Raw genomic sequence first — 131,583 nt, forward strand, 5'->3', positions numbered from 1 at the left:
AGATTGGAAAAACAAAACAGAGGAGTCACCTTAGAATCTAGATCATATCTAATGTCCTTCCAGCAGATTCGGGATCATTGATCTACATGCGTGTGTGTGCTCAGTTTTTTCAGTTGTGTCCAACTCTTTGTGACACTATGGACTGTAACCCATCAGGCTCCCCTTACCTGGGATTCTCCAGGTAAGAATACTGGAGTGGGTTGCCATTTCCTCCTCCAGGGGATCTTCCCAACCCAGGGATTGAACCTCAATCTCCTGCACTGCAGGTGGATTCTTTACTACTGAGCCACCAGGGAAGCCCCTCATTGATCTACATCTAACTTTAATTCTTGTACTTGTGCAGGAAAGCTCCCAGGAGGATTAAACAACATGGACAAAGTTTTCAAGGACCTACAGATTGTCTTGAGTTCCTCTCGCCCGAGAGCCACAGTAACAGGAAGAAGAGAGGCTGAGCTGGGGCTTCCATGATCTAATCAGATGCAGATTTCCCCAGAGCACTGACTCAGGCATACATATGGGGTCTGGGCAACAGGGTGGGAGGAAAAAGCAAGGCAGCTGGGATGGGGGAGCTGGGCTTCCTGATGCAGAAACCATGTGCCTCCTCTTTTCTACACTTGAGCAGTCCACCCCCAGGTGGTCATGTCAGAGGAGGATATCAGCCTGAAGAAAGAATTTTTCTCCTGTGGTCACATAGGAATTTCTGTATGTGGTCACATACAGAATTCCATTCCTGTATTCTCCTGTCTCAGCTATTCCCTAGACTCAGCCTGATGGTATTTGGCATAATCCTACTGGAAATAGAATAGACGCTGGTGCCCCATTTCTATCTTTCTACCCCAATGTGCCTAGAAGTCTCCTTTGGTCCATGGTCAGATCATGTTGAAATGAAACTTGATCATAGTTTTATATTTCAGATTTATCTTTTATCTGATGCTTAGCAATCACCCTCAAGGGCTCAGAAGCCACCTTAGCATGGTTAGAATCAGTGAAAGTGACATCCACTTGGGCCCAGCGCACCGGGTACAGGGATGATGAGCAGGTCTTCCACATTCTCATCAATACAAATAACCAGCAACTATGGGATGTGATGGAAGCATTTACTAAATTCATTGTGGTCCTCGTTTTCAAACGCATATGTGTTTCAAATCACCACACTGTAGAACCTAAACTTCCACAACATCATATGTCATGCTGTCTCAACGAACCCAGAAAAAAATCATCTGAAGAAAAGTCAGTAGTCATTCATGATACAACCAACAAACAAAGAACAATGAAAAATTCCACTAATCTGATTAAGTTTCTATAATGATCCTATAGCAAACATTACACTCAGTGATAAAATATTGAAAACTTAACCCTCCAGATTGGATAAGAGAGAGGGCTATTTACTCTCACATGTGCTGTGTGCTCTGTTGTGTCTGACTTTTTCATGACCCCATGGACTGTAGCCCACTGGGCTCCTCTATCCATGGCATTTCCCAGGCGAGAATACTGGAGTGGGTTGCCATTTCCTCCTCCAGGGGATCTTCCCCACCCAGGGATTAAACCCACATCTCCTGCATTGGCAGGCAGATTCTTTACCACTGAGCCACCTGGGAGGCCCTTACTCTCACCACTTATGTTCAAAATTATACCTGAATTTTCCTAGCAGATAAAACAAGGTAGACAGCAAAATAAAAGGCACAAGTTTGGAAAGAAAGAAGACAGCTATCTTATGATAACAAAATATGGATGTAAATTGTTAGTAAATCTAAAACAGATCACTATAAATGACAATGTAGCCAAGTCTCTGGATTCAGTGTCAGTATATAAATATCTATTCTGGATTAAAGAAGATTTAAGTAAATGGAAATGTTTCCATGTTCATAGAGTAGAAGACTCAATATCATTTTCTTTTCCAAAATATTGGTGTATAGGAACAGAGCAATTCAATTAAAATAACCAAGGATTATTTCAAAAGTTAACTCTAGAATTGCATGTGGAAAGTCAAGTGACTTATAATACTCAAAAGAATCTAAAAGAAAAAATAAAGTAAAAAATTAATACTACTAGATTTACAGACCTTTTAGAACTAACACCCAAAAAAGATGTCCTTTTCATTCTAGGGGACTGGAATGCAAAAGTAGGAAGTCAAGAAACACCTGGAGTAACTGGCAAATTTGGCCTTGGAGCACGGAATGAAGCAGGGCAAAGGCTAATAGAGTTTTGTCAAGAGAATTCACTGGTCATAGCAAACACCCTCTTCCAACAACACAAGAGAAGACTCTACACATGGACATCACCAGATGGTCAACACCGAAATCAGATTGATTATATTCTTTGTAGCCAAAGATGGAGAAGCTGTATACAGTTAGCAAAAACAAGACCAGGAGCTGACTGTGGCTCAGATCATGAACTCCTTATTGCGAAGTTCAGACTTAAATTGAAGAAAGTAGGGAAAACCACTAGACCATTCAGATATGACCTCAATCAAATCCCTTATGATTATACAGTGGAAGTGAGAAATAGATTTAAGGGACTAGATCTGATAGATAGAGTGCCTGATGAACTCTGGATGGAGGTTCGTGACATTGTACAGGAGACAGGGACCAAGACCATCCCCATGGAAAAGAAATGCAAAAGAGCGAAATGGCTGTCTGAGGAGGCCTTACAAATAGCTGTGAAAAGAAGAGAAGCGAAAAGCAAAGGAGAAAAGGAAAGATATAAGCATCTGAATGCAGAGTTCCAAAGAATAGCAAGGAGAGATAAGAAAGACTTCCTCAGTGATCAATGCAAAGAAATAGAGGAAAACAACAAAATAGGAAAAACAAGAGACCTCTTCAAGAAAATTAGAGATTCCAAGGGAACATTTCATGCAAAGATGGGCTCGATAAAGGACAGAAATTGTATGGACCTAACAGAAGCAGAAGATATTAAGAAGAGGTGGCAAGAATACACAGAAGAACTGTACAAAAAAGATCTTCCCGACCAAGATAGTCACGATAACGTGATCACTGACCTAGAGCCAGACATCTTGGAATGTGAAGTCAAGTGGGCCTTAGAAAGCATCACTACCAACAAAGCTAGTGGAGGTGATGGAATTCCAGTTGAGCTATTACAAGTCTTGAAAGATGATGCTGTGAAAGTGCTGCACTCAATATGCCAGCAGATTTGGAAAACTCAGCAGTGGCCACAGGACTGGAAGAGGTCAGTCTTCATTCCAATCCCAAAGAAAGGCAATGCCAAAGAATGCTCAAACTACCGGACAATTGCCCTCATCTCACACGCTAGCAAAGTCATGCTCAAAATTCTCCAAGCCAGGCTTCAGCAATATGTAAACCGTGAACTCCCAGATGTTCAAGCAGGTTTTAGAAAAGGCAGAGGCACCAGAGATCAAATTGCCAACATCCGCTGGATCATGGAGAAAGCAAGAGAGTTTCAGAAAAACATCTATTTCTGCTTCATTGACTATGCCAAAGCCTTTGACTGTGTGGATCACAATAAACTGTGGAACATTCTGAAAGAGATGGGAATCCCAGACCACCTGACCTGCCTCTTGAGAAACCTGTATGCAGGTCAGGAAGCAACAGTTAGAACTGGACATGGAACAACAGACTGGTTCCAAATAGGAAAAGGTGTACGTCAAGGTTGTATATTGTCACCTTGCTTATTTAACTTCTATGCAGAGTACATCATGAGGAACGCTGGGCTGGAAGAAGCACAAGCTGGAGTCAAGATTGCTGGGAGAAATATCAATAACCTCAGATATGCAGATGACACTACCCTTATGGCAGAAAGTGAAGAGGAACTCAAAAGCCTCTTGATGAAAGTGAAAGAGGAGAGTGAAAAGGTTGGTTTGAAGCTCAACATTCAGAAAACAAAGATCATGGCATCTGGTCCCATCACTTCATGGGAAATAGATGGAAAAACAGTGGAAACAGTGTCAGACTTTGTTTTTTTGGGCTCCAAAATCACTGCAGATGCTGATTGCAGCCATGAAATTAAAAGACGCTTGCTCCTTGGAAGGAAAGTTATGACCAACCTTGATAGTATATTAAAAAGCAGAGACATTACTTTGCCAACCAAGGTCCGTCTAGTCAAGGCAATGGTTTTTCCCGTGGTCATGTATGGTTGTGAGAGTTGGACTGTGAAGAAGGCTGATCGCCGAAGAATCGATGCTTTTGAACTGTGGTGTTGGAGAAGACTCTTGAGAGTCCCTTATACTGCAAGGAGATCCAACCAGTCCATTCTAAAGGAGATCAATCCTGGATGTTCATTGGAGGGACTGATGCTAAAGCTGAAACTGCAATACTTTGGCCACCTCATGCGACGAGTTGACTCACTGGAAAAGACTCTGATGCTGGGAAAGGTTGGGGGCGGGAGGAGAAGGGGACGACGGAGAATGAGATGGCTGGATGGCATCACCGACTCTGTGGACATGAGTTTGAGTGTACTCCGGGAGTTGGTGATGGACAGGGAGGCCTGGCGTGCTGTGATTCATGGGGTCGCGGAGAGTCGGACACGACTGAGCGACTGAACTGAACTGAACTGAACTGAACTGAATATCTACAGTAAGTGACACAATGTTTACAATGGCCTATTCATAAATGGGAAGCTGCTCACTCATATCTGACTCTTTATGATCCCATGGAATGTAGATTACCAGGCTTCTCCATCCATGGAATTTTCCAGGCAAGCATACCAGTGTGGATTGCCATTTTCTTCTCCAGGATATCTTCCTGACCCAGGGATCGAATCCAGGTCTCCTGCATTGTAGGCACGTACTTTACCATCTGAGCCACCAGGGAAGCATAATTGTCAAATTTCAAAAACAACAAAGATATCCTTTAGTAGGCTTATGAATAAACTATGGTACGTAAAGACTGTGAAATATTACTTGGCACTAAAAAGTAATGATTTAACAGCCATGAAAAGACATGGAGAAAACTTAAATTCATATTACTATGAGAAGGAAGACATCTGAAAAGACTATGTATTGGATGATTTCATGTACATGACATTCTGGAAACGGCAAAACTATGGAGCCAGTGAAAAGATCTGTGATTGTCAGAAGCTGTGGAGAAAGAAAACAGGTGGAGAATGGAGGAACTTGAGGGCAGTGAAACTAGTCTGATGAAACCATGATGGTAGACACATGTCATTATAAATCTGTGAAAAATCATAGAATATATGACTCCAACAGTGAACCATAAACTATGGAATTTGGCTGACAATAATATACCAATGTACATTCATCAATATTATGAAATGGACCACTACAGGTGGGTAGGGGAGGATTGAATGGATAAAATCAGAGATGTTGTGCATGTGTGGAGCAGGGTATTTTTGGGAAATGTTTGTACAATTGCTGATTTTTATAGGCACCATCAAGGCTGTATATTGTCATCCTGCTTATTTAACTTATATGCAGAGTACATCATGAGAAACGCTGGGCTGGATGAAACACAAGCTGGAATCAAGATTGCTGGGAGAAATATCAATAATCTCAGATATGCAGATGACACCACCCTTATGGCAGAAAGTGAAGAAGAGCTAAAGAGCCTCCTGATGAAGGTGAAAGAGGAGAGTGAAAAAGTTGGCTTAAAGCTCAACATTCAGAAAACTAAGATCATGGCATCCGGTCCCATCACTTCATGGCAAATAGATGGGGAAACAGTGGAAACAGTGGCTGACTTTATTTTTTGGGCTCCAAAATCACTGCAGATGGTGACTGAAGTCATGAAATTAAAAGACACTTGCTTCTTGGAAGGAAAGTTATGACCAACCTAGACAGCATATTAAAAAGCAGAGACATTACTTTACCAACAAAGGTCCATCTAGTCAAGGCTATGGTTTTTGCAGTAGTCATGTATGGATGTGAGAGTTGGACTATAAAGAAAGCTGAGTGCCGAAGAATTGATGCTTTTGAACTGTGGTGTTGAAGAAGACTCTTGAGAGTCCCTTGGACTGCAAGGAGATCCAAGCAGTCAATCCTAAAGGAAATATTCTTGGAAGGACTGATGTTGAAGCTGAAACTCCAATACTTTGGCCACCTGATGCGAAGAACTGACTCATTTGAAGAGACCCTGATGCTGGGAAAGATTGAAGGCAGGAGGAGAAGTGGACGACAGAGGATGAGATGGTTGGATGGCATCACCGACTTAGTGGATATTAGTTTGAGTAAACTCTGGGAGTTAGTGATGGACAGGGAGGCCTGGAGTGCTGCAGTCCATGGAGTTGCAAAGAGTTGGACACGACTGAGTGACTGAACTGAACTGATTGGAACCTAAAATATCTCTTAAAAATAATGTTTACCAAAAAAAATTCTTTTTTGGACTATCTAAGGTAACTTCACCCCTATAGGTATGAACCCTGATGCCACACCTCACAAAAAGCAGGCATAACCATCCCTGGCTTTAAGTCAACAGAGACTTTTCCAAGTCTCTACTGCTGGGGCTGAGAGAGAGAGAGAGAGATTTAGGGTGCTGAGGAGGTTTCCCAGCCCTGCTACAAAATCTTCCATTGATCTTCAAACCTGGGTGCATTTGAGAAGTGTTTTCAGCAGATGGAGGCACCCAGAGCAACTGGGGCAGCCCAGCCTCGCACATCTGCTCCCCTGGGTGGTTTCTGTTCTGGTCTGTAACACTGTAGGAGGTGTACTATTATACTGCTGACAGTAATAAGTTGCAACATCGTCAGCCTCCAGCCTGCTAATGGTAAGGGTGTAATCTGTCCCAGATACACTGCCACTGAACCAGGATGGGACCCCTGTGTGCAATCTGGATGCATAATAGATCAGGAGCTTAGGAGCTTTCCCTGGTTTTTGTTGATACCAGGTTAAGTAGTTGCTAACGCTCTGACTGGCCTGGCAAGTGATGGAGACTCTGTCTCCTAGAGATGCAGACAGGGAGGATGGAGACTGGACTATCTCAAGGTCACACCTGGCACCTGAGACTGGAAACATAAAAACACATGTCCACAGGATTAATCAGGTGACAAGAGGACTTCCCTTAATGGCCAGGCAGTACTGACTACACTGGGGTGAACAAACCCCCGGTGTTCTTCCTCCTTACCTGGGAGCCAGAGCAGCAGGAGACTGAGGAGTTTCCCAGGGGCCTCATGTTCTGCGTCCTGTCCGGGACTGACCTGCATAGGCTGTGACAAGACTATGAGGAAGTGTCCAGGGCAGTGGGCTCTGGGAACATGTAAATCAGCAGGAGTGGGGCAGGGCTGGGCAAGGCTGCAGGGCTGGCTGAGCTCAGGAACAGCTCAAGGGCAGGAAGTCCCAGCACACACTTGCCTCAGAGAATTACTTCTCCCTTGGGATCACATGACACAGTCAGTCAACTGTCCTGCGACTGCAGGGTTCTTTTGACTTCTTCAAGATCCATGACATGCTTTTCTTGCTCTGTCTCCAAGACAGGGTCTGTCAAGTAGGACACTCAAAAGAATTATACAGGTTCCTTTTATTTGGTGCCAGTGGATATTATTGTGGCCACAGAGGCTTCTGCTTTGTTTGGCTTCCCTGATATTCTTGGTGAGAGAAATTGTCATCACAACCAGTTAGAGATGCAATGAGGTAGAAGAACAATAAAATGTGTGTGTCATGACTGGTCAGAAGCATCCAGATACTGAGCAACTCCATCACACCCTGCCGTCTCCAGCTGAGCCCTGTAACCTCCATACTGCGTGCTCTGTCCCAACAGTTCCTTTATCCCAGAGACAAGAAAAGCTTTTCTCTTTTTCCTAGAAAAGTACAGAATGTTAAAGTCAAAGTTTATAGAAGTATATATTGAGCTACACTAGAAACACAGGTTGAACACATTAAAAATACCCTGCTAAAACTGGGTGTGGGACATATGTATGTGTGTGTGGTGGTGTGTGTGCATATAGTCAAGGGCATTTATCCTCATCACTAACCTTGTGTGTTTATGTGGCTTCATGCTTCAGGAAACATGGTGAATTAAAAGATGACTATCCTTGATTGAAAGATGGCTTGCATATCTGGCAATTAATGACTCTAGAACTGGATCATTTGTAGTGTTTTGGATGAACATAGAATCTGTCATAAAGAGTGAGTTATTAAGTCAGAGAAAAAAGATTGTATATTAACACACATATGTGGAGTCTGGAAAAATGGTACTGATGAATCTATTTGCAGGGCAGGAATAGAGATGCAGGTGTAGAAGATGGACTTGTGACACAGTAGGGAGAGGACTGGGTGGGATGAATTAAGAGAGTGGCACTGACAAATACAAAACCATGTAAATAAGTAGACAGCTAGTGGGAAGTTGCTGTACTGCACAGGGAGCTCAGCTCAGTGCTCTGTGATGACTTGAGGGGTGGGATGGGGCTGGGGCTGGGAGAGAAACTCGAGAAGGAGGCATTATACATATACTTATACCTGATTCATGTTGTTGTATAGCAGAAACAAATACTACATTGTAAAGCAATTATACTCCAATTAAAATATAAATTAAAAAAATCCCATCTTTGTTAATCACATTGATTCACTTCAGAACTATCAAATGGTATTCAGAGAACCCAAACCCTGTCTTCAGCAAGTTGCACATGAAGTCATGTGACTAGGTGACACCAGTATCCTTGCCTCTTGCAGAAGTTTTTGCTGTGTGCCATTATACTATGTAATCACCTCCTTCTATTAATCAGATTTTATGACTAGAATCCCCACTTGCTATCTGGGTGATTTTACACACATTTCATAACCTCTTCCTGCCTCTGGGTTTTCAGCTGGAAAATGGGAATAAAATACACTTCTTGTACCAAGACTTAGCTTGATTTCATGGCACATAATAAGCATTCAATATTGCAGCCATTCTTAACTTTGCTGTTGTTAAATTTATAATTAATAATTAAACTTGTAAAACAATTATGGTAAATCAGAAAATATTTTACTCCCACTGGGGCTGCAGTCTAACTCATCGTGTGGTGATGGGTTTGGGATCTTACTTTGACAAACAGAATGTGGTGCCAGGAACCCTGTGCCAGCTCTGGAGTCCAGGCCTCAAGCACCCTACAGCTTCCACCTTCCCTCTTGAATTGTAAGAATCACCCTGAAGCTTCTACCTTCCCTCTTGAACTGTAAGAGTGCTGATCTATCCTACTGGAGGATGAGAGGCCACGTGGAAGAGAGCTGAGGCCCCCAACCAACAGCCAGCACACTGACCACTGTTGATTAAAAAAAATAGTCACAACCTAAAAGTTGAGAGTTATGTCTTATTCAGTGGAAATTTTTAAGATTTAAGACAGGGAGACAGCATCTCAAGTAACTTTGAGAGAGTTGCTCTGAAGGAGCAAGGGGAAGAGCCAGGTTATATCGAAGTTTTGACACAAAGGGCATGTAGTCTGAACATCAAGAGATTATTATTAAAAAAACAGATATCACAAGTTAATTAAAAAAAAATAGATACCCCAAGCTAAAGAATTTAGTGCTTTTCTATGCATGGGAAGATGCAAGAGTCTGGGATCATTGAAATCATTCCTATCATATGCATCTCAGCTATCCTGGGCAGGTATCCTGTGTTTTTCCACATCCTGAGCTTCTTTGGGGCTCATCATAGGGAGTGGCTGCAGCCTGATGGGATTGAGATCACAGGTATTCTCTTTTCTGAGTGTCCTTCAATTCAGTTCAGTTCAGTTCAGTCGTTCAGTCGTGTCCGACTCTTTGCAACCCCATGAATCATAGCACGCCAGGCCTCCCTGTCCATCACCAACTCCCGGAGTTCACTCAAACTCATGTCCATCGAGTCGGTGATGCCATCCAGCCATCTCATTCTCTGTCGTCCCCTTCTCCTCCCACCCCCAATCCCTCCCAGCATCAGACTCTTTTCCAGTGAGTCAACTCGTTGCATGAGATGGCCAAAGTATTGCAGTTTCAGCTTTAGCATCAGTCCTTCCAATGAACACCCAGGATTGATCTCCTCTAGAATGGACTCATTGGATCTCCTTGCAGTCCAAGGGACTCTCAAGAGTCTTCTCCAGCACCACAGTTCAAAAGCATCAATTTTTTGGCGATCAGCTTTCTTCACAGTCCAACTCTCACATCCATACATGACCACGGGAAAAACCATAGCCTTGACTAGATGGACCTTGGTTGGCAAAGTAATGTCTCTGCTTTTTAATATGCTATCTAGGTTGGTCATAACTTTCCTTCCAAGGAGTAAGTGTCTTTTAATTTCCTGGCTGCAATCAGCATCTGCAGTGATTTTGGAGCCCCAAAATATAAAGTCTGACACTGTTTCCACTGTTTCCCCATCTATTTCCCATGAAGTGATGGGACCAGATGCCATGATCTTTGTTTTCTGAATGTTGAGCTTCAAGCCAACCTTTTCACTCTCCTCTTTCACTGTCATCAAGAGGCCTTTGAGTTCCTCTTCACTTTCTGCCATACCAATTCACATTGGAGGACTGGAATCACTGATGACCGTGATGTCCTTGCTTACTGATATTACTGGAAATACTCTATTTCTCACCACTAAATAGGTGGTCAGTGAACCAAGCTTACTACTCTGAGAGCACAAGCTCTGCAGGGAACAGAACGGGCCCTGAGGGAGATGGAGTGGAGGGTAAAGGTTGGGTTCACACATGGTTCTGTGGTCTGGTGACAGCTCTTCAGTATTTATCCCCTTCTTGATAGGAAATGCCCTGCACACTGGGAACTAAGAGTCTCATCCATCTGAATTTAGCATCCAAAGGAGTGCACTTTTTCCAAAGCTGGGGAAAATCCTAGAGAACTGAGGCATAAAGAAAGGAGTTCAGTCTGACCTTTGGAGCTCACTGTGATTCTTGTGGGAGTCTCACCCCTGGCTCTGGGGATGAGAGGAAGAAGGGGCTTGTATGCTCTGGGCTTCCCAGGCAGGGCTAATGGGAAAGAACTCACCTGCTGATGCTGAGTGAACGTGCATGCTCCAAGCATGTGCCCTGCTGGCTGTGCACCATGAATGCCACTTTTCTCTTTTAATGCTTAGCAGTGAGTGCGGACATCATCCTGACCTAGATGCCCAGATACCAGCATCTCCAGGACAAAAAGTCACCATTTCCTATCAAGCCCGTGTTGATGTACACAGAGAAATATCTGGATCTGAACAAAACTTGGACAAAGGTTTGAGCCTCTTATATCTCACATCTCTACCTTGGCCCCCGAGAGATGCAGACATAAGAGACATAGAGATGTAGATTTGATCCCTGGGTTGGGAAGATTCCCTGGAGTGGGGCATGGCAACCTACTCCAGTATTCTTGCCTAGAGAATCCCATGGACAGAGGAGCCTGGCAGGCTGCAGTCCATGGGGTTGCAAAGGGTTGGACACAATTGAATCAATTTAGCACACACATGATGCTCTAAAGAAATGGGAAGGAGCATGAGCAGTGAGCTGCCTACTGACAAGCAGTTTCCCTAGAAATCCAGACCCTAAGGCAGTAGGATTTTTTTGCACAGACTGCACCACCGTGGTTTGGCCACCTGTCGTCAGGCATGCCCCCTTCACGGAACACAGCCTTGTCATGGCAAAAGGGCTTGAGTAACTCAATGAAGCTATAAGCCATGCCATGCCACCTGATGTGAAAAGCTGACTCACTGGAAAAGATCTTGATGGGAAAAGGAGAAAGAGGCGGCAGAGGATGAGGCAGTTAGATAGCATCACTGACTCAGTGGACATGAACCTGAGCAAACTTGGGGAAACTGTGGAGGAAGAGGAGCCTGACATGCTACAGTCCATGAGGTCACAAAGAATGAGACATGACTTAGCAGCTTAACAACAACAGTCATACATGCAGTAATACTCCCCGGAGTACCCAGGCTCTAAGGTGCTGATGCTAAACACATAGTGAGTGTCACTTCCCCTTCTGCCATGTTGGGTTGGAACAGTGGGGGCCAAGGTAGAGATGTGAGATATCTGAGGCTCAAACCTCTGTCCAAGTTTTGTTCAGATCCAGATATTTCTCTTTGTACATCAACACTGGCTTGATAGGAAATGGTGACTCTTTGTCCTGAAGATGCTGGTATCTGGGCGTCTAGGTCAGGATGATGTCCGCACTCACTGCTAAACATTATAAGAAAAAGGGGCATTCATGGTGCACAGCCAGCAGGGCACATGCTTGGAGCATGCACGTTCACTCAGGAGAGAGGATTTTGGAACTTCCCTGGTGGTACAGTGGATAAGAATCTGCACGCCAATGCAGGGGACATGGGTTCCATCCCTGGTCTGGGAACATTCCACATGCCACAGGGAAACTAAGCCCATATGTCACAACTACGGAAGCTCGTGCTCTAGAGCCCTCAAGCCACAACTACTGAGCCCTCGTGCTGCAGCTACTGAAGCCAGTACACCTAGAGCCTATGCTCTGCAACAAGAGAAGCCACTGCAATGAGAAGCCCTCACACAGCAAGGAAGAGTAACCCCTGCTAGCCAGTTAGAGAAAGCCCACCCACAGCAACACAGAAATACCCAGCACAACCAAAATTAAATAAATAGAAAAGAGACAGGGTTTCCTCCACACCACCTCCCCACTGACTGCTCTCCAGAAAGCCAGACTCCAGAGGAGCTGTACTTGAGTCTGCTGTAGCATGCTGGTAAGAGGTTACTCAGAACCTGGGGAGTGTGCCTGGGACCTACAGAAAGAGACTGGGCAGGTGGGATGCTGGTATAACCGAGGGAGTGGGGGGGATGCAAAAAGGGGATACCAAGGAAAGGAATCAGGGAAAGGAATCATAGTCCTATGAGGTTGTGGGGCTTCTGATCTGAGATTGGGGCTGGAACACTTGTCAAAAAAAGCCCCAATATTTAAGATGGGCCCAAATATTTAATATTTTTTTATCCTTTGATGTAACCACACCTGGAGGAAAAGATAAGAACTAGCTCTCCTGTAATAGTTTTCCTCTTAGCCAGCCTAGAATCCCATAAGATATTAGATTTCAACAGATGAAGAGTAGACTGACTATAGGTGAGAAACTCTTGAAGCTTAGAAGATGTCTGTGTGCGTGCTAAATAGCTTCAGTTGTGTTGTACTGTGTGTGACCTGCCAGGCTCCTCTGTCCATAGGGTTCACCAGGCAAGAACACTGAAGTGCGTTGCCGTGTCCTCCTCCAGGGGATCTTCCTGACCCAAGGATCACACCTGGGTCTCTGACATCTCCTGCACTGGCAGGTGGCTTCTTTAGCACTAGCACTACCTGGGAAGCCCCAGAAGATGTCAGTGTACCTGGTACAAACTCTTCAAGAACTCCAGTGCCCATCTGTTATTTTACCCTATGGATCACCAACCCATCTGCTTTCTGAATGGGGTCTCACTTTCAGGGTCCCACGCAGCTTTGGGTGAAGACTCCTTCATCCAGAGAGGTCCATCCAACCTCCACTGAGGGACCAGAAAACCACTGTTTTGGGGACAATGTGGGCACTTCAGTGAAGATGGGTCACAACGTTCAGGACAGGCAGTTGTATCCACTGATGAAATGAGCTTCCTGATGAGAACCAATTCCAGTCCCCATGACCCTTGGATCAGTGGTCCCCACCTGCAGACTCCTTAGGCTGTGGATGTAGGTCTGAGGTCTAAGTTCTTTCTTCCCACATTCACAACCCCTCTCAGGACTCACTCTGGACTCCTCCATGTTCTGAATCCTGAATCCAGAACCTCTATCCCGGTTCCCATCCCAGGAATCCAGCACTGATTGCCTGAAGTTTTTCTCTGTAAATCCTCAAAATGGCACCCTGATAGGAAATGGCAGGATGAGTCAGTACCTTCCCTCAAAAACAACTGAGAACAAAGGGAAAACCTGCCAACATGATTTTGGTGTTGAGAAGATCTGTATAATCCACAGAGTTGCTCTTTTCCAACTTTTCCTGTTTCTTGACCATAATTCTATTTGAATGACCCCTGGAGGATAGAGAGATTAAAGAGGTTGTTCCATAGTAATGATATAAACAGAGAAGTGAAGATAGAGAAAGAATAGAACTCAGGGACTCTTTGAAGGGGTTTAATTTCTCTACCCATGCGCATAGCGTGACTAAGATGCCAGGGACCACACGACTTATGGTTTTCTGCCTTCAAGCCTCTGATTCCCCAGCTACACAGGCTTCCCTGATGGCTTAGATGGTGAAGAACCCACCTGCAATGCAGGAGACCAGGGTTCAGTTTCTGGGTTGGGAAGATCCTCTGGAGAAGGAAATGGCAACCCACTCCAGTATTCTTGCCTAGAGAATTCCAAGGACAGAGAAGCCTGGCAGGCTACAGTCCATGGGGTCACAAAGACTCGGACACGACTGAGTGACTAACTCACACATCCTGCTGCCCTGGGTTCCAAGTGAAGAAAGAGAGTATAGAAGATTCTAAGGGAAGAGGAAGTGCTCCCAGCCATTCTCTCATCTCAGAAGAAGCCCATCGCTCCCCCATTGATCCTCCAGACCACCCTGATTCATTGTCCCCCTTTTTGGCAGCATTTTCAACCTTCCCCTCACTGACCTCTCCTCCTAAGCTAACAAAGCTGCACAAATATCAGCTTATTTTCCTTGGATTTGTGATTCCCTGTGGCTATCACTCTTTTCTTTCTTTCACTTTTCTAAATTAAGAGTATTACTCAACGACACTAATTATCGAGAAATACAAATAAAAACTACAATGAGGTATCACCTCAGATGTCAGAAAGGCCATTATCCAAACATCTACAAGCAATAGACGCTGAAGAGGCTGTGGAGAAAAGGGAACCTGCCTACCCTGCTAATGGGAATGTAAATTGGTGCAGTCACCATGGGGAAGAGTGTGGTGGTAGTGGTTTAGTCACTAAGTCCTGTCTGGTTCTTGTGACCCCACAGGCTGTTGCCCACCAGGCTCCTCTGTCCATGGGAATTCCGAGGCAAGAAAACTGGAGAGGGTTGCCATTTCCTTCTCCAGGGGATCTTCCCAACCCAGGGACTGAACCCACATCTCCTACAGCTCATGCATTGGCAGGTGACTTCTTTACCACTATACCACCTATACTGGAAAAAAAAAAAAGAGCAATGCTTTGAAAGAGTTACCTGCACTCCACTTCCTCACCATCCTCTCATTCCTCAATCCACTACTGACTGCTGCCCTTGCCAAAACTGCAAAAGCACCATGCAAATCCTCAATGGCCCTGTGATCGCCAACTCCAACGTCTTAACCCTTCTCATACCTGCTCCACCTGCAGCATCAAACACTGTTGTTCATGTTACAATGCTTCCCTTTTTCTTGTGTGAGTCTCTTCTCTCTTAACTCTCCTCCTTCCTCTCTGATGGGTCTTTCTTTCTTTTACTAAATACATTTTTCTGCCCTTTCTTTAAATGTTGGTATGTGTGGAATCTCTCATTGGGTCTCTTGCTTTGTTCCTTGGCCCAGTGAGCTTGCATCTATGAAAGCTTCACTAAATGCAGAGTATGTTTATGAACAGGCAAAGCTTCCACCTGGAACTAAGGGTAGGAACCTGAGTCCCTAATCCTCCAAATGAACCTCAGTCCTGCTGATCCCAGGGAAACTGTGGCCTGGGAAAGTTTCCCATTATGACTTATTAACACTCAAAAGAAATGATCTTTGTGAAGAATAAGATTATTGAAGTGGGATCCTGGTCCTATAGATCTTATCTTGCCAGAAGTTACATGAGGTTTTCAAAGTTTAAAGGTATTAAGACGGGACTTCTCTCGTTGGCCAGTGGTTAGGAATCCACCTTCCCGTGCAGGGGACGTGGGTTCCATTCCTGGCTGGGGAACTAAGATCCCACATACTGCAGGGCAACTGAGCCTGCTGGCTGCCATGAAGACCCAGTGCAGCCAAAAAAAAATTTTTTTTTTTTAAATTTTAAAAAGACGCAGATGCAGGGAAAGATTGAGGGCAAGAGGAGAGAGGGGAGATAGAGAATGAGATGGTTGGATGTCATCATCAACTCAATGGACACGAGTGAGCAAACTGAAGGAGACAGTGAAGGTCAGGGAAGCCTGGCGTGCTGCCATTCGTGGGGTTGCAAAGAGTCGAAACTGACCGAACGACTGAACAACAATGAGAAGTGAATGCGTGACTCGTTTGTAAGACCCTGCTTCTCAGGAGCCCCTGCAACCCGTGTGAGAAAGAGGCATCAGGAGCCCTGCTGAAATTTCTGCTTGGGGTGATGGGAGGGGCTGGGGCTGGTGCGTAGGTCATTTTCCAAGGGAAGGACCTAAGACTCTGTGGCAACACTGGTTTTCCGATTGTATGACAGTCTCTATACGATATCAGGAGAAGAAACTGAGTTGGGGGAAGTTGGGGGTGGGATTTATCTAGGAAAACTGCACTATGCATATTTGCAGGTGGCAGCTATTAATATTTATACGATGCTCAGATTTCTCACAAGGAAGGACTCTAACGACTACCCTCCTCGCTCGACACACACACACACACACACACACACACACACACACACACGCACTCAACACCAGGAGAAGGAAATGAGACAGAGTCGCAGCATCTGGAGTAGGGCTGGGCCAGCAGGCAGCATCAGTCACATCTAGAAACCAGAGTTCTATTCTCGGCTCCGTTCCTAACGTCTGTAAAGCCTTGCTCAAGTCACTTCCCTCTTATGATTGCTCCTTTGTAAATGAGGAAACTGAACTATGCACTCGCTAGTATTCCTCCTACTTCATCTCATGATTCTATAAATTAAACTTTAACTGTGTTTGGAGAAGCGGCATTTACCCATTGTGGCCACTAGAGGGGGACATACGATCGTTACAAAGACAGGTTTTTATTTTCATTTTCTATTTGGTCACAAGAAGGTGCTATTACTGCCCTGCACTTCAAGGCAAAGAATTTCTTGGATTTTTTCCATTTTCTTCATCATGTAATTATCAGAGAAAGTCAGAGTCAGCTTTCAATTTAACAAAAATTTATCAACAAAACCTCCTACAGAACACATTTAAGAATGTTCAAAGATAAGTTCTTTAAGACTTATATTGACTAATTATGACTGCAAAATTTTAAAAGTATTACTTATATGACTTTCATTTAAAAATATTAGAAATCTGCATATTCTGTTTATCTTTGCATTATTTATATTAGGGAAAAATTAGATATTAACCAAGAATTCAAAAATAGGATGATGGGGTCAAAGCATATAGTTCTTTGTAATAGTAACTAAAAGTAATGACATAAGAGAAATATATAATGTTGAATAAAAAAAATCAAGATAATTTTAAAATTATTATTACATTTCGTTCTTGACTATAAACACACAAACACAGGGGAGAAAAATCAACCAAAATTTCAGAGAGTTCATCCTTGTTAAGCAAATTATCAATTGTTGTTATTTTTCTCTTTCTAATGTTATATGATTTTCAGATTTTTCAGTATGGCCTTGTATTACTTTTATATTTTAAAACAAAAAACTGCCATGAACTTTCCAGTAGATTTAACTGATCAACCATATCTGTATTTCTGATGTCAGCAAACATTGAAAACACCCTTGGTACCATCCATTTCTTGTCTTTACTTTAAAAATACCCCTGTGATGGGGGCTTCCCTTGTGGATCAGTGGTAGAGAATCAACCAGTCAGTGAAGGAGTCACAGGTTCGATCCCTGGTCCAGGAAGATCCCTGTCAAGGAGTAACTGAGCCCAGCGCTGCAACTCCTGAAGCCCTTGTGCTAGAGCCTGTGCTCCACAAGAGAAGCCTCTGAAGTGGGCACTGCAACTAGAGAAAAGCCTGCGCAGCCGCAAAAACCTACCACAGCCAAACATAAAAAATAAACAAAATTTTTAAAAAGTGGCTGTGATGAAAGTCTTCTTCTCTCACATATCCTACAATATATTTGGATAGTTCTAATTATGACAACATTCTGGATACAAAGTCAAACTCTGCCTTTTTGAATGTCCATCCGTCACTTTGACTCTGCCCTCTATTGCAAAGCCCGCGAAGACTTCACAAGCTTAAGGCGAGCTTACATGAACCCTCTGTCCTGCAAGGTTTCTCTTGTCCAAGCTGAATAACCACCACTGATAGTCTTCATTGTGTTAATATTAAGGGTCAGAAGTTATGCCAAGTCATGACATTAAGCAATGAGCAGAGCTCAGGGTCTAACACAATAAACCACAAACCAACTGTGTTACTAGCAGTGTCGTGTTCTGTGAAAGGAGTAAGCAGGGACCCCAGGCAGAGCATGAAAAGATGTCTCCCTGGACTTTCGAGGTTAGGAAGGCTTCTCCCAAGAAACAACTTCTCAACTGAGAACTGAGAAGAGTGAGACAGGAAAATAGTTAAAAGGCTGGCTGTGGGGAGGAGAGCTCTAGGGATGCAGAGGAGGATGTGCAAGGACCCAGGGGGAGAGGGCTGGGGCTTTGGGAGAGTGTACTTCTCCATCCCCAGTCTTCATGAAGCCTCTGCTTGGTCAGGGTTACCCCATCTTACAAGCTATTTGAGGATAAAGATTGTTTTAGTAAAAATTTTATTCTCTCTTTTGTCTGTCCTAAACATCCAGCCCAGTGCATGGAACATAGGAAAAAACAATGAATTTCTGTTGGTTGAGTGAATAAGTAAACATGACAACACTCATGCCGTCTGATAAACAGAGTAGCACAGAGTCAAAATATGGGTCTTCAATTTTTTAATATTTTGTTTAATATAGAGTTCAATACTTAGTGATCCTTTAGACCTTTGAGATGCCATAAAAGGTACAGTCATCCACATGGACTCAATTTTCACCCATTAAGTCACTATTGATTTCAGATTGTCCCATCATATAATTCTCCATTTTTTCTTTTCTTTCTTCCATTTTAATGTATTCATTTCTGTGCAGCAGGGAAGGGAACACATGATGGAAAATTCACAAAGGTTCCCAGAGGCCCAGCTTCTCTCTCTAGAGTCAGTCACTGCTTCTAGTTTCATGAGTATCCTTCTGAAAAGAGTCTGTGTCTCTGCAAGCATTTATGCATGTGTACTTTCTATCTAATAGTAGCAGAGTAGGCCATGTGTGCCATGCAAAAATTCGAAGCAGTTGGGAAAACAGGTGAGTTGTAAGTTCCAAGTGTACAAGGCAGGTTCCACGGGGATGGAGCCAGCAAAGCAAAGGGAACACAATGCAATCTACAGTGAGTGAAGGGTGGAGAGCAGTCACTCTTGGTGTGTCCCTCCTGAATGTGGGACAGATAGAGGGCTTGCTTGCTTGGCAGATGCTAAATAGCTCTGTGTTCAGCAATGATGATGGAAAATTTCACTCTAGACCTAACTGTTTAACAGCCCAGGAGTTTTTTAGAAATTAAGAATAAGAGACAGACAATGCAGTGATTTCTCTCTTGAATTATATTTAATATTGCCACAAGTGCTGTCTCTATAATGAACTAGACAATAAGACCCTCAGAGAACTGAGAGACATAAGTGGAAGTTAACTTATTAATTTTAACTAAGGATATATACATCATGACCAAAGGGGAATTATCCATGTGATGCAAGGAATGTTCAACAGGTGAAATCAATCAGTGTGAGACACCAGGTTAATAGAATGAAGGATAAAAAATTCATGATCAACCCCATAGATGCAAAAAAATTTTTTTGACAAAATTCAACACCTTTTAATTTAAAAAATCTCTATAAATTATATATAAATTAAAAATAAAAAACTTCCTGGCAATCCAGTGGTTAGGACTCTGTGCTTTCACCGCCAAGGGCCCAGGTTCAATCCCTGGTCAGTGAACTAAGATCCTGCAAGCTGCACAGCACAGTCAAAACAAATTAATTAATTAAAAATAGAACTATTGTTTAATCCAGAAACCTCACTTCTGCATTTATAGCCAAAGGAATGTAAATCAGGATCTCAAAGAGATATCTGCATCCCCGTGTTCTTCGCAGCATTATTGACAACAGCCAAGACATGGAATCAACTTAAAAGTCCATCAGTGGATGAAGAGATAAAGAAAATGTGGCATTTGCATATGTACAACCTTAAGAAAGAAGGAAGCTTTGTCATTTGTGAAAATATCGATGAACCTAGGAGATACCATGCTGTCAATCACGAAGAACAAATACTACCTGATCTCACTCATATAAAAAATCTAAATCAGTATTACTTCTAGGAACAGAGTAAAACCATTTTAGTTTTAAGTCCTAGAGCAAGGTACCTATAATTGACAATACTGTATCGTGTACTTAAAAATTTTCTTAGAGTGTAGAACTTCTGTTGAGTGTTCAGACAAAATATAGATAGATAGTAAAGAAAACAAGAGGCAACTTTTGGAGGTGATAGATATACCTGTGGCATTGATTATGTGATGGTTTCATTGGTACATACTCATCTTCAAACTCACCAAACTGTACACACAAAATATGTGCAACTCTGTGTATGTCAATCAACATCAGTACAGTGATTTTTAAAATGGCAACAAGTGGGGCTTCCCTGGTGGTCCAGTAGTTAAGAATCTATTTTCTAATGCAGCAAACACTTAGTTTTCCTGGTTGGAGAACTAAGATCCCACAAGCCATGAGGCCACTAAGCCTGAATGCTGCAAATAGAAAGCCAGGGTGCCATAACTAGAGAAAGCCCACCTGGTGCAACAAAGACCCAGAGCAGCCAAAATAAATACATAAATAAATAAAAATAAGGGCTTCCCAGGTGGTGCAGTGGTAAAGAACCCGCCTGTCAATGCAGGAGATACAAGAGATGTTGGTTCCATCCCTGGGTCTGGAAGATCTCCTGCAGGAGGAGATGGCAACCCACTCCAGTATTCTTGCCTGAAAAATTTCATGGACAGAGGAGCCTGGAGGAGAGTTATAATCCATGGGGTTGCAAAGTGTCAGACGCAACAGAGTGACTGAGCACAAATAAAATAAAAATAAAATGGCAACAAGTTAAGTCAAAAGACTAATAGGAAAACGGAAAAGTATTTTTGCAGCTTGTATCACAGACAGATGGCTATTCTCTCCAGTATACAACAAGCACTTAGAAATTGAGGAAGAGGCCAACAGTCCAATGGAAAAATTTTTTTAAAATATGAACACAGAGTTCTAAGGGAAATAATTGAAAATAGGCCTTAAACATGAAAAAAGTACATATCTTATAAAAAGTGTACATTAAAGCTACCCTGGAACAACACTTCTCACCTACTAAATTCAATGATACATTCTGTTGGTGAGGCTGTATGGAAACATATACTCTCATACATTTTTCATTACCCTTTTTGGATGTTCATGTTGTCCTATTTTTGGCCAATAAGAATCCTTACATATGGATGTCTATGTCTTTTGACTCAAGCTATTAGATCCTCTTTTTTTTTTTAAGCCAGATGAACATTTTCTTTACTTTTATTATGGAAAATATAAAATAAAAGTAGAAAGAAGACTTCAGTGAGCCCACATATATCTATCAGATAACTTCAGCAAGTCCCCACACATGGACAATCTTTTTTCATCCATATATCTTACCATCACATCCTCAGCTTCAATTTCTATGAATTAAATTTCAAACATCATAAAATATATATTTTAGTATGTATTGCAGGCTTGATAGGAAAATTGATAAGACAAATGGCTTAATTTCTCCAACTATTAAATAGTAACAAAAAATGATAGAAAAGGAGCCTAGAGATTAAGTAAGAGAAGGCAATGACACCCCACTCCAGTACTCTTGCCTGGAAAATCCCATGGACAGGGGAGCCTGGTGGGCTGCAGCCCATGGGGTCACTAAGAGTCGGACATGACTGAGCGACTTCACTTTCACTTTTCATTTTCACGCATTGGAGAAGGAAATGACAGCCCACTCCAGTGTTCTTGCCTAGAGAATCCCAGGGACAGGGGAGCCTGGTGGGCTGCCGTCTATGGGGTCGGACACGACTGAAGTGACTTAGAAGCAGCAGCAGCAGTAGAGGATAGAGCAACCAAACAAAATATCTTGGATCTATAATCTTACTTGGATCTTTATGCAAACAAAATGCTAAAACAAGAAGACACTAAAAAGTTGGATATTTGACATCATTTAATATTTGATGATAATTTGATATTATGTTATTGCTGTGTGTATGTATGCTCAGTTGTATCCGATTCCTTGAGGCCCCATGGACAGTAGCCCGCCAGGCTCCTCTGCCTATGGAATTTTCCAGGCAAGAACACTGGAGTGGGTTGCCATTTCCTTTTCCAGGGGATCTTCTTGACCCAGGGATTGAACCTGCATCTCTTGCATCTCCTCCATTGGCATATGGATTCTTTACTACTTGGGTCAATGTTATTCCTAGTGTGATTCAATTTTCCCAAACCATTACTCTTCAACTTCCTAGCTTTGGGGCATGAAAAATATGCCAGGATCATCTTGTATATTTTCTGCCCCAGATCTGGAATCAGCCATTCTTTTAAGAAATCCTGATCCCTTTTAGTGAAAGCTAGTAATGAGAGGATCACACTCATTGCTCTCAGATTGTTATTGCTTCTGAGATTGTCAGCAGACATAGAGGGAAAGAGAAACAATCCACTGAGCAGCAATGAAAGAGACTACCATACCAACAATTTAATATGAAAACTGTCATTTTCATTCAATTCGAAGGAAAACACAAGTGTTTATCCTATCTTCTTTATATAAACCATATGAGCAAGATGGTTCTAGAGCATGAGAAAATCTGCTGTGACCAGAATGAACAAAGTAGAAAAATCACCCTTTTCAAAGCTTAATGAAAAAATTTCCAGGCAACCATTACAAATGCATTAAATCATTATCACTATCTGAATATAATGATTAATCTTAGCATCATGAAATAGGAACAACAGACGCTGAGAACTTTGTCGTGATGTAACAGGAGGCATACTGCAGCTGTAATAAAGTACTTTGGCCACAGAAATTGCACATGAATTCATTAAGCCTGTAGAGCTAACTTCCTTTTATAAGTATCATAAGTAGAAGGACTTCCCTGGTGGTCCAGTGGTTAAGAATCGGCCTCCAATGCAGGAGACTCAGGTTCCATCCCTGGTCAGGGAATTAAGATCTCACATGACACAGGGCAACAGAACCCATGTACCAATAGTACTGGGCCCATGCACTCTAGAGTCCATGCCCTGCAACAAGAGAAGCCACCACATACAGCCACAATAAAAAATAAAAATTAATTAATTAGTAGTAAAAAGAAATATAGTAAAATGAGAAAGAAGATAGATGACACCCCAAAGAAGCAGACAGACAAATGCAGGTAGGAAGACAACCAACTTGGTGAGGACAATTAACCTGATGTCTGCAGCAGGTCAGTGGCAAGGGGGTGAAAGGGAAGAGGGACCCTTCTAGATTAGAGACTCAAGAGTCGTGACAACCAAATTTAAATGTTAAACTTATTTGGAACCTTATGTTCAAATGCCTGCTATAAAACAAAAATTATGATATAGCTGGGAAAATTCAATTATGAACAAGGTAATAAACAATATTAAGGAATGAATGTTGACTTTGTGAGGTATGATAAGAAGGGTCACATTATGACTTTTATGAATTCTGGAAGCTTTTCTGTCTGCAAGACACTTCCTCCATAAAAGAAATATTAAAGTGTTATTTTCTGACCATATTGATGTAAAGACTATTAAAGTCCAAGGTGAATTCAATATTCAATATTTTATTTTTTTTCTGATTTTAAAAGAAATACAGATTAAAACATTTTTCTGTGCTCCTAAGAGTATTTTGGGTCCTAGATACTGTGTCCTCTCTGCTTGGTGGATCACTTAGCCCCAGTGACAATGCCACAAAGAACTGAAGGAAGCTCTTCACAATCGTTTTTACATAAATAAGAATTTAATTCAACAAAACAAGAGCCCAAAGATGAGAATATAAACAAAACAGAATAAGACTGAGAGATTGAAATTCTCATGAGAAAAAACTGAGGAAGAACCCTCATGAATAACATCATTAAAAGTTAACGAAAGGGCTTCCCTGGTGGCTCAGTGGTAAAGAATCTGCCAGTCGATGCAGGAGACACAGGTTTGATCCCTGATCCGGGAAGATACCATGTGCCGCGAAGCAACAAAGCCCGTGGGCCACAACTATTGGGCTTGTGCTCTAGAGCCTGGGAGCTACAACTACCAAGCCTGTGCACCCGAGAACTCTAGAACAATGGGAGCCACTGGAGTGAGAAGCCTACACGCCGCAGCTAGAGACTCCTACAACTATCGCAAAGCCTGAGTGACAACAAAGACCCAGCACAGCCAAAAATAAATTCAAAAAAATCTTTCAAGGTTAATATATAAACAGCAAGAAGGAGAAGTGTCATCATCTTCATCAGTTTGCGCTGCTATAGTGAAAGCCACAGACCAGGTGTCTTAAAAATCAGCAGACACGTATTGTTCACAGTTGTGAAGTTCTGAGATCAGGGTACCAATGAGGTCATGTGGGGGCCCTCTTCTGAGCCACAGACTTCTCATTGTAACCTCACATGGTGGGAAGGACTAGGGAGCTCTGTGGGTCCTCTTTTCACAAGGGCACTAATTCCATTCACGAGGGTTCCATGCTTATGATCTAATCACTGCCCAAAGGCCCCACTTTCTAACACCATTATATTGAAGGTTAGATATTCAACATATGGATTTTAAACATTTATGAATGCTCTGACCACAGCAGTTATTATTCAAAATATTTTGTTGACTGAATAAAGACTGATGATAATCACAGTGATCACAATAATTACATCGTGATCACACTGTGATCACAATATTCACAATGTTCATAAAACAGAGACTAAGACTGATGCTGTAGCTGAAACTGCAATACTTTGGCCACCTCATGCGACGAGCTGACTCACTGGAAAAGACTGATACTGGGAAAGGTTGGGGGCGGGAGGAGAAGGGGACGACAGAGAACGAGATGGCTGGATGGCATCACCGACTTTGTGGACATGAGTTTGAGTGAACTCCGGGAGTTGGTGATGGACAGGGAGGCCTGGTGTGCTGTGATTCATGGGGTCGCGGAGAGTCGGACACAACTGAGCGACTGAACTGAACTGAAGACAAAAGAAACTAGTCTAAATATCCCCAGTTCTGTTTACTAACCCACGATAGAATGGAGCACATGCAGGGTCCTAAACCAATAACCTCTTGATGAGGTCTGGGTGACCTATGACCCTATAAAAGTGTTTTGCTCAGTGTGGACTATAGATTCCCAACCATGGTGAAATCAAAAGAGAGTAGCACAAAGCCCTAATATTATTTGTCTCTAGTCAGTGTATACCAAGGGTGATAGCTGGAATATTTGGATCAACGTAGGGAAACAGACCTCATCTGGGAATCTCAAAGAAGAATGTGTTATTATGCTGGGGAATTCCCCTTGTTATATTGTAACTGGAAATGCAATACCAGGTGCACATTGCTGTGTAGTAGCACTTGTGTAGAGTTGGATATTGAATACTCTTGAGACCAGGAACATTTCCAATACAATAAAATCCCCATCCAATCCTCTTCATTCATTTGTGTTATTTACTGAGAAGACTCTTGAGAGTCCCTTGTACCACAAGGAGATCCAACCAGTCCATTCTAAGGGAGATCGATCCTGGATGTTCATTGGAAGGACTGATGCTAAAGTTGAAACTGCAATACTTTGGCCACCTCATGCGATGAGTTGACTCACTGGAAAAGACTCTGATGCTGGGAAAGGTTGGGGGCGGGAGGAGATGGGGACGACAGAGAATGAGATGGCTGGATGGCATCACCGACTCTGTGGACATGAGTTTGAGTGAACTCCGGGAGTTGGTGATGGACAGGGAGGCCTGGCGTGCTGTGATTCATGGGGTCGCAGAGAGTCGGACACGACTGAGCGACTGAACTGAACTGAACTGAATTGAACATACTCATTTGAATGGTGACTCCTGCATAAACCAGTGGGTAAAATTCTCCATCTTTATGAGAGGTTCTGATGGGTGGGGCCATGCTCAGTAAATCTTTAATCCAATTTTCTGTTGATTGACCTGAGACCAAACTATGGCGGGGGTCATGCAGATAAGAGCGACCTCCTTCAGAACGTCCCAAACACATGTTGCCTCACTCGGTGCTCCCAGCCCGGCAGCAGGCCACTGCCAGCTCACGCCTCCACCAGAGACCCCTGACACTCACAGGCAAGTCTGGGTCAGTCTCTGGTGGGGTCACCGCTCCTTTCTCCTGGGTCCTGGTGCATATAAGGTTTTGTTTGTGCCCTCCAAGAGTCTGTTTCCCCAGTCCTGTGTAAACTCTGTAATCAAATCCCACTGGCCTCCAAAGTCAAATTCCCTGGAAGTTCTCAATCCCTTTGCCAGATCCCCAGGTTGGGAAATCTGTTGTGGGTCCTAGCAAAGAGTCTGACATGACTGAGTAACTGAACTGATGAGAGATTATCTGTAAGATGTGTGAGAGAAGAGTTTTTGAAGAAGACAATTCTGACTCCAGTCATGATGGAATAAAACGTGTCAGACGTACCATCCTACTGCGATTAACTATAAAACTGAACAAAATATATAGAGCAGTTATTGCTCAGGCATAACATGCAATGCAGGTCTGTGATCCGTGGGAGAAGAGAAACACTCATACAAGTCTCACATTCATCAGAGCTGAGAACTGCTGAAGTAGCTAGAGTTTGAGGAGCAGAGGGGAAAACAGAGGGTAAAACTGTACAGTAAAGGGACACTTGGACCCTGCATATGGGTTTTCTTGAATCTTTAGCAAAATATTTAAAGGCTAGGAAAGAATGGGTGAATGTCATCCAGGGAAGAGCACAAATGGAAAGTAGTATCTTGGGAATGGAGTCCACAGGGCCATCCTCCTTCAGAGAGGCCCCTCTGGACAGTTCGGTTCAGTTCAGTTCAATCGCTCAGTCATGTCCGACTCTGCAACCCCATGGACTGCAGCACATCAGGCTTCCCTGTCCATCATCAACTCCCAGAGCTTGCTCAAACTCATGTCCATCGAGTTGGTGATGCCATCCAACCATCTCATCCTCTGTCATCCCCTTCTCCTCCTGCTTTCAATCTTTCCCGACAATCTTTTCCAATAAGTCAGTTTTTTGCATCAGGTGGTCAAAGTATTGGAGTTTCAGCTTCAGCATTAGTCCTTCTAGTGAATATTCAGGACTGATTTCCTTTAGGATTGACTGGTTTGATGGCCTTTCAGTCCCAAGAGTCTTCTCCAACACCACAGTTCAAAAACATAAATTCTTCAGCGCTCAGCTTTCTTTATAGTCCAACTCTCACATCCATTCATGACTACTGGAAAAACCATAGCTTTTACTCTGTGTGTGTGTTAGTCGCTCAGTCGTGACCGACTCTTTGTGACCCCGTGGATTGTAGCCCACTAGGCTCCTCTGTCCAGGGGATTCTCCAGGCAAGGGTACTGGAGTGGGTTGCCAGTTCCTTCTCCAATAGCGTTGACTAGACAGACCTTTGTTGGCAAAGTAATGTCTCTGTTTTTTAATATGCTATCTAGATTGGTCATAGCTTTTCTTCCAAGGAGCAAGGGTCTTTTAATTTCAGGCTGCACTCAGCATCTGCAGTGATTTTGGAGCCCGCCCCGCAAAAAGCCTGTCATTGCTTCCACTGTTTCCCATCTATTTGTCATGAAGTGATGGGATACACTAGGAGTGATTAGACTAGCAGCCATCAGACAGGAAGGACACAGTGCTCAACAGCACCCTCTTGTGGCAGGTTGAGGGAATAGCAGCAATAGTAACATTGGTCCCCCTGGTATGGTCTCGCTTCCCAGGTGGCGCGGTGGTGAAGAGCCCACCTGCCAATGTAGGAGTCACAGGAGATGCAGGTTCAATCCCTAGGTCAGAAAGATTCCCTGGAGAAGGCAATGGCAACCCACTCCAGTATTCTTGCTTGGGAAATCCCATGGACAGCAGCTGTGGAGTTGAAAAGTTGGCTACGGCTGAGCACAGCACACACAGACATCATCTCACCAGTCTTGGAACCTCCAAGTTTGGACCACATTTGAGTCTTCCTTATGAGCCAAGGACGAGACTTTCTGAAAGTTTGGATTCTCAAGCAGTTTAATTTAATTTGCATAGCAGTTTGTAGCTGTTACAGTTACATGAACTGGTATATAACATTCAAGGGAAATATGATTTTTTTATGATGATAATTGCCTTTTTAAATGATGATAATTGCCTTTTTAAAACAAGTTAATATCCTCATAATATTCTTTCTCTTTTTTGTTGGTCGCTCAAGCCAGACTATTTTAGTCATACATTTAAATAAAAAATCAAATCTCGGTTTTTCACTCTTGGGTTCATATGTCTTCCATTTTCATTTTTCCCCCTATTTTTTTCCTACTGTTACAATTAGATTTTTTGCAAGGGCTGACTGATTTGTTGATTTTATAACGATTTTAATTACTTGGTTAGGTGTTCCATGGAGGATTTTATTTTTCTTTTTAAAGTCTGGATTAATGTTACAAATTTTATACTTGCTATTGCTTTCTCTGCATCCTGTACAGTCACTGGTTTCATCTCTGACATATCCATCATCTGCCAATAGTTGTTCAGTGTCCCCATTTTGTTTGTGACTATGTAGGTATTGGATATGCTTTCTCTTTGTATTTTGTGTGTGTGTGTGTGTGCTGGAATATGATATTGCACTATACCCACATCTGAAACAAATAAACAAGCAAGTCAACAAAAACAGTTGCCAGAAATTCTGCCTTCAGGATTTCTCAGTGAGGATTCTCAGTGAGAAGTGAAAGAATTTTCCTCAGCACACCAGGATGAGATCCCTTTGAGCTGTAATACAAGAAAATGCCTCTTCACATATCTTCAAATAAAGCCCTCAAAAAAATTCCACCAAAGTTGGCACAGTGGATAAGAATCTGCCTGCCAATGCAGGAGACACTGGTTCAATCCCTGCTCCAGGAAGATCCCACATGTCACAGATCAACTAAGCTAGTGCATCATGACTACTGAGCTCACGTGCCTAGAGCCTGTGCTCTGCAACAAGAGAAGCCATTGCAATGAGAAGCCTGCGCACCGCAATGAAGAGTAGCTCCCGCTTGCTGCAACTAGAAAAAGCCCACCTCAAAGCAATGAAGACCCAGCGCAGCCAAAAATAAACAAACAAAAACTTTGCCAAAGTCCCTGAACTTCACCAGTTGTGAATTAAAAGGACTAGATTTCCTCCGGAGACCTGGAAAGTTTTCAAACCCCAGTGCACATTAAAACCACGTTGTTGGCTTCTTTGAACATATCAGTGCTTGGGTCCCATTAGAGACCACAAGACTCAGATCTCTGGGGCTGGAGCCAACTCCCACTGGTGACTCTACCTGTGGTTAGCTGTCACTTGCAACCAACAAGGTTTGGGAGCCACCATGCCCGGCTACCCAAAGTCAACTTAGGAGCTACAACTGCTAGGGAAATCCTTCCCCATGGCTGGGACCAGAGACAGAACAGACAGTAAGAAAGAACACTAGTGGAGAACCCACTGGATGAACATGAAGAGTGGAGGTAAGAAGGGCTTGAAGCCAAGTGGTAACACCCATTGGTCCAGACTTTTCCTACAGGCAACAAAGTAGCAAGGGTGATGGTTTTACAAACCTGATTATGTTGAAGAAGGAAATTTTTTTTTTTTTCGAAAAACAAAATTATTTTGTTCTTCTTTCCATTTTGCTTTTCTTTCAGTTCAGTTCAGTCGCTCAGTCGTGTCCGACTCTTTGCAACCCCATGAATCACAGCACGCCGGGCCTCCCTGTCCATCACCAACTCCCGGAATTCACTCAAACTCATAGGAGTTCTTAAAACTTAGGGTTCTTGGCAAAGTTTCAAGGCTGTCTATATGGTTTGTTAAATTGCCTTACTGTCTAAATTATGGAAATTAAGTTATCTGCTTTCTGCTTGGTCTCTTTCCCTAATTCTGTAAGTCTGTTCCCCGTTACCTTTATTCAGCTGTTAATGGCTCCCAGTATGTCCCTGGGGATCTCATTGTATCACATACCTAGAAACAAATTCTTTAAAGCTTTAGAGCTATTAAGTAGAAGAGGCGAGAGCACGAATGCCTGCAGTCTGTGGCACAACTCTCCTCTCCCTGGGCCTCATTTCCTTCCCCAGGCAAGTGGGTGGCTGACAGAGCTGACCCTACTGGGGCGGTGAGGAAGCGGGGAAGCCTTTAAGCTTCCAGTTGTGCTCTCCTGCTGACTTTAACTTTAAATTATGCCACCGCTGCTTCCAGAAAAACAAAACCCAATACGGCCCTTCTTCCTTTCTTGCCTCTCTGCTTGCTCAGTTTCCTTCCATTTGTCCTTTCTTTCCCCTTGCTCCTCCCTCCCTCCCTTCCTTATTTTCCTTCCTTTTCTCCCCAACTTACCACCTCCCCCTCCTCCTCTCATCACTCCTCCCTCCTCATCTCCTTTTACTCTCCTCTCCCTCTTGCTCTCTCTCTCCCATCCCTCCCTCCCTTCTTCCTTCTTCCCTCCCTTCCTTCCTTCCTATCTTTCTTTCTCTGCCTATCATTTAGCTGGACTTCTGAGCTGAAGAATCTAGCTGCTTGCTCAGGTCCTTTCCGAGGTCCAAGTTGGAAGCTCTCTTAGTTATTTTCTTAATCTCTAGTCACAGTTTTCTGGATTCGTAGATGTTAGCAGTGGAAGTTCAGGCGTTTCTTCCCAGTTTAGCCAGGGCCAAGAGCATTTCAGAGGCACTCCATCTTTGTCAATAACGATGGCTTGCGCATCACTGCATGATAACCCCTGTGCTGGTGTTTTCCCTGCCTTAACTCAGACCCTGCCTAGCTGGGGCCCTGCAGCTTCCACCTCCAACAGCTGTCTTTTCTCATAACCTTGAGCATGCTTTTCAATCTGATGAGCCTACTTGCTGGTACTAACTGAGCCTTGCTTCCTCTGCTGCATCACTTTCCAATTCAGTCACTGGGCTCTCAGTCTGATTTTGGTACCTTGCCTTCATCCTATCCTCCTTTCCATTTACAACCAGGCACTAGTCCAACTTATATAACAGGTGCCTATAAATCACCCCAACTATGTTGGGGAAAGAGTGTCCTTCTTTCTCCTTGTCACTGTAGATGGACATAGAAAGTGAAAGTGAAAGTCACTCAGTCGTGTCTGACTCTTTGTGACTCCATGGACTGTAGCCCACCTGGCTTCTCTGCCCGTGGGATTCTCCAGGCAAGAATACTGGAGTGTGTTGCTATGCCCTCCTCCAGAGGATCTTCCCAACCTCAGTTTGAACCCGATCTCCTGCATTGCAGGTGGATTCTTTACTGTCTGAGCCTCCAGGGAAGCCCAATAATACTGGAGTGTGTATCTGATCCCTTCTCCAGGGGATCTTCCTGACCCAGGAATCAAACTGGAGTCTCCTGCATTGCAGGCAGATTCTTTACCAGTTGAGCCACCAGGTGGTTGAGCTACCAGATGATGGTACTGAGTCCATCCCCTGCTCCCAGGATGGGGCTATGACACACACCAGAAATTATCAGAGCCTTGTATTCCCTTGACCATCATGATAGGTTCTGGGATCAAGTCACATCTGAAGTCATACCACTAAACTCTCTGTCACTTGAACCAACAAATTCCATCTTTGCTTTAGCAGCTCCAGGTTGGGTTTCTGTCACTTGCAACCGCAAGAGGACTGCTGATTCATCCACCTGAGCCGAGTGCCTGTGGGGGTGTCCCCATGTAAGACCAGCTGCCAGAATGCAGAAACCTCACACCTGGCCTCAGGACTGTGAGCAGCTGCTTTGACCGAGATGTCTGCGCAGAGAGGCAGCATCTGGGAGTCCAGTCGGAGTGGGACGCGTGGCCACAGGATGTGTGCACAGCCAGAGTGACCCTCCAGCCCTGTCCAGGTAGCCAGGCCCCAGGCCTCTGCTCTGGCTCCCCTCCAGCCTGGGTCTTTTTGGTGCTTCTTTTCCCTCCGTTGTAATGAATTCAATCACGCAGTCATCGTGTGCCACTTTATCACTTTTCAAGTCCAGTTCAGACGCACTCCAGCTCTTTCTCATCAATACCCAAGGCTCATAAGAAAGGATGAATTCTTGCCATTTGTGAAAACACGATGGGCCTTGAGGGCTTTATGCTAAGTCAAATAAGACAGAGAGAGAGAGAAAGACAAATCTGTATGAATTCACTTATGTTTAGAATCTTAACAAAAAACAAGATCACAGAAACAGAACAGATTGGTGGTTGCCAGAGGCCAGGGGGGACGGTGAAATGGGTGAAGGGGGTCAAAAAGTATAAGCTTCTAATTATAAAATAAATATGCCATGGGATGAAAGATGGGCTTGCCATGTGGCTCAGTGGTAAAGAATCTACCTGCCAATGTAGGAGACACAGGTTCGACCCCTGGGTCAGGAAGATCCCCTGGAGAAGGAAATGGCAACCCACTCCAGTATTCTTGCCTGGGAAATCCCATGGACAGAGGAGCCTGGTGAGCTACAGTCCATGGGGTCATAAAGAGTCAGACACGACTGAGCACCTGAGCGTGAAATGCATGTCTGGTGATGACAGTTGTAATATTGTATTGCATACTTTAAAGTTGCTAAAAGAGTAGATCTTAAAAGTTCTCATCACAAGAAAAAAATGTTCTTAAACTTTGTACAGTGATGGATGTTAACTAGACTTATTGTGATGATCATTTCACAATATATGCAAATACCAAATCATTTTGTTGTATACCTGAAACTAGTGTATGTCAATCACACCTCAATTTTAAAAAAATACCCAGGCCTCTGTAGCATGTTTTCATTTCCTCCTTTCACACTCGGTCCATGGAACTGATGATCACTTGTCTCAAAAACCCTACAGATCCTCTCAACCCTCACATTAACAACCAGGATCTCACCAATCACCTTCAGCCAAGGCCAGGTTTCCCCAGCACATAGTGGTTCTCAGCTCTCGTGGTGTATAGAATCACCGGAAAAGATTAGATGAAACACCCGCAGCTCTTCTGACGTAACTGCCCACCGGTTATACCTGGGCATCAGTGTTTTGTAAATTCCCCTCATGATCCAAATGTACAGCTATACAGAGCTGGTCTCTTTACAGTCTGGGGGAGGTCTGAGCATGGCCCTTGGTACTTGCTTGTTGAGTTTAATGAAAAGACCAGGCAGAAGCACAAAAATCCTCACTTGGCATTGTAGGCGATGTCAGTCTTGCATGTGTGCTCAGTTGTGTCCGACGCTTTGCGACCCTATGGACGGTAGCCCACCAGGCTCCTCTGCATTGCTAGGTGGATTCTTTACCATTGAGCCCCCAGGGAAGCACCTGGAAGACCAGAACACATCAAATTTCACCACGTGGGGGCAGCACATACCCGACCAATGGAAGTTCTACTTTACACTGAGAATATGCAGAGCGCATAGAGAGACTGGCAGCCATTAGGCCCTCTGGCTTTCCAAGCTTTCAGATCTGTCTGAAGAACCTATATACAGTGAGGATTAGCCATCAGACTATTTAGAAGGACACAAAAACTACATTTTTCTTAATTGTTCTGTCTTTTAAATGAGCACATTAATATTCTTCACATTAATATTAATAGTTCTTCAAAATATTGTTTAATAGTAATAAACTGAAATTGTAAGCCCCTTTATTTTTTTTTATAAATCTTTGCCATGTTTGGGTAGACAAAAATGCATACATGAAGCATCCAGCAACAAAGTGCTAAAATTTAGTAGTTTACCCAATTGAAAATGAACAGAGGGGGAAAAAAATGAACAGAGCAATGTGGAAAGGGGGGACTATGGCTTGGAGAAAGAAGACCTGAGTTTGAATCTTGCTTGGGTCTTTGTCAGTTACTTAATCTCGAACTAAGAGTCTGCTATCAGCACAAGACTGGGCGCTTTGTGAGTATTTGTTGAACAAATACATTTATAAAGTGAGAATGATAATAATAATACCAATTTCTGCGGTCTTGAGAATTAAATGAAGTCATGAATTCAAACAGGCTTTGAAATGTGATGATATATTGTGTGTCATTATTATTAGAGCCAACTGTATGGTTGAATAATAAGAGAGCCTGGAGGTGGCATGGAGGGTTCATTGTCCACCCAAGGTCCCAGGGAAGGCTTCCCAGTGATGGGTAGGGGAGACAGAGTACTGAGCATCCTTCTCTATCACTACCAGGAAATCTGCATCCCAGGGATGCCCACCAGGGAGCAGGAAAATATTTGCCCTTACTAAGGTGGGCGATGTGTTCTTATTCGGGAGCAGAAACCCTTTCCTCACATCTGCATCCTCTCACACTGCTAAGGGTTGTTTTCCACCAAATGGATCTAATCGTATTTCTGGTAGGACCCCTTTCACCCCACCTCACACATATTAGCAACCTCGGAAGAAAGGCTCTCGATCCATTCAGAATCTTATTATTGCCTCCATAATTATTATAGTTATGACTATGACAGTCATTCTAAGGAAAATTATCCAAATGTAGGAAGGCAGAGGAAGGCGGGGGCTGTGTGGCTCTGCGCAAAGTTAAAAGGCCAGCGAACAGAGAGAGATGTCCATGGCTGTCCTCCAGGGTAGGCTGGCTGTGAGCAGCAGGGGTGGAGAGTAGCCATGCTATGGTCTAAAAAAGCCCTTTCCTCCGCCTTCCTCCCCAAGCATTGTCCACCTCCTTTTTGGTTTTAATATTTATTTATTTGGCTGTGCCTGGTCTTGGCTGAAGCATGCAGGATCTGTAGTCTTTTCAGTTACAGCATGTGAATTCTTAGTTACTGTGTATGGGATCTAGGTCCCTGACCAGGGATCGAATCCAGGTCCCCTGCATTGGGAGCCTGGAGTCTTAGCCACTGGACCACCAGGGAAGTCCATGTCCACTCTCCTTTTATAACGTCTTTAGTCCCCCTCACTTCCTCTCTATCCCCTCTGAGATTGCCCTCGTTCAGGTCCACATCACCCTATGCCCAGATCATTTCAATGCCCCTGTCACCCACCTCCCAGCCTCTGGGGTCCCTCTAGTGAAACCCCAAAAGGGTCTTCCCCACATAAATAGTATCATGTCACTCTCCTATGCAAAATCAGTTCTCATTTATTAGAACATACATGATGAAGTCTTCATCATGGCTTGAAAACCTTCATATCCCAGCTGTTACTTTACCCTATCAGCCCAGAGATGGACAGACAGACTCACAGTTCCTGCACACACACCACTTGTTCACACCGTGTGGCCCCTACTTCTTTTAGCCTGACAGTCTGAAAGCATCTCATCATCTTTCCTTCAAAGCCCCGGCTCAGATTGCCTCCTCCAAATATTTCCCAGTGTTGGGATTGTTTTCTTTTTCATCTCTCCTAGCATTTTATCTGAATCCAGGATACTCTGCCTTGGTTTTGAGCTACTGAGTTCATACTGTTTGTTGTTATTGTTGTTTAGTCACTAGATCATGTCCAACTCTTTGAGAGCCTATGGATCTTGTCCTTCACTCAGTTCAGTTCATTCGCTCAGTCGTGTCCAACTCTCCGCGACCCCATGAATCACAGCACGCCAGGCCTCCCTGTCCATCACCAACTCCCGGAGTTCACTCAAACTCATGTCCACAGAGTCGGTGATGCCATCCAGCCATCTCATTCTCGGTCGTCCCCTTCTTCTCCCGCCCCCAACCTTTCCCAGCATCAGAGTCTTTTCCAGTGAGTCAACTCGCCGCATGAGGTGGCCAAAGTATTGCAGTTTCAGCTTTAGCATCAGTCCTTCCAATGAACACTCAGGATCGATCTCCTTTAGAATGGACTGGTTGGATCTCCTTGCAGTCCAGGGGACTTTCAAGAGTCTTCTCCAGCACCACAGTTCAAAAGCATCAATTCTTCGGCGATCAGCTTTCTTCACAGTCCAACTCTCACATCCACACATGACCACTGGAAAAACCATAGCCTTGACTAGACGGACCTTTGTTGGCAAAGTAATGTCTCTGCTTTTTAATACTATCAAGGTTGGTCATAACTTTCCTTCCAAGGAGTAAGCGTCTTTTAATTTCATGGCTACAATCACCATCTGCAGTGATTTTGGAGCCCAAAAAAATAAAGTCTGACACTGTTTCCACTGTTTTTCCATCTATTTCCCATGAAGTGATGGGACCAGATGCCATGATCTTTGTTTTCTGAATGTTGAGCTTCAAGCCAACCTTTTCACTCTCCTCTTTCACTTTCATCAAGAGGCTTTTGAGTTCCTCTTCACTTGATGCCATCCATAAGGGTAGTGTCACCTGCATATCTGAGGTTATTGATTTTTCTCCCGGCAATCTTGATTCCAGCTTGTGCTTCTTCCAGCCCAGCGTTCCTCATGATGTACTCTGCATAAAAGTTAAATAAGCAGGGTGACAATATACAGCCTGACGTACTCCTTTTCCTATTTGGAACCAGTCTGTTGTTCCATGTCCAGTTCTAACTGTTGCTTCCTGACCTGCATACAGGTTTCTCAAGAGGCAGGTCAGGTGGTCTGGGATTTCCATTTCTTTCAGAATTTTCCACAGTTTGTTGTGATCCACACAGTCAAAGGCTTTGGCATAGTCAATGAAGCAGAAATAGGTGTTTTTCTGGAACTCTTTTGCTTTCTCCACTGTCCTTCACTATCTCCCATCAAATATTAAAGCTCATAAGTTTGCTCAAGTTCATACTGTTAGTTCCCCCTAGTTGACACTGGGGTCGCACAGAGTCAGACACGACTGAAGTGACTTAGAGCAGCAGCAGCAGAGGTCAGGATCTATGCCTGAGTCACCTCTGGTGCTAGTATTTTGCACCCGGAAATAGTCAGAGCTGAAAAAATGCCTGGCGAGTTTCAAATGTATTTCATCACCTTCCTTTGACTTGTCCTCATAAAGGCCGTAGGAGGTAAGTCTGTGCATGTAATGACCATAGGTGTTACACATGGGCAAACGGAGGTCAGACAACTTGACCCAGGCCAGACACCCAGTGATGGAATCATGCATAGAACCGTGCTCCATACATAAAAGCAAGGGTGGACTCAACCTGGGGGTTGCATCTCCTGGTGGGGAAATGCCCCTGATGACTCCAGTGAGTCATAATACTGTAAGTTAGTGATTAAGAGTCTAGATCCAGGGCTTCCCTGCTGGCTCAGTGGTAAAGAATCTGCCTGCCAATGCAGGAAACACAGATTTAATCCCTGGTCTGGGAGGATCACACATGCTGTGGCGCACCTAAGTCCATGCACCACAATACCTGAGCCTATGCTCTAGAGCCCAGGAGCCACAACTACTGAGCTCACATGCCACAACTTCTGAAACCCGTGCACCCTAGAGCCCATTCTATGCAACAGGAGAAGCCACCGCAATGAGAAGCCGGAGCACCACAACTAGAGAGTAACCACGCATCTCTGAAACTAGAGAAGAGCCCACGCAGCAATGAAGACCCAGCACAGCCAATAAATAAATGTGCTATACGTGTGCTTAGCTGCTCAGTCGTGTCTGACTCCTGTGACCCCATGGACTGTAGCCAGCCAGGCTCCTCTGTCCATGGGATTCTCCAGGCAAGAATAATGGAGTGGGTTGCCATGCCCTCCTCCAGGGGATCTTCCTGACCCAGGGATCTAACCCAGGTCTCCCACATTGCAGGTGGATTCTTTACCATCTGAGCCACCAGGGAAGCCCAATAAATTAATAAAGTTATTAAAAAATGAAGTAAAAGAATCCAGAGCCTGTGTCTGGATCCTGGTCTCATCATTTCTACATCTACGATTCTGGGGATGTTTCTTGACCTCGCTGATTCCTCATGTAACAGCAACCTCTTAAAAGTGCAGATAAATTAGACAGCATCAAATATCTCACACTGAATCAGGTGCATCCTGATACACAGATAGAGGTAGGTTGTCATTAAGTCAGTACTAAGAGCATTGAAAAACACAGGACTCAGATTTCTCTTTTGTGCCTGGGAATAGTGGTGAGGAGTCCAAAGTACCATCCCAGGAATGGGGAGGAGAAGGAGAGGCTGGAAAAACATCCCCTGGTTGTCTGAGCACATTCCCAAGATGCCAGGCCACCCATCCGGCATTTCCCAAGCAACAAGTCACTGTCATTTCCTCCCCCATGCCCTGGGAAAATGCGCAAATTGAGTTCATTCCATGAGCCACTGTCTCCTGTTCTCAGGCCCAGGCGTGACCCTTGCCAGCTATCTGATACTCAAAAAGTCAGGTATCCACCATATTGAATGTGGGCGCAGGCTGATCCCTAGGTGTGCAGGGGCTGCAAGCAGCTTGCTCAGTTAAAGTTAGAGAGGGTGCATGAATGAGATGCCACCTAGCTCCTCTGAATCCCGAGCAGTAGTCACTGAATCCAGTCATCCAAATGGAAGGCAGAAGACAGGAAAAAAATGAGAAGATATGACAATGATTGGGAATCGGGAGTTGCCTGAAAGTTAGCCTTCCTGGGCTCAAATGTCTATACCACTACTTCTTTTATTTTTTAACTTTTTATTTTGTATTGAGGTATCATTGATTAACAACGTTGTGATAGCTTCTGGTGGACAGCAAAGGGACTCAGCCATACCTTACACATGTATCCGTTTTCCCCCAAGCTCCCCTCCCATCCAGGCTGCCACATAACAGTGAGCAGAGTTCCCTGTGCTGTACAGTGGGCCCTTGTTTATACCATCACTTCTAACTGCATGGTGTTGGCATTTTGCAATTCATTTCCTTGGTTTAAAAAGCCAGCATCTGTATCAGAAAATTGTGAGGATTCGATGGTAATGATGGGCTTCCCTGGTGGTCCAGTGGTTCAGAATCCACAGCCAATGCAGGGGCCATGGGTTCACTCCCTGGTCTGGGAAGATTCACATGCTGAGAGGCAACTAAGTCCCTGCACCTAAATTACTGAGCCCACTCACCATAATTACTTAAGTCTGCACACTGGAGAGCATCCGAGCCCCTTGACAAGAGAAGCCAACACAATGAGAAGCCTGTGCACCGCAACGAAGAGTAGCCCCTACTCGCTGCAACTAAAGTCTACATGCAGCAACAAATGTCCAGCTCAGCCCAACAGAAATAAATAATTTTTAAAAAGTGAGATCATAGGTGGTCCTATTGGTAAAGAACCCACTTGCCAATGCAGAAGACCTGAGAGACACAGGTTCGATTCTTTTGTCAGATCCCCTGGAGCAGGGCATGGCAACCCACTCCAGTATTCTTGCCTGAAAAATCCCATGGACAGAGGAGCCTGGTGGGCTATAGTCCATACGGTGGCAAAGAGTCAGACACAACTGAAGTGACTTGGCATGCCACAAAGCACGCCACACAAATACTTAGCACAACACCTTCACCCGGACCAGTGCTCATCTGGATAACAAGGTTGTTGGTGATATTAATTTGACCCTGATATAGACTGGCTGAATATTTTTATTCTCATTTCAGAGTTGAGTAAACTCTGCCTCGAGAAGTTAGGTACCTTGCTTGAGGTCCTAGGGACAGTCCATAGCAGATCTTCTAACTCAATTTTCCCTCTTTTTCTACCCAGGACCCCAGCAAGGGATCCAGATGCCTGAGGAGCTAGGACCAGAATGGGCATTCTTCTTGGGAAATCAGAGGACAAGAAAGATGCAAACTGAGAACCAACTGAGCCCAGCCTTTGGGTAAAAAAGCACTACAAATCATTACATGGGACCAGATAAGAGCATGTCTGCCGAGAAAGCCACTCTCCTCTACTTGCCTAAATTGTCAACTTGTGCAACATTTAACCATTCTCTCCTTACCAGATGTATACACCTGAGGTCATTTAAGTCATGGAAGTCTTACTACAAGGGGCAGGTGTGAAGTTCCTTCTAGAAGGATCCAAAGCCTGTGCGTATAAGCAGCAAAGGCAGGAAGGCCTCAATCTTGCCCCCAGGACCATTTCAGGATGGACTGAGCTACAGAAAAAGACCACCTCTCTAGGACCTCCATGGGCTTCCCAGGTGGCTCAGTGGTAAAACATCTGCCTACTGATGCAAGGAGACACGGGAGATTTGGGTGCAATCACAGGGTCGGGAAGATCCCCTGGAGGAGGGCATGGCAACCCACTCCAGTGTTCTTGTCTGGGAAATCCCATGGATAGAGGAGCCTTGTGGGCTATAGTCCGTGAGATCACAAAGAATTGGACACAATTGAGAGACTGAATACACAACACAAGCTAGGACCTCAATCTATGGATCATTATTTGACCTCAGGTGAAATCTGCTTGGTCAAAGCATCAAGGCAGTATTGACTGACCAGGAACTGCAAGAGGAGGGGGTGACCCCAAGAGTAACAAATGACTTGAGGGAGTCATGCGTGGTGGCATTCATCACCCTTTAGCTATTGTGGTGATGTCACTGGGAGCTCACCTTTGACTCGCCATTGCCCTGGTCCCAGCACCTATATGATGGCATGACAGGTAGCCCATAGATAGCTGTCAGATGAACAAATAGAAGCCACCATCATTCGAACAGAGCTTAGTTACACCCTCAAGCTGCATCTCTCTCCTTTGGTCCTCACAATAGCTCTGAGAGTTCCCCTCAGCACACGCTGTTATCCAAGATTCACAGAGAATCTTCTGGAAGCATCAAGCTAATAAACAGAAGCACAAGAACTTCTGAGCATGATCACACGATCCTGTGAACTCTCTATGCTGCCACCATTGGGGTGATGGGGAGGCAGGGGGATGGGGAAGGCTGCAGGCTGGAGCATTCTGGGACAAATGCCAGCTCTCTGCATCCTTCTCCTTCTTCTGCATGGGTTATCAGAGGAACCAGAAGTTTGGGCCCCATGTGGCAACTGCCTTAGGCTGTCCTGGCATCACTCTCACTAGCTTTTCTGAGAAGAGCCAAATAAGACATTTTCAAAAGAGTGATGGCTTTTCAGTGGGCAGAACTGGAATCTAGGACCAGCTCAGTTCTCCACTGGCCATGGGTCCTTGGCAAGTCATAAAATATCTCTCTTCCTCACTTTCCACGTATGTCACCTGGGGTGTGGTGATGTGGACTTAAATGGCAAGGGGGGACTTCCCTGGTGGTGCGGTGGATAAGAATCTGCCTGCCAATGCGGGGAACACAGGTTTCGTCCCTGGTCTGGGAAGATCCCACATGCCTTGGGGCAGCTAAGCCTGTGTGCCACAACTATTAAGCTGGTGAATCGCAACAAGAGAAGTCACTGCAATGAGAAGCCTGCAGACTGCAACCAAAAGTAGCCCCTGCTCTTTACAACTAGAGAAAGCTCGCACACAGTCATGAAAACCCAGTGCAGCCAAAATAGTAAAATAGATAAAATTTTTAAAAATGTCAGCAGGAATGCAGAAGGACTTTGGGTGGGAACTGGCACATTACAGATGCTGAAAAAAATTGTCATGAGGAATAAATGAGAAAACACATGCCAAGGGCTTATCACAGGGCAATTTGACACCTGGATTCAATTTGATACCTGAATTCAGTGATCGTTGCTGCTATAGTTATTGTTTCTGACCAGCTCTTGTCCCCGGGGTAATGTCGGTCCAGTGGCCTCACACCGGGAGCTCCCTCACTCTGGCCACTGTGCCTTTCTTCTCCTGGGGTCCCTGACAACCATGCACCACCTCTCCACCCTCACTGGTCCTCTCAACCACTCTGAGCCGCCCATTATTCAGTCCTCTGGGCCTCAGCCTCACCCAGCCTGGCCCTCAAGATAAGGCCCATCACCATCTTTCCCGATCTGCTGGAGCCCCTGCCTCTCGAAAATCCATAGAAAATGTCTGAAAACCCTGGGTCATGACACACTGCCTTAGGGCTCCATCATATTTTTTCTGTCTCTTTTCTCAGCTGGACAAGTTTTAAAAATTTATTTATATATATTTTTTTCAGTCGTTTTAAATTTTATTTTTAATTAATTTATTTATCTTTGGTTGCCCTGAGTCTTCGTTGCTTTGCATGGGCTTTCTCTAGTTGCAGTGAGTGGGGGCTACTCTTTCTGTGGTGCATGGGTTTCTCATTGCAGTGGCTTCTCTTGTTGCAGAGCAGGGACCCTAGGCATGTGAGCTTCAGCAGTTACAGCACGTGGGCTCAGCAGTTGTGGTTCCTGGCCTCTAGAGTTCAGGCTCAGTAGTTGTGCTGCCAGGGCTTAGTTGCTCCTCGGCATGTGGAATCTTCCTGGACCAGGGATCAGACCTGTGTCCCCTGCATTGGCAGGCAGAGTCTTATCCACTGCACTACTAGGAAAGCCCCTGGCCAAAGTTTTAATCATCTCATGTCCATTTTGAGCACATTCCTCACCTGAGTTGCCCAAAATCTCCTTCTCACTGCCCAGGTACCTGATTCTATCCCAGGATTACTTCCCAGCTGGTGACTTGGCCCCCATCATTGGTGATCACCTTCCCACACCCCATCTGGGATGACCCACAGGTCACATGGTACAGCTATGGGCATTCAAGAGGGGGAGGTGAGACAGGAAGGGAGGGGCTAGAAGGATGCAGGCATCATGGGAGTAGAAGTAGACCTGAGTATAGGCCTGGGGACCCACCCACCCAGAGCCCTGATGGAACAAGTGATACCTAATGTGGAGCCTGGCACTGAGTAGCTGCTCAGTAAACACCCTGTTACTTATGCCCTGTGTTGACATTTAATATTTTTAATTGTTTTCAAAAATACCCCAAGTATGCTGGTATCCAGGATCGGGCTGCCCACAGCTCTGCCATCTTATGGACTCCATGTCTGGGCAGGAATTGAAGAGAGGGAGGCTCACCCAGCTCCTGGGACCCAAGGTAATATGCTAGTGATAACCCAGAGCCCTGGGGAGAGGGCAGGGGGACTCTGCTGGGTCTGTGTGAGGAGCTCCAGTCTAGGGGAAAAGATCAAAGGTAGGAATGGGATAAATGAGAAAATTTATCAATTTTCAGATGAATATTCTGATCATCAGAAATCAGATGTCCTCAGAAGTCGTGACTCTCACTGTCCCCTGCCATCTAGGACAGTAGGGTTGCAGGCCTTGAACCTTGTAAGAAGCATCAGTGTCTGTTGTCCTGGGAAATGCTGGTCACCAGCCTGGCTCATCTTCTGTGTTCACAGATGCAAAGTGGGAAGCAGGCTGGAGGAGCCGCTTTGTGGAGGAGATGGCCCAGAGGTCTGCAGATGGCCTGTGGGAGACAGGGGAAGGGGGCATGATGGAGCCTGGGAATAGGCATCTCATTTGGGCTCATGGGGCAAGGAAAGTGGCCCATAGGGCCTCTTGAAATTTGGGAGTTGGCCCAGATCAGTCGTCTCTAACTTAAGCAGGTACCCAAGCCATTAGCTAGTGCATGCATGCTAAGTTGCTTCAGTCATGTCCAGACTCTTTGAAACCCCATGGACTGTATGCCAGGCTCCTATGTCCATGGGATTCTCCAGGCAGGAATACTGAAGTGGGTTGCCATGCCCTCCTCCAGGGGATCTTCCCAACCCAGGGATCAAACCCGCATCTCTTATATCTCTTGCTTTGGCAGATGAGTTCTTTACCATTAGTGCCATCTGGGAAGCCCTGTCATCAGCTAGAGGGCTTGTTAAAACACAGATGGCCAGACCCTACCCCACCCCATTAGACACACACACTCTGACACACCACACACAGAGTTTCAAATTCAGGGCATCAGGGATGGGGCTTGAGTCTGCATTTCGAACAAGTTCAACAGTGAGGCAGATACTGCTGATGCAGGGACCACACTTTGAGAACCACTGATCAAGTGAGGACTTTCCTGGTGGCTCAGATGGTGAAGAATCTGCCCACAATGCAGGAGACTGTGGTTCGATTCCTGGGTCGGGAAGATCCCCTGGAGAGGGGTTAGGCTACCCATTCCAGTATTCTTGGTTTTCCCTGGTAGTTCAGACGGTAAAGCATCCTCCCGCAATGTGGGAGACCTCGGTTCAATCTAAGTGAGGGCTTCCCTGGTGGCTCAGATGGTAAAGAACCCGCCTGCCAATGCAGGAGACATAAGAGGCACAGGTTCAGTCCCTGGGTGGGGAAGATCCCCTGGAGCAGGAAATGGTCTAAGTGATGAATACTAGAGCTTCTTCTGCTATGAGGTTTTAGGATCTGATTTCCAAGAAGTACATAAATGGGAAGAATAAAAAAAAGAAAGTTAAAGGAGAATTTTAGAAGAAATAGGAGGAGACAATTCCACACTTGTCACCTACCTGTGGCTGCAGGCAAGCACCCAGTCAGCGGCCCAGGCCTTGCAGGAAAGGGGTAGAAGGCATGGTAGACTCGCTCTCACCTTCCGTCTTCTCTCAGGGTTTCTTTTCATCTGGTTTTCACTGGATTCTATGTGAGACCATATTTCACTACGCCAGCTGCTTGAGTCTGTAATGAAATACTTTATGTGAAAGCATTTTGAAAATATGAAGTCTAAGGCAGGGGGTTATTTTTAATGTATGTTTATATTTTCTGCTTTATCTCCTTCAAAACAGCAAATTATGATTGCAATAAAAGACAGCGATGTCGTTGATGGGAGAGAGTTGAATGGGATGGAATGGAACTGATTTGAATTAAATAAGAGTTGCATTATCTCCACTCATAGAAGCCGAACACTGAATGGAGGTGGGAGGGGAAGCCTGATGACTCTGAAGATGAAAGAGACCAGCTGCTGGCAAGGACTGGGAAGTGGACCGCACAATAAGTACAGAGCATGGGTGTTGTGTTGAATGCCACTCTTGGAGAATATTCACTCTCAGAGGGCCTGGAGCCACATGGAGACATGGTCTTCTGTACCCGGGACACTAGACTCTGGTGAGCCACAAATGCCTTGGGGGCTGCAGTCAGAATATTTGGAAACTTCCTTGGCAGTTCAGTGGTTATGATTTGGTGCTTTCATTGCCAGGGGCCTGGGTTCAGTTTCTGGTCAGGGAACTAATATCCCACAAGCTTCCCTCTGCAGTCAAAAAAATAAAAAGATTTTGGTGACCAGGTGCAAGAATGGGAGCCCAGGCTTTCAGATTCCTGGTCAATGTCTTTCCCACCATCTCAACATCCTTCCGTGGCCTGGGGGTTTCTTCCCTATGAGAATAGCAGCCCCTGCTCATTTGGGTTTTCTGTCTACTCGGTACAACTGCTCCTTCCAGCCATCTATCCTGGTGTCTCCTCCCCCCATACACAGGCACAGATATCTACAGGGACTGAAAAGCTGGTCAAATGCAGTTTGTCCATGAGCTATACCATCTTCCACCCTAGGACAACCAAAGCCAGTGCCCTAAACCCTGTGACTCTGAGTGCCTCCTAAGCCATGACTCTTCCCATGAGATGAGGAGACCAAAGGGCTAAGCAGACAAGCCCACTGGGAGCTCCCTCCCCACATGGACCATGGTCCAATACATATGCCTATCCCTGGCGGGTGGACAAGGGGAAGCTGTTGTGGGGAGGGCTGACATGGTATCAGGATGTCTGTACACCTGTGAGCAAAGCCCCTCAGGGTTCAGGTCAGCTGAGATGGGAGGGCAAGGGGGGCTTCAGTCTTGCCTATAAAACTAAGTGCCAGCTTCACAAAGGGATTATATTCTATTTGTATTAGGAAAGAGGCTAAAGAGAAGCAAGGCCAGAGTCTCACCCAAGTGTCAGGGCCGACCTCTAGATCTGGCTAGATGAGCCCAGACAGGTGGGTACTCTACCTGCAGAGTCTCATGGCCCCCACCCTGCTGGTGGAATCACCCAGCATCACTCAAGGGTCCTTCTCCCAGGGATCAGCCACACTCTTCACCAGAGTTGTTTCAAGCCAAGATCCTGGTTCCTCTTGAGAACTCTTGTAAGTGGAGTGCCAGCCAGGGTGGCGCCAGGCAGCCCAGGCCTTAACAACCCCACGACCTTCTCCTGACCTCTGCATAGGAATGGGGCCAGCAGAAGTCCCAGATGAAGTCCAGTGGGAAATGTGTTTTGGAAACACAGCTGAGGCATCAAGGACCTGCTTTCCATGGGAAGCACTGGAATTTAAACAGGCTGGGGCTCTGAGCTATTATCAATCAGATACATAAGTCTTGGATTTAGGCTCAAAAATTCAGCTGAACAAGTATCAAATGGAAAAGACTCCAATAACCAGATCAATGCCACAAACTTACTTGAGCCAATAGCCGGCTAAAACAAAACCAGAAAATGAATGCAATTTTTGATCACATTTACAAAAGTATAAAAGACTCCAAATAAAGAAGGTTAAAATGGTTCAGCCCATATCTAGCGTGTTGTGTTCTGTTTTAGGTACCTTATTTTTAAGACTGTAATTATAAACCAGAATATTCTTTAATTAATAAGATTATATGGTAAAGAACTTAGAAAGCAGCCTTGAAAGAGTTTTTAAGGAAATGATTGTTTGGCCTAGAGAAGGCAGGAATCCAGGAGATTTAAGACCTGCCTTCAATATTTGAGGGGTTGTATGTTAGAATGTTTGTTTCAACCCATCGATGCTGAGAACAGAAATCCCATCAATAGAAATTGACATGCCTTTTTGGAGAACAGCATGCACTGCAGTACCAAGACCCCTAAAAAATCCTCATGCTCTTTGGTCCAGGATTTCTATTGCTAGGAATTTAGCTCAAAGAAGTACTTAGAATGTGCAAAGATTTTCTTGTAATGATGCTTATTGTTTGTTTAATCGCTAAGTTGTGTCCAACTCTTTGGGACTCCATGGACTATAACCTGCCAGACTTCTTTGTTCATGGGATTTCCCAGGCAAGAATAGTGGAGTGGGTTGTCATCTCCTTGTCCAGGGGATCTTCCTGACCCAGAGCTTGAACCCAAGTCTCCTGCATTGGCAGGTGGATTCTTTACCACTGTACCACCTGGGAAGGTACAATAATGTTTGCTGTCACAGTATTTATAATATCGTTTAGAAACAGCCTAAGCATCCAGCAGTAGGGTAATGGGTACTACACTGTGATACATCCATGCCATAGAAAATTCGGCAACCCATAAAAACATATCTTCAAAGACTACTTAGTGATATGAGAAATGTTCACAATGTCAGTGAAAAGAATGAGCTGCATAAAATACCTATAGTCAAATATGATTCTAATTTTATAAAACACATGCACAGGTGTAGGAGGATCTGGAAATAAAGCTTACCTTAAGAAAACCGAAGGCTACTTCCACAAATAGTAAGAAATACACCAAAGTACTAACAGAGCTTATCACTGAAAGTTATATTTGTCAGTGATTTTTTTCATATTTATTTTCCTATGTTTTACAAGTTTCTACAATGTATATGTATCATCTTTATAATCAGGAAAAAAAGTATTAAAAATATCTATAGAGTGGGGATTCCCTTGGTGGTCCAGTGGTTAAGACTCCACAATTCCACTGCAGGGGGGCGCAGGTTCTGTCCCTGGTCGGGAAATTAAGATCCTGCATGCACATGACCCCCACTTCCCCCGCCAAAATTTGTAGAGCTCTTGTGGGCTGAACAGGTGGTACACTCGGGGATGAAGCAGCAGCCAGAACTGCTCAGTACCAGTTTCCCCACGAGGAGGAGGCCTCCCTGTCACTGAGAGACAGGGGCTGGGTGAGAGGTTGAGTAACAGGGCTGCTGAGTGTGAGAACCAAGGGCTTCCCTGATGACTCAGTGGTAAAGAATCCACCTGCCATGCAGGAGACTCAGGAGACACAGGTTTGATACATGGACTGGGAGGATGCCTGGAGAAGGAAATGGCAAACCACTCCAGTCTTCTTGTCTGAAAATTCCCATGGACAGAGGATCCTGGCGGGCTACAGTCCATAGGGTCACAAAGTCTTGGACAGAATTGAGCAACTGAGCGTGTGCTCATGTGGATTAAAACTCTAGCTGGTGGACTCCCTTGGAGAGTCTGCAGAACAGATTCAGTTCCAATCCTTGAAGCATGAAGTTTTCTCCAGGGATGAACCATGCACATGTAGAGCATCCTTTTTTCTCCCCTCACCTTTGCTGCCTCACTCATCTGCAGCCGCTTGGCTGAGGAAACAAGGAGCATACAGTTCAGCTTCCTATCACAGATGGCAATACTGAGTCTGCCATCAAAAGTTCTAGACACCAAGCCTGGGACAGAGATGCATCTGTCTCCTACCAAGGCTTTGGACTTCTGCAGTGGTCCCCAATCTTTTCGGCACAGGGGATCAGTTTCGTGAATGACAATTTTTCCACGGACCTAGGGCAGGGGGGATGGTTTTGGAATGATTCAAGCACATTACATTTATTGTGCACTTTATTTCTATTATTATTACATTGGCTCCACCTCAGATCATCAGGCATTAGATCCTGGAGGTTGGGGACCCCTGTTCTAGAGGTTTACTTGAGTGAGTTATTTTCATGAGAGATCTTCAATGGGTCCTAGAAAACAAACAAACAAAAAAACAAGCCACAAATATAATAATGACTAGAACTATCTGAGCACTGATGCGTTCCTGGGTTATCAGTTCCTTTCCCTCCCTCCCCGCACCAGCTACACATGTATACATGTGTGCACACACATGTGTACAGGCATGTACACACACCGCTTTCCCCATAAAGGCTCTGAGGGTCAACTAATTCAAGCAGTTCCTGACTCTCACCAACAGAGCATGGAAAGCAGGGGTTGTTTTTAGAAAAGTCTGACCCACATTTGAGAGGGGAATGTTCTCAGGGACAGGCCCCACTAGGGACACCTGACCACCTATAGGAGGTCAATGTGTAAACTCCATTTACAGACATGGACTCAGCTCTAAGGGTCAATGTCACTTGCATAGTCTGTCAAGAAATAAAATGTTCTCCCATCTCAGAACTTGGAGGCTAGAGGGGGAAAGGAATATCTTTCTTATTTTCTGATTTCCAAAAATTTAAAAGTAGCCTTCAGTTGAAGACAATATGGTAGTTTCTTACAAACTAAAAGTAGAACTATCATATGACCCAGCAATTCCATGGGTGTGTATATATATATATAAAATGAAAACACTAATTAGAAAAGATACATGCACCCCAATGTTCATAGCAGCACTATTTACAATTGCCAAGATGTGGAAGTAACCTAAGAATCCATTAACAGATGAGTGGATAAAGAGAATGTAGTATAGCTATGCAATGGAACAATACTCAGTCAAAAAAAAAATAAAATTTTGCCTTTTGCAATAACATGAATGAACTTGGAAGGTATTACACTATGTGAAATAAATTAGACAGAGAAAGACAATTACAGTATAATCTCAGTTATATGCAAAACGACAGCAAACTAGTGAATATAACAAAACAGCAGACTCACAGATTCAGAGGACAAACTAGTGGTTACCAGTGGGGAGAAGGCAGTAGGGAGCGGCAATACAGGGGGAGGGGATAAAAGATACAAACTGTTATGTACAAAATAAGCTACAAGGATCTATTGTACCACACACAGAATATAGCCAGCATTTTACAACAACAGTAAATGGAGAATAACCTTGGAAATTGTGAATCACTATATTGTACACCTGTAACTTAGAATATTGTACATCAACTATACTTGGATTAAAAATAAATAAAAATAAAAGTAGCCTTTAGTTTTCTTGGGTGCTCAGTTGCTTAGTCACGTCCAAATCTTTTTGACCCCATGGCTCCTCTGTCCATGGCATTTCCCAGGCAAGAATACTGGAGTGGGTTGCCATTTCCTCCTCCAGGGGATCTTCTCAACCCAGAGAGCAAATGTGTGCCTCCTGCATTGACAGGTGGACTTTTACCTGAACCACCATATTTCCAGATCTTCCTAGACCTGAAACATTTTCTAAGATAAGGCAGTCTTTGGCCATGAATATATACTTACTGAGAGTCAGAAATGCCAAATTGGACCATTTCACACAGCAGAACCCTTCACTGCCAACCTTTATGACATCATGGGGAGAGGATCTGAATATTCCCCTAGAACAAGCAAAAAATCCTAATAACCCACTATGAGTATATACTGTATGAATTTGAGAAGCTCTACTGACATTTCTTGATGTCACTCTCCTGCTTTATAAAATGAGAGTGGGATCACCAAGGTACCTCCAAGTTTTAAATTATATAATTCTACCCAGCTATAAATGGATCTAGACCAAGGGTTAGCAAACTTCAGTTGGTGGATGAAATTCAGTTCACTGCCTATTTTTGTAAATAAAGTTTTATTAGCACACAGTCATGCCTGTCTGTACATCCAATCTATGGCTGCTTTCATAACACAACAAAGTTGAGCAATTGGGACAGAGTTGCCACATAGCCAAAAATAATTGCTACCTGTTTTTTTACAGAGAAAGGTCCCCAACTTCTGGTCTAGACCGTTAGAAACTAAGGTAGCCTTAGTTAGACAACGGGAAACCAGGTATTCTGTAGGGAACACACAGCAATGTATCCAGAAGCCGGGAATCTATTTATATTTTGAGCCTGTGCCACCTCTTGGGATCACGCAGCAGGCAGCAAACTTATGAGACGTGTTAAGTAGAACTTTCTTGTCACTGTCCTAAAACTGCTGCTTTTGAGCTTCACGGAGTGTGCTCTTGGCAAGCACCTGCCTCCTCCCCTTCCATTCCCTCCACTACCCCATCGATTTCCATCACATTCTTGGTCGCCCTTCCTCTTTCCAGACTTTACTGTTTGGCCTTTCTTTTGAGTTCATCCTCAAACAGAAGGCTCTCTTTCCCTGCGAGCATTTTAACTGCTCTTCTCTGGACTGCATCCAGGTTCAGTACATCTCCGAGGGGCTTATGACCAAAGCCGCACACCTTCAGGAACACACTGTGACTTCGAGCAAGAGGGAAGTTTGGACCCTGGGGCTCATGGGCTGGAGGGCTGAGCCCCGTGGTCAGACTTGGATTCCAGTTATGAAGCTTCATGAGTAAACCACAAGGCTGCCTCCAGAACCTCTAAGGTGGTTACAGTCATGAACTGGTGAGACATGGGACACAGTGCAGACCCTGCAAGAATGCACAGCCGAAATGAACAGTTGGCTGATGGTGCTCTGTGGACAGGTTTCCCAGGTGGTGCTAGTGGTAAAGAACTCGACTGCCAGGGCAGGAGATGCCAGAGATGAGGGTTCGAGCCCTGGCTCAGGAAGAGCCCCTGGAGGAGGAAATGGCAACCCATTCCAGTATTCCTGCCTGAGAGATCCCATGGACAGAGGAGCCTGGTAGGCTTCGGTCCATAGGGTTGCAAAGAGTCAGACATGACTGAAGCAACTTAGCACGCACACACAGATAGGTGTGGATGCCCATCTTTAGAGATGTGTATTTGTATGTGAAATCACAACTGATTCCTCTGAAGATAAGACTCTCTCTCTCAGCTGCTTTAGTCGTGTCTGACTCTGCGACTCTATCGACTGTAGACCACCAGGTTTCCTCTGTCCATGAGATTTCCCAGGCAGGAATACTAGAGTGGGTAGCCATGCCCTTCTCCAGGGCATCTTCATAACCCAGGGATCGAACCTGCATCTTCTGCATTGCAGGCAGTTTCTTTACTGCTGAGCCACTGGGGAGGCCCATATATATATACAATAATTTTTTCAGCTAACAACATGTTTCTGAGCTGAACATTAGGCTCCTGGTGGGCGTGCAGCCTCACCCATGTTTCTGCATATTCAGGGACCAGTATGGCACCTGTGACATATCGAGCTGCTTCGGTGAAGGAACCCTGAAGGCCACCATGAGGCCCAGAAGAGTAAATTCCAGGAGAATTTAAAGCCATAAATGAGGAGCTATAATTGCTTCATAAATACCAGGTAATTCGTGTTTTAAGCTGATCAGCTCTCAGAACCAGAGTGTAAAATGTTCTTTAGCCAACTGTGATTGAATACGGAAATACGAGCCAAATCCCTTCAAATAGGATGCGTCCTTTGCACCCCTAAGTATTGGTTTACAACTCATTAGCCAACTGACAGGGCGATGGGGAGGGCGGGGTTGGAAAAGAAATGTAACCCTGGCGGGTCCCGAGCCATTGTCACCTAGAGATAATACATCTCTGATAGGTGAAGGAAGTCCGCGAGAACACATTTTCAGTCTCCCTCCCTCAGTGGATACCCCAACCTTTAGCAAATACTCTCTCTGCGACACCATAGGCTGTAGCCCGCCAGGGCCCTCTGTCCATAGAATTCTCCAGGCAAGAATACTGGAGTGGGTAGCCATTGCCTTCTTCACGGGATCTTCCCAACCCAGGGATCGAACCCAGGTCTCCTGCATTGCAGGCAGATTCTTTCTCATCTGAGCCATCAAGGAAGCCCCTTAGGGAATACAGAACACCCCCACTCTTCATGCCCTGGGACCTTGTGCCCTGCATCCGGTGAGTATGATTGGACTGAGTTTCCTGGGAACTGCTCACCTGGCAAGTGGCTCATTTGTCGCTCACCTGCTGGGTCACTTCAGCAGAGTGGCCTCAAGAGGCCCTTGTCCCTAATCTCAGAGTCGACCATCTCAGGCCCAGACAGCCAGAGCCAGATTACCTGAGAGCTGAGAGCAGCCCAGAGCATCTCCCGCCTCACCTGGTTCAGCCCCGAGTAACTCTCAGGGTTTCAGGAAAGCACAAGAGTTTCCCATTACCCCTGAGCACACCCCTATCTCTAATCAGGATCACGCATTAATGACAGAGACAAGTCCTCAGGAAGATGAAAGGCCTTGTATAATTAAAAAGATAAGAGTGGGCCTGGGAGAAGGAAATTGGGATTCAATTAACACAAGCGTTCTTCCCTCTGCCCTCCCCCACTATCAAATGTTCCACCAAGAAGTGCCCTCTCTCCTCCCGACAGTGAAAGGCTGAAGGGCTCTTATTTATGGCCTGGTTGGAGTGGGGCCTGGGGCCTTCCTCAGCCCAGGGAGTTTGTTTACTTAGAGTTCAGGAGGGGAGGGGAAGAGCAACTCGAATCCTGCAGAAGGAGGTAACAAGCTGCTTTTGACTCCTTTTCTTGCCTCCTCTGAGCTCCTCTGATCTTCGTGACAGGGGAAGAAAAATACTCAATAGAAGGTCTATTTCCTTCCTCCTTCAGCCTGAGGCTGACACAACAGGCTAAGGGTCACTGCTGAGAAAGCTCTGTTGGGGTTATTTGTCTTGGGAATCCCGGCCACTTCCCCCTTTCCGTCTTTCTCAGGTTTCCGTGGAGGCAGAGGGAAGATAAGGTTGGAGACACAGCTGCTCAAAGGGTCTGTGGGATAGGTGGGAGCCCGGCTGCAGGGACCCCTACTCTTGAGGAACCTCTGAAGGGTTCTGAGCCAGGAGCAGAGTTTGCTGAGGTCCCTGGTCTTAGCTGGGCTTGGCAAGGTGGGGACAGTTTAGGGGGCTTCAGGGACGAGCAGCAGCTCACAACAGGTCTGTGGGGCTTGTTTCCAAGATGCCTTTGTTGTTCTTCAGTCACTAAGTCGTGTCGGACTCTTTGCAACCCCACGAACTGCAGCACGTCAGGTTTCTCTGTCCTTCACTATCTCCCGGAGTTAGATCAAAATCATATCTATTGAGCTGGTGATGTTACCTAACCATCTCATTCTCTGCCGACCTTCTCCTTTTGTCTTCAATCTTTCCCTGCATCTTACAACTATTTAACTTCTCAGCTAAGGCAGCCCTAGGCCCCAAGACCTTATGGAAATAGAATATCGTGGTGCATTTGGATGGATGGGCTAGGTTTTGAAAACTCTCCTTTTGTGAAAGGATGGTGAAGCTTCTCCCTGCGTCTCTTTTCAAGAGTTTCATGGAAACCTGAATCAGAACCCTCCCCCCCGGAAAGCATCTCCCAGTCAGCCTGCAGGGCCCTCGAGGCTGTGTGTCACCAGACCAATGGGATCCATGAAGGTAAGGAAGATGGCCTTGAAACCAACCCAGGACATCTGGGAATGAGAAGACAGAAAATAGTACAACAGCTGGAAGGAGTGGAGAAATTTGCAGATAGAGCAGAATTATCAGCATATGAGATCTTGTTCTATGCCCGGTTAATCACCTGGAAGCTCTATTCAAGGTTGTACATTAACCTCACTTACTACACGGCGGACACCTCAAGTTCAGGACATTTAAAGCCAAACTCTACATTTAACCATCCAATCTCTTTTCCTCCCATGTTCCCTACTTCAGCAAATGCCTCGGTTAGGACTTTCTAAGCCTTGGTTATTCAATCCACAACATGGAAGAAGCAACACCAGTTCTGTCTCCTTCAGAATTGACAGAATCATAGAGAGAAGCCAGAAACAAACATGTTTTGGGAAATTTATCAACAAAATGAGAGGCAATTCACCAAAACTGGAAACCTTAACTCTCCTCTTCCTCATGGCCCACATCAGTCACCTCCTTACTGATCTGGCAGGCTGGATGGGAGAGGAATTTGGGGGAGAATGGATACATGTGTATGTATAGCTGAGTCCCTTCACTGTCCGCCTGAAACTACTACAACATTGTTAAGGGGCTATGCGTGATAAGTCACTTTAGCTGTGTCCTACTCTTTATAACCCATGGACTGCAGCCCACCAGGCTCCTCTGTCCATGGGATTCTCCAGGCAAGAATACTGGAGTGCGTTGCCATGCCCTCCTCTAAGGGATCTTCCCAACCCAGGGATCGAACCCAAGTCTTCTGTGGCTCCTGTATTGCAGGCAGATTCTTAACCTGAGCCACCTAGGGAAGCCTTAATGGACTATACTCTAATATACATTAAAATGTTTTCCAAAAAAAGGTAGAGAAGCTGAGGCTTGAAGAGGTTAAGTAGCCTTTCCAAGATCACATTATGCCTAGAGGCAGAAATGGGTAAAGAAGCCAAGCACTTCTAGTGTTTTCTCTTTGTACAGAATCCAGCTTCTGAAATCACATTATGTCGGCATCTACATCCTTAGTTATTGTCCAGGCCCTGCTCTATTTTTTAAGAACTTCTTGCTGCATGCTCTAGGGCACAGACAGGGCAACAGCATCACAGGTAAATGAAGGAGTCACCTCCACTTTAGGACAACCTGCTAGGCTAGCCCGAGTATCACCAGCCATCAATTGACAAGCCTCAACTGAGTGCCTGCCATATGACAAGTGTCAAAGAAGCCAAGTCTACAGGATGCATTTCCTAGAGGCACAGTTCAATAGAGAGCCAGGGGGTGAAAAAACAGAGAAAAGAAAAAATAAGAAAGCTATAACATTTGAGCTTGAAATGTCACAGGGAGCCAAGGAAGTTGTCTGATGGATTGCCCTGTCATCTCCAAGCCAAAAGAAAAAAAATTTCAGATCCATCAATGTGTTCCTGCCCTTTTAATCCAAACAATATTTTACTGCATTGGAACGTGAAGAAATTATTTTCTTAGACATTCAACAATGTGTGAGGATTGCCGAGCACTTCACCAGAAAGCAGCAAGTGAGAACCACAGGTTGTTCTAATGTCTGTGCGTTGATCCAGATTATATGTAAAAGTATACTCGAGCATACGTGAGAGCCGACGAGGTGCTATACGTTTATGTGTTCATTCATTCACTCACTCACGGGGAGCCCGCTGTCCACATGGCTCTGCCCCAGACAGTGAACATGAAGGGACACCTGTACTTGTGCTCCAACTGCCCAGGTCAAGGCCAATTCCTGCCTGCCCTGGACCTGCTCCTCATTCTGGCTGGCTTCCTAGTCAGTAGGCACGTTGTCCAACATCCTCTCAAGCTTTTCCTGTATGCTTCTACCACCTGCCCCTTGAATTAAACGTGTGACCCTTGGGCCCAGGTGCTATGGCACTATAGCTTTACTTTAGACTGGCTTCATAGCAAAGGCATCCAGGTGACGTGATAAGTGATGGGGGTATTTGCCAGTTCTCAAACAAGTCCTGCCTTCTCTCATCCCCGGGTCTTAACTCACAGTGCTTCTGCCTCCTCTAAGCAAGCCTTCCTGATCCCCTCAGTCAGAGTGCTCTTCCCCTTTCCCATCATATTTGGTTCCTCCGTGATCTGCTTTGTATTTTAATTATCCATATGAGCATCTACCTCAACTGCTAGATTGTGAGTCATTATTGTGTGTGCTCAGTTGCTCAGTGGTATCCAACTATTTGCTGCCCCATGGAGTATAGCCTGCCAGGCTCCTCTGTGCATGGAATTCTCCAGGCAAGAATACTGGAGTGGTTTGTCATTCCCTTCTCCAGGGGATCTTCCCGACCAAGGGATCAAACCCACGTCTCCTGCATTGGCAGGTGGATTCTTTACCACTGAGCCACCAGGGAAGTCCACATTATTGTTATTATATTGCCAATAAATGGTAAGTACATCTTTAAGTCAGCCTACAACTTATTTTTGTGAGGGGTACTTCCAAGATTTGACTCACTTGGGACAGAAGCAATTAGAAAACATTCATGTGGCCTTAGTTTGGGAATGCTACAAAACATCCTCTGGTGCCATTCTGGTGCCAGATGCTTTGACATATATTAAAAATACAATTTAATGCAATTATCAATGAAGCTTCTAGGGTTGAAGAAAGTATTCCCATTTAATAGATGAGGAGATTAAGTCTCAGAAAAAATTAAGTCTGTATCCAAAGTCATACAAATAATTATCAGAGCTGGGATTTTTAACCCTTTTCTTCAAGTCCCATATTCGTGTCACTATACCACTCCTGTAAAGAAAGGTCTTAGTGAACTGAATTATTTGGAGTTCCTTCTCATAATATATTGACTCAAGAGCTTCACTGAATTTTCTAGCTCATCAGAAATGCTGAGATAGACAAAGTATTTGGTGAAATGGATTACAGAACCCAGAGACAGATCTGCAGGTGGATGGACACCACTTAACACAGAACACAACTGATGTTGCAGATCGACAAGGAGAGAATTTGACAAATCTTGCTGGGCCTACTGGTAAGCCATTAAAAAAAAACTAAATTGGAATTCTACTTCCCAGCAGATACAAAATCAATTTAAGATGGCTTAATAACCGAGGAGCATAAGATTTAAAACTTTAGAAGAAATTGTGGGGGAATATTTTTATGACCTCAGGATGGGAAGTACTTTTATCTGAAAACACAATATAAACAATAAAGCTCATAAAGAGAAGATTGTTAACTTTGACTACATTGAAATTAAGAACCTGGGTTCATCAAAGTACACTGTAAAGAAAATGAAAAGACAAGCTTTTAACTGGGAGAAAATATTTGCAACACATAATCAACTATAGATTTTCAAAACAGCTTTTGTGAATCAGTGAGAGAAAGACAAACAATTTGACAAAGAAGAATCAAAAGAAATCACAAATAGTCATTTTTCAGAAGAGGAAGCATAAGTTGCTGATAAACATACAAAATTTCACTCAGCCTCACCGGTAATCAGGAAAATTAAAAGTCAAACAACAACAAGAAACCATCATTCACTCCAAAATTTAAAAGTCTGATAACACCAAGTGTTGGTGAAAGAAAATGAAGCAAGCAAATTCTCATTGTTGTCAAGTGTATATTGAAAAAGCCACATTGGAACAATAGTAAGTTTTGTCCCATTACATTTGAAGATATGCATTCCCTGTTACCCTAAAGTTATACTCTTGGATAAATATCACACACACACTTGGCCTGTGCAGCAACTAACAGTGAAAAGAATGTCCACAGAAGCCTTACTGTGATAGAAAAACATGCTGGCAACAAATCAATCAACAAAACAAATGCTCATTAACAGGAAAATGGATGAATGGCTTTTGACATAGCCCCACACTAGAACAGCATACAGCCATGAAAAGAAAGTACAGATGCCAACATCAATACACAGAAATCTCACAAACATTCACTGAACAAGATGAGAACAAACTCAGCTGCATCATAATATACCTATTGGGACTTTCCTCACAGTCCAGTGGTTAAGACTCCACACTTCCAATGCCGAGAGCAAGGATTCGATCCCTGGTCTGGGAACTAACATTCCATATGCCTCACAGTGTGGCCAAATAGAAAAAAACAAACAAATAAACAATAACAGCAAAAAAGAATATGCAGATTACATTATTGTTGCTTGCTTGCTGAGTCATGTACAACTCTTTGTGACCCCATGGACTATAGCCCCATGAGGCTCCTCTGCCCATGGAATTTTTCAGGCAAGAATACTGTAGTGGGTTGCCACTTACTCTTTCAGGGGATCTTCCCCATCTAGCGATCAACCCTGGGTTTCTTGTATCTCCTGCATTGGTAGGTGGATTCTTGACCATTGTGCCACCTGGGAAGCCCCATGTTACATAATACTACTTAGATAAAATTTTAAAATAGGAAATATTAAGCAATTTATTGTTTGGAATACATAGATTTGGGGCCAATGACATAAAAAGTAAAAGGAATAATGAACCCAGAATTCATGATACTGGTCATCCTTTGCTGGAAGAAAGGGGTCTGGGGTTTCCAGTGGTTCCACGGATGATATTCTATCTCTCAAGCTGTGTGGTGTTCATATTGGTGTTTATTATGCAAGTCTTTCTGCCTCATCTATTCTGTACGGACTATATTGTGAGTATGAGTTTGGTAGGGGACCCAGACAAGGAAAATTAATATTTATAATTCAGAGTGAACAGCATCGAGTGCTCTGGACACACCTCAACCCAACAAAAACACTAAACTCCAGAGTGAACAGCATCGAGTGCTCTGGACACACCTCAACCCAACAAAAACACTAAACTCCTCTTACTGAAGTCTATATGGCCAGCACCTGGCACTCAGATCACTACACATGCATAATGATAACTTGATAAGGGAATGAATGGTGGGAGGGTCAACTGTACGAATGGGTGGATGGACAGACAGTTGACTCAGCTCAAGAGCCAAAATAACAAAAATATTTAATAGAAGCTCTAGGGCAAATGGGAGAAGGAAGCAGGAAGCTAAATAAGACTTGAGAACTGCAGCCAGAACTTCCTTTCTCCTATCTCCCGAATGTACTCAATCAGATAAAATTAGAATCATCTAATTTAGCATAAACCTAATTGAATCTCTCTTTATTAAATGAAAAGAAGACTAACTGTTAATTCGGCACAACCCTACTGCCACCACCCTGTCCTCACTAGTCAGCTTGGAGAATTGCCTGTTCTTTCTCAACTCACTCTTGTTTGGCCTGAACCCAGCTCCGTCTTCCTAATGTACTTTGATTATGAACACACTTTACCAGTTTGCAAACGTGATACCCTTCTGGATCTTTCTAGGGTGTAGGCTTGATGAAGGGAAATGTGTTCTACTTACCTGTTAATCCTGCATCTATTACAGTACTTAACAGATCACATGTGTTGGACACATACTTCTTTTGAAATTAACAGACAGGAGATGCATTAAAAGCAGTGTACCTGAGTCAATGATTTCAAACTCAAGTATTAATGGATCAGCAGAGCAGAAATCTCAAAATCAGAAGGAAGGGCAAAAATACATAGTAGACCCTAGGCTGATAATGGCTAAGATATAAAAAAGCACTTTACACCAAGCCCTGAAGTCTTGCAGAGTCTTCTACTAAGCCAAGCAAATCTGATGCACATGATATGCCTAGTGGGCCACACACAGCCTAGGGGATAAAGAGGCTCTGTAAAGTTTAGACAAGCTATCTTTAGAAGGTTGAATAAAAGTCAGCTTTGCGGAGACTCGAGGGGGAGCATACATGGTATACTTAGAGCTGTATATATGATATAGTATATATACGTTTATACATATAGTATATGTGGTATACTTATGTGGGCTTCCTTGATGGCTTAGAAGGTAAAGAATATGCCAGCAATGCAGGACACCTAGATTTAGTCCCTGGGTCGAGAAAATCCCCCAAAGAAGGGGATGACTACCCACTCCAGTATTCTTGCCTGAAGATTTCCATGGACAGAGGAGCCTGGCAGGTTACAATCCATGGGGTTGAAAAGAGTCAGACACAACTGAGTGACTAAAACTTTCACTTTGACTTATAGCTGATTCACATTGTACAGCAGAAACCAACACAGCACTGTAAAGTGATTATTCCCCAATTAAAAATTTTTTAAAATTTCAGCTTTGAAAAATAGGATATTTGAAATAAAAAATTCTTTTTGGTATTTACCCCTGGAAAATACTCACTTTAGGGTGCCCTGGAAAGGACAGGCAGGTGACAAGGCCAGGAAGATGTGCAGAAGCACAGTGAGGAGAAGGAGAGGGGGGAAAGTCATGCACAGAGAAGGGTGAAACTTGCATGGAATTAATCTCACCTCTATGATGGCTCAGGTCACTGTCTGCATTGATCCTATAAGAATTCTTGTGCAGTAGCCAAAAAACTCAGTTGAAATTCTTCTAGCAGACACTGCTACAAATTCCTCTTCGAAAAATCTAACTAAGTGGCTTGATTTTGTTTACACACTAAATGCCTCTTTGCATCCAAATGTAAAAGCAGAACTCAAGGAAGAGACCGGAACTCATAACTGGATCTGATGATTTCTTTCCTTCTTCCTTTTGGAAATATTCTCAGGTCTCAGTAGTTTGCCTGATTGGTGAAAGGTGCTATTGTTCAGCCACTGGGTGACATGCCACACAAGAGCAACAACAGGGCTATTATAACGTGTTGACTGGTTGGCCACTCACTACGTGCAGGCACTCTCTTAATCCATGAACCTGCATTTTCCTTGAAACAGTCACAATAGTGCCCTCAAGTCGGAATTATTACTCCATTCTCTATCTGAGAAAACTGACTTTTGAGACATAGAGTAGGCTGAGCAAAGGTTTGTCTCCATGGCTATCTAATTTAATCTTCTTCTATTTGATATTCATAAAAAGACATCTTTAGGGACATCCCAGGTGGTCCACTGGTTAGGACTTCCCCTTCCAATGCAGGGTTTGCAGGTTCCATCCCTTGTTGGGGAGCTAAGATCCCACATACCTCAGGACCAAAAAATCAAAACATAAAACAGAAGCAAGACTGTAACAAATTCAATCAAGACTTTAAAAATGGTCCACACCAAAACAAACAAACAAAAAATCTAAAAAAAAAAAGAAAGAAAGACATCTCTAAGAAACACTGGGCTCTCTGCAAGTATCGTCAGATATTTCTATCCATTTAGAAGGCACAAAACAGCCACCATTAAATCATGGGAAACTCATGGGCAGGACTCAGCAGAGAACCAGGCATCATGAAACTCAGTACATTTACTGATTGAAATTTTGTTCAGAGATAACGTGGAGCATCAGGGCTTCGAAAATGTCGAAGAGTGAGAATTTCCCACTGCCTGTGGTCCTTCTTTCCTTTCCTCTTCTTTCCCTTCCTCTCCTTTGTCTCCTGCCTACCTTCCATTAAACGAGCATTCTTAAGTACCTGCTAAGTACAAGCTTTGTGCTAGGAGCTGAGGTACAAAGTAAACATGGATCCACACTCAGGTATCTTGATGAAAAGATGTGGAAACACATCATAGCACAGTGTGAGAGAGGCTATGCAAACTCTGGGGAAGAGTGCACAGACAGGCAGAGTCAACTTCATCTACTTGTCCTTGCGTTCAACCAGTAAACTATAGGGCCGTGCTTCCAAATAGGAGAGGACAACCAGGAACATCTGCATGGCATAATGAAGCCAGGTTCATCCACAAATGAACCAAACTACATTATACATACAAGAAGGACGGTGCGATTACACAGAGGAAGAGCCATCAGCCAGTGGGGGAGGGAAAGAGGGGCCAGGAGAAAGACAGACAGTCTCCCCCAGCCCTAGGAAGCGGGAAAATCAGCAAAATTCCTTTCTGACCAGTCACTCTCCCACTCCCACTCTCAACCCCTTCCTCTCCCAAGGAGGACTTAACTTCTCTCCATCCTTAATCTTGTAAATAAGAACCAAGAATGTAAATTGCATCAACACTGGAGAGCAGGACAGAACTGGAGCCTGCCCGTTGAATGGAGGGGAAGATCCATTCCAATATTTATTTATTATTATTATTTCGAGGAGAGAAGAAAAAGGCCGAAATATTTCCAAAATGTCAACACTATTAAGGAAATCGGAACACCTTAATCCATTTAAATGTCAGCTAGAACCAGGCGTGGGTTTTCAGGAGGGGAGAATGAGAAAGGAAGGAGGGGCAGAGGGAATTAATGCCAGATTCCACATAATCTATCAAAGTTTCTTTCTTTTCTTAATATATTAAATATTAAATGCTTCTTTGCATCTGAGTGAGAGAGGAAAGAGAAAGGGACCAGGGTGGAACTCATAAATGCCTAGATAATTGGTTTTGAGGGTTTTTTTTTTTTTTTTCTTCTTTCTTTCTTTCTTCTTGGCGGATTCTCAATTTCCCTATAAAAGAGAAAATTCATTTCCAGCCGCTAATGTAATGTCAGCGTGCTGTTTACTAAGCATGGATGATGTATAGGGGGACACTACTTTCAGAGGACTACTTAATGATGCATAGAATTAAATCCTGAGCTCCTCAGCTGAGCCTCCTCCCTCCCTCCTGGTTCCCAGGCTCCCAGTGCATCCTGGGAGAAGCAGGGTTGGCCTAACCTGTCTCCCCGGTTGCTAGAATTCTGGGGGCTCTGCCAGGGAAGCTTGAAAATAGCCCCTTAGCCACCACAGACACATTTGCCCCTGGCATAGCCGGGGGTGACCTCCTGGGCGGAAAGAAACTGATGAACAAGGGGAAAGATGGCTGCTTAGGGCTGGGGAGAGAGAGGAGGGGCATTAGTGGGAGACACCCGCAGGGGAGTGAGGGGGATGAGCGGGTAGGAAGGGGGCAAGTGGAAAGCCTTGGGAGGGAGCAGGATGACCAGGAAGAGCTGGAGGTGGAGCTGCTCTGAGCACGCCCTCTGCCCTCTGAAAACCACAGCGTTCGGATGTCAAGGAAAATAGATGTGGGCAGTTCGGCTGCATCCCCCGAGGGCCCTCGAGGCTGTCATGGCCAGAGCACGCCTTCGTCCTTCTCCTGCACCAGTGGGCGCTGTGTCACCTCATGGTGTTCTCAGGGCAGGGCTGGGCAGCCTGAGGAATCCTGGCCTGCCGAGGGGCAGAACCCACCAGGGCGACCACCCAGCTTCCTGCCCTGGGGAGGTGACCCAGCCATGCCATCTAAGAGACCACTGGTGGGCTGGCATGGCCACCTGGAAATTGGGAAAGCGGGTAGGAAGGTAGGCAGTGAAGCCATTGTTGAGCTGAGGGGAACTGGGGAGATGCAGGGCTTAGTGTGGAGGTGTGGGGAAGGAGTAACCATATAGCCCATTCTGCATCTCCTCCAGGCCTGCTCTGGCCCCCACCATCCTGCTGAGACCAGTCCCCCTTCTCTCCCTGGGTAAGACAGGACATTTCTCTGTCCTCCCGAGCATTCGATGTCACTGACCACTCCTTCTGTCTGGAAGCCCTCTGCTCCTCTGGCATTCTGTATGCCCCTCTCCTTCTAACGGACTTCCCTGGTGGCTTAGATGGTAAAGCATCTGTCTACAATGCAAGAGACCCAGGTTCGATCCCTGGGTCGGGAAGATCCCCTGGAGAAGGAAATGGCAATCCACTCTAGTACTATTACCTGGAAAATCCCATGGACAGAGGAGCCTGGTAGGCTACAGTCCAAGGGGTCGCAAAGAGTCGGACACGACTGAGCGACTTCACTCCTTATAACAGCTCACTGCCTGTATCCCTGTTCCTGCTGTCTGCACACTGTGGACTTTCTACAGTCATCTTCCTTGGGAGTTCACTCCTTCTTTGTGTGTTTTCACTCCTTATACAGGTTCTTGTCTTTTGTGAGTACAAGCCTCTGTCTCTAGTCTAATCATGCTCCTGGGCTGTCAGGGCACATTGGCAACCAGTTCTGGACACCTCAGTACAGGTGCCCAGCTCTTGGGTCATGTTCGGTTTCATCACTATGGTCAACCACACTTCTCCCACCCCATTTCTGCCAGTGTGTTAGTCTCTCAATCATGTCAAACTCTTTGTGATCCCATGGACTATAGCTCACCAGGCTCCCATGTCCATGGAATTCTCCTGGCAAGAATACTGGAGTGGGTTGCTATTCCCTTCTCCAGGGGATCTTCCCAACCCAGGAACTGATCCTGCAGTGCAGGCAGATTCTTTACCGTGTGAGCCACCAGAGAAGCCTTGTTTTTACCCAGGCATTTGCTATTTTTCCAAGTTCTCAGATCAGAAAACTGAGAGTTATTGTTGTCTCTTCTCTCATGTATCAGTTTTGAAATGTCCCCTGGCTTCAATTCTTTCTTATTCATTCTTGGACTGAGAATCACCCTGATCCAGCCCTGATACCTGGATTTCTGCCAAGGACCCCCAGGTTTCACCTGCCACCAACCCTGAACTCTGAGACTGGACTCATCTTCACAAAACAGCATATCTATTAATACTAAGTCATTATATTATATCATCACCTAGGGCTTCCCAGGAGAAGGAAATGGCAACCCACTCCAGTGTTCTTGCCTGGAGAAGCCCAGGGACGGGGGAGCCTGGTGGGCTGCCATCTATGGGGTCGCACAGAGTCGGACACGACTGAAGCGACTTAGCAGCAGCAGCAGCAGGGCTTCTCAGGTGGCACAGTGGTAAAGAATCTGCCTGCCAGTGCAGCAGATGTGGGTTCCATCTCTGGGTCGGGACAATCCCCTGGAGGAGGAAATGGCAACCCACTCCAGTATTCATGCTTGGAAAATTGCATGGACAGAGGAGCCTGGCAGCTACAGTCCATAGGGTCTCAAAGAGTCGGACACAACTGAGTGACTGAGCACAGTCACCTACTCAGTTATGTCCAGACTACACAGTACTGCTCAGACCCCACCCCAAAGAAGAATCAGCTTCAAGGGGAATAGTAGTAGTACTAGTTAAAACTGGAGGAGATCCCAGTGATTGAAGAAATTGAGTTTACAAACTCAAAGAAGAAAGGCTAAACATTTGAGCTTAATTTGAAAATCTAAAGAGCTTCTCTACAGCCCAGAAGGATCAGAAGTTGACTGACACAGAGGGACATTTCTGGAACACCTGGACACAAGAAATCATGAGCTAGATTTTAGCAGAACTTTCCAACAGTCAGAGACATCCAAAGGTGAAAATGTGTTCTCCTGTGTCTATGTATGTTTCAACAAAGATTGATCACAGGTAGGGTTATTATAGAAGAGACCCACATGTGGGATTGGTGAGGCAGGAAGAGTTTTTCTAAAAGGGCTTTAAAAAGTCCCTCCCTACCCAGAAGTTCTATGCTGTTCTACCAAACTTCAATGCCCTCCATCACCTGACCTCACGTCTGTATCCATCTTTCCCAGCATCCCCAGCATGTGTCCAGACAGGCCAGATTCTTCACTATTCACACACACTCAATGAAAAGTCTTTGCCCATGTGGCTTCTGGAACAAAGAGTGCCTCTTGCTGATCCTTCAGATCTGCTCAGTCGTCTCTGCTCTCTCCCACCTTGGAACCACATCCATTTGACCACACAGTCTTGTACTGTACTTTCTTTTTTTACCCTCAAATATTTCTAAGTGTGAATCGCTCATGGCCTTCTGATCCAGTCATGATGCTTTTTTTTTTTGCAGTTTCACAGTATGTAACACAGATCCTGGTGCACACTGGCCATTAATAAATATTTGATCAGTTAATTGGTTAACCACTAGCACACACACATTTTCACTGCCCACCTTGAAACTTACTCTGTTAGCCTTTCCATTCCAAAAAAATGTCTTTGGAACTTCCCTGGCAGTCTACTGGTTAAGAGTTCACCTGCCAAAGTGAAGGACCTGGGTTCAATCCTTGGTCCAGTAAGATCCCACATACCATGGGCTTCCCTGGTGGCTCATGTGGTAAAAAATCTGCCTGCGATATGGGAGACCTGGGTCCAATTCCTGGGTCAGGAAGATACCCTGGAGAAGGAAATGGCAACCCACTCCAGTATTCTTGCCAGGATAATTCCATGGCCAGAGGAGCCTGGTGGTCTACAGTCCACAGGATTGCAAAGAGTCAGATGTGACTGAGCAACTAACACACACACATGGGGTAACTTAGCTTACAAACTGCAACTACTGAAGCCTGAATGCCTAGAGCTTGTGCTCTGCAACAAGAGAAGTCATCGTAGTGAGAAACTGGTGCACCACAATGAAAAGCAGCCCCCTCTGGATACAACTAGAGAATGCCCGCAAGCAGCTATGAAGATCCAGAGCAAACATAAGGAAATAAATCACTTAAAACTGAAGCAAAAAAAAAAAAAAATGTCCTTGAAAGAAACATCCTGTGCATGCCTTCCTATTACACACTGACTATCCTAAGTATGACACTCAGAGCCCATCACACCCTCATCACCAGCTATGTTTCTTCAACCCTCACCACCCAGCCATGTGCTTTGCTCTGGCCATAACAGACTCCCACTGTTCCCCCTCCCCCTGCCTAGAAGATGCCCTTCCCATCTTTGTTCATCTGGAAAATTCTTATTCCAAAAATCCCTATTCTTCAAAAGGCAACTCAGAAATCACCTTCTCTGTGAAGCTTTTCCTGATAACCTCTAAGGCGGCTCCTGAACCCCCTCCTCTGTGCTCCCATGACACTTTGGGCAGAACTCCATTATATCACTCGCCATATTTTATTATAGTTAATTGTGTACACATCTGCCTTCCCATTGTATGATGTGCTTGTCCTTCAAGGGCAAGGACAATGTCTTACCCATCTCTCATCCCTCTAGTACCCAGTGGAGTGTAAGGTATAGAGTAAGTATTTAATTAGTAGGAAAGGCTGGGGGGTGGAATAGAAGGAAGGGGAAGGATAGAAAAAGGGATACAGGAAGGAAGGAAAAGAGAGGAAAAATCACAAGTGGTGAAGGTGTTATGATAAGAATCTGATGAGGGACAAATGCATGGTCCACAGGTAATAAGTGGCCAAGAAGTAGGTACTTTGTGTGACTTCATGGGTCTGAAAAAAGAGGGGGAATATTTGCTTTCTCTTAGGAATATCCATTCTGGTACACAATCATGGCTTTTTTGCATTATTTGTTGGTATTGCTGTTTAGTTGCTAAGTTGTGTCCAGTTCTTTTGTGACTCCCATAGACTGTAGCTCACCAAGCTCCTCTGTCCATGGGATTTCCTAAGCAAGAATTTTGCAGTGGGTTGCCATGCCCTTCTCCAGGGGATCTTCCCAACCCAGGGGTCAAACCCAGGTGTCCTGAATTGGCAGGCAGATTCTTTACAACTGAGCCACCAGGGAAGCCCACCTTGCACTATAGTCCATGTTACAGTCCATGGGGTTGCAAAGAGTTGACACGACTGAGAGACTTCACTTCACTCACTTCATCACTTCACTCACTTTATCACTAGAGAAGGAAATGGCAACCCACTCCAGTATTCTTGCCTGGAGAATCCCATGGACAGAGAAGCCTGGCAGGTCATGGTCCATGGAGTCACAGAGAGTCGGACATGACTGAAGTGACCGAGCACAACTGAAGCAAATCTCTCTGTCTCTTGTGGGACCTTGAGGTCCCCCTCTGTATAAGAGAGAAGGAAGAATTTCCATGAAGGATAAAGATCTTGAGTGAAGGGATAATTTGGTGTAAGAACTTAGGAGCATGTATTGCCAGGTTCATTAAGCCCACAGAAGAGGAAGAGGGTCCTGGACCTCACAGGGGTGTCAGGATAAGTCAGAATAACTCTCTTTGGCGCCATTTCTCAGCAGAGTTGGTCCTCAAGAAAGCTCTGAGCCTGGGCTCTCTCCCTAGTCAATGCTCCTAATTGGAATAACAGGGAGCTGCAGTTAATCCAGAGCAGACTCAGGTACAACAGACATGCCAGATGAGCTATTGGGTAGTTCCCTTTGACAGCTCATCAGTAGGAAGGAATGAGGGGGACTTGGTAAGATAATTCACCATTAGGAAGAAAGTCTTTCAGACTCAGCAGCAGCACCAAGGGTTGGACGGTCATGGTAATATCCTGTGTAGCGTGGGTTATTTCCCAGCTCAGCTACTCTGAGGACACAAGGGGAAGATAGGTCTATGTGCCTGTAAGTTGAAAAAGGTATTTTAGTAAATTCTGATTCTTTGGGAATATAGGCAACCCTAACTGGAGATTTCCCCCAGTTGAGCAGAGGGTACAATGTCTCACTTCCTAAGAGCATTAGTGATTGAGCAGTGGTTTCAGATAACAGAGCCCCCAGTGTTGTCATTTGGGGTGGGAGGTAAGCAAAGATGCTTGCTGAACAGCAGAGATGGCAGATCAACAACAGACACCAGCACCACTAAAGTAGCTCAGACTAAAATGCCTGCAGAAACTACCCCTTCGGTAGTACAAAAATGCTTGAGAGAAGGAAAAGATTGCATGACGAAGCAGAATTCAAAAGCAGCAAGCCTCAAAATTATTATTCAGGTGTCAGCATCTGAACCCACAGAGAGGTGACAGTTAAGACGCTGAGAATACACTCTTTAACTGTTGTTGTTGTCATTGTTATTTTAACTTTTTAAAAATATGTTTAAATACAGCAGGGGATCGTGCAGGCCACGAGAGGAGAAAATAAAATAACACTGGCAGATCCAAGTCATGACACTTATAGCCATGTTGTTCTCCAAGTTCAGGTTCTATGAGTGTGGCATCCACCCACTACAGACAAGAGGTTCCACCTGGGAGCCCTGGCTTCAGCCCTGAAAGTCAAGTACACTGAGGATGAGTTGCTGAGAGTGGAAGGCAGAGCTCAAAGTCCACCTCAAGGATGTCAGAACAGTTCTTCCTTCCGTAGAGGTCCCTCAACATCAACAGAAAGAGATTTCAAAGGGTCTCGAAGAAAACCCCTGGTCATTGTTAGTCCAGCCAAGAACTCTGCTTAGCACCAGTTTTGTACGTCTGAGTGTCTGTTCCTGTGGCCTGGGCACAACCAGTATTTCTTTTTTCTTTGTGCTATTTCTGGAACCCTTGACTTTTTGCCATCAAATATGAATTCCTTCAGATTATGTCTTCTAGATTTTCCCCTTTAACCCTGTTGTTGTTTAGTCACTGAGTCATGTCTAACTCTTTTGTGACCCCCATGGACCGTAGTCTGCCAGGCTCCTCTGTCCGTGGGATTATCCAGGCAAGAATACTGGAGTGGGTTGCCATTTCTTCTCCAGGGAAATCTTCCAGACCTAGGGATCGATCTCAGGTCTCCTGCATTGGCAGGCAGATTCTTTACCACTGAGCCACCAGGGAAGCCCACTCAACACACTAACCTTTGTATAATATCCTAATTTCTTTCCTTTCTCATCTCCTCCACAATCCAACCCACCTCCATTTCCAGCCCCTCTGTCTTGAAAAAAATTGGACTGATACAAGGAGGAAGTGAAGACCATACAAAATCTGCCTGTCCAATGGTTCAGCATCCTTCTCCAAGACGTTGAGTCACCAGTGCCTCCACACCTGGCCCTGGACTCAGACCCATCTCTTTCCTCAGCCCCACTGCTTCCTGCTCATCTCAGAATCAAATATCCTTGGTCCTGTACGTTCTTCTGGGTTGAAACGGTAGTGGCTAATGCGAATAAGTTGTAGCAGGTAATGGCAACTCACTTCAGTATTCTTTCCTGGGAAATCCTATGGACAGAGGAACCTGGCAGGCTACAGTCCATGGGGTCGCCAAGAGTCGGACACGACTGAAGCGACTGAGCACATATGCACACAATGTGAGTGAGTGGCTTATATTTTCCTGGGGCCTTTTGAAGTCACCAAGGCAAGAGAGTTCCACTCAAATCCTTCGGTAAGGGGTACTTGAGAAAAGTACCTACATTTTAGCTCTGGGGAAAGTACCATGACCAAGCTGCTGGGAGACCCATGTCCTGAGAGACACTCCCCACCAACTCCCTACTCCACACCTATTGTGTCCTGTCTTAGCCCGTCTCAAGTTTGGGTCAGTGTCTCTGCCTCACTGCTCCTGGGGGGGTCTCCACGTTGGGGGCAGTCACCAGCCCCATAGGGCTTTGTCTCAAACCCACACTGGCTGATTGTTCCAGAAAAAAACTTACTTACTTGGAAATTCCCTGGTGGTCCAGTGATTAAGACCCCTGTCTTCCACTACAGCAGGCATGGGTTTGATCCCTGGTCAGGGAAATAAGATCCCACATGCCATGTGGTGCAGCCAAAACAAAGGATTAAAAAAAAAAGAAACTTACTTTTGCACACCTCCACTTTTCTCCCCAGTACATTGGCCACCTGTTACAGAAAGCTGACACATTGGGAAAGATCCTGATGCTGGGAAACATTGAAGGCAAAAGGAGAAGAGGGCAGCAGAGGACGAGATGGTTAGTTAGGATCACCGACTCGACCAACATGAATTTGAGCAAATTCTGAGAGATAGTGGAGGACAGAAGAGCCTGGCATGCTGCAGTCCATGGGGTCGCAAAGAGTCAGACACAACTTAGTGACTGAAAAACAACACCTTTCTCTCTGCCTCTCTCTCATAATTCTTCACTCATGCTTACCTGCCTCAAAGACAGTTTCATGGGTTTTTTCAATGGGGTCTATAAAAAAATAAGAGAAATTTCATCCCTCTGAATGGCTTTTGAGACAGTTATAAATGACTAATCTTGGAAATCTGGATGGAAAGAGTTTCCCAGCTGTTCTTCTTAAAGCTAAGCATGCAAACAGACGCTTCACAAAGGGAGAGGGCAGCGGGGATGGCAGGGGGCCACTGAGAAAAGTGAGGAGTAGAATAAATGTTGCCTGACTAGGAAATGAGACCCGGGGACGAGAAACTCTACTCCAAACCCTCCTCAGGCCATAAAGACTCAATCACATGCCTTCCCATGATGGCATGTCCCACACGACATGTGTAAACAACAGACGGGCTCCAGGGAGCCGGGTGATGAGCAGGGGAGGAAGAAGGATGAATCAGTCTGGACTCCAAGGATCTCTTTCTGCTGAAGCACCCCCTCGCAGGTCTGGTTTTGGGGAAAGTACAGGGAGGCCTGGCGTGCTGTGATTCATGGGGTCGCAAAGAGTCAGACACGACTGAGCGACTGAACTGAACTGAACTGAACTGATACAGATGAGAAAACTAAGGCTTGGAGAGATTAAGTAACCAGCCAGGGTAATAGTGTACGCCTGTGATTCAGACCCAAGTCTGCCTGTTTTTCCACACTGCTTGTCTAGAGGCTTGTGTGACAGCCATAGCGTTGTATTATTCCCTGGCCTACAGGCATCACCTTCTCCCCTCCATGGTTCATTCTGCTAATCATCAGACTGGAGGCAGAATGAAGGTGAGTGAGTTTCTGTAGGTTGGTCAATTAGAAAGGCTCAGTTCAGTTCAGTGGATCAGTTGTGTTCAGCTCTTTGTAACCCCATGGGCTGCAGCAAGGCCAGGCTTCCCTGTCTATCACCAACTCCGGGAGCTTGCTCAAACTCATGTCCATCGAGTTGGTGATGCCATTCAACCATCTCATCCTTTGCCATCCCCTTCTCCTCTTGCCTTCAATCTTTTCCAGCATCAGGGTCTTTTCTAATGAGTCAGCTCTTCACATTAGGTGGTCAAAGTATTGGAACTTCAGCTTCAACATCAGTCCTTCCAATGGATATTCAGGATTGATTTATTTTAGGATTGACTGGTTTGATCTCCTTACAGACCAAAGGACTCTCAAGAGTCTTCTCCAATACCACAGTTCACAAGCATCAATTCTTCGGTGCTCAGCTTTCTTTATGGTCCAACTCTCACATCCATACATGACTACTGGAAAAACCATAGCTTTGACTATAAGGACCTTTGTCAGCCAAGTAATATCTCTCCTTTTTAATATGCTATCTAGGTTTTTCATAGCTTTTCTTCCAAGGAGCAAGTGTTTTTTAATTTCATGGCTGCAGTCACCATCTGCAGTGATTTTGAAGCCCAAGAATTAGAAAGTTAGCCAGTGCCAACAACCAATGCACATGGATAACATTTGAAGCTCATAAGGTTGTCTTATCTGTGCTCTCTTTTGACTGTCACAGTAGGCTAAATCTATAAAGAGAGACAGGTTTCCCTGTCCATAAATGAGCAAAGTTGATACAAAGATGAGGTGATGCCCCTTTTGCTCAAGGCAAAAGCCCCTTGAGCAGTGTCAGGCACAGAATTTGCACTTCCCTTTTTTTAAAAGATTTTTTATGTGGACCATTTTTAAAGTCTTTATTGAATTTTTAAAGTCTTTATTACAATATTGCTTCAGTCTTATGTTTTGGTTTTTCTGGCCATGAGGCATGTGTAATCTTAGCTCCTTGACCAGGGATCAAACCTGTGCCCCCTGCATGGGAAGGCGAGGTCTTAATCACTGGACCGCCAAGGATAGCTCCAGAATTTACTCTTTCAAGAAATGTGAGGTCCCTTACAACTCTCTCTAAAGTGATAGGACGAATAAGAAGCAAGGACTGTGGTCTGACAACTGCAGTTCCACCCAGCCAGGCTTCCTCCCTGGAAGCAAGCATGTCTTGGCATCCCGTGCCTCTTCTCTGGGCTTCCTTTCTCCCTTCCCCTTTCTGATCCTCCCTTCCCACCTCCAACACCTCATAACTTCAAGTCCTAAGTGGATTTAGGTGCTACGTTTTAAGGCAAGAATCTAAAAGAAGACCCAGGTTTGAAATGGGTAAGGAATGCTATGGGGTGACAGCATGCAGATGTCTTTAGGGAAAGAAGGGCTCAGGTCACTGAGGGGAGAAAAGGCCCATGGCACTGAGAGAAGGACAGGTGAATGCACACCAGTCAGTCAGGGTTGAGCAGACTGCATGCATACACATGTACACACACACACACCCCAGCAAGGACCTGGGTAGAGCATACCTCTGGCAATAGTAGTTTCAGCAGATGAGCCTCTGCTCACTCTAGGAAAGAGCTACTCAGGCAATCTGGTCTTCAGGAAACACTCTTTTCTGTGGCATGTGTCAAATATGTTTATGTAGCCAAGTGTGTCTGAGGACCAGCCCCTCTGCTGCCTCTAAAGTACCTCCACAGTTCCTTAGGGCTCCACAGAATACACTTTGAGAAACACAGCCTTAAACCAGAGAAGGAAGAGATGCAGAATTTTGAGGTTGGGAGCCAGAGGGAACCATGGTTGACTTTCAAACCACATAATGTGGGCAGTTGCCAATGTGGCTCTGGAGGGGTGGGATGCCTGGGTCTTTAGTGACTTGGTGGAGTCCCTGCTCCAGTGCTCAGCTATCATACCCACACTCCTTGCTTTGGGAGAGACGGATAAACCCCTGCTTTATTTAGGTCACTTCATTTGAATTCCCATTACATGCAGGTCAACTGGGACTCTAAATGATCTACCATGCTATTCATTCCTCTCCTGGCCTCCTGCATCCCAGACTGACCTCCCAGTCTGATGCTCACTCTTTCCCCTGGACCTGACATTGCTTATTTTCTTCATCCACACAAATCACTCAAGATGCCTTCCCTGCCAGATTCATTGCAGTATCCCCAGGTCTCAGATCCATGCTTGGCACATAGTAGGCACCCAACAAATACTTCTTAAGCAGCAAAAAGAATTATCTAAGCAGCTCTGCCCTGTTCTGTTATCCTATAGCTGTTCAACCTCCATCTCAAACCCTGACCCCTTGGTCTTCTACTATCTCATATTTCTTGTTGTCCACAGAAGATCACTATTTGGTTGACCTTTCAACCCCTGTAACAAAGCTTGTCTAAAGCAGAGCTTATTATCTTTCCTTCCAAACTAGAGCCCCTTTCCACCTTCCCTATGATTGCTGGCAGCTCAATTAGCCTTAGGATAACACCATCATTGCTCTTCATTTTTCTTTGTTTTTGGCATTTACTCCCTCTTTGGGTCCCGCCTGTTCTTTCTCAGCAAGGGCTCCCAAACTCTGAGCTCTCCCTTCCCATCCCCACTCCTGATCCAGGTGAACCCTCAGTGCAGGAAGCCTCAGCAGGTTTCCTTAATGACATCACCCAGCATCACTCCTGCCATTTCCCTGATACAGATGTGCCCCAAAGTGAGTGCTGGATGGTTGACCCCTACACTGGCTTCTCCTAGGGGAGACAGGCCATCTGTGTCCTGTCTTTCCAAGATGAGCACAGTAATTTCCAGGCCCTTCTTAATTCTCCAAATGTCTTTCACCCTCAAAACCAATCTGTAAACATATCCCCTCTCTGCTGCCTTCACACCCTCCATTCTCTGTCCTTCTCTCCTGATTCTGGACCACTGCCCTTCACTGGGAGAAGGCAATGGCAAGCCACTCCAGTACTACTGCCTAGAAAATCCCATGGATGGAGGAGCCTGGTAGGCTGCAGTCCGTGGGGTCGCTGAGGGTCGGACACGACTGAGCGACTTCACTTTCACACACTGAAGAAGGAAATGGCAACCCACTCCAGTGTTCTTTCCTGGAGAATCCCAGGGACGGGGGAGCCTGGTGGGCTTCCGTCTATGGGGTCACACAGAGTCAGACACAACTGAAGTAGCAGCAGCAGCCCTTCACTGAGTGACATCCACATGACGACTGGGGAAGGGGCCATGATGGGGAATCACTGGTGATCTCAAAAGCCTACTCATGGGAACAGATGGTCCTGGCCCATGCACCGCCTCCTGCTGCAGGACTTTTAGGTTTTGTTCTTCACCTCTGCCTAGAAAACACTTCAAAGTTCCTGTTCCCTTCAGTGTTTACCATGAAGTGCTATCTTCCAAATAAACAGATAAACAAAAAGAAAAATTTCTCCCCAGAGGCAAGGCCAGCTCATTTTCCTCAACATCACCCACAAACTCCAATCCTCAACCTACCTAAAAGTGATCTTCACCTGGAGAATGGGTAAGAGGATTTCTGCCCACCTTAGCATGCTTTCTGGGTATAACTGTATGCCCAGGATGACTCTTTGGGTTTCCTGCACTCTCTGACCACCCACACTGCTCCTAGTCTATCTGTGTTGACTGATGTATGCGGGGCTAATCCCCTTCCTGAGGAAAAACTTGGGATTTGGACATATACAGGTGACATTGATGGAGTCTTCATGGAAGTCAGACTGCAGTGAGGAACTCCAGTCTCCACTGAATCAATCTGGATTCAGGGCCTGAGCAGCAGATAGAATGGGCTCTGCATAGGGTGAGGCCACTACTCTGTGTGCTCAGTCAGCCCAGCCCTGCTGGTGGCCAGGATGCTCTTCTGCAGAGAAAAAGGCTGTGTCCATGCCTTCCCCGGTGGTTCAGTGGTAAAGAACCCACCTGCCAATGCAGGGAGAGGTGGGTTTGATCCCTGGGTCGAGAAGATCCCCTGGAGCGAGAAATGGCAACTCACTCCCCTATTCTTGCCTGGAAAATTCCATGGACAGAGGAGCCTGGTGGACTACAGTCTATGGGGTCACAAAGAGTGGGGACATGACCAAGCATGCATGCACAGTTAAATGAGCTTCAAAGTCTTAGGGTTCAAGCAAGTCTGCTCTGATCCCTTATAAGGAAGTCATGGAGAAAGAGAGGAACCTCTTCCTCTTGCATTTTGCAGATGCTCAGCATATAGCCATCCAGAGCAAGTGGAGATGGCTGCCTTTAATAGACTACCTGAGCAGAGTGATGATGGGAGCACAGCCAAGAAGCAAGTGGCATCAGCAGAGGAGGAGAGCAAAGAGATTCATAAGAGCACCATGACACCCCAGGCGCTGCCTGAGATGGATGGGAGGAGCCATGGGAGGGTGAGGGAGGAGGGAGGGGGGGACAATGGACTCAAGTTCCCAGAAGTGACCTCTCCAGTACCAGGAACCAGGCCCACAGATCACTGTGACCTCATTGCACCCGCAGGCAGTGAAGTGAAGGAGCATTCAGATTATATAAGGTATCTTCCAAGTCAAGGTACGTCAAACAAGTCCAAAGAGTGAAGTAGGGAGAAGAAGAAAAACAAAACACCAGGGCTTCCCAAGCATTGAACACATTTGAGTACAGACAATGCTTGGTCAGGCGCTGTTTGAAGGGGGTTGGTTGGGAGAGGAAAGACGTGGCAGGAAGTCAGCCCCTGGATCCCGATCCCCCCAGCCCACCCTAAGCCATCACAGTGCTTGGAGTCATGGGTAGTTCAGAGTGTTCCAAAAACAATGGATGCCTTGGAGACTGGTGATTCTAATTCCTCTGATTCATCAATGGGCCAACGAGTTTTGCACAAAAAGAAATAATTAGAAGCGGCATTTGGATGGCACATCATACAGGGCCTCCATTAGTCTGCATAATTCTCATAATATCCTCATGAGATATGGCTATCCTTGCTTTAAAGCAAAGAAATAAAGGTTAAGCAAAATTAAATAGCACCCAAGTTGCCCTGGCTTCCCTGAATACCTTGCTTTGTTAAAGGGGGATGTGGTGGGAGTGGGGGAGTGTTGGTTATGAGAACTTGGTGAAACATTGTCAGCCCTTTTACCAGTAAATATGATGCATATGAAAACACATTCAATATTTTTAACTGCAAATTGGGCAGATTTTTAAGAATTGGAAAGTCCCATGAAATAGTGAGAAAATGTGAGATTCAGAACAATTCAGGAAATATCTTGTCCAGTGTTTGATGTACATTAAAATTTATTTTAAAATATATGCATGTGGACCCCATCCAGAAACAACCAAATCGGGATTTCTGGGGGGACTCCCTATATCCAAGCTGCCCAAGTGATTCTGCTGTCTGTGAAAGTTTGAGAACTAAGTTAAAGTTTGAATCTAGGTTATTTGTTGTTGTTTAGTCACTAAGTCATGTCTGATTCTTTTGCAACCCCATGGACTGTTGACGGTCAGGCCCCTCTCTCAATGGGATTTCCCAGGCAAGAATACTGGAGTGGTTTGCCATTTCCTTCTCCAGGGAAGCTTCCTGACTCAGGGATCAAACCCAAGTCTCCTGCATTGGCAGGCAGATTCTTTTTTTTTTTTTAATTAATTTATTTTAATTGAAGGTTAACTACTTTACAATATTGTAGTGATCTTTGCCATACGGTGACATGAATCAGCTATGGGTGTATATGTGTCCCCATCCTGAACCCCCCTCCCACCTCCCTCCCCATCCCATCCCTCACGGTCGTCCCAGTGCACCGGCCCTGAGGACCCTGTCTTATGCATCGAATCTGGATTGGCGATCTAGTTCACATATGGTAATATACATGTTTCAATGCTCTTCTCTCAAATCATCCCAGCCTCACCTTCTCCCAAAGAGTCCAAAAGTCTCTTCTTTACATCTGTGTCTCTTTTGCTGTCTCACATATAGGGTTATCGTTACCATCTTTCTAAATTCCATATATATGTATTGGTGTTTTTCTTTCTGACTTACTTCACTCTGCATAACCGGCTCCAGTTTCATCCACCTCATTAGAATTGATTCAAATACACTCTTTTTAATAGCTGAGTAATGGAATCATTGTGTATCATCTGTTCCACAGCTTTCTTATCCATTCATCTCCCAATGGAGATGCTTCCATGTTGCTTCCATGTCCTAGCTATTGTAAACAGTGCTGCGATGAACATTGGGGTACATGTGTCTCTTTCAATTCTTGTTTCCTTGGTGTGCATGCTTAGCAGTGGGGTTGCTGGGTCATATGGCAATTCTATTTCCAGATTTTTACTCCTTGGAAGGAAAGTTATGACCAACCTAGACAGCATATTAAAAAGCAGAGACATCACTTTGTCAACAAAGGTCCGTCTAGTCAAGGCTATGGGTTTTCCAGTGGTCATGTATGGATGTTGGAGAAGGAAATGGCAACCCACTCCAGTGTTCTTGCCTGGAGAATCCCAGGGACAGGGAAGCCTGGTGGGCTTCCGTCTGTGGGGTTGCACAGAGTCGGACACGACTAAAGTGACTTAGCAACTTAGCATGTATGGATGTGAGAGTTGGACTATAAAGAAAGTTGAACACCAAAGAATTGATGCTTTTGAACTGTGGTGTTGGAGAAGACTCTTGAGAGTCCCTTGGACTGCAAGGAGGTCCAACCAGTCCATCCTAAAGGAGATCAGTCCTGGGTGTTCTTTGGTAGGACTGATGTTGAAGCTGAAGTTTCAATACTTTGGCCACATGATGGGAAGAGCTGCCTCATTTGAAAAGACCCCGATGCTGGGAAAGATTGAGGGCAGGAGGAGAAGGGACGACAGAGGATGAGATGGTTGGATGGCATCTTCGACTCAATGGACATGGGTTTGGGTGGACTCCGGAAGTTGGTGATGGACAGGGAGGCCTGGCATGCTGCAGTTCATGAGGTCGCAAAGAGTCAGACATGACTGAGTGACTGAACTGAACTGAACACTGTTCTCCATAGTGGCTGTACTAGTGTGTATTCCTGCCAACAGTGTAAAAGGGTTCCCTTTTCTCCACACCCTCTCCAGCATTTATTGTTTGTAGATTTTTTGATAGCAGCCACTCTGACCGGGGTGAGATGGTACCTCACTGTGGTTTTGATTTGCATTTCTCTGATAATGATTGATGTTGAGAATCTTTTCATGTGTTTGTTGGCCACCTGTATGTCTTCTTTGGAGAAATGTCTATTTAGTTCTTTGGCCCATTTTTTGATTGGGTCGCAGGCAGATTCTTTACCGCTGAGCCACCAGGGAAGCTGGATGTAGGTTATCAGTTCAGTTCAGTCGCTCAGTCCTGTCCGACTCCCCGCGACCCCATGAATCACAGCAGGCCAGGCCTCCCTGTCCATCACCAACTCCCGGAGCTCACCCAGACTCAAGTCCACAGAGTCGGTGATGCCATCCAGCCATCTCATCCTCGGTCATCCCCTTCTCCTCCCGCCCCCAACCTTTCCCAGCATCAGAGTCTTTTCCAGTGAGTCAACTCGTCGCATGAGGTGGCCAAAATATTGCAGTCTCAGCTTTAGCATCAGTCCTTCCAATGAACACCCAGGATCGATCTCCCTTAGAATGGACTGGTTGGATCTCCTTGTGGTACAAGGAACTCTCAAGAGTCTTCTCCAACACCACAGTTCAAAAGCATCAATTCTTCGGCGATCAACTTTATTCACCTGGAGTAACAGGCAAATTTGGCCTTGGAGCATGGAATGAAGCAGGGCAAAGGCTAATAGAGTTTTGTCAAGAGAACGCACTGGTCATAGCAAACACCCTCTTCCAACAACACAAGAGAAGACTCTACACATGGACATCACCAGATGGTCAACACCGAAATCAGATTGATTATATTCTTTGAAGCCAAAGATGGAGAAGCTGTATACAGTTAGCAAAAACAAGACCAGGAGCTGACTGTGGCTCAGATCATGAACTCCTTATTGCCAAATTCAGACTTAAATTGAAGAAAGTAAGGAAAACCACTAGGTCATTCAGATATGATCTAAATCAAATCCCTTATGATTATACAGTGGAAGTGAGGAATAGATTTAAGGGACTAGATCTGATAGATAGAGTGCCTGATGAACTCTGGATGGAGGTTCGTGACATTGTACAGGAGACAGGGACCAAGACCATCCCCATGGAAAAGAAATGCAAAAAAGCAAAATGGCTGTCTGAGGAGGCCTTACAAATAGCTGTGAAAAGAAGAGAAGCGAAAAGCAAAGGAGAAAAGGAAAGATATAAGCATCTGAATGCAGAGTTCCAAAGAATAGCAAGGAGAGATAAGAAAGCCTTCCTCAGTGATCAGTGCAAAGAAATAGAGGAAAACAACAAAATAAGAAAAACAAGAGATCTTTTCAAGAAAATTAGAGATTCCAAGGAAACATTTCGTGCAAAGATGGGCTCAATAAAGGAAAGAAATGGTATGGACCTAACAGAAGCAGAAGATATTAAGAAGAGGTGGCAAGAATACACAGAAGAACTGTAGAAAAAAGATCTTCATGACCAAGATAGTCACGATAACGTGATCACTGACCTAGAGCCAGACATCTTGGAATGTGAAGTCAAGTGGGCCTTAGAAAGCATCACTACGAACAAAGCTAGTGGAGGTGATGGAATTCCAGTTGAGCTATTTCAAGTCTTGAAAGATGATGCTGTGAAAGTGCTGCACTCAATATGCCAGCAAATTTGGAAAACTCAGCAGTGGCCACAGGACTGGAAAAGGTCAGTCTTCATTCTAATCCCAAAGAAAGGGAATGCCAAAGAATGCTCAAACTACCGCACAATTGCACTCATCTTACACGCTAGCAAAGTGATGCTCAAAATTCTCCAAGCCAGGCTTCAGCAATATGTGAACCGTGAACTCCCAGATGTTCAAGCAGGTTTTAGAAAAGGCAGAGGCACCAGAGATCAAATTGCCAACATCCGCTGGATCATGACGAAAGCAAGAGAGTTCCAGAAGAGCATTCTGCTCTTTGACTATGCCAAAGCCTTTGACTGTGTGGATCACAGTAAACTGTGGAGAATTCTGAAAGAGATGGGAATACCAGACCACCTGACCTGCCTCTTGAGAAACCTGTATGCAGGTCAAGAAGCAACAGTCAGAACTGTACATGGAACAACAGACTGGTTCCAAATGGGAAAAGGAGTGCATCAAGGCTGTATACTGTCACCTTGCTTATTTAACTTATATGCAGAGTACATCATGAGGAATGCTGGGCTGGAAGACGCACAAGCTGGAATCAAGATTGCTGGGAGAAATATCAATAATCTCAGATATGCTGATGATACTACTCTTATGGCAGAAAGTGAAGAGGAACTCAAAAGCCTCTTGATGAAAGTGAAAGAGGAGAGTGAAAAGGTTGGCTTGAAGCTCAACATTCAGAAAACAAAGATCATGGCATCTGGTCCCATCACTTTATGGGAAATAGATGGAAAAACAGTGGAAACAGTGTCAGACTTTATTTTTTGGGGCTCCAAAATCACTGCAGATGCTGACTGCAGCCATGAAATTAAAAGACGCTTACTCCTTGGAAGGAAAGTTATGACCAACCTTGATAATATATTAAAAAGCAGAGACATTACGTTGCCAACAAAGGTCCATCTAGTCAAGGCTATGGTTTTTCCCGTGGTCATGTATGGATGTGAGAGTTGGACTGTGAAGAAAGGATGTAGGTTATAGCTTACTTTAATTTATAATTATCAAGACAAATAATTAACTAGTTTGTAAAAGCCACGTTTCTTGATTGCTGTCATGTTTCTCTCTGATAACAGGGGCAGCTCTTCATAAGGACTGACTCTCTGCCACATACTCTGATGTAATTTTCATAAAAAACTTCAGGGTATTATTACACTCACTTTATGAAAGTAGGACCTAAAGTTCAGAGCAGTGGAGTGATTTGGTTGCTATTAAGCATCCTCGTTAATATATGGCAAAGCTGGGCTCTGCCTCCAAGTCCAGGTTCAGTCCATTTTACCTGGGACATCATCCTTCTTGGCTGGAGCCTGGGTTGGGAGGATCCAGAAGTGTGTCACATGACTCCCAAAAGAAACTGAGGAGTTTGATTCTCAGAAACCTGTATGCAGGTCAGGAAGCTACAGTTAGAACTGGACATGGAACAACTGGTTCCAAATAGGAAAAGGAGGACGTCAAGGTTGTATATTGTCACTGTGCTTATTTAACTTATATGCAGAGTACATCATGAGGAACACTGGGCTGGAAGAAGCACAAGCTGGAATCAAGATTGCCGGGAGAAAAATCAATAACCTCAGATATGCAGATGACACCATCCTTATGGCAGAAAGTGAAGAAGAACTCAAAAGCCTCTTGATGAAAATGAAAGAGGAGAGTGAAAAGGTTGGCTTGAAGCTCAACATTCAGAAAACAAAGATCATGGCATCTGGTCCCATCACTTCATGGGAAATAGATGGGGAAATAGCGGAAACAGTGTCAGACTTTATTTTTTTTGGCTCCAAAATCACTGCAGATGCTGATTGCAGCCATGCAAGACGCTTACTCCTTGGAAGGAAAGTTATGACCAACCTAGATAGTATATTAAAAAGCAGAGACATTACTTTGCCAACAAAGGTCCATCTAGTCAAGGCTATGGTTTTTCCAGTGGTCATGTGTGGATGTGAGAGTTGGACTGTGAAGAAAGCTGAGCGCTGAAGAATTATTGCTTTTGAACTGTGGTGCTGGAGAAGACTCTTGAGAGTCCCTTGGACTGCAAAGAGATCCAACCAGTCCATTCTAAAGGAGATCAGTCATGGGTGTTCACTGGAAGGACTGATGCTAAAGCTGAAACTCCAATACTTTGGCCACCTCATGCAACGAGTTGACTCACTGGAAAAGACTCTGATGCTGGGAGGGATTGGGGGTGGGAAGAGAAGGGGACGACAGAGAATGAGATGGCTGGATGGCATCCCCGACTCGATGGACATGAGTTTGGGTGAACTCCAGGAGTTGGTGATGGACAGGGAGGCCTGGCGTGCTGTGATTCATGGGGTCGCGAAGAGTTGGTCACGACTGAGGGACTGAACTGAACTGAACTGAACTGACAGGTCCCGACATTTCTTACATCAGCAAATAAAGCCTTTTGAGAAGAAGCTGGTGAGGAAAAAAGATGAGACGCATGTACGGCTTCAATAAAGCCTGGAAGGAACAGGGAGCTTGTCTGCTAAAGAATGAGGAGAGATTAGAGAGGGAGGTGGAGGGGACAGAGATAAGAGCTGATGGAGAAAGGGAGGCCTGCTTGAGGAATGTGAGTAGCTTGGAGCCGGCATCTGTGGAAAGTGAAGGAGTGAGGTGCTGCAAAAGGGAAATCCGGTAGAAGGAGAGGAAGGAAACTTCCAGATGGAGGGGAGGGGTTCAAGGATAGGGCTGCAGTGAATGATGGGGGCAGTATGAGAGCAAGAGACGAGTGAGGGTGTGGGGAGGGGGAGGTGAGAAGTGGGCTCATTATTTCTAAGCCAAACTCAATCAAACGTGCAACTAGTAAGCTTTTAGACATATGCTCTGTTCCCACAGTTCTCCAAAGTTTGATCTCAGGATAAAGTTATCAGCCTAAGAGCATTGTTTATGTCGGTTACAGGTGTCAACAGTCACCTTATAAATCAAAACTGGCACGTTTTAAATATACCCTTTTTAATTCATTTAAAAGTAGTAATAAACTCATTCATGCTAATACAGATAATGTATTTTTATGAAAATATATTTTCAAAACTGAGTGAACCAAAGATCATTATTATCCATGTTTGCTCTCTCTTTAGGTTTGACTTAATAGAAGATGCTGGCTTCTCACACCTGCTTTGACATTCAGTGTTGCCATATGTTGTTTTGACTGAAGTGTATTGAACAAACCCTGGCTTCACACAGATATGTAGTTGAAAGGGGGGAGAGTATATATTAATCTCCTTCTCAGATAATTGTGGGCATTCTTCTTTGACACAACCTCACAGTTCAACAAATGGTAGTTTCTTAAAGGTTGTTTGTGATGTGGAATCTGAAACCCTGTCCACAAGCTTTTTGTATCCTCTCACTTTTAGATGCATTTGATCTCATTTGCACCTTGAGTGGGTGTTTCTCCCAAGCTGAGATTTGTAACATTATGTGTTGGTCCTTTGGAAAATGTTGGCTCCCTGAGCTCTTCAGATCTTCCAAATGTACCATAGAAAATCCACTGTACAAATCTGTGTGTAGGGCATACATATATTAAGCTAACCTTAAAAATGCATCCCAGTATACATTGTTGTTGCTGCTGTTTAGTCGCTAAGTCGTGTCTGATTCTTGCAGCCCCACGGACGGTCGCCCACCAGGCTTCTCTGTCCATGGGATCTCCAAGGCAAGAATATTGAAGTGGGTTGCCATTTCCTTCTCCAGGGATCTTCCTGATCCAGGGACTGAGCCTGCGTCTCCTGCACTGGCAGGCAGATTCTTTACCACTGAGCCACCAGGGAAGCTCCCAATATATATTAGGTGCAGACAAATACTGTTTGATTCCACTTATATGAGGTACCTGGAACAGTCAAATTGACAGAGTCAGAAAGCACATTGGTGGATGCCAGGATCCGGGGGCTGGGGAGGAGACGAGCAGGGAATGGGAACTTAGTGTTCAATGGGGACGAAACTTCAGTTTAGGAAGGTGAAAAACTTGGGAGATATATGCTGGTTAGAGTTGCACAACAATATGAATGTACTTTGTGCCACTGAACTGTGTAGTTAAATATGGTTAAAATAGCATGTTTTGTATTATGTGACTTTTACCACAATAAAAAAAATTTTAATAAATTAATTAAGAAGAAAACCCACTGTACATTTGTGAGCAAGTAAGCAAGGCAGGAGCAAATGATTTTGAAGTAACCTTGACTTCACAGGCCCTCTGAGAGGGTCTCAGGGAATCCAGGGACCCCAGATCACACTTTGAGAATCCCTGTTTTTGTGCATTGAAATGTGTCCTGAACTGGGAATCAGGCAACCCTGGGAACTAGATCAGAGTCTACTTCTCATTAGCTTGGACATACCCTTGAACTTCTCTGAGCCTCTTCAGCCAAACTGGGTGACTCAATCTTTCTTAAAATTTCCCCAAGAATCCCTCCCACCAAGCCTTCCTTCGCTCTGTCTGAAATATACTCTTCTCCACCCATTCTCCAAATGCCACCTGTGTCGCTGCCCCCCCGCCCCCCCGCCGCCCCTTCTGGAGGCCCAGTCGCTTGACCAACTCTTTTTTAGGTCCTCAGCTGCCTTTGGTTGGACCTCTCTCGGGTTTCTTACCTCATTCTGCTCTGAATGAGATCGTCATACTGAACGATGTAAGTCATACAGAGAAAGACAAATGTCATATGATATCGCTTATATGCAGAATCTAAAAAAATAAAATGAAAGTAACCTATTTACAAAACAGAAAATAGAGTCACAGATATAGAAAACAAATTTATGGTTACCAAGGGAGAAGGGGGTGAGGGATAAATTGGGAGATTGGGATTGACATATGCACACTACTATATATTAATATGTTGTTGCTTAGTCACTAAATTGTGTCTGACTCTTTGCGACCCCATGGATTTGTAGCCTGCCAGGCTCCTCTGTCCAAAGGATTTCCCAGGCAAGAATACTGGAGTGGGTTGCCATTTCCTTCTCCAGAGGATCCTCTTGACCCGGGGATCGAACATGCACCTCCTGTATTGGCAGGCATATTCTTTTACCGCTGAGCCACTGTGGACTATATCAATATAAAAGTTAACAAATAAGAACCTACTGTATTGCAGGGAACTTTATTCAATGCTCTTTAATGACCTGTATGGGAATGGAGTCTAGAAGAGAGTGGATATAAGTATACGTATGACTTCCCAGGTGGTGCAGTGGTAAAGAACCCACCTGCCAACGCAGGAGATGCAGGAGACATGGGTTTGATCCCTGGGTCAGGAAGATCCCTTGGAGGAGGAAAGGGCAACGCATTCCAGTATTCTTTTCTGGACAAGTCCATGGACAGAGGAGCCTGGTGGACTACAGTTCACGGGGTCTCAAAGAGTTGGACATGATTGAGCACCCACAATCTAGAAACGATCAATGACTGATTCACTCACACAACACTGTAAATCAACTATACTCCAATTAAAAATTAATCTAAAAAAAGAAAATGACCAGAGTGCTTGTCCAGCACCCCCGCACTCCACACTCCCACCTCTCCCCCAACCACACTGTGCGTCCCTGCAAAGCAGAGACCAGCGGTCTTATTCATGTTTGTGTCTCCTTCAGCCCAGTGCCTAATGGGAAGTAGGCGCCCTGGGGAAGTGAAATTAATTGGTTAGCATGTTTCAGAAAGATCTATCTGTAAGGCTGAATGGATATTTATGGGAGAAGAGGCAGGGAAGAGGTGACTGGGAGGTGAAGGAAGAGGAATGACAGTAAATGGAAATAATGAGAAGACGGATAGAAGGATACAGAGGAGAGGTCACAGTTTGCACCTATAGGTCGCGGAGCTAGATGAATTGGGGATGGGACCAGGGCGTGGTGAGAAGATAAGAAGGACATTTCAGGGGGGATTTAGACGATTGAGGGGGGTGGGATGCTTGGGAACTGGCATTCCATTGAATTAAGAAAAATAAAGCATACTTGGGATGACAATCCTAAGAGGCTAGTGGGCAGAGGGGGCTGAGTCCTGGGAGGCACTGGGATGAGATGTGTGCTTGAGTGAGGGGCGTGAACAGGGATGTAGGAAGTCAGTCCATGTGGCCATGTTTCTAATTCTCTCTGCTAACAATTTCGAGGATGCTGCTGGCTCCTAGGTACCTCAAAAACCCGTTGCCAGCTCCCACTCATCTGGTGCAGGATGAGTCCACACGAGGCAGAAGTGGAAAAGAGCAAGAGACTCCAAACCTCTATTTTTTCTCTTCAAATATTTGCAGAGAGGGAGTGTGGCGTGGGCACGGGAAATACGGTGCTTATTGCTCACACTACATTAAAATTCAGATTGGCTTGTGCAATATCCCCGGCATAACTGCTCTGTGCTGATATTTTTATAACTCTTAATATCAAACAAATTGCCTCTTCACTGAGACAGTTTAATGTGACGGGGGCTGTACCCGTCAGCTTCCTCACGCTGGCCCCATAAAGATCACCGTTCTGTTACTGGGAACAGAGGAGCCGTGAATTTCCTATCAAAAATATGGCCGGATTATGCAGAGTAAATCTTGGACCATATTAAAGGGATCACAGTGTTTTAATTTCTTTTCTCCCGCCTCCCCCGCCACATCCTCCACTGCATCTTTTCTTACTAATAAAATGAAGTGAAGGGTCTCCAGATTGAGTCAGTCATGAATCATCTTTTTTGACTGAGATCCCTATTTTTGTCATATTCATGCCTCTTCCCCAGTCATTATGGATGCCTTCCACCCCACCCACCCACCCACAATAGATGTCACCTCTCTCTTTCATGATCTGAGGGAGAAAGATATTTGAATGGATTTTCCCAGGAAATCCCCACCATGTTGTCAACTGCAAGGTCAAGAGAGTCCTCTCATTTGGGCTTCCCTTTTGGCTCAGTGGTGAAAAAAAGAAAAGAAAAAAAATCCGCCTGCCAATGCAGAAGACACAGGAAACGCAGGTTCAATCCCTGGGTGGGTAATATCCTCTGAAGGAGGGCATGGCCACCCATTCCAGTATTCTTGCCTGGAAAATTCCACAGATGGAGGAAGCTGGTGGGCGACAGTCCATGGGGTCGCAAAGAGTTAGAGACAACTGAGCACGCGCACACTTATTTGGGCAGGTTTTGGCTCAGCAGAGAGCGCCATGGATGATATTCTACTCTGCCTTCAAGCTCTTTTCATCAGAGACCCCCTTTACTACCCACCATGAGCTCCTATGTGATTAGGAAAAAACAGATTGAGTTTATTAAACAACTGGCTCTTCCTTCCATATTTTAATCAAAGACCTAGAAAAATGTTAGTCAGAGCAATCCATTTGAGATAATAAGTAGGGGTATCATAGGGCCTCCCTGGAGATCCAGTGGTTAAGAATCTGCCTGCCAATTCAGGGGACACAGGTTTGATCCTTGGTCCAGGAGGATCCTGCACGACACAGAACAGCTAAGCCCGTACCCCGAAACTATTGAGCCTACACGCTGCAACTACTGAAGCCTGAGCACCCTAGAGCCTGTTCTCTGCACCAAGAGGAGCCATCGTAATGAAAAGCCCTCACACTGCAACAGAGTGGCCCCTGCTCACCACAACTAGAGAAACCCCGTGAGCAGAATGAAGACCCATATTTATTTTTAGCCAAAAATAAATAAATTTTAAAAAGAAATATCATAAGTTGGTAGAAATTAATTTAAAGCAAAGATATTGACATTGTACTATCCCATGATGCTTTATGGTAGGTAATCCACATATTTTTTCAAATATTGAAAATAGTTCACGGACTCTCCTCTCCCTTCATTACTGTCCCTCCCATTCAGGACACTTGAAGTTTATAACAAGTGATGTAAGGTGTCCTTAAGGGCCCCAAGAAGTAGATTGAAGTGTTGCACCCATAGAAATCGTTGTATTTGTTTATAATAAAAATGCTGATGACAGCACGAACTCAAGGAGCAAATGATCAGATTGTTTGGCCTCATCTATCAGCCTTCTTGAGACCTGCAAACTCCAGGCTGACAGACAGACATAAAGATGGACACCTTACTCTCCAAGGAAGGGAGATGACTTTCACCTGAAAAGTGCCCAGTAACTTGGGTTACCTGTGTTGGTCACCAAATTCCAAAGGTTTTTTTTTTTAATTTTGTTTTAAATAAAACTTAATTTATTTTATTTTTGGCTGCACTAGGCCTTTTTCCTGTTGTGCAGGCTTTTGTCTAATTTCAGAGAGAGGAGGCTACTCTCGTGTTGCAGTGTGCAGGTTTCTCATTGTGGTGTCGTCCCTCATTGATGGTCACGGGCTTGAGAGCACAGGCTCAATAGTTGTGTCTTGCATGGGCTTAGTTGCCCTGTGGCATGTGAAATCTTCCCCAATCAGGGACTGAACCCCTGTCTCCTGCACTGGCAGGCAGATTCTTTACCACTGAGCCACCAGCAAAGTCCAGTGAATTTTAAATTTTTCCCCAACATCTTTACACTTCAAATCCCTTTCTTCTTCACTCATATGATACTAGACCCACTAGGCTCTTAGGATGATGCCACCATTTTCAAGTGTTACATTTTAGGACACTTTGAAATTAGTAGATTTCATAATTATATAATTAATTTGGTTCACGTTTTATTTGTAGACTTCTTACAAAGATTCAAGCTGAAGAATCCTTTTCTTCAAATACTGTATCTTTGTTGGTTACTAATCTACCTCTCTTGTTGGCAGAACATTCTCAAATTGTCCTGGTTTGTAAATTCAGGTGGTCTTTGAAACCTTGAAAAGTTCTAGAACCGATGCAGAATGGGCTGTCAGATCAGAACCCCTGGAGTTGTTAACTGTTAAGTATGTCATGTCTTATTCTTATAAAGCCAGGAAGGAGCAGAGATCACCATATTTTATCACAAAAGGAGTACGTCAAGGTTGTATATTGTCACCCTGCTTATTTAACTTCTATGAAGAGTATATCATGAGGAACGCTGGACTGGAAGAAACACAAGCTGGAATCAAGATTGCCGGGAGAAATATCAATAACCTCAGATATGCAGATGACACCACCCTTTTGGCAGAAAGTGAAGAGGAACTCAAAAGCCTCTTGATGAAAGTGAAAGAGGGGAGTGAAAAGGTTGGCTTGAAGCTCAACATTCAGAAAATGAAGATCATGGCATCTGGTCCCATCACTTCATGGGAAATAGATGGGGAAACAGTGGAAACAGTGTCAGACTTTATTTTTTTGGGCTCCAAAATCACTGCAGATGCTGATTGCAGCCAGGAAATTAAAAGACGCTTACTCCTTGGAAGGACAGTTATGACCAACCTAGATAGCATATTAAAAAGCAGAGATATTACTTTGCCAACAAAGGTCCGAATAGTCAAGGCTATGGTTTTTCCCGTGGTCATGTATGGATGTGAGAGTTGGACTGTGAAGAAAGCTGATCACCGAAGAATTGATGCTTTTGAACTGTGTGTTGGAGAAGACTCTTGAGATTCCCTTAGACTGCGAGGAGATCCAACCAGTCCATTCTAAAGGAGATCAATCCTGGGTGTTCATTGGAAGGACTGATACTAAAGCTGAAACTCCAATATTTTGGCCACCTCATGCGAAGAGTTGACTCACTGGAAAAGATTCTGATGCTGGGAGTGATTGGGGCCCGAGGTGACGGGGACTACAGAGAATGAGGTGGCTGGATGGCATCACTGACTCGATGGACTTGAGTCTGAGTGAACTCTGGGAGTTGGTGATGGACAGGGAAGTCTGGCGTGCTGTGATTTATGGGGTCGCAAAGAGTCGGACACGACTGAGCAACTGAACTGAACTGAACTGATAACCAAAAAAAAAATAGTATAATCTGAACCATACTAAGATTGGCATCACTTTATAACAGTGACAATTTGGAAATAATCAAAATGAAAAAAATATGTGCCTTGTTATTAATAAAGAAGCCATGCATGGAACATACAAACATACAATCGATAAACTATTTTCATTTAACATTATATCTTAGAGGAATAGTGAATATCATAAAAAGGGACGCACAATATAATAGTGTAAAACATAAAAATATGTACAATATGACCCTTTTTCTTTTCAAACTCAGACACCAAACTGTAGAACTAATAGGTGATTTTTCTTTTCTTGTCCAAGCTTATCTCTATTTTCTTCACATTTGACAGAACAATTAATGTATTGGGATTTTTTTCACATTATTTTTCAGCCCTCCTACTTAATTTATTTCAACTTTTAATTTTTGAGAGAGAATTCTTTCTTGTTTACTAAAAGGGAAATTAAGACTTCAAAAACAGAAAAAACAGATAAATACAAAACAGAGTTACAGAATAATTACTACTCTCCCAGAGATAAGAGAAGATACTGCATCCATTAAAATGTATTGTTTTTAAAATAAGGAAAAACACGTCCTGAAAAACTGGCTCCAGGGCACATCCCATGGGAGCTGAAAATGAAGCCTTGAATTTGAAAGACAGTCTTGTGTTGGTGCAATCACTCCCTCCACAAATAGTATTTAGGGCCTGCAGTGAGCCAGCCCTAAGGTTGTTGTTCAGTGGCTAAGTTGTATCCAACTAAGCGACCCCATGGACTATAGCAGCCAGGCTGCTCTGTCCTCCACTGTCTCCCAGAGTTTGCTCAGATTATGTCCAATGGGTCGTTGATGCTATCTAATCATCTCATCCTCTCCTGCCCGCTTCTCCCTTTGCCTTCAATCTTTCTGAGCATCAGGGTCTTTTCCATTGAGCCAGCTCTTCACATCAGGTGGCCAAAGGACTCGAGCTTCAGCTTTAGCTTCAGTCTTTCCAATGAGTATTCAGGGTTGATTTCCTTTAGGATTGACTGCTTTGATCTCCTTGCAGTCCTAAGGTACCACAAGAAAACCCAAGACCTCCCACCTGCCCTCAGGGAGCTTACAGTTTGCTGCCCAGACGACCACAGGTGTTACACCCCTGCCTTGGAGGTGAGGCCTGGGGGCTTGCTTCAGTCAAGGGTTTCCACTGCTTCTGTGTCCTGTCCTGAGTCGTGCCTGTGATCAAGATAAGAAACTGGTTGAGCTCCCATGGGATCTGGGTATGGCTGAAGCAACCTGGGCGTCAGGTGTGGGTGGTCCACGGGCACCCACCCACCCACCACAGCTGATTTCACAGCCTAACTCCAACCCTTCGGACATCCACCTGCTCTTCGGTCCTCTTCCCACCTCTTCCCACCTCTTCCCCCTCTGTCTGGTTTCTTCCTGAGCACCCCCAGAGACCTGCTCCTCCAGCCCCATCTGTTGCTTACGTCCTTCTAGAAAGGTCTCTGCCCTTTCCAAAGACCACATCCAGGGGGAGGAAGAAAGGCGCCCGGGGGTCTGGAAGTTCTTCTTCGGGAAGAGAGTTCTCTGGAGTCTGCGGCAGATGGGGGAGGCCCCAGTGGGGCGCACGTGGATGAATCTCTGGGCGGAAACCATGTACCATCCGCTCTCGCTCGCTGCCATCCAGTGTTTTCTTCCCCCAGTGAGTCTCTTAATTTTGCTCATTTATCTTAAAAGAGCTCCGTAAGCGCCGTGGGCTCTGGTGGGGGGGACCGCACGGGGGCTCCGAACCCGACCCCCACGCCTGCCTCCCAGAGGAGCCATCCAGCGCGGACCAAATCTCATTTTCCTACAAATAGTTTGTCAGAAGCAGCAGGGCGAGTAATAAATCACAGAGAGCGAGCGCAGAGAGGGAAGGGGGGAGGCTGGGCGAGGGGAGGGCGGGGCCGAGGGCGGAGGGAGAGCCGCGGGCGGGCGCAGACGCAGGCACGGGGCAGGGAGGGGTTCCTGGGGAGGGGCACCCGGGGAGGAAAAGCGATAACGAGAGGAAGAGTAGAGAAAGCGAGAGAAGAGGAAGCTGAGAGAAAGCAGGGGGAAAGGGAGAAGGAAAAGAGAGAGTAAAGGATGAATCAGGAAGGTGGGGCGGGGGTAGGGGGAATGAGGGTAAACACCAGAAGGAAATGCATCCAAAGGGGTCGTGAGATGTCCGGTCAAGAGGCCGACCACCGGAAGGAGGGTGGTGAGCAAAGCCGCCCCGTGTCCTCCTCCACCTGTGTCCTGCACTGTTGGGGACCCTGCGGTCTGACTCCTGGTCCTTCTCCCCACCTCTGTCCCTGCTGCCTGCTCCAGGTGGACAGACACTGGATGGAGGTCAAGTGGGGCCCTCCCAGACCACTATGTTAGCCAGCCTAGGGAGCAAGTCTCCAGTGACTGCGTTTAGTGTGTGTGCGTGTGCGTGTGTGTGTGTGTGCGCGCGTGTTAAACACAGAGAGGTGAACCTGAATCTGGACTGTTGCGATGATGCTTTGTGGCCATAAGCAACCCACTTGACTCCCATGTGCTTCAGTTTCCTAATCTGGAAAATGGGAACAGTAATCCCCATTCCCAGGCTTGGGAGGACCAGAAGGGTAAGCCACCTAGAAAAGCACCTGGCACATAGTGCAGGTTGTTGATTAGGAAAGAGAGCCTCCTTAGAGTGTCTATAGTCTGTAAACTTGACCTGATGGCCACAGGCAAAAACCTTCAGAGTCTGCAATGCCGTGCCACCCCCACAGCCTGTGATCCCCAGCCAGCCACTGTGATCCTTCAGCTGTCAACACAAGCACACTCCAGTGCTTTCTGCTCTCCTTTCGGTCTCCCCTGGGAAGCTTTGAACACTAGTGAGATCATCGTTGTCAAGCTCTCCAGGTTTCTGGGGCAAGGGCAGTCAGATAAGGAGGACCACAGAGCTGCCCCCCTTCACTCCATCCCCAGCCCCAGGATCTGCTCCTCCTCCCATCCACATCCTCCTCCCTGGCTGCTGGGAGGGCGCCCTGCTCTAGAGGAGAACTCTCCGGTACCTTTACAGATGAGAAGAGGGAAGTGGTACTCATGGGGCCCATGCTGTCAGGCTGGGCTCTTGTCTCTGTGGATCACAGAACTATCCACAGCCCCTAGCCCAGCATTGGCACATAGAGGGCTCATAAAATGAATGAAATTCATCTAATATCATGAATATGTATTTGCTCATTCATATTTTATGGCAGTAAAGAAACTGTTGTTACCGCATTTTGTGGAAAAGGCAACTAAGACACAAAATCACCCATCCACGAAGGGGCAGGGCTGGGGTTTGACCCCCAAGCTGTCCGTCTCCAAAGCACATATTCCTTCCACTGTGGTCCAGGGCTGGAAACCTGCTCATTAACATTATACTTCGAACAGCTGATGTTGCTTAAGGGCCTCCTGATACCCAAGGTCAGAGATAGCAGAGAGCCCCAAACCTGCAGAGCCTGCCCTTCCTTTTCTTTACCCTCGAGATCCTTGAGACAGGACCCCACAGGGGGCTCCATTCAGGATGATCCTCCCTTTCTGGATCCTGTACCACTGGCCTTGTTTTCTAGCCCTGGGCATCAGGCTATGCCGGTCCCAGACAGACCCTGAGTCCCCGGGCCTCTGCCTAGCTTGGGGCTTTGAGGATAAAGTCATGTGCCTCAGAACCTCTCCCAGTTCAGCTTTTAGGACCTCGGCCATGCTCACTCCTCTCCCGTACTCTTTAACCCTCAAGCAAAGTGAACATCCTCTGGGGACCCCATGTTGAACCCCGACAAGGAGCACAGCTCAGGCGAGAGAGAACCAGGATTTGCCATCTGCCGTTTACCAGCTGGATGACCCTGGTCAATTGTTTTCACCTCTCCAGGCCTAAGGTTCTTCAACTGGAAAATGGGAATTGAAGAAAAGCTCCTTGCCTAATTCCCAGAGCTGTCATGAGAATCAGTTAAAGCAAAAGCTGGAAAGCACTTTACAAATGAGAGGGCCTCCTCCTCTGCATCCTCTTCTGACGTCAGATCCCAAGTTCTCCTTCCTGATGGCCCTGCCTGCACAGCCTGCTGTGCACAGGATCCTTGATCCCAGGGCCTGAACCCTAGGGCCACAATGCCCCCTCAGCCTGCCCCTCATGAGGAACCATGACATGACACCGTCTAAAAACAGAGATGAAGCCTCATAAGTGAATCAACTTAAAGAAGGCAGGTAAAAGCAGTACCTAAGAGCTCTGATAGGAGTTGAAAAATCAGGTTTTAAAATTGCAGCTCTGCCACTTATTAAGGGCTTCCCAGGTGGCTCAGCAGTAAAGAATACGTCTGCCATTGCAGGAGATGCAGGTGATGCGGGTTCGATACCTGGGTTGGGAAGATCTCCTGGAGAAAGAAATGGCAACCCACTCTGGTATTCTTGCCTGGAAAATCCCATGGACAGAAGAGCCTGGAATGCTACAGTCCATGGGATTGCAAAGAATCGGACATGACTGAGCAAGCATCTGCACAGCACTTATTAACAGTGTTAACCCTGGGCAATCATTTTACCTCTCTAAACCTCAACTTTCCCATCTGTAAAATGGGATAATTATAATACCCACTAGGATGTGATACATAATATATATTAATTAAACACCCAATAATTGGCTACTATTGTTATTTCCCTGTATTTTTGTCTTGACTCCTCAACAATAAATCAGTGGCCAAACTTTGTAGCTTCTGGCCTCTATCTCAGCTCTCCCAGTGCTGGGACCTCAGTCTACATCCTTGCCCTCTCCTCCTTCAGCTGTGGCCTCTCCTCCCAGGCTGCAAACCATAGGCTCAGCTCTGATCTGGCCTCATGACCAAGGAGAAAATCTACCTTGGGTTTCCAGGGTACCTGACAACCAAAAAAGGAGGAGGTGAACACAGCAGCCATCCTCAGTGATGAGGTGATGAGCAAGATGAGAGAGGTGAAGTTCCCTGCCCAAGGTCATGGGGATGCTAATCAAAGCCACTGTTAGACTTCTGGACTCCTGGAGCCTATCATTCCCATTACCCTCACCCAAAGCCCTGGTAGGCTGTTAAACTCCTTTGCAACCTGGAACCAGCTTCCCATCTGACAGCATGCTCTGCCTCAAAACCCTCAGCAAGGTGCACACAAAGTCTGGCTCTATCCCAGCCCCTTTTCTCAGTCCCTTTCATTCACCCTCTCTCAGCTTCCTCTACTGTCCTGTCCAGCCTTCACCTGTCACCTGCACATTTCATTCAGGGCTCTTTCACGGCTGTGCCGGGCCTCCCACCACAGGAAAGGGTACCAAGTGCATGGTCTCTGCCCTCCAGGAATCCCAGTGAAGTGAATAAGAACCCAGTCTTCCAGCCCAAGCCTGCTCTTTCAGTCCTGAAAGCCCGCTTCCTCCAGGAAGCCCTCCCAGATTGATGCACGGATGGAAGTGTGTGTCCCTAGTTGTTCAGTCCTGTCTGACTCTTTTTGACCCCATGAACTGTGGCCCACCAGGCTTTTCTGTCCATGGAGATTCTCTAGGCAAGAATACTGGAGTGGGTTGCCATTTCCTTCTCTAAGAGATCTTCCCACCTCAGGGATCGAATCCATATCTCCTGCACTGGCAGATGGATTCTTTATCACTGTGCCACCTGGGAAGCCCGCTTCCCAAATCCTTCCAAATGGTACTATTTCTGTCTAGAAATTCTACATGTTGATGTTCTTTTAGAAATCAGTCTTTAATGTTCATTGAAGGACTGATGCTCTAGCTGAAATTCCAATACTTTGGCCACTTGATGTGAAGAACTGACTCCTTGGAAAAGACCCTGATGCTTAAAAAGATTGAAGGCAGGAGGAGAAGGGGATGACAGAGGATGAGATAGTTTGATGGCATCGCTGACTCAATGGATATGAGTTTGAGCAAGCTCTGGGAGTTGGTGATGCACAGGGCCTAGTGTGCTGCAGTACATGGAGTCACAAAGAATCAGACACGACTGAGTGACTGAACTGACTGAGGTTATTTTTATTTCCTTTTTTAAAATTGAACTTTCTTCCTTGTTGATGTGGCTCACATTTTTTAAGAAATTATTTTTAAAACAAATACTATCTTGTCTAGGCTTCCTGAATATAGGAGTCCGCGTGCATTTTAAGCACTGAGGCAGACCTCAGTTTGCTGTGATTTGAGGGGAATAAAGGCCCAGAAGGCCACTAGCAGGTAGGGACAGCCAGGCCTGCCTTGGAGAGGTGCGGATAGGCACCCACAAGGCCAGTTCCAGAATCTTGCTGATGCCTCAGAGGGGGAAGAAGGAAAAGACCATTTCTGGAATATTACTCAGTCATAAAAAAGGATGAAATAATTAGAGATACCAAGGGAACATTTCATGCAAAGATGGGCTCAATAAAGGCCAGAAATGGTAGGGACCTAACAGAAGCAGAAGATATTAAGAAGAGGTGGCAAGAATACACAGAAGAACTGTACAAAAAAGATCTTCATGACCCAGATAATCAGGATGCTGTGATCACTTACGTAGAGCCAGACATCCTGGAATGTGAAGTCAAATGGGCCTTAGGAAACATCACTATGAACAAAGCTAGTGGAGGTGATGGAATTCCAGTTGAACTATTTCAAATCCTGAAAGATGATGCTGTCAAAGTGCTACACTCAATATGTCAGCAAATTTGGAAAACTCAGTAGTGGCCACAGGACTGGAAAAGGTTGGTTTTCATTCCAATCTCAAAGAAAGGCAATGCCAAAGAATGCTCAAACTACCGCACAGTTGCACTCATCTCACACACTAGTAAAGTCATGCTCAAAATTCTCCAAGCCAGGCTTCAGCAATACATGAACCGTGAACTCCCAGATGTTCAAGCAGATTTTAGAAAAGGCAGAGGAACCAGAGATCAAATTGCCAACATCCACTGGATCATGGAGAAAGCAAGAGAGTTCCAGAAAAACATCTATTTCTGCTTCATTGACTATGCCAAAGCCTTTGACTGTGTGGATCACAATAAACTGTGGAAAATTCTGAAAGAGATGGGAATACCAGACCACCTGACCTGCCTCTTGAGAAACCTGTATGCAGGTCAGGAAGCAACAGAACTGTACATGGAACAACAGACTGGTTCCAAATAGGGAAAGGAGTATGTCAAGGCTGTATATTGTCACCCGGCTTATTTAACTTATATGCAGAGTACATCATGAGGAACGCTGGGCTAGATGAAGCACAAGCTGGAATCAAGATTGCTGGGAGAAATATCAATAACCTCAGATATGCAGATGACACCACCCTTATGGCAGAAAGTGAAGAAGAACTAAAGAGCCTCTTGATGAAAGTGAAAGAGGAGAGTGAAAAGGTTGGCTTGAAGCTCAACATTCAGAAAACGAAGATCATGGCATCTGGTCCCATCACTTCATGGGAAATAGATGGAAAAACAGTGGAAACAGTGTCAGACTTTATTTTTTTGGGCTCCAAAATCACTACAGATGGTGACTGCAGCCATAAAATTAAAAGACGCTTACTCCTTGGAAGAAAAGTTATGACCAACCTAGACAGCATATTAAAAAACAGAGACATTACTTTGTCAACAAAGGTCCATCTAGTCAAGGCTATGGTTTTTCCAGCGGTCATGTATAGATGTGAGAGTTGACTGTGAAGAAAGCTGAGCACCAAAGAATTGATGCTTTTGAACTGTGGTGTTGGAGAAGACTCTTGAGAGTCTCTTGGACTACAAAGAGATCCAACCAGTCCATCCTAAAGGAGACCAGTCCTGGGTGTTCATTGGAAGGACTGATGCTGAAGCTGAAACTCCAATACTTTGGCCACCTGATGCGAAGAACTGACTGTTTTGAAAAGACCCCGATGCTGGGAAAGATTGAAGGCAGGAGGAGAAGGGGATGACAGAGGATGAGATGGTTGGATGGCATTACCGACTCAATGGACATGGGTTTGGGTGGACTCTGGGAGTTGGTGATGGACAGGGAGGCCTGGCGTGCTGTGGTTCATGGGGTCGCAGAGTCGGACACAACTGAGCAACTGAACTGAACTGAACTGAGCTGAATGCCATTTGCAGCAATGCGGATGGACTTAGAGATTACCATACTAAATGAAGTAAATCAAAGACAAATATCGCATCATATCGTCTGTATGTAAAATCTTAAACAAAGATTTAAATGAACTTATTTACAAAATCAAAACAGAGTCACAGACATAGAAAACAAACTTATGGTTACTAAAAGGAAAATGGGGTTGGGAGGGACAAATTAGGAGTTTGGGATTAGCAGACACACACTACTATATATAAACTAAACAGCAAGGTCTTACAGGATAGCACAGGGAACTATATTCAGTATCTGGTAATAATCCTTAATGTAAAAAATCTGAAAAAGAATATATATATAAAAAGAATTATATATATACATATATAACTGCATCAGGGTCTTTTCCAATGAGTTGGCTGTCCACATCAGATGGTCAAAGTATTGGAGCTTCAGCTTCAACATCTGTCCTTTCAGTGAATTGAAGGCAGGAGGAGAAGGGGGCAGCAGAGGATGAGATGATTGGATGGCATCACCAACTCAATGGACATGAATTTGAGCAAACTCCAGGAGATAGTATAGGACAGGGCAGCCTGGCGTGCTGCAGTCCATGGGATCGCATAGAGTCGGACACGACTTAGCAACTGAACAATATATAACTGAATTCCTTTGCTGTGCCCCAGAAGCTAACACAACATTATAAATCAACTCTACTTCAACTATTTTAAAGAGGCCTTTTCCAGATGCAGAGAAGCCAGGGAGAAACCACCTTTGATTCTGCTCAGCTTCAACGTGCCTGTCCTTGGAGAGGCGGCTAAATGCCACAGCCGCCTGATGGGTGCTCTGACCTCCACTTGCATTAGAGGAGGAAACACCATTCTATGGGGAAACACCCTACTCTGTGTACACCTGCCAGGGACATTTTGTGGATTCTGTGAAGGCATTTTGCACACTTACATCCATGCACAGCTTTGCTTTCTGTCTGCAGTTAGGTTCTACAAATTCTTCCCAAAGAGAGACCAGAGTCTATTAACTTCCGGATCCTCTTCCTCCACATCATCCCCCCAGATAACACCTCATACTTAGTAGGTGCTCAGTAAATGTGCTGAAGGGAAGAAATGGAAAGGAAAAGAGAGAAAGGAAGAAAGAAGAGAGAAGGGCGAGAGGGGAGGAGGAGAGAAGGAGGAAGAAAGAAGGGAAGGAGGGAAGGAAGGAGGTTTCAGATAAGCTCTCAGGTGGAAACAAGAATCTATCAACAAAGTCAGGCAGCTCTCTGCACCTCTCCTCTCCCTCCCAAGGGCTGACAAGAGGACCCAGGAAGCAGACTGAATTTTCTATTGTCATCCTGGGGGTAGATGCCCAGTCTCGTCAGCACCCGGTGTGGAACCCAACACTTTATAGATAGCACTGAAGATGTGTTTCTGATGAGAAATAACAGCTCCAAACTCATCTGGATGATTAAGAGTCTCAGATCGACAACTTTGAGCAGGATCCAGCGAGATAGAAGAAATCCATCAGCATCTCGACTCCTTTTGGGAACGGGAGGTTGCTGAGCAGAGGGGGAGTACCAGGGTTCTCCGGCCAAGAGGTTGGTGAGGCTTCCAGGTAAGGACAGAGCCAGGGGATGGTTGGAAGGTGGGGGCTCTGAGCATGGAAGCAGAGGTATTTAGGATGGAGTTGGCTAAAATGCAGTTGAATGGAAATATACTCCCATGTTTCTTTTTTTTTGTTTCTGAGAACTGCGGGACCTCAGATTCCCATGGTCATTTTTCCCCAGCAGAGGAGGAATTGCCACAGAGGTGAGCAGAGCCCAGGAAGGAACAGCAGACTTTACCAGAGTCTGCAAAAGATTCTAGTAGATAGATGCTAAGAGCTGGCAGCATGACCTTGGAGCATTTAGTTAGCCAACCCTTTCCTCATCTGTAAAACCTGTTTTCCCACTCAAAGTGGTCCCATGTCCCATCTTCAGTCTTTACAGACTCTTTGTGAACTAAGAATTTTCAATGGGATTTGGAAATAATTCTTTCTTTTGTTAGGGTTTCCCTGATGGCTCAGTGATAAAGAATCTGCTTGCAACGCAGGAGATGCCGTTTCAATCCCTGGGTCAGGAAGATCCCCTGGAGGAGGAAATGGCAACACACTCCCGTATTCTTGCCTGGAGAATCCCATGGACAGAGGAGCCTGGTGGGCTACAATCCATGGGGTTGCAAAGAGCTGGACTTGACTGAGTGACTAAACACACGGAAGATTCTAGTGTCAGAGATGCTAAGAGCTAGCACCATGACCTTCAAACGCTTAGTTAGCCAACTTTGTCCTCATCTGGAAAACCTATTTTCCTATTCAAGGTGGTTCCATGTCCCATCTTCAGTCTTTACAGACTCTCTTTGTGAACCAAGAAACTTCAGTGGAATTTGGAAAAATGTCTTTTTTGTTGTTTTTTTTCCCTTTTTTTTTTTTTTTAGAAAAGCCTTGCTGCTGCTGCTGCTAAGTCGCTTCAGTCGTGTCCGACTCTGTGTGACCCCATAGACGGCAGCCCACCAGGCTCCCCCGTCCCTGGGATTCTCCAGGCAATAACACTGGAGTGGGTTGCCATTTCCTTCTCCAATGCGTGAAAGTGAAAGTGAGGTCTCTCAGTCGTGTCCGACTGAGTGACCCCATGGACTCAGCCTACAGGCTGCACTTATTTACCTTATTCAAATTCACAACTAATTCCTCTTCCTCCCCACATACTTCTGGTCTTTCCTCAGTTGTTACCAACCGAAAGAGAATCTACTCTGCTCTCAAACTCACCCAAGAACATGGTTATTCTTTGTCACATATTCACAACACCTTCACCTATTCATTCATTCAGCAAACATCTTTTTGACCACATACTATATCAAGTCCATAAAGAAAACAAAGATAGGTGACATAGCCCTGTCTTTAAATAGTTTCTTTATGGGACAAAGAAGTTAAGCAAATAAATCAATGATTGTATGTGTAGCATCATCAATTCCGTACAAAATCATGTTCTGGATTGTAAGTTGATCAAAATCTTAGCGGTCACCTAGTCTTTAAAACATCAAGTTCCAGAGGTTTTGCTAGATTAAACACAAAACATCACCTTATTAATTTAAAAGTGAGGATTAAAAAAAAACTTTAAATCGAAACTAACTTCCACAGGAAACTATTGATATATTCAATATATTGTATATACTATACAGTCCATGGATATCTCCAGGCCAGAATATTGGAGTGAGGGACAGGGGAGCCTGGTGGGCTTCCGTCTATGGGGTCACACAGAGTCGGACACGACTGAAGTGACTTAGCAGCAGCAGCCATTCGCTTCTTCAGGGGATCTTCCAACCCAGGGATTGAACTCAGGTCTCCTGCATTGCAGGCGGATTCTTAACCAGCTGAGTCACCAGGGAAACCCTCAATATATTGTAATAAATGATAATGGAAAAAGCTGAAAAAAAGAATATATTTACATATATGCCTATATATTTATGGGCATCCCAGGTGGCTTAATGGTAAAGAATCTGCCTGCCAAGCAGGAGACGTGGGTTCAATCCCTTGGTTGGGAAGAGCCCTAGGAGAAGGAAATGGCAACCACTCCAGTATTCTTGCCTGAGAAATCCCATGAATGGAGGAGGCTTGTGGGCCTCCATGGGGTCGCAAAAGCATCTGACATGACTTAGTGACTAAACAGCAGCAGCAGCATATAATATATGTATAACCAAATCACTTTGCTCAACATCTGAAACTGATACAGTACTGTAAACCAGCTACACTTCAATTTTTTAAAAAAGCAACAACCAAAAATATAATAAAATAAAATACTCAGTTCCTCAAAGTATCAGCCTTACAATCACAGCATCATTTTTGCATTGGAAAGGCCTAAGTTCTGTGATTATAAGAAAGAGATCAGAGACTCTTTATCAAACTATATAAGATAAAAGCCTGCCCTTCCTGATGCTTCCATGACTCTCTATCCAGTTGGCCTTTTAAATCCAGGATTTAACCCCTCCAGACCTCAGTTCTTTCCCCTGCTAAATGAGAGGGCTGGACTACATGACTTCTGAGACCCTTCCACCTCTAACATTTTACGATCTCTGTTTAAGACTGAGATGACATTGTTCAGCCTGCTGTCCAGAGGGTAACCTGCCAACTTTCATAAAAACAATCATCATTAACCTATGTTAATTGGTCAATAAAACCATCACAGTTTTATAGCATAAAACTTGGGACCTGCCAAAGCCAATGCTACCAAGGAGTCAAGTGGAAGTTCAGCCTTAGAATCAAAAAGAGCTAATGAGTAACTGCCATTCTAGTCAAAGTGACATAGACTCAAACTTATTAAGGCTGAAGTGAGAACAGCTGAGAGAGAAATTCAGTGACATGTGGAACCATCTCAGGGCTGGAAGAGCACGGGCCAGTCAGACGGTGGAGGAGGCTTTCCGGGATAGAACTGGTACCCAAAGAGGAATCCAGAGGGCTTTCCGCCCCCACCCCCAACACTGCACAGAAGCCACACCCTCATCATGAACCCAGTGGAAACTCCATCCCAAACCTCTGTATTCAAAAACAATTAGGGTTTCCTTTTCTCCACACCCTCTCCAGCATTTATTGCTTGTGGATTTTTTGATGATGCCCAGCAGGATGGGGTGGGAGGTGGGAGGAAGGTTCAAGTAGGAAGGCTGATTCATGTACCTATGGCTGATTCATGTTGATGCATGACAGAAAGCACAATATTGCAAAGCAATTATCCTTCAATTAAAAATAAATTAATTTAGAAAACAAGAATCATTAAAGGGTCATGTTGTTTTGTTTTTTAATGTAATCCCTGCCCCCAAGACTGCTGGGGGTAGCTTTTAAAATGGGCAGTGATTTTCGTTTGTCCTAGAACTTGCTGCCCTGCCTGCCAGAGAAGAGATATAGCAGGTGAATTAAATCATAGAAGTGTGTTCCAGTCTAACTACCCCAGGGTCCCTGAAAGACCACCGCAGTCACCCCTGGGGCCAGGATGTCTGTGGTCAGTGTATAAAGCCTGGGGTCTGCCTTCCAGCCTTGTCTGACAACTGCTTCCCATGCTTCCTCAAACTGCTTACTTTTTTTTTTTTTTACCGCACTGTGCAACATGGGGGATCCTAGTTGCCTAACCAAGGATTGCAGGGGAAATGCCGGGTCTTAACCACTGGACTGCTAGGAAAGTCCCCTCAAATGATTCAATCTGCTCAGTAACTGCCCCACTTAGAGTTGAGGACCATCTCTCAGCCCTGACTCTTCATTTGTCCTTTGGACTTGACAGAATTCTGCGAACTCTCAGCTCACCCTCAAAATCAAAATTGTCCTATTGTGCACCACTCTATTCATAATAAAATGAGAGTTTCAGGTGTTACCATCCATCATGGATTTGCATACTGTGTCTGGCTAAATCCTGATAATATCCTTGTGAGATCAGAATTGTCCTCACCATTTTTATAGCCAAGGAACTGAGGCTCAGGGAGTTGAAACGTTGGTAAATTTCCAAGGTCATATATAGGTAATTGGTGGCACCAAACTTCACATCCACGTGGTCTGGCTTCCAAAGCGATTTCTCCATCATCTCTACCTCTACTCCATTCACACCCCTGCCCTCCATCAAGAAGGCATGAGATAGGTAGATCCATTGTAAGTTATCCATCGTGTCACCTTGCCCAGTACTTCCCAGGTGGCTCAGTGGTAAAGAATCTTCCTGCCAATGCAGGAGACTCTGGCTTGACCCCTGGGTCGGGAAGATCCCCTGGAGGAGGGCATGGCAACCCACTCCAGTATTCTTGCCTGAATCCCATGGATAGAGGAGCCTGGAGGGCTACAGTCTTTGTGGTTGCAAAGAGTTGGACATAATTTAGCAACTAAACAAGAACAATTCACCTTGTCCACTGGGACAGGTGAAAAGTGGAGGTTTGTTGCTGTGAAAGACTGACCCATGGCTACCCAAAGGGCCCAGAAAAACCCACAAGGTGACAGCCATGGGTTTGGAGGTCATGGATATAAGGAGCCGAGCGGTGAAGATGAAAGTAAGCAGCTCAGAAACCAATGCAAGACTTTGGAAGCTGTGGTGAGAGGTGGCTTTTAGAACAAGGCACATCCAGCCAGGGGGAGGGCAGTTCGTTACGGATGCTGCCTGTAGCTGGACAGAAGGAGACATTGAAGGTCAGCCACCTAACTTCCATCATCCTGTGTTAGCTCTGCCAAGAAGCCTTCCAACCTAGTACAGAAAGACAAAGTCACTCCATTCATATAGATTATATAGAGACTCTATATGGTAACTTCCTGTTTAGTCACTCATTCGTGTCTGACTCTTTGCGACCCCGTGGACTGTAGCCCACCAGACTCCTCTGTCCATGGGATTTCCCAGGCAAGAATACTGGAGTGGATAGCCATTCCTTTCTCCAGGGGATCTTCCCGACCCAGGGATCAAACTCATGTCTCCTGCATTGCCAGGCAGATTCTTTATCACTGAGTTCAGCGAAGCCCTGATATACTCTTACCGAGTTATAAAAGGAAAATATATACCCATATAAGAGAAGTGGAGGAGGGGTAATTATAGGTGGAGGAAGGGAGGTACAAATTATTGGGTGCAAAATAGGCTATAAGGATGTGTTGTATAACATGGAGAAAAGAAACAATACTTTGTAATAACTGTAATTGGGGTGTAGCCTTTAAAAATTGTATAAAAATTTTTAATAAAAATTAAAAAGGAACATATATAATATAGACCTGCAATCTATACATCTACCGTCTCACATGAAGACAGAAATAGTCTTTTATAATGTTCAACAGTCAGCCTTGGAATATTCCAGGTAGGTCCTGCTTTAAGAAAACTTGTCATACAAATGTGTCAATGCATTAAACCTGATTCTGGAAGAAGGGGTTCTTTCTTCAAGTTACCTACAGGTTTGGAGTTGCCCAAGTTCAACTCAGAGACACATTTTCTAGAACATGTCTACTGTGTAGAATGAAGGTATCTGCAAATGGATCGATACAGTCCTACAAAACATGGCTGGCTGTGGCTGCAATCACTTGCGCATGCCCCTGGGGATGTGCTTTTTGATTTAACAGAGCCAAGCTTATTTTTCTGTTGTGGTATCACTAACCAGAAAGGTTCCAGATGCATATGTTTGAAAGTTCAGGAGGGATGTGACTGGTTATGTGTACTGTGTAATCAATGCTCGTGTTGCTGTAAGACATTATAATGTGGTGTTACACATGGGTTCTAGATGCTTGATTAGCAATACATAATATTGTTAGTGTTTTAATGAAGGATAATAAGGTGGCCTTCCCCAGGTACTCACATTGAACAAAGTACCTAAATGTGAAAACGTATTCACCAGGGAGCACTGACTTTCCAAGCCGTAAGGATGGAACCCCGGGTCTGCTTTTTCTGTTGTGATATTGTTCAGACCACTCACCCTTTCTGAGCCTCGGTTTCCCTCTGTAGCTCCTTTTTAGGGCTGCCTCCTAAGCCCCATCCTCCCCACACTTTCTTCCGTCCCACCCCAGCAGGGCTGACTCTCCCACCACATGGCTGCTATGCCTACTGCTCACTGTGCCCGCTTGCTTTTTCTCAGTTTTCAGCCCACTTGGCATCCGTCGTCCTTCAAATCTCAGTTCAAGCATCATTTCCTTAGGAAGCCTCGTTGCAGGCACAGCCAGGTCCAATGCTTCCTTTAAAGACCACACTGCACTGCATTTATCACTCATGCAGATGTATATGCATACGGGTGATGATTTCATTCGTGTTTATCTCCTCCAGTGGACTATCAGCTCCTGAGAAGAGAGGCCGTCTGTTTGTACTCATCACTGAACCCCAAGAAGTTGAACATAGTGGAGGCTCGATTAATGTGTGTTGGATGAAGGAATAAAATCAATCAGTCAATGGATATAGAATGGGATGACATCTACCTAGTGATAATAATAATAGAAGAACAGCATCCTCTCATCATACACCCCTCCCCAGCATACAACCCTTGATTTCAGGTACATATAGTCTCAAGTTATAAATATCTGACCTTACAAATATTTCATTCCTTCTGCCAGTTGCCCACCGCCCACCACTGATCTACCCAACCAGTGTGAACACAATCTTCAATGTCAGGCAGGAGCGATTGTCCACCTCCCGCTGTTTTTCCACTGCTTCTTTTCTCTTCCCAAACAAGTTGCTTTCTTTCTCTCTTTGCCTCTCCCGTTCAGGAGCAAAGTGAAGAAGACCCTAAACCATTTTGCTTATTGAATCAGCGATGGTGCAACATCTTTAAAGAAATCTGTATGTTTCCCCTTTTCCCTGTTCTGTCTGCCTTTCCTCCTTCTCATACCTCCCTTTCTTACACCCTTATTTCTCCAGTCATTCTATTTGTGAGCCAAAAAATTGACCTTAATCATGACTGATAAGTGCAAGAACAGTGCCCAAGTGATTCATCTGATTCCATGAGGAGAGTGGAATTAGATGTCATAAAGACACCAACCTCAGAAGTCCTTGAGCATTCCCACATCCTTCCCCAGAGTCCCCACAAAAGTTTCCTCCTGCTTTTCCCCTGGCAATTCTATTCCTTCCAGAATTCAGGGCAAGTGCAGACACAGGATACTCAACTTTCAGACTCTTTGTTTAATTACTATGGCAATAAGATGATGTCTCCTTTCCTTGTAGATGTGCAGAATCTCAGCTACCCTGTGACTGACTGGTTTGGGAATCTTAAACAAGATTCAGAATGTTGTTCTTATATACAAGGCTCGGATTCCTCAATTCCTTCACAACTTTCATCCTCCCTTCTAAGAAGTTGGAAGCAAACTGGTGGATCATTAGAAAGCTCTATTGGAGGTAAGACCATCCAAATTTTAAAAAGAATGGTAGTGGGGACTTCCTTGGTGGTGCGGTGGTTACCATCTACCTTGCAGTGCAGGGGAAGTGGGTTCAATCCTCAGTCAGGGAACTAAGATCCCACAGGTCACAGGGCAACTAAGCCTGTGCACCATGACTACTGAGTCCAGACACTCTGGAAGATTCTGCGTTCCACAACTAAGACTCGACACAGCCAAATAAATATTAAAAAAAATAAAGAGTGCTCACAATGCCAGATCTTTGGCCTGGGATCTGCATAGGGCTCCTAGCATGTCAGGGTCCAAGGTCCATGACAAATGAGGTTCATGTGAAGCTCCAACAGCAGCAGCACTGACAATTCCAGAACTCCTGTCTCCACCCCCTTGAGTGTATCCCTGTGCCTCAGCCCTCCTGGGCTCCCCTGTCTGTCTGGTAGAGCTGGCTTCCCCTCTCTCACCATGTCACCTTACCATCTAGCCCTCAAGGGAACCTGTGGTCACAGGTTAATAGAAATCACAGTGCAATACAGCAATGGCAGCCATCTTTCAAGAAACATGTCCCAAGTCTGTGCCACACCCTTTGCAAACACTGCCAAGCAATCCATGAGGAAGAATGACTGTCCCCACTTTGCAAATGAGGGGACTCAAGTTACATGACAAAGGCTGGGTGTGGGAGCTGAAGTCCCAATGTCTCCATCAGTGCTCTTCTGTCTAAAACCCCACAAGTTCCTGTCCATCCCATCCCAGTCCTGGGGTCTGACGTGAACATTTCTAGATATCTTTTCCAAGGGGTTACTTTGCACAGAGTCCAGAGCAGACAAAGCCCAAATGGTGAGTGTGGCATGCATACAAAAGGGAAGCCAAGGTGAGCCTGAGACAAATGCTATCAGGGTTTCAGCCAGAGGGATGACCACCTTTAACCTGGGTGCCAGTGACCAGCTGGAGCCAGAAGCCAGAAAAAGGTGAGCAGTAAAGAACAGGCATCTCCAGGTACAAGAATCTATATGGAGCTAAGAAGTTTGGAGCTCTAGCAGCACACACTTACTTGGTCATGTCACAAATTTCAGGTCAGCTGGGACACCCAGGGAGGCACAGCTCACAGCCCCCTCTCAGGAAGAAGAAGCCACTTTCTGAGCATGGAAGCACACACACCTTCATACGGCACTCTGCGATGTTATATCAATGATGAAAGTCCAATTGTAAATGCACAGGAGAGATTCACTTATTAAAGGTCCATGAGAGGAATCAAGGAATTTAAGATGACTAAATAACCAGGCAACCCCAGCCATCCTGGATTACAAGTTTGTGTTCTGGAAAAGCAGATTTTCTGAAAGTGGGATGCCTAGTTTGACCTTGGTAGATATTTTAGCAGCCCACCCTGGTTTCTGATGAGCAGCGAACCACTGATTATTGCCACTGATGGCTGCCATGGCCTATTTGTTGTGGTCTCCGGGGAGGAAGAGCCACAGTCCTTTTTTACCAGTTTTTTTCAGCTCCTAAACTTTTTTTCCTCTGCCCCCAACCTCACACTCCCACTTCAGGAGGGGGTGACCCTTCCCAAGAGTCTCTTTGTGGGCTGACAAAACATTTTAAATTTTCACATTCCTATTTTTCCACTGAATGCCCAGATGCATTTTATTTTCCCCCAATATAGGGAACCCTTGGCTAAAGAGGTTGGAATGCAGTGATGGTCCGAGACAGACTGTTAGATGGAAAGTCCCACCTCTGCCACGTGTTCTGAGCCAGCTTGGTCTTGTGTGCGCTGAGCCATGGTTCACGATCTGCATAAAGTAGAAGGGAATAGCACCCACCAGGCAGGGTGATTTTTTGAGAAAAATCAAGTACATTGTATCTGAGATGGTAATTGTGACCATCTTTGCCTCAACCTCAGTCCCCTTCCACCGACTATAATAACATCAACCGTGTGGCTTGCACTTCATAACTGTCCAGGGACTTTCATGGGGACTCCATTCAGCCCTCCAGTTTGCATGATGCTTACATATGTGTAGCCGCGTTGAGGTATTGTAATACCTGTGTGTTTGGTTATTGTAGTCCTCAGTCATGTCCGACGCTTTGCCATCCCATGAACTGTAGCCTGCCAGGCTCATCTGTCTATGGAATTCTCCAGACAAGGTCATTTGCTAGTTACAGGATTAACTGTCTACCAGAGATGGTCAAAGGTTCATTGAATGTAGCAACTGCGTGGACTGGGGTGACATGTAAAGACATATTCTGAGGCCAGTGCTTTGGGGAAGAGTGCTTTGGGATCCAGAAGGGAAAGAGAGAGGTGTTTGGTATCCTGGCTTTTCCGTCTTGAAGGCTGCATCACAGCATCCTTCAGGTCCACTGATCAGAAGGATTCTTCAGCTGTTCATTGTCTCTTAAGAACATATTCATGCTGAGGTCCAGGCACTTTTTTCAGAGGTGAAGACCTGAGGCAGAGAGAGGAACGTGTGATCTGAGCAAAGTGCTGGTACCCAGACTGTCTGCCACATCCTTCCCTGGGCAATGGAGCCAGAAGAGGGAGCAAGTTCTACCCTCCCAGCAGAGAGCCAGGATTTCAGGCGCAGTGTGGGATGGACAAGCCCTGTGGAGCCATTCCCCTGGGACTTGAAATGCCTGCTCCCCACATGTGGCTGATTGCAGAAGTTGCAACTCCTTGTGAGTTGCTCCAAAGACAGCTGTGCTCCTCACCTCGTGTCCACATAATTAACCAGCAGTTGTTGCCGTTTTGCGGAACACGGGCTAGGCCACCCCTGCAGTGTCCTGTGGGGATGTTCCCAGTCTGAGGCAGACAGTTGACAGGCAGGAGAAGTTTCTGCAATGCTTGGCTGAAGGGACTGAGGGCAATCTAGTTTTTTCTTTCCCATCTCATAGCATCCTAATTGTCCTCTCCTCTCTCCCTCCAGACCTGCCCAGAGCACCCATGGCCAGCGCTCCTGGATTCAGACCCCATGACTCTCCTAAGGTGATCCAGCTAAGCCCCAATTTTCACCTCTGCATGGGAGTTTGGATTGAAGCCCTAAAACCACTGAATTCTAGTGTGTCTAAGCTAGAAGAAACCTTAAATATCTTGAGGTCAATCTTGCTGCCCTGTAAAGAGGAAATTTACGCTTGGTATAACCAAGGACACACAGCTGGCCGGAGTAAGGCTGTGCTGACTCCCAGGGCTGGTCATGGCCACATTCCACTCTCATTTGATCCTCCCCAAACCCTACAAGACACTCAGTCCACAGCAAGCTGGACCCTCATGATCTTCCTAGACAAGCTGTGCTGCTCTTTTAACTCTCATTTCCGTATCTTTAGCACCAACCGCTTTTTTAAAATTGAAGCATGGTTGATTTGCAATATTGTGTTATTTCAGGTATACAGCAAAGTGATTCTATTTCGTTTTATATATATATATTATTTTTGTTATAGATTATTGCAAGTTATTGAATATAGTTCCCAGTGCTACACAATAATTCTTTGTTGTTTATCTATTTTACAGACAGTAGTGTGTATCTGTTAATTCCATACTTCTAATCATACTTTATCCCCTCCCCTTTGGTAACCATATGCTTAATTTCTATGAGTCAGTTTCTGTTTTGTAAATGAGTTCATTTGTATTATTTTTTAAATTACACATATAAGTGTTATCGTATAATACTTGTCTTTCTCTATCTGACTGACTTCACTTAGTATGATAATCTCTAGGTCTATCCATGTTGCAGCAAATGACATTATTTCACTCTTTTTAATGGATGAGTAATATTCCATTTTCTTTATCCATTCATTTGGTGATGGACACTAAGGTTGCTTCCAGTTTTTAGCTATTGCAAATAGCACTAATATGTACATTGAGGGGTGGGATGTATGTATCTTTTTTAATTAGTGGTCATTTTTTATGAATATGGGCTCAGGAGTAGGATTCCTGCCTGCAGCCATTAATTCTGTGTGTGGATCTATTCTGGGAGAAAATGGATTCCTGCTCCTCTGGTCTCAGCCAGGTAGCCACAGGGGAATTGCTGCTCCTCAGCCATGAAGATAGACACAGGCCGCCAAGAAGATTGACATCCCCGGGTGGATGCTCGGGGAGTAGGCAGAGAATCTTAGATGTCTGACAGCTGTCCAGATTCAGGAACTGAAAGTCCCTTTCACCCCAGGTGATTCTGTCTGGGGAGGGGTGTTAGAACCTAGTTCTGCCTAAAGGCAAAGTGAAACACACCTCTCTCCAAAGTCCACAGTACTAATTAACTCTATGATAGCCTTGCTAATGTTTAAACATAACCCTAGATACCCCCGGCACTTCCCAGGTGGCACAGTGGTAAAAGAATCCGCCTGCCAGTGCAGGAGACTCAAAAGACACAAGTTCAATCCCTAGATCGGGAAGATCCCCTGGAGGAGGAAATGGCAACCCACTCCAGTATTCATGGGAAGTTCCACGGATAGAGGAGCCTGGCAGGCTACAGTCCATTGGGTCACAAAGAGTCAGACAGGACTGAGCACACACAGCACAGCATAAGTCCCCCCAGACCAAACGTTTCCTCTCCTCTTGTCCCAGCATCTCCAGGTCCCAATGCTCATGGGACCTCATCCCCAGACTACCCCAGGCACACACCCTGGTTGTGCTCCCAGAAGGACAGTGCTCAGAAGGCAATTGAATAGGGGAGAACCTATTCATAGTATCATCTCTCACGTCCCAGCAGGGATGACCGTTCTGGCAGCCTGAGGTCATGTCCGTCGTCTGGGCAGCCAAGTGTAGAGGACCTCTTCCCAGTTTTCTGAGAAAATGAAGCTCGGTCTCCATCAGCAGTATCTCCTTCCTGCTCTCAACCAGGGCACACCCCCACCTCCTTGTCTTCTTGAAGCCACTCCTATACTTTTTTCAAGTGAAAGTGAAAGTCACTCAGTCATGTCCGACTCTTTGCGACCGCATGGACTATATAGTCCATGGAATTCTCCAGGCCAGAATACTGGAGTGGATAGCTGTTCCCTTCTCCAGGAATTTTCCCAACCCAGGGATCAAACCCAGGTCTCCTGCATTGCAGGCAGATTCTTTACCAGCTGAGCCACTAGGGAAGCCCAAGAATACTTGAGTGGGTCCATCCCTTCTCCAGGGGATCTTCCCGATCCAGGAATTGAACTAGGGTCTCCTGCATTGAAGGCAGATTCTTTAGTCCTCCTCAAATCCCTCCTCTTCTGCGAGGTCTACTCAATATACTCCTCGCTGGGATTAGGAGTGGATGGCTTCTCCTAAATGCTTTTTGTAAAATAAGGGGATCAAGCCGAGGGATCACTCAGGTCTCTCCCAGCCCAGCTATACTGTTAATCAATTTCCTTCTGGGTTAACTGAACCACAGCTTCTGGCTGATCTTCATCCTGAAAGGTGTGATCAAGCCTGGCTAGTGCCCTTGCTCATTAAGCTGAATTAATACATATTGAGTGAGGGACTGGAATGGGGAAGGTAGGTGTTGATAGAGAGTGAACCAATCAATCATTCAGAAAGAGATAGAAAAAAGAAGTCTTTTCCCAGGGAAGTGATTCATGGGGGTCCAGGGTGTGTGGGGGTGGGCTGAAAGGGATGACAACACTCAAAGTGAAAGAGAAGACAACTGTTATCATGGCTGTGCCTCTTGTTTGGTATTTGGGGTTCAGGTAGAGGCTAAAAATAGAGATTGGAAGATGAAAGGCATGACTGTCATTAGGCCAGGAACTTGGAAACCAAGGTTTTTAAGGCACCCATATCCATGCTCTGAGCTTCATCTGTGACATAAGAGACCTGGAATCAGAGTTTCAAAGTGTGGGCTGAACTAGTTAGAAATGCAGAGTCCCAGGCAAATTAGCCCTTAACCAGATCCCTAGGTAATGCTGTGTGTGCTGAAACATGAGAGCTGCCGTCCTGGTCAACCTCTTTGTGACTGCAAAGCAGAAACTGTTGGAACATGAGCAATGGGGCCCCAACAGTGCTCAAATGTTGATGTATCCCCAAAATCATCTGGGAAGCTTTTAAAATCTCATGTCTACAAGGGCCCTTTCTGGGAATACAGCTTATTCTGTCTCTTGATTGGGACAGTGGTTCTATATGTGTACATATATGGCCAAACTGTACTACATTTCATTATATTCAAATTATATCTCAATAAAGTTGGCTTCAAAAGAAAACTGTCCCTAAACCTAAATCTTTTACTAACAGTAAAGCTGTAAGGAAGAACACTGTGTTCAAAGATATAAAGAATGTCTCAGGGGGCTTCCCTGGAGGTACAGTGGTTAAGACTCTGTGATGTCAACATAGCGGGGTCATGGGTTCATCCCTGCTCTGGGAATTAGATCCCACCAGCCATGTGGTGTGCCCAAAGTTTAAAAAAAGAAGAAGAAAAATGTCTCAGGACATTGTCCACTCCTTCCCCTAGAGAAGGGCTATATTCAAGCATGAAAATGAGCTGGTATGTTTTCCAAGGAGACAAATCTGTTTTTTTTAACCAGTTTTAAAAAATATTCTTACATGTCACATGAATCACATACACACAACACACACAATCCCAATGCCTAGCTCATACCAAGTAGGTCAAAATTCCTGTATATTTTTTAAACCTCTCCATGTCATTCTAGTGTACAGCAGGGCTAAGAATTACTCTAAAGCTTCTTGTAAGTTTCAGCCATCAATCCTCATGGCTTCACTGGGATCCCCCCACCCTGAGTGCCCAGCACTGTGCAGATGGCAGAATTGAGAGAGATGGGGGAACAGCGTGTGACACATCATGGCCCTGAGTTATTTACAGTTTGGTTTGGGATGCAAAACAAGGGTCTGCATAAAAAAGAAGTCAAATTATAACTGAGGGACAGCCACTCGCACAACTGGAGAAGTTCATGTCCCCATGCAAGGGTGACAAGGGCAGGGTAGCCCCTGGATGTGGCAGGTACTTAGCTGTCAGGTAACTTTTGAGAGCCCTCCCCTTGGTTCCTATCCCACTTCTTCTTTTAGAGATGAAAGGGCAAAAGTGGAAGCAGCGACAGATTTTCTTGGGCTCCAAAATCACTGTGGACTAAAGATGCTTGCTCCTTGGAAGAAAAGCAATGACAAACCTAGACAGCATATTAAAAAGCAGAGATATCACTTGGCCAACAAGCTCCGTACAGTCAAAGCTATGGTTTTTCCAGTAGTCATGTACAGATGTGAGAGCTGGTCCATAAAGAAGGCTGAGTGCCAAAGAACTGATGCTTTCTTTTGGTGCTGGAGAAGACTCTTGAGAGTCCCTTGGACTGCGAGGAGATCCAATCGGTCAATCCTCAAGGAAATCAACCCTGAATATTTACTGGAAGGACTGATGTTGAAACTGAAGCTCCATTTCTTTGTCCATCCGATGCCAAGAGCCGACTCACTGGAAAAGATCCTAACGCTGGGAAAGATTGAAGGCAAAAGGAGTAGGGGATGGCAGAGGATGAGATAGACAGCATCACCGACTCAATAGACATGAGTTTGAGCAAACTCTGGGAGATAGTGGAGAACAGAGGAGTCTGGTGTTCAGTCCATGGGGCCGCAAAGAGTCAGACTCAATTTAGGGACAGAACAGCAATAACAGAGAGGTTAAGCAGTTTCCCCAAGGTCACACAGCTAGGAACGGAGGAGGAAAGCCTTGAACCCAGACGACAGGGCATGCTTCCCATCAGTCACAGGCTGAGATCTCCCCAACCTTCTTGATTTGCCAGAACCAATCGATTGTTAAATTCTGTGATGCCCCGACTCAGGACACGGGAACAGAAAAATAAGCCAGAGCTGCGGTGATGTATGTTGGAATGTCACTGGAGACATCTACCCAGTTTGCAATAGCAAAGACACGTGGCTGATCGCAGGGTACAGGTGTCTGGTGCCTCCTGGGGAAGAGGAACCGCCCGTGTGTGCGGAGGAATAATTCAGCTCCAGGAGGCGGGGGCACGGCGCGCCCCACCGCCCCTCCCCCTTTGCCCGGGCAACGTGGGGCGTCAGACAACACTGCGGCCGCCTCATTATTGGGCGGCTCGGCCATTGTCCTCGCGACAATGGTTTCCGGCCCCGGCTTTGTGTGGGGCTGCCAGCCGAAGTTATTAACCGCAGGAGCTGCCTTTGAGGGACATCCAAGGAAGGGGTGAAAGGTCACTGGGAGCAGCGAGGGGAGCGGAAGTGGGAGGGAGAGGCAGCACAAAAGAGAGGGATGGACCCCTGTCCCCTCCCTCTCCTCCTGAAGGAGCCCCAAACAGAACTGGGCTCAGGGGGAGGCCTGGCGGAGTGGGGGTTGGGGTGGGGGGAGTCGTCAAAGGAAGTCCCTGCTGCAGAGCAGAGAGGAGCCTGGGATGGCCGGCCATCCTGAGGGGTCTCGGACGTGGAAGCTCCGAAGGGACACAAGCTGCATGGGGAGAGGTCAGAACCTGGGTGACTGGAAACAGGAGGAGGTGACAGAGGCTGGCTCTGGGGCTTCCCCACTCCCCCCTAAAACAGGTGCTCAATGCCCAGGACCTCTGATGCCCATGCTACCTGCCTGACCTGCTCTGAGCGGGCAGGGGCGAGGACGCTGCCTGGCAGGTGGCCGTGGAAATTAAGCCATAGATAGACCTGGTGACCACCTGCCCTTAACTGGACAGAAAACTGGCACCCGGACAGGGAGAGGACCGTGTAGGGCACAAACCCAGTGACAGGTAGTGTTGGAATCCCCTCCCCTGGGGAGAAGGCCTGGGGGCCTCTTACATTCACCTGGAGCCTCCATCCTCACCACAGAAGTTCCAGGTTCTTGGGTTCCCATGGCAACCCCAACTTCCTGGATAATGTCAGGAGACCTGAGCCCCCTCCCCTCCAAGATGCCAAGCAGAGGGAAGACAGCCTCATTCTGCCTCTCAAAGAAAAGAAAGGTTGAGGGCGCTGCTCCCATCGTGGCTGCCATCCATGCCAGGCCTGCCTCCTGCTCTGCCAGCCCAGAGGAAGATGCACAGACCAGAGTCTGCCACCCAGGGTAGGACCAGAGCTTCAGGTCATGAGGCCAGGCCACAAGAGGCCTGTGTCTCGTCCAAGGTCAGAAGAGTCAGGAATGTGGGGAGGGGCAATCCACTGAATTATAAGAGAAGCATTTACAGCTCTCTTCAAGTTTAGATGGGGCTTTCTAGGTGGCTTGGGGTTGGGAAGATCAGCTGGAGAAGGGATAGACTACCCACTCCAGTATTCTTGGGCTTCCGTTGTAGCTCGGCTGGTTAAAAAATCCGCCTGCAATTCAGGAGACCTCGATTCGATCCTGGGTTGGGAAGATCCCCTGGAGAAGGGAAAGGCTACCCACTCCAGTATTCTGGCCTGGAGAATTCCATGGACTGTACAGTCTTTGGGGTCACAAAGAGTCAGACACAACTGAGAGACTTTCACTTTTCCCAGGTGGCTCAGTGGTAAAGAATTCACCTGCCAATGCAAGAGATACAGGAGACTTGGGTTTGATCCCTGGATGGGGAAGATCTCCTGGAAGAGGAAATGGCAACCCACTCCAGTATTCTTGCCTGAAAAATCCCATGGACAGAGGAGCCTGGTGGGCTACAGTGCATGGGATCCCAAAGAGTCGGACACGACTGAGCACACACACACACAGAGACACACATAAGTTTGGATACGTAGAGGTTATGACTGGAAAACATAAATTATTCCACTCAACTTTTTAATTTAAGATTCATTTCAATTCAGTTCAGTTGTGTCCGACTCTCTGAGACCCCATGGACTGCGCCAGGCTTCCCTGTCCATCACCAACTCCTGGAGTTTACTCAAACTCATGTTCATCGTGTTGGTGATGCCATCCAGCCATCTCATTCTCTGTCGTCCCCTTCTTCTCCCGCCCTCAATCTTTCCCAGCATCAGGGTCTTTTCCAATGAGTTGGTTCTTTGTATCAGATGGTCAAAGTACTGGAGTTTTAGCTTCACAATCAGTCCTTCCAATGGATATTCAGGACTGATTTCCTTTAGGATGGATTGGTTGGCTCTCCTTGCAGTCCAGGGGACTCTCAAGAGTCTTCTCCAACACCACCTTTCAAAAGCATCAGTTCTTTGATGCTCAGCTTTCTTTATAGTCCAACTCTCACATCCATACATGACTACTGGAAATACCATAGCTTTGACTAGACGGACTTTTGTTGGTAGGGTAATGTCTCTGCTTTTTAATATGCTATCTAGGTTACTATTTAAGGTTACTCAGTTTTTAAAACTAAAAAGAAAGTTTCAGTTGCATGATATGGTTGCTTGGAAGAGAGAGAAAAAGAAACACCTGAGAGATGAGGATTGCAGGTGGAGTTGGGAGGGACCACAGACCAGCCAGTTTGGGGAGCTTGCAGGAAAGGCCCCCGGAAGGCCAGCATCCCATCTCCTCTCCAATTTCTCATCCCAAATCCTGTTTCCAGTCCCCTGAATCAGTCATCTCCCTGCCGTCTCCCCATCCCGGTGGGAAGGCCCACTTCATGGCCCCCTCCACCCCATCATCCGTCAGCATCTCTCCAGACTTCCTCCTCCCCAACTCAGGCTCTCCTCGCACCCCACCCTGGTTCCAGACATCTCTTTATTATGCCTCACCCTCCTCAGGCCATGAAACCTGGCAGCTCACTCCTCCACCCCCTCTCTTGCCCACCCAGCATGTCCCAAGGAAGCCCAGAAGAAACCAGTCCGCTTTCTCCACCCTCACCCCATTTCCAGATGCTCTCCTGAGCTCTGCTAATCTCTGACCATCTCTCCCTGCCTCACTCTTGGGTGAAGACTGCTTGGTATATCCATAACTGCCCTTTCAGAAGCCAGACAGTTGTATGCTAAGTTGCTTCAGTTGTGTCCGACTCTTTGCGACCCCATGGACTGGAGCCCACCAGTCTCCTCTGTCCATGGGATTCTCTAGGCAAGAATACTGGAATGGATTGCTGTGCCCTCCTCCAGGGGATCTTCCCAACCCAGGGATCAAACCCATGTCCCTTATGTCTCCTGCTTTGGCAGGCGGGTTCTTTACCACTAGAGCCATCTGGGAAGTCAGACAGTTGATCTTGGTGCAATAAACAGCTAGGGATAACTTCATTTTAACAAACTCATAATGAGGAGATCAAACTAAGGTAAAAGTGAGGTCTCTCTCTTTCTCTCTCTCTCTCTCTCTCACACACACACAAAGTTTCATACATACATGCTTCCCTTGTGGCTCAGCTGGTAAAGAATCCGCCTGGAATGCGGGAGACCTGGGTTTGATCTCTGGGTTGGGAAGATCCCCTGGAGAAGAGAAAGGTTACCTATTCCAGTATTCTGGCCTACAGTCCATGGGGTCGCAGAGGGTCAGACACGACTGAGTGACTTTCACTCACATACATACCTGCCCACACACACACAGCACAGCACAACCCTTCAAACATTGCCTATATTCCAATGGTCATTCTGACCACCCTCCATGTCTCTCCAGAGCCAAGGACACTATGCCTCTCTCCTCTGTTCTAAATCTCCTATCCTGAAGCCCTCAATACTGCAACCCTGACCCAAAGCCTGCAGCTACTGCAAACTGCACAGAAAATACAAAAGGCTTCCATTTCCCCTTCAGCCCACTCCATCCTTCTGGCAGCTGGATACCACATGCACCGAGGTCATGGGATGAACTTGCACATGGTAACAGGGCTCCATCCAACTACTGCCCCAGGCTCACTTTGATCCTCTCCTCACCAGCACCCCAGAAGCCAAAACCGTCCAGAATTGGCAACAGAGGAAAATCTGAGCCAACAACCAGAGGAGGAAGTGGGGCGAGTGGAAAGCAAATGAAATGTTAAGAAAAAATTAAGCAATCCTTGCATTCTCATTAGGAGGAGCATGTGAGATGAAGCACGTTATGTTATTAGGCATTCTCTCGATTCAGTAAACACAAGCTGAATAAATTTATAAATATCAGCATTAAGTGAGGTTTAACGGGGGGCTGTTTATCTTCTGTCAGGAGGCAACACTCTCCATGTATCACTCTCAGGCCAGGCCATCTCCACTTGTCTGGGTGCCTGGGGGCCCCTCCCAGCCCTACCAGTGGCGCTGCAAGTGTCTGGGTGACTTGAGGACACATTGGACACCCCTCTGAGTTCAAGGGCCTTAACTGCAGCCTTAAGAAACCTGGAGAGCCTCATTGGGCTGTTGAAGGGTCAAATAAGGTACTGTTTAGACAGTGCCTGGCGTAGAGTAGGTTCACAGCCAGATAGCACCCCTGCTCACTTATCCCCAGCACAGAGTTGGAGAAAATGTCCCTGCAGCCATGGGCACTGCCAACCTTGATGGGAAGGAAGCAGGTGGCAGGTGCAGGGGATGGCAGCCTGGCGTGGAGGCGGGGGGCATGCACACAGGACCCTAGGTTTGTATTCTCCTGGCTCTGCTGTGGACACCGGTGGGATTTTGTGTGGGTGACTCACCTGGTTAGCTCCTCATTTTCAAAAGATTGAAGACAGAAGGAGAAGAAGGCAACAGAGTATGAGATGGTTGGAGGGCATCACCAATCAATGCACACAAACTTGGGCAAACTTTGGGAGATAATGAGGGACAGGGAAGCCTGGCATGCTTCAGTCCCTGGGGTCACAAAGAATTGGACACGATTTGATGACTGAACAACGACAAAAAGTCTTGAAGTCCCTCTGACACCCCAGCCTAGGTGACAGTGGCCCACTGAGGCCACAGGCAGTAAGTACTGAGCGTCAGAGAACAAGGCCACTGAGACCAAGACGGCTTTATGAAACAGTGTGACCTGAATGTTGGGAGATGCCGCTCCTCTGAGATGCCTGCAGCCTGTGTGCTCCTTGCCTGGACTCCACCTGCAGCCCAGGCCTGTTCACCAGCTCTGGGAAGGAGCAGCCGTGATTCTGAAGGCCTTCCCAGACCACACAGCATCTCCTGGATCTGTTGGCTTTCAGGGTAGAGCCTGAATCTCAGGTCACGTCTAGGCACCTATCTCATTTTTCTCTCTCTCACTCTCATAAAACAAATTATCTTACATCAAATACAGCAAAACCTGCACTCCTGGTCCATCTCACTATGTTTGAACTGCTATATCATGACAAAGCCCCCAACAACAACAAGTCCTCAGCAAAGAAGTATTGAATATGTGACTGACTAAATTTCCAGCTATCCGATAAGGTTTATTTTATTTTATTTTTGATTTTTTTTTTGCCATATCACTTGGTATGTGGGATCCTAGTTCCCTGACCAGGGATGGAACCCCCGATCCCTGCATTGGAAGCAAGGAGTCTTAACTACTGAACCACCAGGGAAGTCCATCAAGGTTTCCTTTATTGAAAGAAGTCATAAGGTCCCAGCAGAGTCCTTGAAAACAGAACATATACTTGGGCTCCACATGAACCAGGACGTAGCCCAAGGTTTATATCTCCCCAAACATGACAACACAGAAATACTCCTTCTCTTCCTTCTTCCCTCTCCTGAGCCCTCCAGATTCCAAAGATTCACCCCAGGACAGGCTCCCTAAAGTTTTCCTGAGATGCTTGGCTGCCAGGCAATATTTCAGTGATGCAGTGGGTGGATGTCACAGGATAAAACTGTGCAATGGGATGGCGCCTCTCCCCACCAACACACTGCGGACAAGCGAGCTCGTAAAAGGGCCTGCACTGCCCGCTCCAGCAATGGTCATCAGAGCCCAGTGCTATCCTTTCTAAAGGGAGAGTAAATAAAGGCAAGTAGCATGAAACGGAGAGTAGGTCCCAGGCAAGTCGCTGACTGTCTCCAAATGTCTGCCTCCTTATCACTGGAGTTAGAGTTAGGGTCAGCTTTCCAGTCCCCTCCAGCCTGAATGTTGCTTAGTTGTGTCTGTCTCTTTGCGACCCTATGGAGTGCAGCACGCCAGGCTTCCCTGTCTTTCACCATCTCCCAGAGTTTGCTCAAACTTGTCTCCATTGAATTGGAGATACCATCCAACCAACTCATCCTCTGTCACCCCGTTTTCCTCATGCCCCCAATCTTTCACAGCATCAGAGTCTTTTCCAATAAATCAGCTCTTTTGCATCAGGTGGCTAAAGTACTGGAGCTTCAGCTTCAGCATCAGTCCTTCCAATGAATATTCAGTCAGAATCTTAATCATCACTGTTACTATTCTCTCTGGCTATGCCTGGAATGAAGATTCTGGGGAGCTGAGTTGCAATGAAACAGCATTAACCACTTATTTACAGACCCTTGAGTGCAAGTGTATTGGGGTTTATGGCTGAGATAAGCACTCAGGCAAATTCTATCATTCAACCACATTTATAGGAAGCTGGCTGTGTGTGAAGTTCTCTACCAGAGACTGAAAAAATTGCAGAATTAGTGCAAAAATCATAGATCCCCAAACAAGCAGCATTAGAAAGAGAGGGTGCCCTCGGGCTTCCTTGCATCTGAAACCAGGCCTAGAGTCATCCATATGCCTAAATGGTTTGCTGCACATGCTCTTGCTATTGTGGCTAATAGAGTATCAGCCACAGAATCAAGCATAGGCCAGACTTTCCGTGGCCTTTTGACCCCCTGAGTTTAAAGCTGGGGTCACAATAATGGCAGTAAGGCACATCTCACTGGTTAGGTCCCACTCACTTTGGTGGAACCTGTCCAAGATCAAAGTTGCACAGTATTTCTGGAAACCTCAGAACGATTTCACAGAGACTGATGGAATGCATGGAAAATAAGGATCAGGAGGATGGTGATATTAATACCAGCAATAGGGAGGGCAAGAAGAGAAACAGTTTCTTTGATCAGGGGAATATGTGTGTGTGTATAAAGAGAATGTGTTGTTTTGGGGATATATTACCTTGGAGGCTCTTCAGTGATTTCCAAGAGGCAATGCTTGCCGTGAGCTCAGGAGACAGTCGGACCAGAGAGATATATTTGTTATCTATTCAATACTTTGAAGAGGGTACTGAAGCATGAAGGGTGGGTAAAGGCCAGAGGAGAGAGTGAGTTGAAAGAAGAGAATATGACCAAGGCCCCAGCATTAAAATGCACCTTGAAGTAGAGATGGGGAGAGAAGGAAAAGACATAGAAGAAGATATATGGACAACACTGTGGAAGATGGAAGGAGCCACCAGCATGCACAGCACCTGGACGTCAGCTCAGAAGAGGGATTCAGGAAGGAGAGAAAAGGCAACCGTGACAGATACTGCAGGGTGGCCACAAGGCTAGGGACTGAGAAGAGCCATTGAATTTGACACTGACGGCCTTCAGGGAGCCATGTGAATAACGGCATGGAAAGAAACCCAACACAGGAAGGGAGCACATCGGTGTACCCCAGAAAGAAATGTTGAAGTCTTCGTCCCTTGTTCCTGGGAGTGTGTCCTTATTTGGAAGTGGGATTTTAGCAGATGTAATCAAGTAAAGATGAGGTTGTTCAGATGAGCCTTTGAGAGGCACAGATGTAAAGCGCAGACTTCTGGACTCAGTGGGAGGAGAGGGTGGGATGATTTGAGAGAAGAGCACTGAAACATATACCATGTGTAAAATAGATAACCAGTGGGAGTTTAATGCACAATGCAGGGCACCCAAAGCCAGTGCTCTGCAACAATCTGGAGGGATGGGGTGGGGAGGGAGGTGGGTGGGAGGGTTCAGGATGGAGGGGACACATGTATGCCTGTGGCTGATTCATGATGTGTGGCAAAAGCCAGCACAATACTGTAAAATAACCATTCTCCAATTAAATAAAAATTTTAAAAAGATGAGCCTTTGATGGTCTTGTCTGCAAAGCAGAAAGAAGACACAAACGTAGAGCACAAGCACATGAATGCTAAAGGAGGAAGGGGACACGGAATGAACTGGGAGGTTGGACTGACATATATACACTGCTATGCGGAATGAACTGGGAGGCTGGACTGACATACACGCACTGCTATGTATGAAAGAGACAGCTGTGAGACCCTACTGCATAGCTCAGGGGCTCCACTCAGTGCTCTGTGGGGCCCTAAATAGGAAGGAAACCAAAACCAGAGGGGATAGATGTACATGTTGATTCACCTGGATGTACAGGAGAAACTAACACAACAGTGTAAAGCAACTATACTCTAATAAAAATTAATTGTAAAAAGAGGCGAGGCCTTTAATCCAATATGACTGGTGTTCTTATAAGACACAGGAGAATATGAAGACATAGATACACAGATTGCAGGCAGCCACGTGAATAAAGGCAGAGACCAGAGTTACATGGCCGTAACCTAAGGACTGCTCAAGTGACCTGAAGCTGAAACAGCCAGAGAAGGATGCTCCCCTAGAATTTTCAGAGGAGGCACGAAGCTGCCAACATGTTGATTTCAGAATCCTGGCCTCCAGAACCACATGAAAGTAGATGTCTGTGGCCTTAAACAAGCCAAATTATGGTACTTTGTGATGGTGGCCCTAGCAGACTCTTACAGGCAGTGAATATAAGAATTTGTTCATGAAGACACAGAATCAAACACCTTTAGTAAAAGAAATATTTATTTTTTAATGGACATCCTTGAGTATGTTCACAGAGCTAGAGAAAGGAATCCAGAGAGAGGGAGAAGTTAGAAACTCAAAACAATGGAAGAATCTACATGCCTGTGTGCATCCTAAGTCACTTCAGTCGTGTCTGACTCTCTGCGACCCCATGGACTGTAGCCCAATCAGGCTCCTCTGTCCACAGGATTTCCCAGGCAAGAATACTGGAGTTGGTTGCCATGCCCTCCTCTGGGGGATCTTCCCAACTGAGGGATCAAACCCAAGTCTCTGATGTCTCCTGCCTTAGCAGGTGAGTTCTTTACCACTAGTGCCACCTGGGAAGCTCCTAATATGCCTATTATACCTCAAATTAAAAAAAAAAAGGAAGAATGGTTACTTAATGAAGCATGCAGGAGGCTAAAAGAGATTGAATCAAGAACCCAAGTGACAGAAGTGGTCTTACCAAGGAGGTGGAGGGGGACACTTTGTCCTCTGAGGCCAACAGTCTTAGCCTCAATCTTATAGAAAGCACAGCCTGAGGCAGGGATTGAAGTGCGGACACTTTAGATGGGAGAAAGATACAAGCCCAGGACAGTGAGGGACAGGAAAAAATTGAAGGAGGGTGAGGGAAAACGTGAAGCACTTGATGAAATGCAATACTGTGCTAGAGGCAACCTCACAGCAGACTAAGAGGACACACAGCTGTTTCTCTGCAAGAGACATAAAGAGAAATCAGAACTTGCAGTATACACTGAAAGGAGGAAAGGAATTTATCCGACCGCGCCCCTCCAGTATCTCATCTCCCACCAATCAGGATTCATCCTACAGTGAGCAAATGCCCCTGAATTGCTCATTCAGTCCTTATCCGCCACAATGTCGAATCTCAAATCTCATGGTGCCATCAAGTCTGTAAATGGAGGGATGACTCAATGGAATGGGCACCAAACAAGAGAGATAAAGGAGGAACCCGAGAAAGCACTCAAGATTTGTGGCTTATACACACATCAGTTCAGTTCAGTCGCTCAGTCGTGTCCGACTCTTTGCGACCCCATGAATCACAGCACGCCAGGCCTCCCTGTCCATCACCAACTCCCGGAGTTCACTCAAACTCATGTCCATCTAGTCGGTGATGCCATCCAGCCATCTCATTCTCTGTCGTCCCCTTCTCCTCCTGCCCCCAATCCCTCCCAGCATCAGACTCTTTTCCAGTGAGTCAACTCGTTGCATGAGGTGGCCAAAGTATTGCAGTTTCAGCTTTAGCATCAGTCCTTCCAATGAACACCCAGGATTGATCTCCTTCAGAATGGACTGGTTGGATCTCCTTGCAGTCCAAGGGACTCTCAAGACTCTTCTCTAACACCACAGTTCAAAAGCATCAATTCTTCGGCAATCAGCTTTCTTCACAGTCCAACTCTCACATCCATACATGACCACGGGAAAAACCATAGCCTTGACTAGATGGACCTTTGTTGGCAAAGTAATGTCTCTGCTTTTTAATATACTACTAAGGTTGGTCATAACTTTCCTTCTAAGGAGTAAGTGTCTTTTAATTTCATGGCTGCAATCAGCATCCGCAGTGATTTTGGAGCCCCCCAAAATAAAGGCTGACACTGTTTCCACTGTTTCCCCATCTATTTCCCATGAAGTGATGGGACCAGATGTCATACTGTATTGCATTTCACAGACAATGCTTTTTTTGCCAATTATTGTGGCAACCCTGCATCAAGCAAGTGTATCAGTGCCATTTTTCCAGTGGTATTGCTCATTTCATGTCTCCATGTCACATTTTGGTAATTCCCACAGTATGTCAAACTGTTTCATCATTATATTTCTGATAGTGGCCTGTGATCAGTGATCTTTGATGTGACTATTTAAAAATGACACACTAGATAACGGCTAACGGCTAGCAATGAGGTATTTTCAAACTGTGTACATTTTTAAGACATAATACTGTTGCACGCTTAACTGCAGTAGAGTGTCAATGTAAGTTTTTACACGCACTGGGAAACCAGAACATTTGTACAACTCTTTTCTTGTGATACTCGAGTTGTGTTGGAACTGAACCTACAGTATCTTCAAGGTCGGCCTGTAAAACAAAGAAAGGAGGAGAATGGATGAGCGGAAATATAGAGACTGCTTATTGAGAGAAGTAGAGGAAACTGACATTAAATGGTTATTGATGAGACATAGCTCAAGTAAACCGTGGGAAAGGAAGGGGTGGAGAATACAGACCCCCCCCCAGGCTTAAGGAGGTAGAAGAAATAAGAGATAACTAAGATGAATCTTATCACAAATGTTATATTATGGAATCCTAGAATTGGACATTTAGAAATCACTTTGCTTACCTTTTACACTTTAAAGATGAGGTCTGGAGAGAATAAGTGATAAGTAAATGCATTTACAATACCTGTTAATGGAGGAGTTCTTCCCTGGTAATGAGCACTTTGTGGTTTTTTGTGGACAATTTTGAGCATGATATTGCAATTATCTTCTCAATTACACATGCCCATGAGAAAGCATGAAAGGCAAGCATTGTAATCCAGACACTTCTCCACCTAGTGGCACCTGCCTGAATTACAGGCAGAGTCCAGCCAATGGGAAGAACCCGCAGAGGACAGTCCAGGGATCCCAGAAGGACACTCACGACCTCTTCACAGACCCAGACCAGCTTCTCCTGGACTTATTTCTTCCTTTGCCTTAGTTCTCAGGGACTCAGTGTGTTTGTTGCCCCCTTCCTTCCCTCAACCCACATTGTGTTCCCTGCCCTTTCCAGTAAGAGGAAGTCAGAACTAGGGGGAAAGAAATCAACAAACCTTGTGACATTCTGCCAGTGGTGGTCCTGGCCTCTTAATGCTTTGAAAGATAGTGGATGGAATGGACAGCTGCACACATGCTCACACAGATGTGAAGTGCAGGGACTGAGACTCTATACCTGATGGACCTCCTCCCTTCTTCTTTGACTCTGAGAGACGAGTCTCATCGACCTCAACCACTGCCCTCCACCCCCACAGCTGTCATTTGCTCCAACTTCTCTCTCGGACAGGCCATACTATTTCTCCCCCTCAGGACAATTCCTTGACTCACCCAGAGGTCCACCCAACACAGAATAAAGCAACTGCTGGACTCAAAGGAACATCCCTGATGTCTCCAGGACAGCCTCTGGGAGAACTCCCTTAGGGAATTGGATCACAGTTACATTTAAAATGCCCAGAAAGAACTGATGTGTTAATTCACCAAATCTCCACATTAGAGACACAGGCAGGTTTAAAGTTCAGAGAAGTCAACTGAGAATTTTTTTTTTTTTTAAGGAAGAATAAAAAATTTCTATTTTTGTTCTAGCAATGAGGATATCCTTTGAGCTGCCTGCTGATGAAACACTCTTGGGGCCAAAAGTAGAATTTCTCAGAGCAGATAGAAGAGTAAAGTCTTAGTTATCCAGAGCTGTGCAACAAATTATCATGAACTTAACAACTTAGAGCAACAAACATTTATTATCTCACACAGCTGCTGAGGGTCAGGAATCCAGGAGCTCCACAGCTGGGTAGTTCAGGTTCTGGGTTTCTCAGAGGTTATCGTCAAGCTGTCAAGCAAACCTGTGGTCATCTGAAGACTGGACTTGGGCTGGAAGGCTGACATCCAAGATGTCTCCCTTATATCCTTGTTGGTGGGGCGGTGGGGGGCCACCAGGGGAGCCGGGGTGGGTGGGGAGGGGGTGGAATCAGTTCCTTGCCACAGCTTTCATTGCATCCTTGGCCTCTTCTTGGGTAAAATACCCCTCCCCTTTTCATTCACCCTCAGTGGGAACGGTTTAGAGTCCCTTTATGTTCTTCTGAGCCCTCTGTTTCTGTTTCTCACCTTCTTCCTTTGAAGGCTGTGTTTAGAACTGAACTCAGGGACTTCCCTGGTGGTCTAGTGGTTAAGAATCTGCCTTGCAACCCAGGGGACAGGGGTTCCCTGGTTGGGGAACTAAGATCCCACTTGCTGCAGAGCAACTAAGCCCAGGAGCTGGAACTACTGAGCCCAAGCACCACAACTAGAGAGTCTGTGCACCCCAGTGAAAGAGCCTATGTGATGCAACTAAGAGCCAAATAAAATGAATAAGTAAACGTTCTTAAAAAAGAGAACTGAACCCATAACCCAGGGGCAGTGCGACTCACAAGGAATGCGGGGGGAATATCAACACTTGCACCTTGGATGCCCTGTTACCACGAATGCCACCGAAGACTACAATCTTTTTCTCAGCCATGCACCTCCTGCGAGTTGTACCTAAACATCTGCCCTTTGAGGATGGTTCTCTTGCTTTGGGGTGACAGTGAGCTAATCGAATGGCCCGGTGTTTGCTCATAAGTCTGATGGGTCTTTGGATTGATATTGTCACATTCTTTTCAAGACAAACATGTGTTTTAATACATCTCTGGAGTCACTGTGCCTTAATTAGAGAAGAGACCCATTTAGGGTCATTTTAAGCAAGCTGTTCAAGTGTTCTTCGTCCAGGAAGCCAAAGCCTGGAGATACAAGGGTCTTGCCAAGTCTCCACTTGCCTTCCAGACAGTCTTCCACACGGACACCCACCCCAATCTCGGGAATTAGAAGGTCTGGGGCCAAGGCCTGGCTCCAGCACTCATAGTTAGGGGCCCTTGGGTATGTTAGCCCATGAGCGCCTCACTTTGCTCATCTGTGAAACAGATGAATACTCACCGCACCAATTGTTTACCAGGTGGTATAAGAAAGTGCCCTGTGGGTGTTAGTCTTTATCATCGTTCATAGAGCCTGCCCACCTCCCCTGATTCAGCAGGACGCACATGGCAAGGGACATGGAGGAAAGGGGGTGGCTCACTGCACTCTGGGGTGCATGGTTGGGAAAATGCTAATGAAAGACTTCTCTCTTCCATGTGCTTCACCATCTGGTAGGGAAGAGGAATAAGGCACTAAAATTTTGCACAGAGAACACACCTCTAAAGGAAATCCTGAGCTTACCCTGCCCTCTCCTGGGCCTGGAATGGTGTTGACTGACTGTCTGTCTGGGTGATTCCAGAAGGCAAAGCAACCCCTCAGAGCTTAATAGGATAAAGTGAGTGGGAATATTGACTGACTTCCTCTGGAGCACTGCAGGAAAACTGATGTCATGAAAGCCCCCAGAGGGTCCCAGAAATATGACAGGTTTATTGGGACATGAGTCAGTGAATAGGGGGTTCTGAACATTTCTGCATTCTGGTGCATGCCTCCTTCCTCCTTTAACGTGGAAGTCTGAGCCTAATTCTGAGCTCATTCATTATTTAAGAGTGGGTATGTGTTCACTCGTGTCCAATTCTTTGCAAACCCATAGACTGTAGCCTGCAGGGCTCCTCTGCCTATGGGATTCTCCAAGCAAGAATATTGGAGTGGGTTGCCATTTCCTATTTCAGGGGAATCTTTGAAACCCAGAGATAGAATCCACATCTCTTGAGTCTCCTGTATTCGCAGGCAGATTCTTTACCACTAGCGCCACCCGGGAAGCCCCATTCATTCATTCATTATTTGTTGTCTATTCTGTATCAGACACTGCATGGAAGAAATTAGAGCAACACCCAGTACCCCTTGCCATGCTGCCCATCTCTTAGTTGAAGGAAATGAAAAGGGATTCGTAGAAAAGGAAGAGCTAGTTCACAGAAGTCAGAAGGTGAATCTTCAGAATCAATCTGGGAAATGGGATAACAACTAATCTTTAAATATAGAGGCTACTACAGAAGAAGGCTGACCCTGTTCTTGTCTCCCTGACCTTGAGACCTTAGGGCATCAAGAAAGGAAAGCTGGGTACAGCCCTGTTGATGGAGGAGACTCAGGTGAGAGGGTGCTGAGAAGGCTGGTGGGAGATTATGAAGAAAACTCAGGTCTTGAGGAAGCCAGAGCCATGAGGCAGAGGCAAGTGTGGGGTCAGAAGCAAAGACCTTGACCTAGAGTCTCCCTTATCTGGGTCTTATCTTCTTTCTAGAGCAGGAGCACCTGGGAAGGAAGGGGTCTGGTCTTCCCAAGGTGGAGGCTGCTCTCCTCTTGGGTGAGAAATGATGGGCCTGGGCTTAAGCCATCTACGTGACCTTGGCCTGCTGGTTCTAAGCATCAGAATCATCATCTTAATACTAATCAGTAAGTGTCTGGCATTGACTGGCAGCTCAAGTCCTGTTTTTCTCTGAACTCCAGTGCCCTTCAGGTGGAGACTTCCTGTGGCTTGGGTAATCTCCAATACAGTTCTGATCAGCGATCGTTTCTTCCAGCTAGAAGCTATGTGCCTGTGCCTGCGTACCAAGTCTCACACTTTGTCTCACTCTTTGGAGGAGGGCGTGGCACCCCACTCCAGTATTCTTGCCTGGGGAATTCCCATGGAGCCTGGTGGGCTACCATGGAGTCCATGGGGTCTCAAAGATAGGAGCTGTGACCACAGGAACTCAGTCCAGGATCCAGCAAACACCTGCCTTCCTTGTGGATTCAATACCCAGTCATCGAGAATCAGGCCCGAGACTGCAGAAATGCAGAGGACCACGCCCCCTGGCTTCAGGGACCAAGGTGGACTGGGGCCATGCCAGCAGGGGCTTGGGAAGTTGAAGCCTTCTGCTTCTGTTGGCCCGGGTCCGAGTCAGGCGGGGCGGCCAAGGGGCTAGAAAGCTGGCAGCTCCCCGTCCCCCACCCCTCCACCCTCTGTCTTGCCCGGTGCAGCGCGCAACGAATGGTGGCGGGGGGCGGGATGGGGAGTCTGCTCTCCCTCGCCTTCTAGGGCGCAGCTCAAGGATGCTCGGTAAAGCTCCTGGCTCCTTATGATACTGAAGCTGCAAAAGGGTAGGATCCCATGCAAATGAAGGCCAGTGTAGCGGAAGGCTAGGTACTTTTAATTAAAAGGAAGGCACCTGGAGCCCCAGCCGTTGGGAGGAACGGGGATCTAAAGCAAGTCTGCCACTCTGCTGGGGTGGTGGGGGTGTGGGGATGGGAGAGGTGGAGCTGAGCCTAGCGGGGCACGCCCTTTGCTCGAGGCCCCTCCTCGCATATCCCCACTCTCCTCCCCAAGCAGAGGAGGGGCAACCTCACCTGGCTGCCGCTGGGGCAAGGCAGCGGGAGCCTGGAGAAGGAGAGGGGCTTTTCTGTTCTTTAGAAGAGTTCTGACTTTGTGCCCCTGGGCCCAACACCCTGGACCCAGCTCCCAGACCCGAGTCAAAATTGTCTAGAGGAAATCATTGACCCCAAGTGACCAGACAAGTGAGAAATAGAGTCAGGCCCCCAGGACTGCCAGCCTCAGGGCCCTTCTGCTACCAACTGGAAATTCCAAATAGCCATGAGGCCAGGAGTAGCATCTACAGGCTTCCCTGGTGGCTCGGTGATAAAGAATCTGCCTGCAATGCAAGAGACTTGGGGTCTGATCCCTGGGTCGGGAAGATCCCCTAGGGAAGGAAATCCTGACCCAGTCCAGTATTCTTGCCTGGAGAACCCCGTGGACAGAGGAGCCTGGCAGGTTACAGTCCATGGGGTTGCAAGAGTCAGACATGATTTAGCAACTAAACAACAACAAATAGCAATATGTATTGTATCATAAATAGTATACTTAGTATTATGTGTTGTGTAGTAGATACACAGAGCAATACTAATATTACAGGTAATACTGACAAATATATTAAATGAAATCAATGGATAAGGTAGCCTTTATTCCCTGTAAAGTTTGTATCAGTCTACAGTATTACTATGACTTCTAGGGTTTCAAAGTGCTTCCACACACGCCAGTTCGTAAGAGCCAACCCATGAGATTGGTGAGGAAGATATCCTTAAGAACTTTGTACTGAAAATGAAAAGCTATGGCGTAGAGATATGGAGTGCTAATTTTGCTCAGGACACATTTCTAGGAAACATTCCTTTGCACTGGGACTTGAAAGCCAGTACACTTTCCACCTCCCACTTAGTCCTCATTTATAGAGTTGGGGACACCAAGGCCCAGATAAACCCAGTGACTGCCCCAAGGTCCCATAGCCTCGGTCTCAAGTCTAAGACCCTGTGTGTGTTAGTTGCTCGATTGTGTTGATTCTTTGCCACCTCATGGGCTATAGCCCTCCAGGCTCCTCTGTGCATGGAGCCTGGCAGGAATTCTGCAGGCAAGAATACTGGAGTGGGTAGCCATTCCCTTCTCCAGGGAATCTTTCCAACCCAGGGGTTGGACCTGGGTCTCCTGTATTGTAGGCAGACTCTTTACCATCTAAGCCACCAGGGAGGCCCAACCTCCTGACTCTCAGCCAATTCTTTCTCTTTTTTTCCCTGTCCTACATAGAGGCAGATATTCTTTATATAACTTTCCAACCCCCCCCACACACACACACTCTCCTCGTCATTGTTTCTCTGTTACTCAGTCACAAGGGTGCTATCTGTGTTCAGATCAGGGTGGGATTTGAAATCCAAACTCCTCAGCAACTTTGAGTGCATGCTTCCTCTCCCTCCCATCAGCCCATCAATCACAGTCTGGATCCTGGACCAACATCTCCGTTCTCTCTTGTCTTCTCTGTCACCAGACAGATTTCTCCTGGGCCATTCGGAGGTTTTGAAAAGAGCCTGTCTTCCCTCTTGGGGGGACCCTAGGTCTGAGTCCTCCAGGATACATAGGAAGGTAAGAAGGCTAGCACTTATATTCAATCTGGTTTTCATAGGACTGCAACCTATCACCACCAGACCCAGGGTGAAATTGAGAGTGAACAGGTGACCATGACAATGTTTTCACCACCGCATCCCCATCATGCCTTCTCTCCACCTCAGCCTGAAGGGAATTATGGTACCTCAGCCTCTCCGCACCTGCAACCTGGAGTCCTTCAAGTGTTTCTCACACTGCACCAGGAAGAGCTTTCTAAAACAGGAGTCTGGCCACTCTCTCCCCACCTCCCCCATTAGAATCTGCTTAGACACGTCCCTTTGCTTTTTAGGATAAAGTCCAAATTCCTTCTGGACTCCTGTGACCCAGCCCTGCACACTTTCCCAATCCTGTCCCTCAGCCCTCACCATACCTATGCACACTCATGTGTGCACACACACTGTTCTATAATTACACTTCATTTCTCACTGCAGGCTTCCCAGGTGGCACAGTGGTAAAGAAT

The 131,583-nt window shown here is 45.5% G+C and overlaps 1 long non-coding RNA gene across 2 annotated transcripts; it reads right to left on the minus strand.

The window, feature by feature from the left end:
* Nucleotides 1–42,674: 42,674 nt before the first annotated feature.
* LOC129539505 (uncharacterized) lies at nucleotides 42,675–91,109 on the minus strand. Of its 2 annotated transcripts, XR_016038692.1 has the most exons (5): nucleotides 90,713–91,109; nucleotides 90,347–90,458; nucleotides 84,082–84,172; nucleotides 43,966–44,131; nucleotides 42,675–42,932 (listed from the first exon to the last, which is right to left on the minus strand). It is a non-coding gene; the product is annotated as an uncharacterized LOC129539505 (long non-coding RNA). The 2 variants fall into 2 exon arrangements; XR_008682464.2 differs by lacking the exons at nucleotides 42,675–42,932; nucleotides 43,966–44,131 and adding an exon at nucleotides 82,460–83,326.
* Nucleotides 91,110–131,583: the final 40,474 nt, after the last annotated feature.

Source organism: Moschus berezovskii, chromosome 11, assembly GCF_049115385.1.
Source record: "Moschus berezovskii isolate FMDL1 chromosome 11, NW_MosBer_1.0, whole genome shotgun sequence".
In the NCBI taxonomy this organism is placed as follows: domain Eukaryota; kingdom Metazoa; phylum Chordata; class Mammalia; order Artiodactyla; family Moschidae; genus Moschus; species Moschus berezovskii.